Below are 109,305 nucleotides of genomic sequence, written 5' to 3' on the forward strand. Positions count from 1 at the left end.
TTTCTTACTTGATGTTCAAAGTACCCAGCCATCTGGAAGCACCGCTCCAGTTTAGCGCTTGCAGTTGAAAGGAGACTATGTACATCTAAGGATGATCTTCAGTATCTCAGACTGAGCAAACAAGATGTGGAGGATGATTAGAATTAGTCTCCTCTGTGCAACTGCACCATCCACCATCAAATTTTAAAAAGCTGGAAGTTCTGTAAAGCTGGCAGCCTGCATGACAGGCAGTGTTTATTTCCTGGGTCCAAGACATAAAGCATGTTAATTAAATATGCTACTGTCTGTTCTGGTTGTTTAAATAGCTGTTTGTAAATTGTATGTCAGAGGCACCTTGAGACTCAAGAGGTTGATACCACTTTATTTTTCTTGTCGTTTCTGGTATTAAAAGAAAATTTCTATTCTGGTTTTTAATTTTATTGCGTAAACGATGCTTTCCCCCATATTACTGTTCTAATTTCCTTTATTATACAGCTACATAAAAAGAGTCCTGAACCAGGTTAGCTTCCAGTATGAAATTAAGGCTTGCTGTTTATTTTCAAAGCAATTAATGTGAGGCCAACTGGGACTGACTGAATCTTATCATCTCCATTCAGCTTGTTCCCAATGCATCACTTATTTTTCAAGGTTTACTGTTCATGCTCCTTATGGATCATTTTCAACAATATTTTTCAGCATCACTGTTCTCAGCACCTATCAGGCATGTCTTGCAATACACAGGACAATGTAAAAAAATTCTTTACCCACACACAAGCACGCACATACCAAGGTCTTGATAAAATCTGGGTCAGCAACAGCCAGCATTCCTTGAAATAAAATTCTAACAAAAGTCTTGATGGTACACTCAAACCTGGTTAATCCAAAACACTTTGCAAACTATTTTTATTCAAATTAAAAAGACTCAGGTAAACAAAGTGATGGTACATACATTTTATAAACCTGGTTAGTAGCTTAACGTTCAGGAGTACAAGATCTAATGAAAAGCCAAGCATGGATTAACCAGGTCCGAAAACATACGCTGAAAAAAAAGGTCACCAACATCAACATTTTGGATTTTTACACAAACAGTAAATTTTATCATGGAAGGGAAGGACTGAGGAAGAGAACAAATGATGATTAGTCTCCAACTGGTTTATGAAAATACCGGTCCTAGATTAATCTATTTTCTACTCTCACAGGAGCCAACCATTTCACATACATACTTTTATTTTAATATGAAAGTTTTGTTTATGCCAGTACAACAAACGGCAGTGGAAAACAAATGAGGGGGGGTTCAAACACCCACAAAGAAAGAGAAAGACAGACAGACATGTCTTTTTTTCTTTTTTTTTTTTTTAAACCAGAGTCAGAAAACAGTTTCTTTTGCTGGTTTTGAATTCCAGACTGTAGCCATTATATCCTAAATTTTACCGCAATCGACTGAAATGCCTCCAATATACAGAGACATGATTTTGAAATAAATAAAAAAAGCTTAAAATAATTGATTAGGGCCAGCCCAGTGGCTTAGCGGTAGTGCTCTGCACTGCCTTGCGGGAGGACCCAGGTTTTGTTTGCACTTCCAATCTCTTGCTCCTGGGCCGGAAAGAGCAGTGAACATAGGGCTTCAGCTGCTCGGGCAGGAGAGAGCCAGTGCTGCAAGTCTGCTCATCACTGACCTTCAGATAAATTAAACATCTGAGTTATACAGGCTCCAAAGGGAGTCCCGTCCAGTCCCCCAGAGAAAATAAATAAAATAATAACTTAACTAAAATCCATCCCAGGTTCTTTGGTGTAATTTTTGTTAATGCTGAGAAGTAGGAGAATCTGGTGGTGTATTAGAACAATCCATGACAGTTCCAAATACTCAAAAACTAGGATTTGCTGCCTGATTAGCTTCAATGTCCCATCTTTGTGGCTAAAAATAGCAAAGCCTGTGGTAATTTAATTTAAACACATTTTAAGATGATACTGTATATATGGGGGTAGTCTGAGACTATTCAGTTTCTACTTTATTAAATAAATGTGGTGATTTACAAAGGCCAGTAAAGAACTTCTGTACCACAGGTGTGCTACTTGTAGAGTTAAAAATTGTTATTTTCCTGTATGTTGCTTAGCTCCATTTTCTTCACATCCATTGCACACCTGACCTAAACTGTCCTTAAATGCCTATTTGTAATTACATGGTTTTCTGTGCAATGACTCGAGGATTGCAATAGGAGAGGGAGAGGAATTAGCCAGGAAAATTAAATAACAGTTTATACTTGCACATGTCACTTCCCTCAACAGTATCAATTACGTCATCAAAACAGAAGCCAAGTTATCCAGTATTTGAAGAAAAATATTTAACCTTCTGCCGAATATACTCAAATAAAAATGTTCTGCACTATTAGACTTCAAAAAGACATTTCCACATAATGAACACCTCTAGCAGTAAGAAGAAGTGTATCAGTAAATCAGTTCTTTTGGACTGAGTTGCAGTGACCACATTCCTACCACCAATTTTTTCAAATTAATATAGCTTTCCAAATTACTTAATGCAATCCAAAAGTATTAATTATTTTTCTAAAATTAAATACATGAAAGGATTTACCTTTACACAAATAACTTCACAGTCCAAAACGGTGGTTAGTTACGAGGACAGGCAAGTCTTTAGCAGAAGGCAATCACAACCTTGAAATTTGGCAAGAAGAGTCTATACCGACCTTAATTAGCTAAAAAAAACCCCAAAAACAAACAAAAAACCCCCCACCCAAATCCTCTGAAGGCTGCAATGAAAGTACTCTATTTCTCCAATGTACTAGGTATGCTGAACTCACACATACCATACAGCAGTATTTTAAAGTTAAGTGTAAAATTTCTCTCAAATTTTGCATTGCAAAACTTTCATGATGGTGAATCAATACACTTAAAGAAAGCATACAAAAATGTCTTACAATGCCCAATCATTAACAGAATATGTGTGAATTTAAAAACATCCTGTTACTTCACTAACAGAACAACTCGATTTTTCTTGTCCTCTAACTTACCTTCCAAGACCGGAGCTGGTTTGAAGTTCTGCATGCCTCTCCCACATTCAGACAGCTTGTTTAAGGAGGAAGCTTCCCCTTCCCACTGCTCAGTGTTAGGGACATCACAGAACCCCCAAAGCAGGTCATGGTAGGCAAAACATCTCACCTTCTAAGGGCATGCCAGCACGCGTATTCTGTTACTAACTTAGGATCACAATGGCCTTGGCTACACAATTAAGTAACTGCACAGGATTGGACAACATTAGCGGTCAAGACACTCTTGTCCCATCCACACTAGCACTTCCATGATTGCTATGGCCCACTCAGCTGTCTCAGTAGTGACTTGAAATGTCATTTTTCCCTAGCATCAATGCACATCTTACCTTTAGCTTATTTTAAGAGACCTTCCCTGTTCACGTCCAAGTGAGATTTCTGCCGGAAGTGGCTAGCACACACAAGCACATGTACACACATTCTTCTAAGATGTAAACTATGACTAATTTCACATTCCACTGTATCAATCTGTAAATACTTTGTTTTCTTTTTTCTTCTTTTATATAAAAACAATGGCATCAGATTCTCAGCAATAAAGTATAAGAAAGATGAATCCTTGACTACACTTAACCAATTATGAAATCGCCTTTCAAACAAAGGAAACATATGCAAAAATCTGTGTATTTGATAAAGTCAACTTAATATAACAAAAAGTGAAATATGCTTATTAAAAGTGTCCTTATATAAAAATGGTCTTGCAATGTACAGTAAAATGCAATACAAATTATTATTGGTTATCTCTTCCCACCCAGTAACTAAAACAGCTATTGTTCCACAAAACTCCTTATATGCCAGTATCAAAGAAAGAAGCAATTATGTGACTAAACATTTTCTATGTTGTATGCCTGACGAATATTAAGGGTGTCTCGTAGCATCAAGTCTCGCAGACGCCATAATGCATCGGCCATTGTGGTATGAGCCCCTTTACTTTTCAACCAGTGTGATGGGAGTCGGCTCTCTTGTTCTTTTGATAAGTGAACATCTCGTCTTCGTGCTGGAAGGTCAAGAAATGGTCCAATTATCTACTGGCTTTGATATTCATCACAATTTTTCTAGAAAAAGGTGAATATAATTCTACAGTATAACTCTTAACCCTAGTACATAAGCCCATACAATTGGTGCTTAGATTTATACATCGATGGAATTAGCCTGCTGATAACAAACACATTCGCAGTCTGTTGACTTGCTTTTAACAATTACTTGCGTGTACTTTTTACTAAGTAAGCAAGAGATGTATTTAGCATTTTCCATAAAAGCAAAAAATATTAACGGTTATGAAGAAGTGTTCTGTCTGGAAACGTCCCATTCTGTATCAAAAGCCTTACCTGCAAGGGTCTGGTCCCACTTGCTAATACTGTTTGATTCAGCACTAAGCCCCTCAATATATTTCAGATAGGCTTCAGAATGAAGAAGCCTCTGTGTCTTTGGTGGAGGGGAGACGAACATGGGAGTTGTGGGCTGCTGCATAACTGGCTGACTTGCTGGGCTCTGGCCGGGATACGGAGGGGGTGCCTGCTGTCCCGGTGGGCCAAGGATTCCTATCTGCAATGACAAAGCGGTGGAGATATCACATTTGGGGGAACTGCAGGGAAGCTGCTTCACATCTGTGCATCAGGTCATCCTCATACAATGGAGCTTCAAAACAGGTTATGAGCAAAGGTATAAGGAAATTTCCCTGGAAGACTCCCACTTCAGCCAGGGCTATCATTTTGGGGTCACCAAGATGCAAATAGAGGAAATGCAAACAAGCCATATTCATACTTAACAGACAACATTGTTAATATTTCTAATCTATGTAACATACTCTGATTACTGTCATAGAATCATAGAATGATTTGAGTTGGAAGGGACCTCAAAGATCATCTAGCTCTAACCCCCGTGCTGTGGCAGGGACACCTCCCACTAGACCAGGTTGCTCAAGGCTCCATCTAATCTGGTCTTGAACACTCCACAGGTAGAGTATCCAGGAGCATCCACAGCTTCCTTAGGCAACCTGTGCCAGTGTCTCACCACCCTCAAGGTGAAGAACTTCTCTTTTATATCTAGTCTAAACCTGCCCTCTCCCAGCTTCCAACCATTACCCCTAGTCCTATCACTGCAGGCCCTTGTAAAAAAGTCCCTCCCCAGCCTTCTTGTAGCCCCCTTCAGGTACTGGAAGGCTGCTATAAGGTCTCCCCAGAGCCTCCTCTTTCCAGGCTGCTCAAGCCGAACTCTCTCAGTCTGTCTTCGTAGGAAAGGTGTTTCAACCCTCTGACCATCTTGGTAGCCCTTCTCTGGACTTGCTCGAACAGCTCCATGTCTTTGTGTTGAGGGCTCCAGCACTGGACACAGTATTCCAGGTGGGGTCACCTGGAATATCACCATTTCTCCTCTCTCCTATTAACCTTAATTATTCGTTTTGCTTCCTTTTTATTTCATGGTTTCTCTAATTTGATCAGAAACCATGTGATCTGTGAAGTACAGGGTTTACCTCTAGAACATCTAATCCAAATTGACCCTGATCCTTGGGTGACTGGGACACTTTCACAGAATAAATGCTAATCGCTATCAGGCAAAAATTGCAGGCAGACAAAAAATAAAAATTAAAAAAAAATCATCACAGTCCCACCATTGTGATTAAGTAGCAGTACTGAGAACTCTTAGCACAGATATCCTGTGGTCTGGAGTAACTCAATGTCATGACATATACACTTCTGATTTTCTTTACACTCTCTAGCCAAAATCACATTTCTCTTTATGATGCAAAAATTTAGTCAATATAACTGGAATTGTGCTGAACATTTAATCTGTATTAATCACTGAAAAGAAACATCTGATCATCACTGTTATCCAAACTCACAAATTCTGAGCTGCTGATGTATATTTTCTTCGTCAGTTTGTGAAATACGGGAGCAAACACAACAGTTTGTACCCACTCATCAACAGCTGAGAAAGTGGACAGCATCCTCTCTGCATCACCAAAGCATGCAAAATCTAAATTATCAGCAGTTTAACAGTGTTTTGAAATGACTCAGTTTAGTAGAAGGAAAACAAAAAAACCCACTGTCTTCCTTATACAGCAGAAGTTATCCCACTGGACAGAACCTAATTAGTCTAATAACAATTCAACCAACAAATACAGACATACACTCTGAGTGTAAGATGTCAACTGGTTTTAAATACATCGGTGTATATTTGGTTTATGTTGTCCGTGGGAAAGACTACGTGAATTCCCTACACGTCTTAACTGAGATGTTGTTCAAATGCTAATTCAGAGCCTTAGAGCCTCATAAGTAATGGAGAAATGACTCACCTGCTGTGCAAAAGGACTTGCTCCGGGTGCTGGAGTGCCTACCATAGGGGTCACATTTTGGCCTATAACACCTATATTCCAAAATATAAAATAATTAGTCTTATTTCAGACCAGTGAAAAATACCTCTTTGGTCTTCTATAGTAAGAATTTATACTTTGATACCATTGCTCACAGTTATTTTAAGCAGATACACAACATTCAAATATCCTCTCTCCCCCAGTAAAAAGAACACTTCAGAAGTTTCCGAATGGAAAAAAAAAAAAGCCAACATGACAACTACCAAACATTGATATGTCACCTGTTGAATTATTTTAATTAAAGAAATGCAAAGTGAGTAATTTTTGGTTTTCAGGTTTTTTTCATGTTGCTTATTGATTGTCTGACTAAATATTTTCGTTTATAATATACGCCTTTGGCTTGACAGGATCTTCCTGGAATCATTTAAGAAAGGAAATGCTGATTTGCTTTAGCAACTTTCAACATTTCCTTTGTGTTCATTCACAGCAAGAGCAAATCCAAGCCATTGCACAAATTCTGCTGGATCTCACTAATATAAAATGTAACTTGTGGGTTAAGCTTAAATAGTCTTAATATATGAAACTGATGAACATTTGAAATAAATGTCAAAAAAAAACCCCTCCAGTTTTTCTTAAACATATCGAGGCTTTTCCCTATTGCACAGAGAGCAGCAGAAAACACCCATGTGAGTCTTAGAAAAATTTACAAATCTAAATGAGAGTCATGCAGTTCCTGATATTTGGTCTGAAAAAATGGAAGTTATGCATGCTGCTGCTTTTCCTTCTGTTTATGCCACTTCTCATATTCATTCATTGGAAAAGCTGCAAACTAACTATGCTCTTCCTGAGGGTTAAATTTCCATGCAGATTTCTGTATCAGTGACCAAAAGATGTGCCACTGCATTTTGCACACTGAAGCATACTTTGAATGCATTTTCCATTTGATCACAACCCCCATTTTAAATGCATCTGTCCTAACAGAATCACAGAATGTGAGGGATTAGAAGGGACCTCAAAAGATCTTCTAGTCCAATCCCCCTACCAAAGCAGGACCATCTTGAGTAGATCACACAGGAACACGTCCAGGTGGGTTTTGAATGTCTCCAGAGGAGGAGACTCCACAACCTCTCTGGGCAGCCTGTTCCAGGGCTCTGTCACCCTCACAGTGAAAAAGTTTTTCCTTATGTTAATGTGAATCCTCCTATGGTCCAGCTTGCACCCGTTGCCCCTTGTCCTGTCATTGGCCATCACCGAGAAGAGCCCGGCTCCATCTTCCTGACAGCAAGTCAGAAGTTAGGAAGAGCATTGATAATACAAGTTGTGGAATATGGCACGGATTTTTTTTTGGTACAAAGTGAAGAGGTCTGGAGGAGGGTACCCTCACCTTTCCAGCATCAGAGCATGGCTTCACTCCCAGCCCACCCAGCCCAATTTAGCACCACTTCACGTGTGGTTCTCCATTCCCAGGCATTATTTTTTGCCTAATCCATATCCTCTCAGTTCTAAACACCATACACACAGCCCACTTCTCCAGTGGGAAAAACTCTTCAAAGAAATGTATCGTCCTGGATTCACCTCCCAAACATTTGTATTGGCTGATGTGTGCTAAATGTGACTGCCTTGGTGAGTCAGGGACAGACTCACAGACACAGCTGTTTTCCCACTCCCTCTGCGTGACATTACGGTGAATCCTACACAGCAGTGAAGCTGCAGGCTGCACACCTAATACTGATGAATTAAAAAAAAACCCCAAAACCACAAGCTAACAAAAAAACCCACCCCAAAACAATTTAAATACAGATAAAAGTCTTAACAGAGCTTCTGATAAACACAGTTGCAAGTGGGATAGAGGGAGGCAAATGAGACCACTTTTGTCCACAGCTTCTTTAACTGCTGAACATATGGGATGCACATGTTTTAAATGGGCACATGAATTATCAGAGGTAAAAACTGAAAGAATCAGCAGAACACAGGGTCAGAGGGCAGATAAACGTGTTTCCCCATAATGGGGATATGTTCATGGCATTAACACTGGAAAAATGTTTATGTTTCATTCAGCCTCACTTGTCATCAAAAGTGCGGCAAAAAAGTAGCAAACTCAAAAAAATGCTCTCAAAACTAAATTCAAAATTTAGCCACAATAGCACACTAAATTCACCTCACTGTTTCCAGTTACTGTTCTACCAACAAGGTTTAATCTGAACTCTGTTTTATAATGACACATGTCAGTGCCCCAGTGGCCAAGGGGTCTTACAGGACCAGGTTCATTTAAGTGCAGTCTGCCTACTAACAAACATTAATATACTGAAAAAGAGTTTGGTAACAAATGAGAGCAATAGATTTCATTTATAAGCCCATTTAAAATAAAAAAAGTAGGAGTGGAAGGTTGCTTTTCAAATGACACAAAGATATGAACAGGCTGATTTCAGCTTTTCAGACCTCTGATACACTCAAGCACAATTGCCAAGTTTTTTGGCTGGAGCAGAACTACTGCTGGAGCAGCATCACGTTTCTCCAGTAACCTTTCCCTGACGGTTTACTGGACATGCTGTTCTGCTAACGTTTTGCGGATACCTCATGCATTCAGCAGTGCATTGTGTGTGCTGCAGCTCCACAAACCTGCAATGTTCAGAAACAAAAGCTATGACCAAAACAAGCTGCAGATAATTTCTGTAACAACTGGTTAAACAGCAAGTACATGAAAATGAAATAAGGAGCGAATGAGGATGATGTTCTTACCGGGTGGTGGGATGCCTGGGATGCCTGGCATACCTGGCGGAAGTTGGTGGGGTGGGGGCACCCCTGGGTGAAGTGGCTGCATGCTGCCCATGCTAACAATGCCATCAACTGGGCCCTGCAAAGGTGGCAGCACCGGTGGATAGCCACTTATCATGCCTTGAAGGACACAACAAATTTCAAACATGCATCAATAACATGCAATATGACCTACACAGTAAGACATGCACTATCCACACCAAAAAAAAAAGAAAAAAAGCATCTTTAGTACAGCAAGACGATACTACAATTAGTATCTTGCAAAAATGAATAAAAATTAAAAATAAAATAGTTATAAAAATGAAACACTATACTTTTGATGAATTAGTATTTAGTGTATTTGTATGTTTCTCACAAGGCAATAAATGCCAAATATTCAGATATGTTAACACAAAGAATAAATTCAGCCGCAATTAAATGTTACTAACGCAAGCAATTTTAATACAGCTTAAAGCTCTGCCATCTGTGTACAGATTATGAACATAACACTAACTACACAAGGTGCCCACACAGCCCTGCTATGTGGGCTAGCTCAGAGACCAAACCCAACTGGAACAAAAATAAAATCCTATGCATTTTTCTGCAGCACATATGCAAAATTAACACACAAAAGCCCTACACATTTGCATACTTAAAACTAACAGCAGTGACAGAGGTAATTTTTATTAAACCATCTCCAGTGTATACTAAGGAAGTAACTCAAATTTTAAACCTGATGTCACTGGATGTGCTGGGCTGCCGTGACTTACACTCACAGCACTAGACTGAAGTAAAAGGATGTAGAAGGAGCACGTGCAGTCCCTCACAGAATTTCACTGACAATGTTTTCAAGGTGTTTTTTATGACGAAGACAGTATTGTGCTGCTGCTCTTAACTTTAGTTTTCTGCATTTGAGGGAAGATAATTTAGAGCTTATTCTGGTTTTGGCTCAGGTTTGCTTCTATCCATGAGTTGAACCTACACAATGTAACTGCACTATGTTTATTATGTCCTGGAATGTAAGTTGCTTGTCACTTGCTTGTTTTCTAGGCTTTTTAATTCAAATAGATGCATTGTCAGCTAACCAAGGAAAGGGGTTGGAAAGACAATGAGAAAATGACAGAGGACAGAAGCAGGTCTAGAGAGATGAGCTAAGTTTAGAAACGCAAAATTGCTGCCACTTCTATAGTCTGTTCCAAGAAGCCACCTACTGAGTCTTTGCCCACACTCCTAGTAACTCATAAAAGAAACTTTCAGAACAGGGATTTCTGGAATAAGACTGGCCTGAACCTCACACCAATTCTGACTGAAAACAAAACTGTCATGAGTTCAGGATCGAAACAGATTGAGCAGCTCCAAAATGCAAGCTAAATTTGCCACCTCCTCAGAAAGAGTTACAAAGGTCAGAAACCTGAAATTCCAAAAGCTTTACATGGAGCAAACGAGAAGAAAATAAAAGAACTGATCTCCCTCAAACCTTCATTTTCAACAGAACACCTAGATTGACATTTATTGAATAGGTCTTAGGTACTTATTTCAAATATCTGGATGCTCATCTGTGCATCTTTAACATAGTGAAACCCATATTTCTAATGGAAAAAGTAAAAGAAGAAAACCAAAAGCATCCCTAGAACAAAGGGTTTTCACTGTAGCTACTGCCTGGTACTTCCCATGCACTCCGAGCTCCAATCACACCTTCAATGTATTTACACACACTTCTGAAGCTTTAAAACCAAAAACCTCCAATGAAACGAACCCACATTTATCAGTCATGAAAGCTCATTTGTACATTTCCAAATAAAATACTTGCTCAACAACCGGCTCTATTATTAAAGTTCTTGTCAAATCTCCATGAGAAATCAGTTCTTGTAGCTCATCACAAGGTTATAAGAGCAGCCACTTTCATACCCATGTAGGAGTTACTACTTCGATCTTAAGCTGGTAAACATGGGCAAACTATTTCCAGCTCCCACAGCTGTAATTTATGAGCTCTCAAATTACTTGTTTTCCCATTTTTATAATAACAATGTAAGATTAAATAAACTTTCATAATGCCTATATTTACAAGAAACTAGAGTGTTGTATGCTAAGAGAAATGCACCTCAGAAGGCATCCAGATTTCTTGGACCCTTGAGCCATAGAGAAGTTCTACGAACTTCTGCGATGGAGAAGTCCTCTGAACCACAGAAAAGCAATCAAATGATGGAGGAGGTTGTGAAAGAGGTCTCAACAGAACAAGATACTTCTAAGACAGACTTGTGAAAACCAAAAGATGAAAGACTATGTGTTTCAAATGGGCCATAAAAATAGAAAGAATTTAAAAAGATCCACTTGATCATCTACTTTAAGGAAGTATTGCACAATGCCAAAGTGAAGAAACTTGAATATCCAACCACTTGAATAAGATGAGGGTCTTAAATACAGGTTTGCTTTTGAGGAGGCTGCTGCAGGAAGTAAGGTAGCATGTGTAGTTTGCAGAATGCACATTTTGGGAAAAGTTTTAAGAAAGTGTTAATAGTAAGTATTACTGCCCATCAACATCTACCTCAAAAATACTGGAAAAGTGACTCAATGCCAAAACCCCAAGAACCAAACCAAGAAAACACAACCACAAGAGGATGACATTTCTACATATTCTAGATTGAAGTAGGTTACTCACAAAGAGATCAGCACCGGCTAACTCTTTTTTTTTTTTCCTTCTTTTTCTTAATATATGCACACACACACAAACACACACCAACTGCAAACAGTTCACAGGAAAATTATCAAGAACAAAGTGGGGAAAAAAAAAAAAAAAACACGCAACTCAGCGTAAACAAATGCTTTGTAATCTGGAGACCATGAACCAAATAAGGAATGTGCCTTCAGTTTAAATATCCATGCAACCTATTTACTGAAAAGGGATTTAGAGACTGTGATGAAAAATGCTTCAGGCTGTCAGCTTTAAATATGGCCACAGCCTGTGAGACAGGAAAGAAAAATAAAAATGACAAAAGAATAAATGGAGTAATTGGAATGCCTTAAGGGAAAGTTAAAAAAAAACCCCAAATGCACAAAATCCCTCCAAATACTCATTTTTACCTACTCAGCACTATTTTGACTTTGACTTAAGTAATCTAATTATTTCAATTAGAAATGGGGGAAGGAAAACAACCTAATTCATTTTCTCACCAGTGTATGGCTGATTCCCATACAAGAATCCACTGTCTTCAGATCTGATCCTGAAAGTACTTACTTCAAGCACACTTCCTATGAACTCAAGTCATGTTACAACTGGTAATGAGCACAATACCCAGCAACAGGGACCTCATGGAAGAGTTCTCCAAGCTTAGTTCTATTCTGAAAAATCACCTGATAAAACTTGCCATGTTAGCATTTCGTATTTGTTTCTGCAATGGCTCTAGATCCTAGTCTGCTCTGCTTACCAATGTCTAATTGCAACTGGATTTAAAATCTTGTTTGGATTCTGTTTGCCTCTCACCTTCCTGACAATTCAAAAAAAAAAAAAAAAAAAAAAAAAGCCTCCTACTTTGCCACTTCCACTGATGCTGCATGCACTGGAAGAGTATTTAGCTCACTCCCCTCCTGCGATAGCAGGGCTAAATGCAAACTCTGCAAAGCAGAGTGAATAAACATGACTGCACACAAACAGAACAGGACTATCACACAAGGAAGACCCTTTTTTCCCTGTATTTTCAACAGGCTACTCACTAATGGAGCAAGTAATGTGGGACTACGAGGCTACCGCTGCCGTTATGTATATTCATTACGAAGAAAGACTGAAGAGGTTGAGCTTTTTCTTCTGTAAGAACAAAGTGACCCAAGAGAGTGTTCAGAGTTATGAAGGGGGTTGATATAGTGGATGAGGAAAAAATGGTCATAGCTCCTACGTTTTACCTGCAACGGGTGTCAACTGCTGATTGAGCATTCCCATTGGTGTTGGTGGCGGCACCACCCCCATAAGAGCCCCGACAGGAGTGCCTGCCCGGGGGGAGGAATTCTGCTGCTGTGCTGCTCGCTCTCTCTCCTGCTGCTCAGCAACTTTAGCTGCCCGCTCTGTAAAAGTATTTTAGATTTTCAGTTCTGTTTTGTAACCCAGAATTTCAAAATATTATCTGTTCATTAAAAAGGACTAGTCAAACACTGGCATAGTTTAGTCAAATATAAAGTAGAACAGACGAATCTTTTTATACAGCATATGATTTGATTTCATGTGGCTGCAGCTAAGACTTTTAGAGAACCTTTAATGAAAAATATTCCACAAAGTTTTATTTCTTTCTAAAAAAAGAAAAATAAATAATAAAATAAAAATTTAAAAAGTCAAAGAACAAATTTGATAATAACACCAGTGTTACCAACATGAAGCAGCAGTCCAGCACTAGGCTTAGTCCGCACTAGGAAAACATGGCAAAACATTCCCCCTTTTGACATCACCAGCTCAGCTAAACCAGTTGCAGCTGAGCCCAGCAGCTCTCACATAGATCTGTTACCAGCTGCTGCGGGAATTTTAAGCACCATATCTACCAGACATGTCCTAAAGTAAGACACAAACAGCAGGTAGCAGTGCCAGCTGGTGGCCCATTTATTCTTGGACTTCCCATATATTTTACTACTGATGCAGCTGAAAAGTGGTGGCAAAGTTGGGAAGCATTTGCAAAGTTGTCCTAGTGTAGATAGGTCCTTAGTGTTTGGAACATAACAAGCAGCAGTTTGATGAATGAAAAATATTTTTCTCTGCCTCTTTCTGTCATTTTCCCCATTTGGTCCCCTTTCAGCTATTTTTTTTTTTTTTTTTTTTTGCTGAAGATGTCTAACTCACATTGTGCTGCTCACTGGAGGTCATGTGTGTCCTTTGTACGAAGAATCTGGTCATTATCTCAATCAAGTTTCTCACTGTGACTGCAAGAACAAAAGATCTACTGCAGGGGAATCTGACCAGAGGACAACTTTATATTAAGGGAAGGGCAAAGGGTCATGGGAAGAAGAAAGAAAAAAAACCAAAACCCAAGCAAACAAAAAAAGAGATACACTGAATGCCCACTCAAGGTGCTTTGGGGGCATGCAAGTTGCTGATTTGTTTACTCTGAACACTGTATCTGACTGACGCAATGAGGAACAACAAAGAATAAATGAATGCAGCATACATCTCCAGCAAATGTTAATAACAGTGAATGCAGGGCCAGAAGTTCTCTTGCAGTTGGTGAAAGATGAAAAATGCCACTAAAACAGCAATCAAGGTCCTCTGTCAAACAAAGGCTAAGAAGAAGTTCATTAAGGAGATTAAGTTTCACATCCTGCCAATATTACTTGTTTTCTGTAGTATATGACTTCAAATGTCCACCACGCACATGTCTCCTGTAGAATCTGTTTGTGCACCTTCTAGCACTACTTCCATACACTGAAAGACCAGTTTCATTTCCAAAGACATTTCCTTCCTTCTTGTCACTTCTGTCATTTCAGGAAGAGATGACGACGCCAGAAACTCCTAGATTTACTACAGGCAACTTATATGTGATTGAGCACAAAATACAGAAGACATTTAAAGGTAGATCCTGAAGTAGAAATATGAGATAATCCTCTTCAAAGCAGAACATGCATTTGGGGGAAAGATGAAGCAGCCATTCTGACCCTCACCTGCTTTTGGACGGCTAAAAAAAAAATGGTCAGAAAAAGCAAAAGTTCTGGAGACACTCTGATGAATGAGAAATTAAGCATTCAGCTTTATCAGACTTCAGAGTGCTGAGCTATGGAAAAGGATCAGGTGTAAGACAGTACTTGAGTTTTACCTAGTCTCTGTCCATGCTGTGACTGCCATAGAACTAACAGATGCAACAGCACTGCCAAAGGGAACTGTAGCAGGTGTCTACAAGTTCAGCCTTGAGCATTCACCTTAATAGTCAATACTAAACCCAAGTAATTTAGGCCAAGACTTGAGATCATTCAAACAACATTTCCAACACATCTCAAGAGACAGGAAAGAGACCTGCTTTGAACAGAACTTTTCCTTAAAACAGGCCTTTATCTCAGTCCCATGCATTATTTTATTTTACTTTGAGGAGTTTTCACAGTGCAGTTAGCCATGCAGGCACTTCCAAAGCTGCCTGTTGTTTGCTCAACTATTGCTAAAAAACCCAACTATTACCCTGCATATATACCAAATGAAATTTTCCGTGGGCCAAAAAGGATCTAAAATGTAAACTACTTTCCACCAGAATATGGAAAGGCATTTTTTCACTGAGGTGTCAAACCATGCCTGTTCTCTGCTCCCTGGTGCACATCCACACTAGAGGGCACATGAATTTTGACTTGTCACAAAGGAAGGAGAGGAGTTTTTCTCCTTTCACACATGGTAAGCAGACACAGTTTGGATGCTTTGTAACCCCATCCCAACCCCTCACAAACAAATAAAAGTAAGTCTAGTTCTGGGCAGACACCAAGCCAGAGAAACTGCAGCCCAAAATCCAAAAGCACTGGAAAATTTTAATTGAGAAAGAATATTAAAATGGAAGCAATCATTAACACAGTGGACATACACTGGTGCTGCCATTTACATTACAGCTATGTCTCCCTGCAGAAGTGCAAGATGTCAAGCTGCTCTAAACTAGGAAGCAATGACATGCCAGCCATCCTACTGCTTAAGAATTAGGCTGTAAGGAGGGATCTGTCAATAAAAAGATACCACGTGCACCTAGAAGAGCGTAAAAGGAAACCACAACAGAAAAAAAGTAAGGCCATAGTACTTTCACAAAGAAAGAGCATTACCATTTCCCTTCACAGCATTTGCAAAGAAAACTTGCACATAGCTGAGTGGTGCTATATTACTCTCCAGAACTGCAAAGAGGTACTACTGCAAATTCAGAAAGGACTGAGGCGGCTGAGAAAATGCTAGCATGCAAACTTCTAGTTCAAAGATCAAAGCTGCCTTTTAAGTTATGAGTATGCAGAAAACCTACCAAATCTTATTTTTAAGAAAACAAAGTTATAACTCAATTGGGCAATAACTTTTCACGGTGTTGAACTTTCCTACCTAAAGTAGCATTTTCTTCTAATAAAATTGCAACAGTTGCTTAAAAAAAATGTGGTTTATATTGGAAGTGTTGACACATTATTAACTAGACTAATAACTATGGATGTTAAGCCAATGTATTTTTGTTTGGGCAAGGGCCTGCTGTTAAGGATCAATTGTATTTTTTTTCTAATCAAATAAAGTTGAAACACAATGACCAATATCAGAAGGCAGGAAGAGAGAGAGAACGAGAAAGGTAGGGAACGAGAAAGGGGCAGGGCGGGGGGGAGTGAGAGCACACAATCGAGAAAGAAAGCGAGGTCTAAAGTATCTCATGCCTATGAAATACTCCTCGGCTTACTTCAGGATATGAAATCTCTCAACAAAATCACTTACAACAGTTGATTAATATTGAGACTGAAAACCAGGTCATATTTACAGTATCGTAACAGATTCTATACCCTTGGTTTTCATCTACCAAAGCTTTTTAGGACTCTAAGCACTGTTAATCAAAAAACTTTTTCCCACTCCGCTGTAAGCTTTCTTACCTGCCGCTACAGCTCTGAAGAGCTTCTTGTCCAAAATTCCCCCCAGTCCTCCTTTAAGGAAACTTTCACAAACCATTTTTCCAACTGACTTCCAGCCCAGAGGCTTCATGCCCCTTTACTTCTAATTTGGCCCCATTTTCTTGGTCTTTGTTCATTTGGTTACTTGTGGCAAGGACATTTATGTTATCAGTTGTGCACTACATAACTTAAAACACGCTCTTTGCTCCTCTTCAGTCATCTCTCAGTATGAACTTCTCTTTAAGGTGCATCCAGAACACAAACATAAATACCTTCTTTCATTAAACCTGTCATCTGAGTAACAGTAATGAATGTGTTGAGAAAGAAAAAAAAAGCAGAAGAGAGTTTAGCATCTTAGTTTTTATTTACCTTCATATTCTGCTTTCTTTGTTGCTTCCAAGTTTCTCCATTCAGTTCCTACAAGCCTGCTGAGCTCTCCAAAGGAGTAGTCTGGGTGCTGAGCTTTAATCACAGCTCTCATCTCACTGCTAAATAAGATGTACCCACTCATGTTGATCTTCCTTTTTGATCCCTCCTTCTTGGTGCTGCCCTTAACAGACTTGGGAGTGGACTGTGAGAAAAAGCAGTTATGACCACAAGTATACAAAAGAGAAGCTTCTTGACATACAAAATTCAAAGCTGCAAGAAACAGTGTGTAAAATATTCCTTCATTTCTCTTGAACATATTTGCACAAGGACCATCTAACCCTTGAAGAGAGACTGCACCTACTGATGAATGGCAATAGCATAATCACACACTTATGAAAAGTGCACTGGCAAGGAAAAATAAAAAAGAAAATCACTATGTTCTGATGCTTTTCAACTCTTCCACACATAATGCTGCCTTTATAACTGAGGCTTCAAAAAATTCTCAGTCAGATAACACAGAATGCTTACTATTAGCTAAAATTATTCCAAGCTGAACGAGAGGACTAAGAAAGGCTGAGTTGCAAATAAGTGACTATTCGGAAGGCCAGAAGAGAATAAAAAGTAATTGTGTTATGTCACAGATTTCATCCATTATGCTGTTCAGAAGTACTGACAACACAAGTTGAATAAAACATTTTATTTGCCATTGCACATTTTAGGGGAATGCTTCTCTACTTCCTCCTCGGTCTTTGCAACCCCTACCCTCCCTGGCTCCATGGTCCACTCTTCTCATCCGTAAATGCTCTCTATTTTGCCTGCCAGCCTTTCCTTTCTCTATAGTGTTCACCTCATTACATAAGTAGCCATTTCTCCCTGAAAAACCCAAAGCCCTGGTTTGCTGATCACTGTTTACCTGCACAACAGGTTCACATCACATTCTTATGTTGATGGGTAACAAAAATTCTGCTCCCTTGCTTTTCGTACCACAGATGCTCCTCTTGAGAACTCCCTGATGTTTCCAGCCATCAAAAATTTAACCTATTCCGACAACCACTGAGATACCACAGCTGGAACCCCCTTTTTGAAGGCTCCCTCCACCTGTATTTGTCACAGGAGACCATAATTCACCCAGACTGTGATCAGTAAGGCCCACAAATGTATCATCATACCAAAACCCTCAGAAAGCCCTTCTCATATCCTGAACATTACAAGTTTTCACATCTTGAAAAGTGTAATTGTTTCCAAATACCTGGTGGGGAAAAAAGGAAAGGAAAAATAGATGCAACTGTTTCCTTCCTTTCCTGAAATTCTGGCCACATTAACAACTCCTTCTACTTGCCACTTTGACCCTGCAGTTCAACACTTCTCCTGGCTAAAAACAAAGCTTCAGTGATACCAAGATACTTAAAAAGTCTTGCTCATCAATTTAAGCCAGGCACTGGATAAACTGAGGCATACTTGTATGTTATTCCAAACTCCACTGTATTAATTTTCAAATGGCAATCCACCCTCAGCGTTTTCATTACAAACCTAAAGACAACACTAGTCTTTTTGGGAAGAAGTCTTCTAAGTTCATCTCTAAGACAGAGGAAGTGAAGAAAACTCCGCGTAGGTTCTGGGGTGATACACAGGGCGTGTACAACCCATCCTGGCTTCTCAGGCAAGCCCACACTGGCAGATGGAGAGTTCTCAATTCAGAAACAGGAAACGCTAATGATATATTTGGCCTTTTATACATTTGCACTTAGATAGGTACATGTTTATCAACTGTTTTTCCCTTTATAGTGCTTGCAACAGTTTTGATAACAGCAACCTAATGTAAAAGCCTACCCAACAGTTTGGAAGGGCAAACAGGACTTTGAGAAACTGTAAGAATTCTGAATTAGGTTCTTGTTTTCTCCATTCTTTTACATCCTCGATACAATCATTTTTAAATTAACAGAATCTTTTCCATTTGAGTTGGATAACACATCTAAAACCGAATATCCGGTTAAGAGAAGAAATAAACCAGCACCTCCTTTTATGCCTTTTCTCAGCCATATTGCTAAAGCAAAAAGTGAAATTGCACGTCTTTTTCTTTTTTTAGATTTGACTTGACTCACAGCAAACTGCAAGAGAGCATCATCCACCTATTTGTCAAGCCCCACAATACCATGTATTCACTTGTCTTGACTCCTTTTATCCTTAGATGTAGTAAGAGATTCTTTGTTATCAGGAGAAAAAAAAAGTTTAAAAGTTCTGGGGTTTAATAGTTGTTAAAATTACATTTCACAGAACAGGAAAAAAACACATGCCTTTTACCTAGGAGCTCTGTTTAAAAAGACACTTTTCGCTTGGGACATAAATAGAAGATTATCTGAAGATGGAAGTTTATTTCTGTACTGTGTGTTAGTTATATCTCCACCAGAGTTAAATTGTGCTCTGATCGCCAGTTCAGACACAACATGTCTTTCCAAATCAGCAGTGTGAGGAATCTGCCAGGGCACTTGTGTATCATCATTCACTTCTTAGCACGCATTGCTATTGAACCTTTTCAGTCTTCCTTATTTGGGTTTTTTTGCTGTGGTGGTTTTGGTTTTTTTTTATTTCAAGTTCTAGACTTCAGAGTCCACATCTGCCTAAAGGTATATACGCATAAGTTGGATAAATCCATTAAGCCTAACTTCTCATCAGTTATTCTGAAAGCTCTGCAAGACCGTTCCATTACAAACAAGTGAAAAAAAAAAAAAGTAACCTGGTTTTTTAAAGAGAGAGATCAGAAGGCAGTGAATAGTGCAGAAGGCAGTTTGAGGACATCTTTAATGTCCAATGATCCCTGTTTCCACTGCTTTTGGCAGCTGCCATGCTTAACAAAGGTAATATTTTGAGTTATAAAACGTTACCTTCCCCTTCCTAAAGTGTTAGAGTAGTTGGTTAATGCTGGTAACACGCCTTCTATTTGTAATACTCCACAAGAATTTTCACGCTACTTATGAAATTCAGCATGTAAAAACAAGGGCAGCGAGACAACCTTGCACAGGAAAATACATTTGGTGGTCTCTCCACATGACAAAAATCACAATCAAGCCAAGCTAAAGCTCTTGATTTCATCAACTCTTTTTCATGACATCCAAAGACAGTTATTTCTATCCAGGGGTCACATCCTTTCTTCAACTACCTATGAGGTTATCACTTCACAGTCAATGTGATGTAGCAGAAAACCATACTGCTGGTTACAAAAGTGTCTGAAACTCCCTCCTGTTCCCAGCAAGTCATTCCTCTCTAATGCTGGCATCAGCTTGGATGTGGCAATGCAATGAGACAGATAAAGGGTTTAATTCAGTTGCAAACAAACTTTTTTGGTTAGGTTAATTTCCAGTTAAAGCAGTTCCTCACCCTGCTTCAACACTCAAGTTACATAAATACTTCTTGCATAAGAAACACAGCAAGAGAGGGAAGGGGATCAAAAGTCCTCCATTTAAGCAGCAGCAATGACTCATGCCGCATTCAAGAGGCATATAACCACACACAATTCCTCTTTTACTTCCTATCCATTTATCAGCAAATTAATACTAAAGCTTCTAGGATATCCAGTTGTTCTAACTTTTTTTACAAGTTCTTATCTCCCAGTAAGAATGGTAACTCGATTTAAAAAAGTGATTAATTTTTTTTTCCTTTGAGGATGATGCACAGCATTTTCTGAAAATGTAGCAAAACTGTGACACCCCAAACGTAAGCTTTTTTTAAAATTTAAGGAAAAACTTAAAAATGGGCATTAGGTAAATTGGGAATTACAATTAAACCCTCACATCCTAACTTTAAATTCAATATAAGGACCTGATATTTCTGAACAAGTGTCACAGAAAACATACTAATTAGAAATAATGTTAACTTATCATACAAAAATGTACCCTAGATATTCCTTAACTGAATTATTTCCTTTAGAAATATTGTAATGTACTTAAATGTTATCACCTGGATATCATACTGGATATGCCAAAACTGTTCCACGTAATTTATTCTATAGACTTGTAAACTGAAGTGTAAGCCTCTTCCGTGTATATGATTATGTTACTGTTTCTTTGTTTATTTGGGTTGGTGAAAGAATGCAGAATATAAAAGTTTAAAGATTTCTCAAGGAAGACCCTTACCTGTGGTGGAGTATAAGGCATTATATCCAATTCACTAGCTAACGGGGTCTGAAGCTGAGGCATAGAAGGTGTTTCAGTCATATCACCTTCTTCTTCTCCCATTTCTTCCATGTCTTCATCACCTCCTTCCAATTCAGCAAATTTTGCTTCTAGCTGCTGAATCTTCTTTTCCAGTAGTGGAGATGGTTCTTTCTGAGGAACTATGGGTTTTCTGAAAGGTGGAGGAGGAAGACAAAAAGCAGATGAGAATACACTCATACTTTACAGGAGATAGCATATATTTTTTAATGAAAAAAACAACTTTTCCTCCTTTATCACCGAACAACATGGAAATAATGGTGACTCAGGATGTGTATGTGCCTCCTTTCAGAACACTGAGCACAAATTATTCAGTGTCTATGGCCAGTGTTTCATTTCAGTCACCTGTTTGAAGGATTTTTAAATTATTTGTTTATAAGTTAGAAGGGGATTTTAGTGCAGCATTTCTGCAACAGAAGGCAATAGAAGGCAGTTAACACATCTCCCTTAGATGTTACATTTTATCTAAGTTAGATTTTATTATTTTTATTAATATCAATGTGCACCACCTGGAAAGCTATTTCTAACAAGTAATGAGGACTTAAGTATTTTAACAACATCCAAGAGAATTTACCAATCTGATAATAAAATGACTTTTCCTAAAGTCAGGAAAAGAAAAAGAAAATATCCACTGGTATTAAGACCATGAAAAGACTGAAGTTAGCTGGACTTCTTCGCAAAAGCGTGGTTAGAATTCATCTTCTCCTACAAGTACTTTATATATACACTGGGTCTGCCTGGGATGGAGTTAATTTTCTGCATAGTAGCCCATATGGCACTGTGTTTTGGATTTGTGACCACAACAGTGTTGATAACACATTGATGTAGCTACTGCTGAAGACTGCTGGCACATTGTCAAGGCCTTTTCTTTTTCCCACTCTGCCCTCCGCAGCAAGCAGGCTGGGCAATAAATTGGGAGGGGAGACAACCAGGACAGCTAAGCCAAACTGACCAAAGGGATTTCTATACCGTATGACATAGTGCTCAGCAATAAAAGCTGGGAGAAAGGAGGAGGACAGGGGGACATTGAGGGTTATGGCACTTTTCTTTCCAAGTAACCATTACGCATGTTCAGGCCCTGCTTTCCAGGAAACAGCTAAACACCTGCCTGCTGATGGAAAGTAGTGAATTAATTCCTTGGTTTGCTTTGTTTGCACATGCAGCTTTGCTTCTCTTATTAAACTGCCTTTATCTTGACCAAGGAGTTTTTCTTCCTTTTGCCCTTCCGATCCTCTCCCCTATCCTGCTGCAGGGGTGTGAGCAAGTGGCTGGGTGGGGGCTTAGCTGCCAACCAGTCAGTCCACTGCAACACAAAAGAATGCTCAGGTGACCCCTGCCCCATTCCCACCACATTTTTACCTAAAATAGTATATTTCGTCATCTACAACTTTTGCAGAGAGTGAAAACCTCTTCAGCCCTTTAAATTTCTTCATTTGTTTGTCACTTTCATTGTAGCGGCTCTCACAAAGAAAAACATCGTTTTCAGAGATTTCTGTTGGTCTGCAGGAGAGGAAGTCTTTGAACGACAGAACCACACATTTTCCTGCAGAAATAATAGAGCTGGGTAAGAAGGCAGCCACACTTGCAGACATTTTACAAAAAATACAGAAACTCAAGTTTTTGCCAGTCTCAAAAGTTGGGAAGATTTTCAGTATTTGGCGCAACTACAGAAATTACACCAATCGATATCCCTGTTAAATAATGCCACTCAGGAGAAACCCACACAAACTTAATTCAGCTTTTAGATTTTTTTTAAAGAACAAGAAAACCTGCAAAATAACAAAACCCCATGATCACTAGTCAATTAACTATATTTAGCACAGCCCCATAACTACAAAACAAAGTACATAGTGATCATCTTATGCAACAAACCAAATTTCAACCTCCTTCTGGACCAACTTTCTGTGTAACACATACTGGAATAACTACATTAATAAGCAAGAATAATAGAGTTTTCTGTTCTCTGTCTGCAGACAACGTTTGATATCATACATGTAACTCCCTTATTGTAAGAAAGCTTCCTTATTGTGAAAATTCTCACTACAGGTCCCAAAGACAGGAATGCATATTAGAAATGAACTAAATAATCTCTCCTCCCCTACTCAATATGAAAAAAACATACTTGGAATCAAGCCTACACATAACTATAAAATCACTTCAGATTGTATAGGAAAAGAAAGTGAGTGTCCACTGGATTTAAAGTTGTTAATAATTACCCAAAATGCAAGTCATCGGACAGGTCTCCTCCAAGTTACTCAAAAAAACTTCCTTCTTGTAGAACATTTTAGTTGGTTCGTGTTCAGTTTCTTCAGGATGTATAAAGATTGGACCAAAGAAATACGCAGCTCCATCTCGCACCCACATCTTTTCAATTCTGGAAAGCAAACCAAACCACTAACATAAATGAAAGGCTGCCCCTCCTAAATGAGACAGCTGGATGCACTAGGTTGTTCACAAAGACTGTCAGCAAAAAAGAAGTACAGGAGAACAGCCTATTCCATCTGTACAACTGTACCACCTTTTTACTAGGCAGCTGAACTTTCACCTCAATCTATTAAGAGCCTGTAAAACTTAGCTTCATTCAGATGATTTTTTTCCCATCCTCTTTTATACTTTTTGCAACAAGCCCGTCTTTTGTCCAAGTTATTTTTATAGACACAAACTGCAAATACAGAAGTTGCACCTACCTTCCTACTCGAGGTCGCACTAACCCATGTGATTTTATGAAGACACAGTCCCCAACCTTAAGCCACATATCATTGTAGCAGAGCTGTTCAAAGTAATGGCAACCAGGTTCTCCATTGGACATTTCTACAGGAACATCTTCTTTGTCCTGTGGAACAACATGCATTTAGAAACTTGTGGAAGAAGGAAAATCAAACACATAAATAAAAAGATGCCAGGTGCAAGTAAAAGACTTGGCTCTATCTTTACATTACCAATAACAGGTAGCACTAAACAGAGCTGTACGTGTGAAAGTGATGGGCTTTGAAATTGAAAAATGAAATAGCAAAGCCAAATACACCCTCCATGAATGTCGCAAGCTTTCCTATTTCACAAAGCTGTAATTTTGCCAGAACAGTAGTTTACAGTCCTTTTCTGTTCTACTGCTTCAAAGTTAACTGGCCAAGACAAGCCTTGTCAGCATATTTTGATGGTTTGTTTTAAAGCACAGTAACGTGCTTAAGAGGCAAAAACTGAGTATATGGCCAGGTTAACATACATACAAATTTAATAATTCAACTGTCATATACAATAATATGAACAGTCCATGTATTGCTTGCAAATTCATACCATTTGCCCTATTTAATTTCTTACTTTTTAGTCAAAACTCACACTGTGCCTCATTTGATCTTTTAGTCTAGGATTTCGAAAGCCAATGAAAACACAGGCTATCTCCTCAAGGTGGAAGGAAAAGACCCTACAATTTCTCATTCTCTTGGTAGAAATAATTCCTTTTTTTGTCATGATGTGGATAAATACAGTAATATATAGTAACTGTCTGATTAAAGCTGACAATAAGTGCTGGGTATTCAGTTCTGAGGTTCTGTTAGAGAACTCAGTGTAAAGTGGATTTATTTTATGACTCTAAGTTTATTTTTTATGGCTCAATTTATTTTACATAAATTTAATTCAATGTAATTGAATTTAATACATTTATTTATATTTATTTCTTTTATGACTCTAAATACAATAAAATAAACCATTTTACCCAGCATGCTGGACAGAAATCTCCTCAAGCATTTCAACAATAAATCACTCAGTTATCAACCATAAATAGGTCATAAACAGAATATTATGTATGCTTCTGCTGCCTAGCTATCAACTACTGTACTGAAATACTACATAACAAAGCATTTCAGCATTGCCATGAACTAAAATTAGACTTTTAGTTCTACTGATTCTTTAGGCCTAAAGCTTACAGTAAAAGTGTAATTTTCTTTTTTGAAGTGGTAAAAAAACCCCAACAACCCCTTCGCAAGATCACAAGACAGCATTTGTAGAATCTAGCAAATATGTATACAGTTTAGTCTATTTGTATTTTGTTTGTATTTATTTACAAATGTGTATAATGTCATTTATAACAGAAACATTCTATTTATTTATATTTCATAGTGTCTGGATGTTGTGAACTGAAGTCATGAGGGCTTATATTTTGTCATCCTTTATCTATCAAACATAATTGATGTTCCACTTGCTATCTTACCTTTTCAAGATGAAGGATACTTTCTCCCACCTTACTGTCCTCCAATGTTTCAGCATGTTTCTCCTCATCTACTTTGTCTGTATTAGCAAACACAGAAGCAACGCGGACTACAGGCAGGGGCACATCTCGTGGGACAAATCTGACAGAGCTTACAGGCATAGTCCACAGTTTAATCTTTTTAAAAGATTTTGTCTTCGCAGAATAACGTGACTCGCAGACATAGACATCATCGTCTCTGAAGTTTTCAGGACACAATTTAAAATATTCCTGCAGATTGAAGAAAAAAAAATGAAATATTTCAGCAACACACACACCCCCCCCACAGACACACAGTGAACTCTCTCTCATGCTTCCTAGTTTTTTTACACATTTCTATCAGAAACACTTTCAGACTAACAAAGCCTTTCTGCTAAGTTCTTTTCTTCCAGTTTGACATCCAAGTTATATTAATAATTAAAACCAAACAACAATCCCACCCTTAGAGAAGAAGCTAAATTCAGTACTGGTTGTCACGCAAGAAAAGTTAGGTTTTATTTGCTTACCAAAATGTTACATTAACAAGTACAAGATCTGCAGCCTAAAACCATCTTTAGAAGTTTTCTGAGCTTTGACTTGGGAAGAGGACATGATCAGCGAGTTTGGGGGGCAAGGGGAAGTAAGCTCCATGCTCATTGACATATGACCGTGAGACCCATTCATGTACTCAGAAGCTTTGTTCCATACAAACACACTGCTTTCAAAAAATTGGCTGAGTATGTTACAAACAAGCCAAAAATCCTCAGCGCAAGGATGATGTGGAATCAAACTTGACACAGAGACGACAGATTTCATCCTCTTACCAAGCCATTCATGCCTCCCTCTACCAAACCTAAATCTACATGTTTTTATGGGAATCTTTAAGAAGTTACCTGCAATTTCTCTACTACATGCTCTGAAAAATCAGTTAGCTAATTATTTAATAAGCATACAATTCTACAAACGAACCAGCACCAGGAGATACCATCACTTGGGTGAACTACATATCTCATTGTATTGGTTTTGGCTGGGGTAGAGTTAATTTTCTTCATAGCAGCTGGTGTTGAGCTATGTTTTCAATTTGTGCTGAAAATAGTGTTGATAATTCAGGGATGTTTTAGTTACTGCTGAGCAGTGCTTACACAGAGTCAAGGCCTTTTCTGCTTCTCATGCCACCCCATCAGCGAGGAGGCCGGGGGTGCACAGGAAGTTGGGAGGGGACACAGCCGGGACAGCTGACCCCGACTGGCCAAAATGATATTCCAGACCATATGATGTCATACTCAGCATATAAAGCTGGGGGAAGCAGAAGGAAGCGGGGGATGTTTGGAGTTATGGCGTTTGTCTTCCCAAGTAACCATTATGCACGATGGAGCCCTGCTTTCCTGGAGATGGCTGAACACCTGCCTGCCCATGGGAACTGGTGAATGAACTCCTTGTTTTGCTTTGCTTGCATACACAGCTTTTGCTTTAGCTATTAAACTGTCCTCAACCCATGACTTTTACTCTTCTGATGCTCTCCCAGATCCCACTGGCAGGGGAGTAAGCCAGTGGCTTTGTGGTGCTTAGTTGCCAGCTGGGGTTAAACCACATCACTCATGAAGCAAATGAAGAATACAAACAGTGCAAAAGAGCAAGTCCTATTTTATTTAAGTATTAGTAGAATGTGTCAATGTCCCTATGTTAGAATACCTACAGCTCTTCAAGAAAACAGCAGAGAACATATTATTTGCTTAACAAATCAGTCCGAATAGTCTCTCACCTTGACAAACATGACCACACATTTGCCTAAAATTTTGCTAACAGGAACTTTATTGTAATAGTCACTTTTAAAAACCTCTTTCTCCAAGAATTTGCGTGTTGCAAGATGAAATGTTTCATTTGGTCGATAAAACCAACAGCCATACAGCCACTTCTCTCCTTTAAAAAAAAAATAAATAAAAAGAGAAGAGAGAAAGAAAGAGAAAAAAAAATTTTAAACAGCATTATCTTCTAGAGTACGAGCAAGAAAACACAACTATAGATTGATTGATTAATCAAATAGCCATGTAGACATTTATACTGACAGCAAACTGTTTTAAAACAGGACAAGATTCCTTAACTGTTTCAGGAAGGAAAACTAGGCTGCTTAAAAAACCTGACAATTGTTTTTTCCCCAGTAAAACCTGACTCAGCAAAATAAAGAAGGAATCAGTTCTTATTTCTAAATTTTGACTTTTAGGCTTTGAAATGGCTTCAAAGTCTACACAGTAATCACCTAATTATTTGAAGAACCTTGGATAACTGGCTTTAAGTTTCTTAAGAACTCTCTTCCGTGTTACGCTGTGACAAATTCAAATTGTTAACAATTGATTCATAAAGAAGCTACAAATACGTTTTTCCAAAACAAAGAAAATCTGTAATCTGTAGACTGAACCAAAATAAAAAGTGCTATTCACTTTCTCCATCACAGACAAATGAACATAAGAAATATCCAGCTGGCCAATGGTCCATCTGCCCAAACACACTGCATCCTACCGAGTGAGCAGGACAGGCTATTAGGAGAACACATTTGATCTTGGCCACTCTCCGTAACTCATTCCACTCATCATACAGTCAGTGCATTAGGGGTGTCAAAGAACTAGTCTCTTTATCTGGCTATTATTTCCTGTTTATTCCCTTTATTATTTGGTTTAGACCTGTTGTATATGGACTTGTCTCGCCCATTTTTGAACCTGCTGACACAATCTGCCTCCACAAGCTCCTGGGGAAGCCAGAAGGCTCACTACCCACTGCATGAAAAAGTCAAACACTTCCATGTGTTTTTATCTGATTTATTAGTGTCAATGAGTGCCCTCTAACTCTAGTACTGCTGGATTTGTTGAATAGTATTTCTGCACTTACCTTATCTACCCAGTTCACGATTCTGCAAACCTTAATTATATCCTGCCTTACATTTCTGCTCTCCAAATTTAAGAGTCACGGTCTTTTTAATCTGTCCTTGTAACACACATTCTATCCGTTTAAAAAACAGCGCAAACAAAATGGTTAACTCCACTATACTCCACTACAGTTCTCAGCAACTGTAGTTTCCAGGATTGCTGAGAGTGCGCCATGCTTATCTGATACTCTTGACATATTTCTAGTCTTCCTTACACTTCAGAGAAGTACCTGCTGCAAACAGAAGGCATCACTGAAGAGAAAAAACAAAATAGTACTTGTTATGGCTTGATTTGGCCTAGGAAATGGAAGATTCAGCTCAATTCTGAAATTTAACAAAGACAAGTTCTGAAACTGAGTTGTTCTGTGGAACATTTGCAGTTAAACGTGCCCAACTGGTTCAGATTTCTCAGCACAGAAAAACCCCATGTGTTCTGTGCCTAAATTACAAGAAGCCCATCTGACTTAGAAAAACCTATTCTCTGGGATGCTTACAATTTGAGGGTAGGCAGAGATGAAAAACAAAAAAGCATGTGCTGATCCAAGAACTTTATATTTGCAATATTCTTTGGAACAAGGCAACTCAGAAACAAGAAAAATACTCAGCAGTCCACAGATACTTCTGCAAATAAAATAAACAACATCTACACAGAAGCAGCTCAAATTGGAAGTTTTAAATAGTAAGAAGTTTAACCATACTGTTTTCCTATAGCAAACACATCCTTACCAGCTGAATCTTCCCACAGCCTCTCAATACAGACTATGTGAGGTTGCAAGCTGGCTTCAGCAGGCTCCACATACACATAATCTCCTACATGGTACATGCTGTTCTTGAAGCTGCAATCCTGGCTGTAGGTCCGATGCAAGCTTGACAGCCCAGCTGATCCAGAAGAATCTTCACTCTTTTCAGCTTCTTATTTCAAGAATGGAAAAATAGAGATTAGCAATGGCACATTTCCACATTAGCCAAGATTACTGATATGAATGCCCTCACCCTTTGCTGAGTGCAGAAGTGAGACATGCAGAAATGCCACATGATACCTGATGTGTCCCTCTATCACTGACTTCCAGCGTGAAAGAAGGGTTTAAGTGTGTTTTGTGCTGCTAGTCTTTCTGCTACTGGTGCTGCTGAAGGCTGGGTTTCCCTTCTTAGCTGAATTTTATTGAGCCCTCCCAGTGAGTGAAGAGGAACTCAGTGACAGCACTGAGCTTAGAAGCCTTCAGAAAGGCACATTTTGCTTTCTTTAGGGTTTTTAGCTCTCTAAGGAAGACAGAAAAAGGGCATCATAGCTGTTGTCCCCTTATAATACTGAGCCTGGTTGGAACAAGCAGACTTTACTGCTGCTGACATCAGTGCTATGTGGGAAGATGAACCATATTAGAAAGACAATTCAAGGACAAAGACCTAATGGCTCTGCTCCCATCTGTGGAAAGGAGCGATTAGAGAGCTTTATTCATCCCCCTAGACATGCTCCATAATGATTATATAGACAGTTACAGACAGGAACTGCGAAACACAAAGGACCTTCACAGTAGGTTTTCGCCCTGCAAAATAGTGCAAGCCCATTCCTCTTCACACTTATGGTAGCCAAGTAGAAAGGCAAAAAGGTTTACTCAAATACCATTTTTTTTAGCAGCGTTAAAAGCATGATCATAAACACCACCAACAGCACATCAAGAAACCAGTATTTGTCAAAAAGGAAACGACTAAAAGGTCAATTTGAACAGCCACTGCTAAGTTTATTATCAACAGAAAGCTAATGTAAAAAAATACTCTTTTCTTTTGTAATATCCTTGAAACGATACTACTAATACCCCAATGTGTTCTGATTAAAGAGTTTACATAAGGTTAGTATCTACCTACATCCCCTTCTTAAAAGCTGTCCAGCCTGGCTGATAAGGATCAAAATAAAATAAACCTCTCATAACTTTAAAATACAAAACTCTTGGTGGACAACCAGACTATTAAGGTCCTTTCAGTAGGCAAAGCTGCAGCAACAGCAGGGAATACATCATATGCATAGGTACATTTTTCAATTAATACATTTACAATTAATGAAAAGAAAGTAGCTACCTCTCTTCTCCTCCTCTCTTTTGAGCTTATCCTCCTCTATTTCTTTGGGCAACTTTTCCTTCTTTTCCTTTTCTACATCATTATGAAGATGCTTGGTAGTATAGCTGAGAGCGGGTGACAGAAGAATCTCTCCATTCTTACAAAGTTCATCTCGAATTTTAATAAAGAACTGCTGAAGTTCAACTGCATCCTCGTAGATCTCTGAATCAGTTCTGTACAAAAATACGTGCAACAGGACAGAAACAGTTTGTGCAGAGTCAAACAGGATCCTAAACACATACTCATCAATAGCCACACTTAGGGATAAAGCTAAAGCTTCACTCTACCAATAGATTTCTGCTCTTACTCATAATAAGCAGCAGACGACACCGGCAAGTCATGCTCCATCTGCTACTCTGCTGTCAGTTTATATTATAGTTTATGCAAAACAGTATTTTTGTCTACACCAGTCCTGAAAGATCAGAAAAATCAAAGGTAACTAGTTGCAACTAAAACTACTTGCACTGGACCCCTCTTAACTTCTGAAAACTTAAGTAGTAGCAGTATCATTAACAAAACTGACTTATTTTTATTACCCATAGTCCTGATGGTAGACCTTCTCTCCTTCAGAGTCAAGACCTCACCTGCACATCCCAAGTACCCTACCTAATTCAAGTACAACACTGCAAGAAGTTACAAGTATTCATAGTTTTTGCAGAATATTACCTTAACTCATACAAATGTGATTGCTCCAAAAGAGTAATGTGCTAGTCAAGCAGTTAGTGAACAGCTCCTCCTCTTTGTTTTTTCAATTTGAAAGTTAAAAAAACCTGGTTTTCATGAGGCATGCCTTTGGAAGATTAATGTCAAAATTATCTCATGCCAGAAACCTAACTTTATCCTTCTTTTTAAATCAAAGTATACATTCCAGTAAAGACCTGACAGAGCTTTTGAGATTTAGTTTTCTAAACACCCACATCAAGAAAAGCAAACACTTTAAAAAAACCTTCAGTCTTTGTCTAATATTAACATGCAAAACTCACGTGATAAGACAAAGGATACCTGAAAAATATGGCTTCACTCACCTGTTCATTCTCCTTGCCCTCTCCAGTACCTCGAACATATTCTCCTGGAATAAGTCCAATCTTCTATAGCGATTATTTTCAACGTTTTTTCGGATAATATCAAAAGTCAGAGGAGGTTTATTTGGGAAGTTGGGATCAACAGCAGGAATCTCAGCTAAGGAATCACTGTAGCATCTACCCTCATCATCCTGGTGGCTCATAACAGATACAAAAAGGTTATGGATAAGTTCCTGAATCAGCAAAGTGACATTGGGCACATGAGAATCCTCATCTCCTTCTATTTCTCTCCGAGTTTCAAGCAAAACTTTGTGCAGGACCAGGGCATCTTTATAAATCAAAGACTCTGGCTCATTATATGTGCAAGCGTTATTGAACATCATTACAAAGTCCTCTACCATGGAATCTATATCCTGGTATTTATTTGCCATCATATGACTTCTGATCTTCTCCATGTCAACGGGCTTTTTAATGGTTACATAATAGTCAGGAAGTTCAGACCGAGATGGCAGCCTCAAGAAGATGGCGCTCAGTCGCCTGCCTCGTTTATCCGTGTAATTCTTAACTGCTTCATACACCTCATTCAATTTCTGCTGCATTGGAGTCATGTATTTCGATTTTTTAGGAGAAATGCCACTTTTTCTACCTAAGCAGAGAAAAAGAAAAAAAAAAATCATTACAAAACCAGAGCTTGCACACTTCTTTGTCCATCTCCTTTCCACTGGAGAATTACTTAGTGAAGAACCACTTTATGGTATGAGCAGAAGACTAACAACATGGAGCCCTTTCCTAGTTGCAGCTTGCTTTATTTTTCAAATTAATATTTTTTTTAAAAATGTTATTTTTAGCAAACACAGAATCATATGTTACTATATGGTCCACCTGGCGAAGGTCTCCTCAGACTCAGTCATGGAAAACATCATTTCCTACCTCATGTTATCAATAACTCCTCTAAATTCAGTTTGGTCTTACTATAGTGCTCTACATGAATTTCTCTCTACAGCCATTAAAAATCCAGTCAGCACAGGGTTTTTGCTATCACTAATATTAAGGATTCTAAATATTATCAGATGCCTTTATGACACGTTTATGCCAAATTAGAGAGGATTATTACAGATAAAATGTAAAATAAGGCCTCCCATGGGATTATCAATCAGATTAGCTTTCTGATTAATTCAGTATCTGTTACTGTACTGCAGTCTCTGCCTGTGAATTCTCTACTACCTGTACCTTACCTAAGAGCTACGCATTTCTATGTTTAAAAGGGCTGTGTGCAGTTAGTTTCCTTAAGCCTTTCTGTGCAATTTTGACCTTCTCAGTTTGCTATGTTCTGAACACATATTAAAGGAACGTAAGGTTTGAGCAGCAGCAAATCTAGTTTGTAAGGGCAACAGCTCTAGGAACAGACATAGTTGGAAATTTTGCTTCTGTGTTTTTCATGGCTTTCAGTAATTTTCCAAATAAAGCTCACATTTTTTTAATCATTCTGTGGAAATTCCAGACATTTGACCAGTGAAATTAAAAGCTTTACTCAGTTTTACTCAGAAGCACCTTACCTGTAAGCAAGCCCAGTAGCACACATTAAGTGCGCTAACGAAGTGTTACTGAGCACATAATGCAGCATCTTACATTCCGATAACACCACATGACTAAACGTGTCTTCCAACCATGCTAAAATTTTTTTTCTTCATTCTAAATTACTTTTCTTCAAAAACACTACATGCAACAACCAAATTCTATTATGTGCACATATAAACACACCATTGCTGTCGTCACAATTTTGAAAGTATAATTCTAGTTTGCATGTTGGTATAAATTTGCAGATCATGTCTTCTATTCTAAAAGGAAGATCTGTTAACTTGTATTGTTGGGTTTTCATACATGTTGAAATTAGACATAGGAATGTACGAGGTTGCCTTACTTAGCTTTAGTTTAGGGGATGCAACATCATCATCTTCAGCCAAGGGTCCCAGTTCTTTCCTTTTTTCTTTAAGGATCTTTTCCAGCATATGGGCATCGTTGTATACCTATTAATTAGTAAAGTAATCATAAAACAAAAAAAACAAAGTTTACTGTGTCTAGACTAGTTTAGAACTAGCCCCCAAGAAACATTTAAATGTTAGTTGGAAAAAGCTGAATGCAAACCCAAGTACTTAAGAGCTTATTTCTCAAATGTTCACCTTTAATAGACATACCAGTAAGCAGAATTGATGAACACTATCTAAATCAGGGAGATATAAATCTTGAATAAATTACCCAATTAAGCTGCATTTCTATACCAAAGACTACAAAATGGTAAGGTGCAGTTGTCTTATCAACTTCCTTATTAAACCATTCTGCTGGGCAATGAAAGATCTCTCGAAGTATTGTGATTCCAGCAAGGTACAAGGGACTAGAACAGTCCTCCTGGGTCTTCAAATCCAACCGCAGTAAATGCAACCTCATCATAAAGTCCTGTACAGTAGCTGATCAAGTTCCTCATTAGAAGCAGATGGAGGTTTCTTACCACCACCCTGTTGCACAACACCATGCTTGCAGCCTGAGAAACATCACAGTATAGAAACACCGTACAATGTATTTGTGAAGAAAAGCATATTCGTTTCAGACTGCTGTTCCTAGGCTAAACAAGTCAGGTCTTCTAGTCTGATCTTCCACACTCTCCACTTTCACGAAAACAAAGCTGGTTTCTTTCCAGCTAAGACAACCCTTCTCAAAGGTTCTCAGCTCCAAATCACATACTGATGACCGTTCACTGTGCAAATACTTTCACGCGATTAACTGAGGATGAACAATGAGAATTTAGTAACCAGCTTATTTTTTTAAAACATACTGGGAAACATTCAGCTGATATTCTTCACAGTGAAGGAACAAGTTCAGCTAACAGGAAATAAGTTTAACCTTCACATAGCAGCATGTTGTGTTTCATGTTCAAACAACTATACCAGAAGAAAGAATTTAAAATATCATCAGGAAGAAAAAGTCATATTTCTATTTTAGTTCAATAAATAATTATCATAAATAACATGAGTAATAGCCAAAGGTAAACCATCCTAACATAACTTATGTGTCTGCAAAGAAGCAGAGATAAGTGTGACTGCAGAATCAAAACAGTACCTGGGAGCCTTCCTCATTATAATGCCTTGCATTTCGGAACATGAGCTTCATGTCTTCAATCATGGCTTCTTCCCCTGTGTACTTATCATTGCGGATGTTGTGTTCTATCATTTTCAAGTCCATTGGCTCCAAGATAATTTTATAATAGTCTGGATAGTCCTTTTTGGATGGCTTAACCATAAACAGATCACAGAGCCGTCTGCCAGTGCCTGGTTCTCGAGCTTCCAGAACCGCATTGTATAAGATCTTCATTCGTTGCTTGCGTATATTCTTTTTACTGTCAGGTTAAGGAGAAGAACAAAAAAAGGAAAAGAATAAATGTCAGGGGCTCTTTTCCCCACTTCCAACACTAACACCAAAATGACGTTATCCTCTGCCATGAAAAAACACCTGCAACCGCCTAAACACACACAAGAAGTTCCACATTAGGACAGTGTACTAAAAACATAGGTCTATTTGCAAATAATGACAGCACCATAGGCTAAACAAGTCAGGTCTTCTAGTCTGATCTTCCAAACTCTCCACTTTCACGAAAACAAAGCTGGTTTCTTTCCAGCTAAGACAACCCTTCTCAAAGGTTCTCAGCTCCAAATCACATAGCAGTCTGCTAAATAAGCAGGAAACCAACTTTAAGATACGACTTTCCTCTCATTCACCTTAAGTTTAAGTGTTCCACAGAATAAAACAATAACTAGTTTTCAAAAGTGTGAAGGTCAAAAGGGGCTCTAAGCAGTTTCTAGCTGCAGAGAAAACAGATCAGTCAGGACTAGGCATCTCAATCCAGGACCTCAAGATCTAGTGCTAACAGGGAAAAACCCCTCAGGCAGTATCTTCTTCACTACCTCCCCTTAATACAGAATATCAAAGACCTGAGCTATTTATCTCAGAGTAATCTTCTTCACTACCTCCCCTTAATACAGAATATCAAAGACCTGAGCTATTTATCTCAGAGTAATCTTCTTCACTACCTCCCCTTAATACAGAATATCAAAGACCTGAGCTATTTATCTCAGAGCAATTCTGTATCTTCTTCAGTACTAGATACAAGGATACAAGGACATCAAGAATGTAATAAAGAAGGTCTGAATTGCTTAAATATCTGTCAACCACAGTCAAATGAAATTACAAGTCAATAAAGCTCACCAAAACTGCACATCCAGGTAGAAAACGGCCACGTACACGCTACCACCATGAACTTTATGTCATCCTATGTGTAGCTATTATGGTTCTCTCAAGAAATCTGACAGCACAACCAAGACACAGCTTATCAGGAAAACAGCTATGCACGGCTCCCTGTACATATACTACAAGATCTATAGGCAAATCAGATAACAGAGAGGAAATCTTATATTAATAATTTATAATGTCAGCTCAGATACCACAGCACTCTTAGAAATGGACTCTCTACAAAGCACTTCTAAACCGGCTTCCAAATTGCAATCTCTACAACACTTATTCAAGTAGTTACAACTTTGGCTATAGTATCTGTAAGGACAACAACAACAAAACTACCTTCATTTGCACAACTTGCTAGAAAGCAAACTGCATCACAAATTTTCCATCATCTAGATCTCTTCCTCCTACATTTAAAATATACCTAATCCAGCATAACCTCATGCCTCAGATATTTTGCTGACCTCACCAAGGAGCAAGAGATAACTAATGAAAATTAATGTCACAACATGTCAGAAAATTCAAAATGTATCTTCTATAGGTTAATTATCTTTTTTCTGTATTATCTTCACTGCTGGAAAATGTTAGTTAGTGGTTCACACTGGCAGATCAGCAATGCAGAGCAGAGACATGCTTCCGAGGTCTACATTTTAACATGTTTCCAAGTTTTAACATTTTGTTCGATTAAAGTAGGTAAAGCAAAACCAAAGCAGAAATAGTAAAAGGCCTGCCAATACTCAAGATTCAGGTCATGCATCCGATACATAAAAACGGGACATTTAAACGATTTTCTTCTGTGACACTATTATTTTCCCAACTGGATGAATTTTGCCTGGGTTCTTAGTTTCCTTCTTCAGCAACGTTTTGGATTTCCTCTCAGGCTTCGCTTCTGCTATCAGCAGCATTTCCAATCTTCTTTTACTTCCTATCATTCAGCAAGTGAAACTGATAACAAGTATTGAACTGACATCATCAAAAACATTTTCAGGTTCTCTTCAGCCATGAAGAAAATGAAATCACTTTGATTTCCCTTACCTATGAACACAACTTTTTCTCTTTTACTGTTCTTAGATGACAAGGCCTGACAGATTTTTTTTCTTTTAAGCATTTCAGTATTATCTTGCACAAGGTGACCAAAAGCTACATCGGGTTAAAAGGACACATGACAGTTTGACTTGCTCAATTAGGTTAATACTCTTTGAATCTGAAGATCACAAAACTAGTAATTTTTGCAATTTATTTCTTCCTGTTCTTTATTTGGTGCTCTGTCTTACCACCCCACTACATTTCTCCTTCCTACCATCCCTAGACTGCACCACCTCCTAAATCCACGTTAACAGTTTCTCTCTGCAGATTTTTTATGAGTGTACATTGTTGCACTTCCTTGATTGCTCTTAAGTGGATCTTTGCTGACGCTCTATTTCATTCCCTTCCCCCCTCCCAACTGCTGTTACTGTGACAAAAAAAAAGAACCAAAAATACAGGAAGCTGAAGGTTGTAATCAACACCAAAGAAAGATTATGAATTACAGTTTTACACTGGCAGTTCCTGCTATTGCAACAATATTATCAGAAGTTAGAACTTACTTTAAATTATAACACAAGGCAGACTAGTGAAACTATCCCTTGTTGGGGTGAAATGCATCACTCATTTTAATTACACCACAGCTATCACTCTTAAAGAATACTTTCCATAAACCACCATTATTGCTTACTAAAAGAGTATATTTTGAATAACTGTGAATTTTGTTTACGTTAAAATATCCAGAATAATCAACCTATTATACTCAGTTTATCTATCTGTCAAATACCTTCTTCAGCTCAGCTGCCAACAGGTGAGTAATAGAAGACTGCAAATTCAAAAGGGGGAGAGAAGCAGTCCTCTAGCATCAACAATGAAAACTCCTCAACCAGAGTTCAGGTCACGGAAAATAAAAATGTTTATGCCAGGAGACTTTACCAAATAAAAATATTTGTAGATTAATACTATAAACTTTCAAAAAATTTGTTCAACTATAGTGTTAGCTTTAATTATATTCTGAAATTGCCACCCAAACTACTAGCTGGAGAAGTAGTAGAAAAGAAGCAATAATTGCTAACAACCTGTGAAGACAGTCCACACATCAGACTAAAAAAAAACCAAACCACAAATAAAAATCCTGAAATCCACTGGCAAAATTACCTAACTCAGTGCAACTACAGTGCCCGTGCCACTTCCTGAAGTTATGTTGACAACTGCCCACTAATAGGCCAAAAAAGGAAAATAAAAATCAGCAAACAGTTTCAAATTAATTACAACCAACACTTAATAAGGTTAAGTTGCAGAACTACAAATCCTTACACAAAAAGCCATGACTGAATATTCTCTTTAACAAATAAAAGATGTAGCAAAGTCATGGTCTGCAGGAACTACAGAAGTACATACCTTTTTCTTTTTGAGCTTCCGGTATCAGATGTAGCAGAAGAAATCATACTGTCCCCATCCTCAATGTCATCTCTCCTAGCAAGCTCCTTCTTCTTTGCCTGAAAAAAGAACAAATCCCTGAAGCCAAACTCACTGCTGGACATTTCCAAAACAGTATTAAACATCAGAACAGATCAGATGCACAAAGAAAGGTGTAACTAAGGATTTTGAGACTAAATCACCATCAAAATATTTCCAGTGATGTATTTAATATAAGATGGCCAACATAAAACAGCAGTATAATTCTTTTTAACTGTCAGAAAAAGTATTTGAGGAACCAATTTGAAAACAATGCCATTTCAGACTGGAGCATGTAGCTGGAACACTTCATGAAATTTGAAGCACTTTAGCATCTTCCAATTACCTGAAAACCCTAAAAAAACCCCACATCATCAATTTTCTTGCAACTTAATTGGGTTAAGAGTCATAGTAAGGAATAACAGTGACCAAAAAAAAATCACAGAAGGCAGCAGGTGTGCTGAAGAAAAATCACCCTATGATGCTCTTCATTCCCATACTTCCCCCTAAGCAAGAAAATGATACTCCAAATACAGGTCTAGTTAAAAAATATTTTTGAAAAATATTTATTAGGGAAATAAATTAATGTATGAAGTTATATCCTTTTCACTGTTCTACTACACATACCTGCATAACCTGCTGCATTTTCAGTACTCTTTTATAGATAGCAGAATTGGGAACATTGTAGCGCTTGGCATTTTCAAACATCAAGTTCAGATCTGCCTCCAGCTGATCTAAAGTTTCATATTCATGGTTCTTCAGTTTGGTTCTGCAAAAAAGAAATACCAATCAGATATTTCACAAGTTACACATTGCAAAACAGTTCTTTAATATCTTCGTTTTCATGGTAAATCAATATCCAAAGAGCTCTAATTACAGGAACGTGTTTTCTTTTTCTGATGCTGCAGTAACATCTTCCAGTTGTAACTATATTAGGGAAACATCTGCTCTTAAAGAATGATTTCAATAATTCTGAAAGCTGCTCTCCTGAAAGTTGTGCAGAGTGAAGTCCTATTTTCATACTCGGACAAGATGCGGTACAGATAAGGCAGAAGCACAACATGCTGAGACTACTCCAGTACACCTCAGCTGTGACCTGTAGGGCCTGGGTATGATGTCAATGTGATGGGTTAGCTCTGCACAGCCATGAACACTGCCTTCCCTACACATCAATTCCACTCATCTTCAGTGAGAGCCAAAAGTGCCCAACACCTCTCATGTTAACCCCCTCCAATTTTTGCCTTCTCTTAAAACCACCCGGTTGCTGATTGCTGCTACCCACAAAGTGCACTTCATGTGAAAACAGTTAGAAAAGCACTAAAGACAAAGAAACAGTCATCATTTTTCATATGCTAAACAGATGAATCAGTGCACTAAGTTTGCCAATAACTTAATGTGCTTTTTCGTATTTCCTTGCACAAGCGGTGAAAGTTCTAGCCAACTTTTTTAAACCTTCCAACACCTCATTAAACACAACAGAAAACAGTAATCTGCAACAACACACAAAACAAACACTATCACAACTGCAAAAGGCACTCATCCTCCTTCCTTTCTCACCTGCTTGCCTGTCACATCCACCAGTTATGTACCACCTTTAAACCTAGTCTGGTTTCTACAGCACCTAGCTGAACACGAACCTGCCTGATAGAGCATAAGCACTACCACAAAATAAATTTAATATAGTATCTTTTAGTCCCAAGCCTTACCTGTCAATGTGACCTTACAGCTGAACCAGCAAACAAAGAGTAACGTGTTCAACTTGTGTTAAACAGGACTCTTCACTAGTCAGCCAAGGGTGAGGAAGTCACGGCTGGATTAAATGTGGCACAGAGCTGAAACTGCTATAAAAACTACTGAGATGTGCACATGTGTCTATAAAGCTGTCATAAGCAAAATACATTTTCCCAGAAACATCCAACTAACTGCATGTTGCCAGGATGGCAGCTGCATGTGCTTCACTGAAATAGAGTGTGTTTCTTTTTAATTTCTTTCAGATCTGAAGAACTCTTGCACCCTCAAAGACTATGAGAAAAGCAAAAAACCAATTTTTGACAGATATTCTAAATGTAAGATCTGGAGAAAATTACTTGTTCATGTATCTTTTTTAAGACATCACTATCTTGCAAACCTTTATGCATTTTTTTAAAATTATTTTTAATGTTTCCAACTGAAGCAACAGATAAACAAGAAGTTTTCCTGTCAGCTTCGCTCACTTTGCAATTCCAAAAAAAGGAGAGTTACCAATATAATTTTCATGAGATTATTAATTGTATGTTTTACTAAAAACAAATACACACATACCAAAGCAAAAGAGTTTGGGTACCAATTAAATTGTCATGAAGAAATGGCAAAGTCAGCCTCCATTTCTACCTTGTAAAACCCCAGCAACAATTATTTGCATATGTTAAGGAATATGTGAATGGTATTAAAAGTCAATAAAAAACAAAATAAAAAGCCCATTAAATTCAGGATTATTTTGCCCTAAACCACTAGCATATGATGCATAGGCTTATAAATACTGAACATGTAAATGCTGAGTCTACTTCATGCTCTTGCCACTGTCTGGTAGCAAACACTAAAGGCCACCTTACATCTCCTCCAGCTAATCCAAACACTCTCTGGTACAGAAAGCAAACTGCACAATCTATAGAGTAAAATGTATGTAATCAATTCATGTAGTCCAACAAAAATATTGACAAGCAATTACAGGACTTCAGCACACAAACACTTGCTGTTGTTACAAAAGCTAGCACATCATTAAGAGAATACTCAAGGAAACACGGAATAGAAAAAACTCGCATCAAAACCCCAGCTAATTAGTTCACATTTATCAAAAACATCAAAAGTGAGTTTTATTTTTTCAAAACAGAATTATTTAAGAACATGACAATTTGTCAAGGCACATACGGCAATTAAGTGTGTAAACAAGCAGTAATATCCTTATTTGGTGATGTTATTACAGATGTTTATAGATTCAAAACTTTCAAAGGATTAATGGAAAACAAAAATAATGTCTAAAGGCAATTCTGCATCTTAGAAAAAGCTACTCAAGTCAGCTAAAGTACTTTAGAACTTTAGAACTAACAACATTAAAAAAAAAAAAAAAAGGAAGCAAGTTCTGTATAGAAGTCAATTAAAGAGCAGCACTGGAGAGAAATGCTGACCAACAGACTATTTTCTCCCCCTGGATCTAGATGGTGTTAGCCATTTCCAAGTGACAACTCATACTGACAAATTTGCAGAATTAGGCTCTAACTAGGGATCTAATAAAGTGAAGACTACCACAACTACCTTAGACTTGAATACTAATACTTAAGACAAATGCCTAAAATGTCTCAATGCTTTTTACTGATAAAGACAACTTCTAGAGGACAAGGAATCATGGTTCAGAAATCGTAACAACCAAGCAGGGATATAGTCCTCTCAAGCTCTACCCTGTAGTTCAACCTCTTGCAAGTAATCAAGTCTGCATGCAATATTCCTGCTTTTCAACTCCTGGCTCAAATTTTGCTTAAATATTAGTAGCATGTAGTTTATAAACATTCTTGTGCAACTCTGGCATGTTTCCCTTCTTCCAGAGATCTAAAACAAGTTTTGAGAGACTGGACAGCAGTAAGAATAAAAACTGTAGAAGTTCCTAGTCTTCCAATTAATTTACTAAATTAGAATTACAGAATTGCAAGTTCACATACATATATACACACACCCCCCACACACTAAAGGACTACATCTTAATTGAAGGACCACTTCTTCAATTCAAATTGTTTCTCCCTACTATCACTTGGTGGTACTCCTCTTTATTTGGAGTTGTTCTGTATCCAACTTAAAGCTGCCCTGAAAGAATCACTGAAGGTCTAAGATTACACTGACTAAAAAAACTCAACATCGACCATCCTCCTGAGACATTAAAGCCAACAGACAACTCTATACCCTTATCATCTGTAGGTGACCTATGTAGAATCTATGAAGTAACACTGTCAGCATGATACTATAAATCAGATTTACTGATTAGTAACATATCCTGATTCTGATCAATCAAATTCTGTATGTTTAGGCACCAGTTTTATCAAGCTGAGGAACACGGGAATTTGCCATATCCTTTGAAGCAGAACAAATTCAAAGCAAGCTGCAGGTAGAACAAGCAAGGCAATAGTGTTTCATAGGGAATATATCCTGCCTGCAACAATTTTCTTTTTACAGAAAGAGAATTCTAAATTGGTCCTGTAGAATTTCATGATATGGCCACTTGATAGTAACAAATCTGGGATTTGCTTTCCCTCTCCTCCCAGAGACAGACAGGTAGCTCATGCAGAGCCTGGAACACCACTATCACATGCTTCATCTAAAAATATACCACTTGCTCCACATAGTCTTGGTATACCACACTAGCTTCATCTGTGTGTACTTAGGCAGTGACCTATGCACATTACAATGCAGCAGTCTAACCCTGAGGCACCAAAAAGCAGAAAAAACATATGAAGTTGCCATTAGTCTTAAATATAACATTCTACGTGCACTGATTCTCTGCTCTCTCAAGACCCTGTAGAAACACAATCTTTAAGCTGATGGAGAAGGTGAGGACCCTGACAGTAGCTCACAAGTGAAAAAAAAGCAGATTAATTATATCTTACTCCTTTAAATCTTAACCTACAGCAAGAAGAGGAAGAGGAAACACTGTCTTAAAAAGGAAGGATGACCTATCATTCAAATTATTTTACCAGGAAATAAAATCTTGCTTCTATCAGCATTTGTTTATCCACAACCAAATAATCAAGGTGCAGGCCATCTGATTTTAAGGAAACAACCTACACTCACAGTTGTATTCATGAAAGGCCTGACAACAAAAAAAATCAAGACTTAGCCTGTATGGTTTGGAAAGATAAGACAGCTTCCAACCACATACATGAAGAATGAAAAATGCATAGGCACAAAAGTAACCCTGTTCTAGTCTGCAAATAACCTCCTACCTTACCACCCTCTACAATGCACTTGCTGTCAGCAAATGATAAGATGATTAATTAAGGTTATTCACAGAAGTACTTTGAACAGATTTAGTTACTCAAATTCAGCAGAACTCGAGTATCATGCCTTTTCTGGATTCAGAGTATGAAATGCAGCTTCACAACAAATTTTTAAAAAGTCATTTGCCCAATCTTGGAAGGAAAGAATAACACCGGTCTATTTCGCAAAGCACGGCTAAAACTAACCAAATCCATGGCTCTATAGAAAGTCACTGCCAACATAATATAAACTAAACTTACACACTAGAAACCAAGAGAAATTTCTGTGAAATTATTGACAGTGATACAATTGTACCCGAAAGCATGAGTAAGAATATCCATTTAAACATAATGACTTTTGCAAAACGACGAAAAAAAATAGTTTAAAAGGCAGGCTACAGTTTCATAAGGCCACTAAGCCTAAAACAACACTGCTTTGACATTTAATTTGGTCAAAATCAGAATAGTGATTAAAAAAACATACAATAAGCTGGCACCCAACTTCCTAACAACTCTACTGGAAACTCATCAGCCCTTCCAGATGGAATAGCTGAAAGAACTGAAGACAAGAGACATATTCTCTCCATATAATCATATAATCTAATATATTATACACACACTATGCCTAAAAAATTCTTAGGAAAAAAACCCTCAAACACACAGCTAAAAACAGTTATCATGTAACTTCTTTTCTTTTATTCAGAAATTATGGAGTGTTAGTCCTGCCTCTTTAGGAAAAAAAATCCAGTTAACAAAGAATGCATGCGATCACGAAAGGTATTTGACAAATGTCCTATTGAGGAATGACAGTCGTCATCTTATAAAGTACGTCGGGCACCTTGTTTATTTGAACCTGTGATTTCATAAGGGCCTTATGTACAACATGAACTGAAAGTACTTGCTAAGGTAGAAAAAGTGGTTAGACAGAAGATTTTAAAAATGTGCAATATTCAACAAATATTAAGTTATATTAAGTGAAAAAAGGAATGAAAGAACAGCTAAATCTCAGATGAAGTGAAAATTTACAAAGTATTCTAAATATCACAGAGACATCATCTTCTCTGTGGAGAATGTTTTCCCAACTGGCTTATTCAAAAATTAAGCAAACTGAAACACGGTGACATTAGTTTTCCAAAGTCAATGTAATAATAAAATCTTAATGTAAATTTTACTTTTTAAAAATTTTTTTAATTAAGGAACTTAATTTGTAATGGGCTTAAGCTCTGTTATTTAGAAAAAGAAAAAAAAATAAAATTCTCTGAACCAATCAGGCTTTAATCCAGACAGCAGTCTCTATTACTTCAGGACAAGTTTCACTCCTTTATTTGCCAAATTACTAGAAGTGGCTAAATTATATGGCAAAATACGTTTAACCAGATGATCGTGTACATTGTAAGTTCAACTCTAATTAATAATTAATCCAAAGGCAACAAGAGCCACCACAAATCTCACAGTTTCAGGAGAACCTCAACACATCCCAGTGCAGTGAAATGTAACACTTAGATTCCCTTGTCGCAGACCATTATCCAAAACGATGCACATTTGTAAGTAAAATGCATTTCAAATCCTCAAATAGCAGACATCACAGAAAACCAACCACGTTTTACACTAGATCCATGCATTTTTTTAAACCTCAACTATAACCCTAGCTTCCTGGAGCGCAAGACACTGGGGCATGCCAATGAAGATACTGATTTCAGTGCCCGTGCACTCACTCCACTCTCACAGTTGTTTTAGGAGAGAACTGCTGCCAGGGAGTGCTTCCCTCCTCTGGTGTAGAAAAGGCTGACCCACTTGCCTTAGGGATCATACTGACTAAGACTGCAAAAATTAATAAGGAACACAGTTCTTGTAAGCATGCCAGGATGTAGCACTTATGTACTGGGTAAACGAACACAGTCTCCTGCATTATTTCCCGACTATTCCTCCAGTCGTTTATAATTACAGAATGACTTTTCACTAGCAATGTTAAGTTTGTAAAATAACCTCCACACCATGCACTTTTACCACACCTGAAAGTCACAGCCTTCACAGAGTCACACCTTCCTTTTTAAATAGGATATTTTTGTTCTACAGCTCTGAGTTTTCTCCTGTTTGAGGCAGGGGAGTCTCATCAGTGTGTGTATGAATACGTGGTGGGAGGGAATGAAGAGGGAGCCAGACTCATCTCAGCTGTGCCTACTGACAGGGCAGGAGGTAATGGAAACAAATTGAAACACAAGAAAAAAAACCCCAAAGCTTCTTTTTTTTAATTTTATTTTTACTGTGAGGGTGGTCAAATGCTGGCACTAGTTGCCCAAGGAGGTTGTGGAGTCTCTGTCTATGGAGACATTCAAAACCTGACTGGATATAGCCCTGGGCAACTGGCTCTGGGTGACACTGCTATAGCCAGGGGTTGGACTGGATGGTCTCCCTTCTGACCTCAGCTATTCTGTGATTCTGTAAAGAGCAAGTCAGGAGGAAACCAGCAGAAAAGCCATCAGCAGGATTACCTCCAATATCCAGGAACAGCTCGGGATCAGCACTCAACTCATAATGTTTGTAAAGTGATTGAGAGGCTGGGACAGGTATAATGCACATCTCATTAAAACAAAATGTACCCATACTCTCCCTCCAGAAATCATATATTATTTTGTAAGGCTTTTCCTGCATTTAACACAGACAAACTCCTGAAATACGACTAGCTGTAAAATTTGCAACGGCCACACGTTTCACAGTTCACTCCGGCAGGATAGACTAGGTAGCCAGATGCCAAAATGAAACAGATATGAGACAGGAATGCCAAGTTTTACTCCAACACCTTCAACTTCTCACTAGGACAATTAACTTTTCTGTCCCCATCTGTGAACAGAAGATATGCTCTTTGCACGTACATCGCAAAAAAAATCAAAACCCACAAAACACAAAAAACCCACCACCACAAAAAAAAACCCTAACAAACCAAACCACAAAAAAACTCCACCCCCAATGAGTGGCAGTTTTGAATACCTAAAGACATACTTGCGATATCAGTAAAACCATGCTGGCTTCAGTTTTCCCTAAAGCACATCAAGTAAGTAAACATATGCATGACTTCAAGTCTTTTTAGGTATAGTAAGAAGTGAAGATTATGTGGTAATTCGAAGAAGAGTTGAACTTCAGAATTTGCTAAAAGAAGCTGGACTATTACAAATACTGTACTTTACCTTGTGAGCTACAAACACTATTTCTAAAAACACTGTCTGTCTCTATTTTCTAAGCTCTCAGTCAGTAAGATTAGTCATTTTTTTCTACAGTTCTTCGTATGTTTGTGTGTAATTTCTGTACTGTTCACATAGCCAGATGCAACCTGCCTACACTGTAAGTAAAGCAGAAATGCAGCTGCCTCCCTATGGCAAATTATTTGTCCTGTAACTGAAATCAAGTGTATTTTTAATGGAAGGTCTCTCCCAATTAAATCCGTTTATGCATAATTTGAGCCGATCCTCTGGTACATTCAGACAAAGAGCTTCCTGTCAACTGCCAATGATTTTTCTCAATTTCACCTATTTTTTTTTCCCCATGGAGTACATTTTGTGCTTTGTTCAACACAAGACACTTTCTTTGCCAAGCCAACAGCTGTACTAAGACATAAGAAAAAATGCTTTAAAGCCACTGATGGCCAGATAACCAGTGTGGCAGCTCCATACTTGCTCCCCAGCACATGCAGAACACCCTCCGACAGGTTAATAAATAAAAAAATAAAAACAGCTTTGTTACTTTCTGATTTAACAAAGACACTGCTTATTCAACAATTATACCAAGTCTAGTAGATCATACTGTGGTATGACTAAAATTTATAGATGTATGCATCAGAGTGGATTACAAACACATGAACAGCGTTAGGGTCCAGTCATTCACTAAATCTGGAGGACCAGCTCTCCTGCAGTGTAGCTCGGGCAGGGACTGAAGCCCCAGGAGGCCAGGGCCACCCAAGGCTGGTCAGTGCCATTAAGGTCTATTAATGAACTCAGGACCCTGGCACATATCTGTCATATTAGCTTATCCTGGACCACTAAAGAAAGATATTGCTTACTCCTTTTCACTCAGGTTTTTAGTCTGACAACTGCACTCTAGCAGTTGACGAACCTTTCATGGCTCACAGATTTATAAATGGTGTACTGCTTACTTCAGTCCAGACATCACAATCCATACTACCTCATGAATGAAAATAATTATTCTCCACAGTTATACTGTGACCTAGACAAAAGGAATGTAATTGCAACTATCTTTCTACAACTTGCATTGCTGAAGACTATTAATTTAAAAAATATGGCAGTAAGAGGTAACCAAGCCATCAAGGTCAAGGAAAGAGAATAATGGGGTGTTCTGCAGAAGCTTTCACCTCTGCTGCCCATCTAGCCTTCAGAATTATTGATATGCCAACCTTTCAGGCACATTACAAACGAAACTCCATGGAAAATAAACCCAACGGCAGTCATCTACGAAAGATGACCAAAAGGCTGATGCAGACCGAGTTGAAACAAGAAGCAATCAAATGTAGAGGAAAGATGGTATACACTGCATCAGGTATCGACAACTTGACCACAAGATAGGATTCTGGAAATAAAAGAAACCCTTGAATAGTTTCCCACCAGATGCAGTTTCATTCTGTTTTCTTACCTGATCTGCTGCAATGAAATAGGTGCTTTAATTTGCTGATAATAATCAGGATACTTTTTCTTGGAAGGCAAGTGGAAAAAGGGTTCAGATATGAGCTGGCCCTGATTATTTCTGCAACTTCTAACTGTGTCATAAAGCTGATATAAAGGATTAGAAGTGTCCATGAAGGAAGTAATGCTCTCGGCTTCGGATTCTCCCTCTTCATAACGAGCAGCAGCTGCATAGAGAGAAAGGAAAAATGGGAAACTAAGCAGGACAAATCAGAGTAGGGTTTTTTGGTTGACTTTTCAAATGGATAAAGATCTAAACCAGAAGAAAAGGCAGTCCCTCAATCGAGGGTGTTCAGCCACTTTGAGTCAGATTCATACCTCAGAACAGAACACCACATATATACCTTATAAGCCTCAAACTGACAAAAATAGCACTTTATGTAGGTATTGCAATCTCTCTTATCAGATGAGATTTCAGTTCCAACACTAGCAATACACCCTTGCCACCTACAAGCGCTGAAAAGTGTTTATATATGAGACTACGTAACAGGACTATTCAACTACACACTACCTATACAACAGCCACATCCTTATTTACCCATCAAATCATTAGTAACAGTATTTGTGCCAAATACATTTGTATATTGAACAACTGCCATTCTGCTATCTGACAAAAGCTCACTACAAGAATACAAACTGACAAACCATGTCTGGAATTTTCAAAAGTGCCTAGCCAGTTAAGCAAAATGGCCTCATTAAAAATGAATTTTTGCATATATATATATATATAAAAGGCAACTCCAAAATTTCTATAACCCTTTAAACCATATTAATCATAGCTCAATTCAAAAACTGTGAAGCTTAGCAGAAAAAAATGGCACTGAGGCTTGAAGGTACACTTCTAATATATGCACCAAAATGAAGGAGAAATAAATATTTTAGAATTATATAATTAGCATAAACATTTCACAACAAAGTATTTTCAAATTTTCAGGAAACTTTTCTAGTTACTTGTACGAAGCATATATTGTTCTTCAGGATTAGGATGAATGAAAGAAATGCTATGAAGAACCAGCATTCACTGCAGATAAAATTAGGAGAAACATTACATGAGCAACAGAATTGCAACAGGAACGAAAAAACACTGGTAGCAGAAATATAGGATGGGAAGCAATAAATGGCCAACCCTTCCACACTCCTCAGTAACACAAACGGTGTTATTTGTACCTTGCAGACAGGCATAACATAAAATCTATGTGGTTTTGCACATACTAGAGTTAAATTATTCACCCTTTTTCTCCTCTTATGAGTTGAAGTTTGAAGGAAAGCTTGGCAGATGACACACTGGGTAATTCAGTTACACAAAAGACAGTTCTCTTAACACTTACGCCAAGTTTCCAGCTGGCATTTTCATTATTGCTCAGTGGAGGCTGGCAATGTTTCAAGCTTTCTATCCAAGTTCAGTAAAGACATATTGAAACGATGACAAAGCCAGGGGACGCTCTAACTGCATAACAACATAGTACTATCATTCTTCCTCTACAGTCTAACATTGCAGATCTGTGTGAGTGTGTGACATATGAGACCTACCAGACAATTTAGATGCAAGCTAAAACACAAGCAGACCTCAGTAGAAATGCAAACACATCATGAAGATGTTCATTACTGTTTCAGGGAACACACTCAACATTATCTTAATATGCATCTGTACGCCTATCAGCACCACTTAATGGCCTACCATCTACTATGCAGTAGCTGGAGCTGGACAGAGTAACTCAGGTAGAAACAAAAGATTGGAGATAGCACTGCGTTTTCTTTAACCCACCTAACACATCAACCTGAACAGGGAGATAAATGCTCATAGCTAAGAGAATGCTGTCAGGTAAAGGAAGTTTCCAAAATAGATTATGCAGCAAAATACTGTCTTTGGTTTTGTTTACTCAAACAGTTCCATTCTGAGTGCTAAACAGAATAGAAAAAGCAGAGCTTGTTTTTATGAAAGAGAAAAAATAACAAACTTGTCAAGTATATTGCTGTTCTCTGACACATGGCAGTCAGCAACAAAGCAGTTCAATATCCTAAATAAGAAATGTACTTCCTTTGTATTAAAAGTAAACACAAGGCATTTCCTAAAATAAAAATTAAACAGGCATCTAAAGGAAAGTGTTTACATAATATTGTAATACAGCTATAAACATTTTCATTACGCGTATATTCTTTAAAAGCAATGTATCAAATATTATAAATTCTTACATATTCAGAAAACGATAGTGTTCTCCTAATGTGAAACCTGTTATCTTAAGAACCAAAGAATGTATTATTTGGATCAGAAAACAGAAAAATCCGTATTTTGCAACGGAGCAAAGAATCTCATGCAAGACTAAATTCTTCACTATGCAGTAGCACCAGGTCCCATATTCCTACCAAGTGCACACTGGCAGTGGAGTGTAACAGTCAGTTACCCCTCTTTCATGCAGCTGTTACCACAACTCCGTTAGCAGATACAGGAAAAGACAAACCCACAGTAAACCATAACCACAAAATATGCACCATTCAACAGCCCCAAACAAAATGTATTTCCTGCTGTTCATTCCATACCACAGTGACTGCTTCCTAATGAAGGGATAGCTTCATAATGAAGTAATCTTAAATTGACTTCACTGTGAAAGGAGGAAGCCATCTAATTTACAACCAGAACTGAGCTTTATTATCAGATATAAATGCCTATATCATAGACATGTACTCCTACTCAATGACGAGGCAGAAAAAGAGAAGAGTATTTCAATGTGTATGAAAGAAAACTAGTCTTTACTCAGTAAGTGATTTGCTGTAAACACTGTCTCCTCTGTGGTCCCAAAGCACCTAGACAACAGTGAATGCTCAAAGTCTAACTGAAGATAGATGCTAGCAAAACCAAAAGCAGCATCCAGTCTTAAAACATTTATAAATGAAATAATAATAAACAAAATAGCTTTGTTTACAAAACAAAATACTTATAAATAAGTAATACATAATAACCATCTATGCCTGCCTTTACAGAATTATAATGAGGAGCAAGGGAGCTGCAGAAGCTGCTAATGTCCTAGTACATTTGAGCTGGAAATCTTCTACAAGCTCCATCACACGACACCCTCTGAAACTGAGGATAAACTTGAAATTCAAAACAGATACTGTTCATTGCTTAGGCAACTGCTACAATGTAAGAAGCTCATAAAGATTCAGTTCTCTGTATCAAGGAGAACGTTCTCTTAATGTTCAGTCATGCAGCCTAGTTCTCATTTATTTTAACGAGTGTTACAGGAAGGAAAAAAGATGAGATACTAGAGCAACTAATAAAAAGACCACTTGGTTTAAATAAAAATCTTTTTCATCCTGAGACTGAAAGCACAGGGATGTCCAAGCAGTATGTTGGAGGGACCAAAATCTTATGGGCGACAGAGGCCTGCCAAAAATATTGACATTGCCTGTTGGATGAATGCAATAGAGATAGGAGAGCTTCAACAGCAGCACGGCAAAAGTCTCAGGTGCATACTTCTCAGGTGCCATGAAAATTACAATGTCCATAGTAAAGGTGGCACCCGAAAGCGGTTATATCACTTCAAGAATTTAAATCACATGAAGACATATAAAGGTATGCGATTTTACAGAATTACAATTTGCAAAAATAGCAGCTACAATCACGCTGAACCAAGCTAAATACTCCTCACATCTCCCAGAAAGCAGCAGCTCTGGAGCAATACCTGAACCCTGGGCTATCCAGGAATAAAAATGCTTTTGCTTGTACCAAGATTTAAAATGATCCAAGAAATTCTACAGCATATCCATCCACTGGAAAACATTGCTGAGTACAATTCAATTACCAAGTGTGACATAAATGCCCCAAAAATATATTTTGAAGAGATGCATCACCTCACATCAATGCAGAAAAAATGTAAACAAAAAACCCCAACAACAACAGTATATGTACAAAACCATTTTGGAAACCTGCTCTGAGATGAATGCAAGGAAGTTACTGAGAATACAACTATCAACACAGGTTAACTTAAAAGACAACCTATAACAATTTAAGACCAATACTGAAATATCTGATATAATGCATATATGCTTATAGCATAATGCTAAAGCATGCTTATATGAAACTACAGATGCTGTATGAAGGCATGTCTTTTTATGTCGTTTTGCTTTAACATAAACCTTCATGTAAGATTTCATGACTGCTAGGCTAGACCAGATATTTCTACATTAAGCTCTAACATTTATCTATCCTTATATCCCATTTAGAGTATCTTCACCTTAAGAAAATTACATCCGACAGGTACTTAAAAGACCCAATGGCACAAGAGAGCAAGAAAGAACAAGCCAGTGTGAGCGAGATTTCTCTCAAACAATTGCAGTATTGTAAATCTCTTTTACTGCAAGGAGCACTCAATGTCTTCTCCAGTGTTTCCTCTTCTGTTTCATATTAGAAGGAATAAAAACTAGCAACAGTTTCCTAAAGCTTTAATAAGTACACTTTGAAACACACACAGTAAATTCAAAACAAGCAAGCGAGTCTGGCCTACCCGATCTCACCAGCTGTACATTTATAAATTTGTACTCAGAGGAAAGATGGATAGGATTTAACAGAATTACACGCTGAGTTTGGAAACACTGCAAAATATTTTTGAAATAAAGCTATCTGAATGTATCAGGAGCTCTACGGTTTTGCTTATTCCAAACATTTTAATTAAAGAAAATAAATAGAGAAACTGCATTTCAGTTCCTACCAGCCAAAGCTGCATCCTCATCACTTTCTGATCCATATTGCAACGCCATGGTTATTGCTGATAAACGATCCCCCTGGGCTGATCTTTTGTTACTATAAAAGAGAAAAAGTAAAAAAAAAGTGCAAAAACTAAAAATAAAAAGAAAAGCGTTATCAGGTTAACCATTAACATCACCCAGAGCGTGTAAGTAAACAAGTGAAGCTCACAACAGCTGCCTACATTATCAGGAATACAGACAGGACTATGCAAGAAAAGGCTGGAGACCTTAACAAGAGAAACTGTTAATGACCGATGAGTCTGCCTCTGTTTTAAGAGGTGGTCCATCAATATGACAAACTGGACACTATCAGTAAGCTAGAGCTCAAGCTAGCTGTCTTCTGTCCTGTTTTGAATACTCGAGTATTTGAATTACTGGGGGAGAAGGGGGATGACAACAAGTCCCTCCCAATTAATAATTTTGTTATTTGATCATTTTACAGGGATTTGTCTACGTGAAGGAATTCAGCACACTGTAAGCCGTATATGCCATCTTCTCCCATTCCCCCATCCCCACTTTACGCATTTTTAGCACACATAGTGCCTGTATGTGAAGCAGTTTCCTCTGCCTTCTAGTAGAGTAAATCAGCATCCATGCTGGTTATTGTCTTACAAAGACTTCTTCAGCATCCCTCTTTTCCTCCCTTCTGTCCCAAACCTGGGGCAGAGCATTTCATACCTACACTGTAGGCTATGCCTGACAATCTCTGCTTTATTTACTAGGTCAGCTCTTTAGACACCTCCAGCAATGGGCTCAGCCTTGCCCTGTGGAAGCAAAGTGGAGACTAGGAAAAAACAGATGGGTTGCTTAAAATGACACCAACTCTGTACAAATGCTCAATGCCTTAAAGACCCTTGCAGTGTCAAACCGTGGTTTCAGAGTATACATGCGGGAAATTAGCCATAAGTAGTACTGTTTCAAGACAGTAACCAAGAGACTATAAACACGACACCTCTGCTAGGTACCAAAATTCTCAATTGATGACTCAAAGGACAAACCAGAAAGCCTCCAGTAATCCAGTCTACTCAGCAAGTTTGCCATAAACGCATCCTAAATGCAATACTTCCTTTTTACGGGCTTCACTGGTTTCCAACACCTATCTCTTAATTATTTAGTCCTACTTATTATTTCTTTTTAGTCTCCAAATATGATTTTTCTAGGTTTACAACACATTTCCATTTTTTTTTCCATCTGCTTTATTTTGTAATGAAGCTTAACATACTGCTCTTCAGAACATTTCTAAGGAAATAATTGCATACAGGGTATTTCATGACAGGTGTTTTGAAATATTAAAACACAAAATGAAACATGGAAGAATAATTATGGCAAAGTAACTTATTAAATCATACTTAATATTGACTGAAATACATTTGAAACTCAAGAGTATTTGAGTCAATATTTAAGATCACTCTCAACTAATGAAAAAAAAACACAACAACATAAAACCCCAACACCACAAAATTTTAGTATTTCCGTATGATGATGACCTTGCTTTTCCTCCAAGTCCACAATTTACTTACCGATAATATTTGTTAGAAGAATTTCTCTCATCACCAACACTGCCTTTACCCTGTGAGGAAGGACCTGTCAGCTTGGAAGCAGTCAAATTTGATGGAGTCCTTAAGGTAGAAGAGGCAAGCCAAGGAAAGAGGAAAAAAAGAGGCCCACCTTAGACTCAAGGAAAGACACAGCAAGGATAAAGCTTTTTACAGAATTACTTTGATAGATCAGCCAAAAGGTTCAGAGACAGATATAAAACATTTTAAATCTAACAGTAAAGTAATACAATACATTTAGTGCTCCAGCACTAATATCGATTTTGTTTATAAAGTCAGAGGGAGGTAACATTTAGATTGAGGATTAATACAGCTCAGCCTACAATAGCAGTGAAAGCAGCCACCAAAATGTTCCTTAGCATCCAGATAAAGCTCATCATACAGATCCAATCATGTTTTACCAATATTTAACAAAATCACTATCAAGTTGCTTGACAGTGCATATTGTCAAGAAACTTTGCCACTTTATTTAAGGGAGGACAGTTAAATGCACCAACAAAAAGCAATTTAGTATGACAAAGGATACAACCAACTCTGCAATAGAAAAGCATGATTTTTGACACAGAAGCAACATGTCTGTAGAACTTAGGTTAGTAGTGTTATGATGAATTTGAGCCTGATCCACCAAAGACAAAGAAAAATAAAGGTAAATTGAGAAGAAAAATATAGTAAATTAACTTATGGGGGTATTTTACCAAAATCAGCAATAGGTAAAGGAGACCCTGCTTTGAGACAATCAAGCAGTTAGGAATTTAAATAAAAATGATTCTGTGATGCAGATTCAGCAGAAAGAAAGAAAAAAACAATATGGTTTGATAAAAAAAGCAACCAGTGAAATGCAGAAGAGCAAGTGAAAGGTTTGATTTCCATGGTACTTTTCTCTCACCCAAAATTTGTTTGCATTCCGCCCAATATTATTGTAGCCTGTTTCAGGATTTTTTTGGTTTTGGTTTTTTTACCAAGTTGGAGAAACAAGAAGGGAGCTGTCCATTATTCTGACATTCAGATTACTTCAGGATTTGCAGGTCTATTGAGAACACAGTATACAACAGAACATCTAGAATAAGATATCTGAGAAGTGGAAATGGGCTGGCAGTGCAAGAGAGGAATTCAACTAACAAAAAATCAGTGTGATTTATCTGTCGTCCCTTCTTATGTGAACAGCTCTATTTTGAAGAAAAAGTTAAGCCTCGAAATTAAACATGACACACACATGTGACATCCTGAGCTTCATCAATGCCCAACACAGTAAGAAAGATAAAATAAAATCACAATTTAAATAGAAAACCTCTATGCTTATACGTAATTCTAGCTACTGCAAAGTAAACACATATGTATGTTCAGTGTCTGTAGAATCAAGGTCTTCTGGCACTACACATACTTTTAAGAATGAAAACTATCAGAATGTGTCAGGGATTACTCCCTAACACTATTTCTGCTTTTATATTTTTATATGCTCCAACAATGATTCGCCCCAAGATGGGAAGGAAGCATGCTAATGCTGAACAAATAAACCAGAAAAAACACTATATAGGCTGAATGTCTCAAAGCACGAAATAGTAAAAATCAACAAGGTAACTTCCATTTCTTTCACACGTAATAATCCTAGGCAACATTTTTAATACTGACACCATCTACACATTTTTCAGACAACAAATAAATTTAAACTGTCTTTCAGCAAAGTAAGGGAGTCCTAGTGTTTTCAGTTGTACCATACAAACGTTTCCAGGCAATGACAGCAGTTATGTTGCAGCATCAAATACCATATCAAATACATAAAGAAAGTCCACCCTGTAAAGAGTTTGCTAACTCCTTGGATGACTTGCAAGACATTGCTTTATTTTTTTCAGATAAATGACAGGGCTCATACTGGCAAATAATATCTAAACCTACTTTCAAGTGTCACTCACAAGTAAAAAGTTTATATGAGAAGAAATCTAACTGCATTTCAGATAAGAAACATCTAAAATGACTGCATCACTTCTCTGTACACCATGGATTTCCAGAGGAGGAAAATGTGTTTCCTAAATTAAATCATTCCATGAAAAAAACAGAGCTATCAACAGTTATACCCGCCTGTTCAAGATCAAATCTATGCTTCACTGATTAATAAGTCCGGATCTTCAGCATCCCGTGCCTCTTTTTATAGCTAGAAATGCATTTTCAAACAAGAGTTTATGTAACGCAGACTTCCCTCTCAATATCTTTTGCCTAAGGTCTTACTCCTATGTTTCTGCCCCTATCTAACTAACTGTGAGCTCTTGTGTTTCAGCTACTAACAAGGTTCAAGAATATCCAGCATTTTTCGTAAAGCACGACAAAGCAGTTTGTTCCTTACTATTCCTTTTCTGTTACTAACTTATAAATACGTGGTGGAAGCTTGCCATAGTTTAAGTTATAAAAGATCCACTGACACCGTTTTTCATAACTAAGTACATCACAGAAATATTTTACCACAGAAGTATTTCAACAAAAAATTTCCTTCCAAAAACTATTTTACAATTTATAACTTTCAAAACAACAATAAACTAAGTGCTCAATTATTTCCCCCTACATTCTCCACAGCAAAATTAAGGGAACATCTATAGAGATTTTTATATGAGATTATAAGAAAAACTCTATTTGCAGTACCTGATTCGGAGACTTGACTTGGCCAACTCACTGTGTTCAATTTCAGCCTTTTTCATATTAAATATTTTTTTAATCGCATTTGCATCCTGTCAAAAGAATTTTTTTGTTTAATGTTGAAAGTGAAGAATACTATAATATATATCCATCTACCTAAAATCTAAAACAAAAAGGAAGGGGTTTTACATTTAGATATAAAACAAATTTTGCATGATAAATGAAGCTCAGAACAAAGTCTGCCTGAAATAGGCCACCCACAGTGGCGTGTAAAAACTGAACAGAATAGCTAAGTAGCCTCAAGCTCATTTTTTGTCATATCTTAAAAAAAAAAAAGAAAAATCTACAATTTGCAAACACACACAAATACCACTTCAAACTAAACAGGCAAATGAGCTTCTGTGCCTTCGCAATCAAAAAGTTATTACCATTTCCAACGTTTACAATGCTTGCTGTCTCTCATTCTACGCCCGTGGACTCAATACTTAGAGGAACAATTCACAAAACAGAGATTACAAGTTTTGAGTGAGGTTACAAATGTAATGTCACTAGGAACTGAAACTACAATCCAAACAGAAGTACAATAGGAAAAGTCCAAGAACCACTTACATAATACTGTTACACATATACAAGATCTCTCACTACAAAGCCCCCAAAAACTGAGCACACAAAGATAATTTACCACTGAAATCCTTCTACTTCCAGAGTACATGGAAACAGCAATGCTGATTATTTGTACACAAAACGCTGGTGAACTAAGTATGAAAAGGACAGAGGTGCAATTTGGTCACAACAATATGGCTAAAAGGAAGAGGATCTTCAGAAACTATGCAAAAAAGGCATGACTCCACTTTCGAAGTTTATGACGAAAATCATAAACAGTTCCTGCCAGCTGGAAAGAGTTAACAGCCGAGTACTACCGCTATCACTTGAACCTGTAGTTTCAGTCATTTCAACTTCAATCACAAGTACAGGGATCCTCCATTCCTCCAAAGAAGTCATGTAATTCATATCCCAAGGTGAAATTTAATTGGAAAAAAAAAATCATATACCTCAAGAAAAAAAAATACACATATACACCCCAATCATACTAAATCCAATACAAAAAACAGAAAAGTTACTAATAGCAGCTATTTTTTAAAAAATGCAAACAGAGCCTTTAGGGCCTTATGCTAAAGATTCATTTAAGGACCAATTAACACAGAAAGTAGTAAAGAAAATCTGAACTCAAACCAAGCTATGAACAACTGAAACTAACCTTGAATACTTGTGATCCAGGCTCGTTGTAGGTCTTGGCATTCTTTGCCAGAAGATCTATATCCTTGGCCATGGCATGAATGCTTTTGTAAGTTCCATTCTACGCAACAAAAACCAGAACTGGTTAAAGTGGCAACCTTCAGACAGCGTGAGAACTAAGTCAATAGTGAAATGCAAAGGGAATTCATGCAAAAGAAATTCATACGGAATAAACGGAACATTTATAGAAAAAAGAACATGTTTATAAAGAGGACAGATAAGTACCTGGAAAAAGTAATCAAAAAAGAAACTAACAAACATAAGTGCTAGTCCTTATAGAGCTTACAAATGCTAAGTAAAAGACTGAAAAATACTTAATACATTAGATTATCTTAACTTTGAAGGGTTCTGACAAAATTTTATTTTACTTTTATTCTCTAGTTCAGTTAGTCTATGTGCTCACTATTATACAAAATGCTAGAATTCCAGAATAGCATTTCAAATTATTGGAGAAGACAAAAAATGCATCAGTACAAAACATCTATTAATAGCACTAGAACAAAAGTAGGTGATGATAATGCACCTACTAAGCGTCAATACTTCAACGTTTTACATCAGAGCACTTGCCAAGGAACTACTTTAAACTATTAAATATCAAGGAACCTAAGATATTCAGGCTCAACGCCAGCACACTACAATTTACGATGTTTGATCTCCAACACAGCTACTTCTGCAGCACTAACCCAGGACAGAACATTAAATCCGCACAGTGTTCAGATTTTTAAACAGCAGGGGAAAAAAATCATTGCCTTTACTATTGCCATGAACTTTGGCTTCTAACAATTTTAGAATGCATACTGTTAAACAAGTGTATACTCTGACACATTAGTATGCTCATACTGTACCTGTATCCTTTGAGCAATAGTTTTAAGATCTATGGGCTCCTTTATTATTGCATAATAATCTGGATATTGCTGGAAAACAAAAATAATTTATATATTACTATAAACAGTCAAAAAGCTATTGTTCTAATAGCTTACAGAATGAGCTATTAGATGAACTGCAGATAAGAACAGTGTAAGCTTCCTAAACATAGCACTAGCCTTCAATTTGGGTGAGCCAGATCATAAGGCAGACACAAGGAATTATAATTCATCAACAAACTGACGTAAAGGAACAGTTCTGTCTGAAAGCCAAATACATGGTGATGGTCTTCAGAGTATTTATTTTGCTGGTTAAACTTGTTACACCATACCCTGAAACCAAACAGTGAAATCAAATGTATTTAAAAAGATTAAAAACTCTGCACCAAAAAAAACCCCTGATTAGTTAAACTGGCAAAACAGGCCAAGCCCCAATCTGCAAGAAAGGGCTGGGAATGAGTGGGTAGGAGCAAGGAAGAGAGGAAAGCTCTAAAAGCAGCTGGAATTTGCCACTGATGAGACAAAGAACTGCAACCTGAGTGTGCCCATCAGTGTATAAAATCAGCTATATAAATGTCCAGGTTTCCAACTCTGAAGACAACCCATTTTATTAAAATACCCACCACTTTAGAAGGAAGTTTCTGAAACAGTTCACTTATGAGGCGTCCTGATGGGTTTGTGGCAACAGCTACAGCTTCAAGAAGCTGTTCAAGAATTTCCTTCAGGTAACCTGGAGATGACTAATAAAAGAAATGAAATCACAAGAAGTTTTAATAGCAGCCATAGCGGAGCGCTTTAAGTTGCACTGAAATATATGAATTTACTTTTCAAAGACAGAAAAATTCAGCTCCAAAACATGAATGCAACTTTTGAAAGCAACATGGTTTATGCATTTAGATAAAGCACATGAGAAAACTTTAATTTCCCATTTACACTGCAGACTGTCAGACATATACTGCATATTGTTAGAATAGCCTTGGTTGTCAGCATTAACGAAAAGATGCATCCCAACATCACAAAAAGCAGACAAGCCCAAACTTCCTATCATCACATCTAGCTTACAAAACACTCCAGGAACAGCTGCACTGACTGAATGGGACACACGCTGGAAATCCGTCATTAGAAATGAAGCATGCTTGCATCAAACCTCAATGTTGGCATGATATTAAGCACGCATCGTATCAGTTTCAGCTAAACCAGAACCACATTTTATCCATATCAGAAAACCTCATAACTGTTTTTTGCTAGGCAAAAGTGAATCATACAAACAATGCTGCGAAATTATTAACTAATAAAGTTGTATAAGAAATACCTTTTGGGGCACAATTTAACTGTGGAAAGGCTTAATGCTTTTTCACATACAGAGGCCAATCAGCAGACACACACAGCCATGGCTTCCTCCAACTGCAGCTGTCATGCCCACACTTACTAATTCAGAATTTGCGCCTTGATTGTCATGTCCTTCCTCATCTTCGTCTTCCTCCTCAGCATCACCTTTTTGAACAAATTCATTTTTTGTGCGCAAATACAACTCCCATAATTTGCAGGCAGCTTTATATTCAGGAGAATCAGGCTGCAAACACAAATCAAACATTCTACTCAAAATTCAGATCATTCTTACTTGAAGGAAATTTATAAATTACTAGTTGAAAGGTATTAAATGCATGAAATAAATAACAGAAGACCTGGGAAATTCCTGCTTCAGTCGTTCTTTGACAGAGATGTTAAGAATCACAATAAGCACTAGAAAATATAACCTCTATCACTGCAAAGCATCTAAGCCTTTCAGAGAACTTAGCAATAAAATTACTTGGGTTGAAGCTTGGACAAGCCTATTAGATGAATCTGGAAAAATCATTAGGTTTTGTTGAAGCATAACACCACCAATATTTAAAACAGACTAAATATCAGTATGCCAGAAATGTGATTTAAGCCAATACTGCTGCCATTGTGAGGCACCTGAAAATTAATTTCTACAGAAGAAGAATGCAAATAAATGTGCCATTGTCTTTGAAAGCACTGCAGTGATTTACATCCAGCATTAACTGTTAAATTCAAAAAAACTTGACAACATGCCACCACCTGGGTACACATCTAGGTACATTTTCTGGATGAGCTAGAAGCATTAGCCAGCAAATTAAGTTTTGTCAATACAGAGTTGGCAGTGGCAGACAAGGCATGTGCCTATTAATGCTACTACTTAAAAACATTACCCAGAAAAAAGACTGCTTGTCCACCCTGTATTTTCATACTCTCATGTATTTTTCTTTCCTTTTCCTCTGTCACTTAACCTTCATTTCAGCTATTCCTGCAGGTATGTCACCTTATTGCTGTTGATTACTCTATTGTTACTTCACTCTCTCAACCTCTGACAGCTTGTAATACAAATGAGAAATGAACATGAGAACTACTGTTAAGTTTACCTTATTAGGGTTAAATATTCTCAAAACATTAGACCAGATGTTAATTATGAAGAACAGATTTAAAGGGTATTCTGCTCCACTAGTCTGCTTCCTTCTATATTAATGCAAGATGCTCAAAAGCGTAAGATTTGAACTGAAATACTAAAAAATCGTAAGGTTTGTCAATAAACCACCTGCTACAATAAAGACCTTGACAATGAATCAGACGTCCTGTTTTATATGCATCATTGGAATGGCATGGGTAAGGTAGAAGATGAAAAAAGAAGAGGTTAAGTTTGTGTGCTGTACCTCCAGCTCACAACTCCGTGTTTCTCTGGAAATGTCAACATTGCTTCATCCTAGAATAATGTCTACCTGTTTCTAGTCTACCTGCAAGACTTTTACAATACAGGTACAATTCTGTAGGCAAAGGCAGTGCACATTCTATAAAACTCTGATTCTTTCCTGCCATCAAGTCCTTCGCCCTCATGTAGAAACCATGAAAAAGCCAACATTAATGGGCGAGTGCCTTGCAAAGCTTCAGGAGTTCACAATGAATTTGGAAATCTTTGTACTTTTTCTGCAGTAACCAGAATGTGCAAATGCATTAATCCATAAATCTGAATGTTTTTCAAATAGCTACAGACACACAAACATAAACAAAATAAACACTGCTTTTCTGAACGTCACCTGGTTACACTGGTTGGGTTATTCAGAAAGCAGTCTTTTGGATCACCTCCAAAGTCAAAGATACATGAAAGGCAATATTAGCAGTTTTAGATTCACTGTGTCATCTCAGTCACTACATACAATTTCACTGTTTTATGTATTTAACATAGCCTTCTATAAAACAAGATTAATCCAACTTTTTCCAACTTTTTCCCACTTCCTTACAGCAACTGCAATAAAAACCATTAATATCTAAATTAAAACACATACCCAGTTTGGGGAAATGGATGTGGGGGTTGCACCCTTGATGAAATACATCGTCACATACACTCACAATCTACTATCACTGACCGTGATAATCAATGTGCCTTTTTCTCATGCTATTAAGTGGCCAATTTTTCCTTTTGGGAAAAAAAATAACTTTCCATTTCAAAAGGTTACACAGTGTGTTGTAAAATGGGAAGGCTTTGATAGAAGAATATTTTTCTCAGTTTACATCTCTATTTTTGCTTTCCATCTCTTTTTTAAAAACTACATGAAGATCCTCCCCACATTATTTTATAGGTTTCCACAGAAAAACTGCTGTAGTAGGACACCTCAAAGACACAGCCAACCTTACGGAAATATATGCAAATAATTGCAATGCATGCTGCTCTCTTACCACTAATAAAGGCTAAATGGAAAAGTTTTCTGGCCAAACCAAGGAAGAATGTGAACATACCTCTACCACTTTTACAATGAATTTGAGCCTTTATACGTATTTTCCTCACCTTATAGTAAGCTTTCGCATTGTTAAAGAGAAGCTGAAAATCAGCAGTCAGCACATTCACATCATCATATTCCTCCATCTTTAGCTTTTGTTGGATTTTCATTAAATCAATTGGCTGAGAAACCACTTCATAATAATCTGGCTGATTTCTGTTGCAATGACAAAAACAGGCATTATATTCCAAGCAGTAAAACCAAAACCACAGCACTGAATTTGTATGTGACTACAACTAAATAAAACAAAGTTCCAAAATATTTATTACAGCTAAAAGATCTGAACATTGGTCTATTAGTAGGCTTACTTTATTACATGTTCTGTTATCATCCTCAATGTTCAGAGTTTAAGATAAAATTCAGTCTCTGACTTCATCTACTGCATTTTCAAGGGTCACTTCTATTAATCTTCCCAAGATATGCCCTTAGTATTCCATTCCACCACTTACGTGGAATATTTTATAGTCAAAGGCATAGATCTTTTAGGCAGGGGTCACAAGAAACATTTTATATTAATTTAGTGTATCCTTTTTTGTCTGAAAAAGGGCACCAATGTTAGCATGTCCCATGGAATAATTACAGCAAATTACGTCAGATCAAAACCTGAAACTATGACAAATTTAGCTTAAATTTTTCACAGCTATTAATGCTGAAGTATTCCTCAATAGCCCCTTATTCCCTGATTAAGTCTTGGCTTCAAGGCTTAATCAGAATCATGGTCTTACCTTCGCTTCGGTGCTCTGATGAAAAGCTCGCAAAGGAGCCTGCCCTGTTCATCTTTGTAATCTCTGATGGTGTTGTAAAGTTCATGGCATACTGCAATCTAAAACGCAAGAACAATAAAGTAGTGAAAAAGGAGAGAATTGTAAGGAGGTAATAAATCAAAGCCTGCTTACAGTGGGAAAGACAAGCTGCCAATCCACAGCGTGCTCTAAAGCAGACATGTGGAGAAATTGGCGCATCTCATACATTAGTACAATACCTGACAAGCATGCCAGGTACTGCAGAATTTTAACTTACTTTTTTGAACATAGGCAGCTTTCTTTCAATGCTAATTGTAAGTAAAACAGCGAAAATATAAATTATTTCAGTACAATTCTCATAGTTACACACATTTAAAAAAACAACAGGGGTTCTTCTGCCCTGCAATTAATTAGACTGCTAACTCAAAGCTGTAACAGAGACATTGTACACTTCAGCAATCTCTGCCTGTACCATTCCCCACTTATCTCTCTCTGCATTTGCTATTCAGACACGGCTCTCAACTTCTGCATGTTATGATTTCAGCTGCTTCTCCAACATCCTTCTGTCTGCTAAAACCATCAGCAAAAAAAGAAAAACAGCAAAAGGAAAATGGGAAAGAAAAGGATGAAACTGAGGAGACAAGGACAAGCCAAAGCTGAACGAGATCCCAAACAAAGCTTAGCGAAGGTAGCCACAGATTCAAGGCCAGTGTATATGTGCTACGTATGATCCTCCATTTTACAATGCAGCATTTCACAGACAGGGATACAGTATTCCCAAGAAAAAATTGTGCATAATAAGAAGGTACTAACAGGATCGACAGTTGGGAGATTGGAAAGTCTCCTCCTCTTTCTGCTTGGGCCTGGTATGTTCATGGAGTGGTGGCCGTCATCAAAGTCTCCTCCACTGACACTGCTGGAAGGCGAGGTAGCTCTTCGCCTCTTGGAACCCATAGAATCCAACTTCTTCTATAATGAAGAGAGATGTTCTTAAACTCATGGCAATGCATCAAAACTCTCCAGTAAGAGCTAACTATAAAGCTAGCAATGCTTACTTTGAGTCACATACGTTTGTTATATACTACAGTTCAGTTAAGCCATATATCTAAACACCAGCTTTTTGAAAATTGTCAAGAGTAAAAGGAAATCAAAATGGTCCTACAGTTTTATAGTCACCAATGACAGCAATGTCAGAGAGCCTAGACCTCACAGTGATGAAGATTAATTTAGTAGCTCTTACTAGGATATGTTCTCAAATCACCCACATTTTGACACCTCATCCCATGCATGATAACTCAGAGAGAACTGCTGGTTTAAAGGAAAAAGCTTGACAGAGTTGTGTGCTTAGTTCTGGTGCAAAAGCACGTCATTCCATGTCAATTAGAAAAACAAACCAGCAACCAAACAAATTAAAAAAAAACAGGAAGAAACCAAATTATAAATGAAAATTCAAATGGCTACTGAATACCTTGTCTCAGATTCAAGCCAAAAGAAGGTCTCGACCATTGTGTGACCTGCCACACCTACTTTTACGTGTAGGATGAATGGCTTAATCATCACAAAACAGAAAAAGCCACCTCCTTTTTTGGCCATAGTTTTCCATTTACCAACAAACAGTGACAAATTAATCACCATCCAACAACTATGGTGATTTACAGAACAAGTTGTTGGCTTGTTCCCAACTTCCAGTGACAGTAAAATGTCTCTATTTGCAGCTGTCTCAAAAGCTGAAGACAGAATAGATCCGTCTATCCCAGCCTACACCCATTTTCCAAGTAAATGAATGAATTTCTTCTAGGAAGCACACAGTTGATTTACAAGGTATGGCAGCGTAACATAACCGCATTAGAGTGCTTACGTTAGAGACAGAATTAATTTCAAGCACAGAAATTAGATGAATAAGAACACGGCAGGAATAATTAACAGTTAGGATAAAGAAAAACAAAAACCTAAGGCAGATGATGGAGAGAATGGTGCACATACAATCGATAATTTACCAGATTTACCAGAGTACAACCAGCACCTCGAAAAGCCAGTCTCCTCATAGTGTCTGATCGCCAAGTACAGATACTGGGAAAAGGTAACACTCTAAGAGTAGCAAACCAGCAATGGTGTTAGTACGGTCAAAACTGGAAGACAAGAAAAAGGAACCAGAGAGAGAAGAAAATTAAGAGTAGATAGATATTTAAAGAATAAAATTGAAGAATAAGTTGAATAATTACAGTGACTGAGGAAAAAAGCAAGAAACAGAAGGTAACTTTTTTTAGCCTAGCAGAAACTCTACAAAGTAATTTTGTACACAAAATGCTAGACATTTCTGTCATTTTTACATTAAAAACACATTTCTCTAATGTTCCTGAATACATACTACGGATTTCACAGCCACTTGCTAAAGAATGATTCACCAAGCAGAGCAGAGAGTAAACATAAGTGATATGTGACCTGAGAGTGAAAACCAGAAAGCAGTAAAACTTACATAATGCGAAGTAGTACAGTGTGAAGTACAACAAGAAGAAAAAAAAACTTAAGGTCAAAAAACATTTAATAGACTCTCTAGTGATGATGCACCTCCCTCAGTCCTCAGAGCTGATTTCTACTGTCATAAGTAAGCAACATTAAGTATTCAGCCATACAGGTTCACTAAAGATATACCGGTTTCAATTTCTAAGCAGTCTCAAAGTCTGATTTTTTTTCAGAAATTCCATGTGAAATGTACAGAACCATTTTATGGCAAAATGATTGCTTCTATTTAGTTCTTCAATCAAACCCCAGAGAGACTGTTTTTCCTGTTTGGTATTCTGGACATTTTCATAACATGCATATATAGAGAAATTCTGTTCTTTATTAGCAGGCAATTCATCCCAGGAACAGACAACCAGCCTGTCGCTTTTGGCACTGCCTCCAACTTTTATCTGACAGCTACAGTACTGAATGGCTAACACCAAGCACGTGCTGATGTGGAGGCTGCTAGAAAACACAAGTTCTTGGTTGTGAAAGAAAGGCAGGAGGGACTACTGGAATCAGTAATTCTGGTTCACCCAGAAGCACACTCAGTCCAATTCCATCCTGAAATAAAGATTCAAAGACCCTCCAATCAGCACCTGCCTGCAAACTGCATATAGGCTTCTCCACGTCCGTTATCTGAGGCGCGTATGCTGCGGCTCTCAGCCATATGCAGATGCTGGCGTACGCTTGTATGATCAAGACACCTGGCCACTCTGTACACAGCCTCCAAAAACATTTTCTCCTCTAATAACCAAAGAAGGTGCAAAACACCTATCAGTCTGAACAATGTCATGAATACTCAGTGAGAGAACTGCTGACATAAAACTCCTACGGAATCTCAGGCTCCAAAATGCAAACTCCTCTCTAGATCTCCATGCTCATAAACACAGACAAGCCTACTGCGCACAGAAATGTATTCTGGTTTACTTAAGAACATGACCCTTAGACTTTTTTCTGCAATGTAACTGCTAGCTCACAAGTCTCTCAATAGTCACACCAAGAATCTCACTGCTACAAACAACCCACCTCCTGTGCAACAGGAGCTTGAGCATCTTCTTAACAATTGCTCACACTGCCCATAAAAATGCCACATAACCATAGACATCTCTGTAAGAAATACCTTGGCCATTTAGTAATGTAATATACATGTATATACACAACAGGTGGAAGACTGCCTCACCTGAAAGCTGTACTAGGCCGACCACCACAAGTACTACCCAGTCTAATCTCATTAAACAAACAGCTTTTATACGCATTTGAGCAAACGAGCTTAAAACAAGCCAATGAGGTTCTAGCAAACATTTCATTTTCTGCCTCCAAGTAGGAAAAAGCTAAAAGCCGATAGATACCACAGAAAGTATTTTATCGCTATCAGGATCTCCCACGTTCCAACAGAAATACTCACTAAATCATGGTAAATTTAGCAAACGGAACAAGGGAGGGAAACACAGCCAGAATCTCCCCCGATTACCAATCACATTGAAACCAGCTACAACACAGGAAAAGGGGGATGGCAGCAACCAGACACTATAAAAGGACAAAGCTGTTGAAAAAGCGAGAGGCACAGCATATCGATCGTTTTATCAACACTGGGACAAGAAACAAAGAGGCAAAACGTACAATTTCCCCAAACCGTCCCACAGGTGGGCCCCTGCCCGCAGCCGGCTCGCACCCTGCCCGGTTTATGAGGTGTTATTGTTGGCAGGAGAAGAAGGAGGCAAAGAAAAACATCTTTTCGGGCACCGGGCCAGCCTGTACCCGCACGGCCTGACAGGACCACGTCCCCTCTCCGACCCGCGCTGCCACCCACACCGGCCAGGACACGCTCCCGTCCCACGGGCCTCGCTCCGGAGACCCCAGGAACGGCCGCACCGCTGCCGCCGGCCCTCAGCCACCTGCCCGCCGCACGGCCGCTGTCACCGCTGCGAGCTCGGCCCGCTGACGGGACGGGGCGCTGGGGGCGGCACATTGGGGAGAACACTGCAGGGAGGGCTGAGGGAGACAGCGGAGTCGGGACGGCGCTGAGGGACAGCGACACCGAGGGGGCCGCGGCAGAGCGGCCGCGCCCAGGGCCAGGATCGCCGCAGGAGGCGGGGACGGGGGAGGTGACAGGGGAAGGCGGAGGGGCTCGGCGCCGCCGGGCCAGCCGCAGGGCCCGCCGTGGCTGAGCCGCTGCGCGGCCGGGCGGCGCTGCCTCCCCGCGGCGGCCACACAAAGGGAGGCAGCGGCCTCCTGGCTTCGGCCCGCCGGAGCGACCCCGGCGCCGCGCCGCTTACCCAGCCGGCTCCGCTCCGCCTCCGACAGCCGCGGCCGCACTCGCCCTCCGCTGCCCGCCCCGCCACCGCTGCTGCTGCCGCTGCCGCCGCCCTCGGTGCCGCGCCGTACCGTACCGCCGAGCCCGCCGCTGCCGCAAAGCCCAACCGGCCGCCAAACGCGCCGAGCCCGCGCGACACCTCTGGCGAGGAAGGGCCGTTTCGCTTTACGGCAGCGCCCGACGGCAGGAGGAGGAAGGAGCGCGGCCTTCCACGTGCGGCGTGGCCCAGCGGTGCCATGAAGCGGCCCAGTGAGCGGCGGGAGCGGGGGCAACGGTGGCCGCGGGTGGGGGCGGGCCTCGGGCAACATCGCCGGCGAGCGCTGTGAGGCGAGGAAATGGCGGGGGCGGGCGGCGGACCGGGACCGGGGGAACGGCGGCGGGCTTGGCGGGGCGGAGCGGCTGCCCGTGACCGGGCGGATGGCGGCGGACCGGGACGTGGGGAATCGGACACCGGGGCTCGAGGGAACGGTGGTGGTGGGCGGCGATAGGAGCTCGGCCGTTTCCCCGGGCGCCCGTGAGCGGCGGGGCTGTCGCCGGGGGCGGGTGGGCCGCGAGAAGCCGGCGCTGACGGGCGGTGCGTTGCAGAGCTGCGGAAAGCCAGCAAGAGGCTGACCTGCCACAAGCGCTACAAGATCCAGAAGAAGGTGAGTCCCGGTGGGCTGGCGGCCCGGGGCGGTGCGGAGCCCCAGGCCTGCCCCTGCCCCACGGAGCGGGGGGAAGATGGGGGGGGGTGGAGGTGTCTGTTCCTAATTAAAGCTCCATGCTAACGACTTCAAGACTATAAGCAGTGTTTCTTACATATTATTACGAAAACATGTTGCGTGTATACATGTACACAACAGGGGTGTTATATTGAATGTTAAGCAGTCTGGACTGTAGTGAGGAATTTGCTTTCCAGTTACCATTGGCCAAAGGATGATGTAGAAAGCAGTGTAGGTTTTTTGCATCATTAGATTTTGCATTATTTTGGGCTGGTAGGTTCAAGTGTAGCTTTATGATGAGACATTATGCAATCGAAACACTTTAAAATAGAAATATATCAATTTTTACTCTGCATCTGTAAATAGGAGGGATACATCCTTTTTTTTTTTTTGCCTTAGACTGAGAAAATAATCTTGTTTCTGTCTTCAGATCAGAGAACACCACCGAAAAGTCAGGAAGGAGGCCAAAAAACGTGGACACAAAAAGCCCAAGAAAGATCCCGGTGTTCCCAGTGCTGCACCTTTTAAGGAAGAGCTTCTACGGGAAGCAGAGCAAAGAAAGCAGAGGGTAAAATACAGTTTGTGGTAAAGAGGACAAGAACTGAGACCGTTCCTATCTTCAAGGAAGCTTTGTGTGCACATGTGCATGCCCAGAGGTGCAGTCATGGTAGACTGTAAACACAGTAGACATGTACTTATTTCCAGCATTATAAAGTTTGTAACAACTTGCTCTTCTATTTTTAACTTTCTTTTCATCACTGAGTGTATAAACATGCTGGAAGTGTAATTTCTAATGTAATCCAAATTGCCTGTGATGCTAAAAAACATAGATGTCCCTTCAGAATGCTAGCAGTTGAGTCTTGGCATTATGTGATTATATACAGAAAGTAAGGATCCACTGTCTGCAGCGTGGAGTAATGTGACATGAGAGCAGCACCCTTGTCAATTGTAATGTGGTTGCTGCATGACTTTTATTTTGTGTCTAGCTAATGGATGTATTGCCCCTGGTTTTGAGGCAATTGAAGGCAACAGTATTCTTTTCAGGGTAGGATGAAAAGAAAGATCCCAGTGTCCCTTGGACAGCCATGACTTCTAACTAAGCTGTCTCAGGAACTTTGGTCAAGATAAGTAGATGGGGAGAAAGAACAGTCTTCCTTACCGCCTTCAAATGTGTTTTATCTTGGTTTTGGTTTGCAATCAGCTTGAAGAACTAAAACAAAAGCAGAAGCTCAACAGACAAAAAGAACATGAAAAGAAGAGGAAGCTTGAAGCTAAAAAGAATGCAGCCAAAATCAAGGAAAAAGCAGAGGGAAAGGTAGGTGTCTGGTATGATTTTGATTCTTTGAAGCTTATAGAAGTAGTAAAAGTCATCGTGAAACTACATCTTCTTAAGCAATATGTTGCATGTTACATTTTCATGCTGTATAGGCACACAAGTGTAATACGCTAATTCTCAGTTAAATCATTCCCTTTCATTTTTATTTGCATTCAGGAATCTTCCGGCAAATCTAAAGCAAAGACTAACAAACTGCTGGATAAAAATTCAAAGAAATCATTCTGCCGGGAGTTCAAGAAGGTGAGATGCTTCAACTATTTTCATACAATTTGTTGAGAATCAGCAATGAGACCACTTGTTATTTTTCTTTGTTTGCATTACTATGCAGCTGCTAGAGAGCGTAAAGGTTGCTTGTGATAAACTTCAACACTGCAGTAAGGGGTTTTACGACAGAAACTGCAAGGGTTTCTGTCTTGGCTGGTGTGACATTTGGAGGCATTAGACTTCTTGAGCCAATGTCAGTACGTACTGAGTGATCAAGTGATCAAAGAGCTCTTGTAGTAATGAGGTACCAGTGTCCATGGATTTCTTGCCTTTGGAGAAAAAAAGATGAAAATTGCTTCAGCTTTATGCTTTATAGTTGAGAAGAAAGGAGCTCAGACAAGAACAGTCATATGAAACCTCACCAATCATTCTGTGAAATTCAACAGTAGCTGTTGTAAGCCACAGCTATTCCAAAGTTGTCATCTGTCAAATGGTCTGTCATGTCTAATTGGAGAGTCTTCTCTCTCTTTTTTTTTTTCCTAACCTAGGTGATTGAGGCCTCAGATGTGATTCTAGAGGTTTTAGATGCAAGAGATCCAATGGGCTGCCGGTGTCCTCAACTGGAGCAAGCTGTAACGTGCTCTGGAGGAGGCAAAAAGCTACTGTTGGTTCTGAACAAAATTGGTAAGAAGCACAGGTTTTCTTGAAGTGTTACTTGATCACTCTGTGGTTCTGTGGTAGATGAGCTATGAAGAAGACTTTAAAGGAATCTGAGATTCCGTTGAAGACATAAGATCCAACTCTGAGCTCGCCGTCCTACTGAAGAGGTCACATTTCCTCCACTTTTTAGTCTAGTTTGCTAAGAAAACGCCACAGACAGGTAAATGCACATTAATCCCTTTCTTTTGCAATAACTTCTGAAGGCTTTGGCCAATCTCAGCCAAATTTGACAGAAGTTAAAGATCTTACCATTTTTAACGTTTTTGTGAATGTAGGTAAGTAGGCAGAGGTCACGATGCTGGTCCCCACCAAGGCAATGGTGAGTTAAGGATCAGCAGATCAATGCAGTAGTTGGATTTGAAATTGGGCTTTGGGAAGTATTTTCTCTCTTCCGTTGCTATATGAAAAAATCCACACAACAGCAGGTGAAAACGGCTAAAAAGGCTGGAAATTATGGAGTTACCTGCAGCAAAGAAAAGAAAAGAAAATACCAAGAGTGACAGCAAGAGCAAAGGGAACTGTATATAATAGAGTAGCCTTTGCAGGGATGATTGGATAATCCTTCACAGAACATCACTCTGTACCATACAAAGGCTCCGGGCAAGACTGATACAGTGTAATTGTGATACATTCTGCTTGAGGCAGAAAATAAAGCCTAAAACTTGCCACACTGGGTGCCCTTGGGGAAACATACCCAGTACTTTACCAGAGTTTTCAGCCAAACATTGTATGTCATAAAGAAACTACTAAACAGACAAAATACAGCTTGATTCCACATTAGATTTCCTCCACACAGGGACACTTAAGAAAGGACTGTGCTCTTTTTCCCTAGATTTAGTGCCAAAGGAGAACTTAGAGAAATGGTTGAATCATTTGAAGAAAGAGTTTCCAACGGTTGCTTTTAAATCCGCAACGCTGATGAAGGACAGGACTATGGTAAGAGCACTGCAGGCTGTCTCATGGCTAAGTCATAGAATGGTTGGGTTGGAAGGGACCTTACAAGATCATCTAGTTCCAACTCCCCTACAATGTGTTTGCAGTCATACATGTTGAGAAACAGAGACTTGTTCTTTAAAATTCCTTTTTCCCTTGTTTGATTATACTGCTGTGACTGATGGAGGTGCCTTTGCACTTTGACTAAGCTTTGTGATACAGTGGGGGAATTCTTGCTGTTGAAATATGTATTGTTAACGTATTGTTATTTGCCCAGGATGCTGGAGTAGAGTAAAAGCAAGTCTCTCTTTCTTTTTTTTTTTTTTTTTTTTTTTCCCTTACTGTAAGAAGGACAGTGAGGGGAGGAAGATGAGGAATTTTTCATTTTCTATGTAGGATGGCTGCATCAGTTGCATCTCAGTTGGTTTGTAGGTAAAGTGGTGCAGGGTATACTGCCACATTCATCCTGACTGTGGCCATCAATAAAGGTAGCATCTGACACTATTTCATGAAAAGTATAAAGGGATTAGCTCCCTGTGTCCTAGTCTCAACTTTGAAGATGCTCGTTTGAGTCATACATGTATTAATACATATGCTTCACACACCTTAACCCTGATAACAGCATAGTGAAATAGACCCTCCTGTGAAATGGTGCAGAAACTGAAATGCAGAAAGCAGGTTTTGAAATCCTTCCAAAACTTGAAGTCTTTTGAGTGAATTTGCATATTTAAGGATTCTGCCACCTGAATGTACATGGTTATTTCATGATCACACAGGAAATCTGCAATACAGCCTGAACTGAAATCACAAGCCCTTTAAGTCAGTTCTCATTCTTTTTCCTCTTAGTAGTTGATGGCTACCTTTATTGCTGTCAATTACTTATTAAACTAATTTCTTCTGTTTAGAACACAGTAATATCACCTAATAGAGGATAGGAGTTGGAACATTACAGTAGGTAAATACATGTAAGCATAATATTGATCTTCCTAAATAGCTCCTGACCATGGGGTTTTTTTGCCTTTGAATCTTTTAGCAGGAACAGTTCACAAAAAGACGTGCACGTGTTGATTTATCAAGAACCACTGAATGTTTTGGAAGCAAATGCCTTTTGAAACTTCTTCAAGAGCACGGCAAGACTCAAAACAAAGCCATTCAGGTTGGGGTAGTAGGTAAGTGTTTGGAGAGACAGGAGTTTCCTTCTCCTCCTGTAAAGCTTTGTTATCCTGTATTACAAATCAGGTAAAACAACTAACACGTGACTTGCTAATGGGCTTTCTAGTCATTGTTCTTACTTTCATCTAAGACTCACCATTGTAGTACTTCAGTTGACTGCAGTCTTATGTTGCACTTACATGCATGTAGTGTGTATGAGCTGTGGAAGGCATGTTGTCTGAGGCCATAGGTGATTCACCAGTTGAGGGAAACAAGAGAAGGAGGTTACATACCATGCAGCTTGCACTGCCTTCCTCCTACCTGATAAGATTTGTGGTGTTACATTCGGTGTTTTTATTATCAGTGTGAGAAATGAGGATATCGACTTTGTCTTACTTCTGTAGTGAAGACTTCAGATCCAACTCTGATCTCACACTGAAGATGTACTTTACCAATGACACCTGGAAGAAGCAGTTTTGATCAGTGTTACATAGGCTGAGCTTTCTTATTTACGTTAAAATGATTTATGTGGTTTTCTTCAGGTTTCCCTAATGTGGGAAAGAGCAGCATAATCAACAGTCTTAAAGGAGTTCGTGCTTGCAATGTTGGCGTAGCAAGAGGTGTTACCAAGTAAGCTGACTGATAAAATCTGTTCATTTCCCTGTTTGCTGTTGTGTTCCAATTACCTTGAGTTTGTTTGTGTAGAATTTCCATCCATTAGAGGCAAAGTATGCTCCTGTGTGCAGTTCTAAATGCACAGTTCAGTTTGCCAGGGTGAAGGATACTGACCTGTGTGATACACACTGGCAGGAGAGAACAGTGTATAAACTTGCTCTTTTTGTACACTTAGATTTCTGTCCTATGCAAAGCATATGATGAGAAAGCACTCAAACTGACTCTGTGTGAAGTGCATTCAGTCCAACACTGTGGCTTGCACTCCTCAACATTACCAGTGCTTTGCTAGTTGATTATCTGCTCACAGTGCATTTCTCTCTGAATAGGTCCATGCAAATTGTGCACGTTGATAAACAGACAAAGATGTTAGACAGTCCAAGTATAGTTGCAGATCCTTCCAACAGTGCTCTGGCTCTGGCCTTGAGAAGTATCATAGACACTAAAGAATCAGGCTCAGCAGGTGTGCTTGAAGGAGTAGATGCCATTCTGAATCACTGCAGTAAACAGCAGGTGAGCCCCATCTTTTTTCACACCTCTCACTGCATTTGACTTCTCTGTAGGTTTCTTAGGCCAATAGCAAAAGTTCATTTCACTTCAACTCGTTCTGGTAGCTTTTACACTGCTTTCCCCTAACCACAGCGTGACAAACTTTGGCTAGTGTATCCAACGCTAGTGTGATCTTTCATCCTTATAAAGGGAAGGCAGAAACAGCATGCAGTGATCCTGTCAGCCAGTCTGTTTTCCCAATGACTTTTCTGATTTTTAAAAACCAATGGTTTTGAGATGTCATCACAGTACCACAGAGTGAAAAATGAAGATATTCTGACTGCTTCCTATTACTGCAGTGAAGACTTCAGATCCAACTCTGATTTCACTCTACTGTCAAGATTAACCTAAGCCTAATTCCCATTCAGTTCTGTGATAACTGTTTTCACAAACCACAGTGTGCTGTCTCTATACACCTACTAGTATGTGTGAATGGCAGATGAATTGTTGATGAAGTAGACATTTTGCTTTGTAATGTTTACTCCCACATGCAAGAGAAAAACAGCTCTTCACATACTTGTTTGTCCTCATTGTAATCCAATTTGATTTGCTCTTTTTTTCCTAAAATTGAGAGGAAAGTAGGTGTCTTTTTCTGAATGCACCGTTTTCTTTTGCACTAGGTAATGATGCACTATAGTATCCCAGATTTCAGGAACACTGAAGAGTTTTTAACTTTACTTGCTCAGAAAAGGGGTATGCTGAAAAAGGGAGGTGTTCCTGACATAGAGAATATAGCTAAAGTACTACTTTGTGACTGGACAGGGTATGTATGCTATGAATTTTACTTTATGCTGCCCACCTTTTTCGCATTGTTAATCCATCACAGCAGAAGCTCAGAGTCCTGTGAAGTACTTAGAAAGAAGAGGCTGATTTTTTTGTTGTTGTTGCTGCTTTCTTGCTTTGATAGACAGAGCTGGATTGGTCAACAGATTTAGAGAATGCCATCCATGGATAATCTTCTGAAGTAAGGAAGGATATATGGAAAGAGTCAAAGCATGTTGAATGTTAGTTTGTAACTAGTTTGCTGAATTTGCTGTAATGCTGTTAGGGGAATTTGCCTTCCTTTCAAATACTGAGTCTATGTAGTCCTCTCCTACAGACAGGAAGGGATATGGAAAATTCTCTGTGGAAATTTATAGTGGTTCCTATATTCTGAGGGTGGGAATAAATGTAACTCAGAATCAGTAATTGAGTGTGACTATTTCCCTTGCTCAAGTGATTCAGCTGCTTTTACAGCGTATGATTTTAAAAGCAGATGATTTGCAGTGACAAAGTGTGCCATGTCTTTTGCCTTTCAGGGGTGGGCTATCCACTTAATACCATCATTGACAACTTCAGAGTCAAATTTAAATAGCTATTTTACTGCTGTTAAACAGATAATAATAAATGAGTAATTAGGTTGAGGAGTTTGAGAGGTTTATGCTCTGGGTTTTATTTTTAAATACAGTGATTTAACAATGTTATCTTTGGTTGTTTTTTAATGCTGATATTTATTTTCCCAGAGCTAAAATAAGCTACCATTCACAACCTCCAGGATCTCAGAGACTGCCACCATATCTTACAGAAGACAAAATAGCTGAAATGCAGGAGTGCTTTAATTTAAAGAACCTAGAAGAAGAGAACACCACCACTGTTCAAGGTAGGACTGTTAACTGTAATGCATTGCTACCATTAAGAGTGGTAGTAGTAGTTTTAATGGGAGATTTTGGTGGAGTCACCATCCCTGCAGGTGTTTAAGAGGTGGGTAGATGTTGTACTTAGGGACATGGTTTAGTGATGTTGATAGAGCTAGGGCAAAGGTTGGGCTCAATGATCTTGAAGGTCTCTTCCAACTGAAACTGTTCTATGATTCTATAATACCCTCCTGGGATTTATATGATAGCTTTGCCAATATGCAGTGAATATGAACGTTTTAAGAAATGGATTCTGATGCAACAGAACAGTGCATTTGTGTACTGTCTTAACACAAATTACCCCTGCTAGTTCTTAGTTTCTAGTTATCTGACCTAACCCTCCTAAATAGGAAATAGGGGAAAAGAATGTTGAAGAGCACATAAGCACTGGCTAATTAGGCCAACAAAATACATTTTACTCAGTATGATCTATACTTAATTACAAGTCTTTCAGCTCCTAGTGGTCTTCTGTAGATGCCTCAGGGAAAGCTATTCTCAGAGAGCTGTCCTTTATTCTACCTGTTTATGTGGGAGTGCCGTCTTGTGGAAGGGAGGGGGCAGGTCTTTTTCTAGCCCTGACCTAAAATGGCTGTCCTGTCGGGGATGGGCAGGGGTGGGTGTTAAATATGGTGCTGTCTAACAGTGACTTAGCAGACACTTCCTGTGTTTTTCCCAGCTTTGAAATACCCCAGTCCAGCAAGCAGCATAATTTTCCAGTCAGCTGGTATGACAAATGGGACAATAGAGGAAAATAAAGTGATAGAGGAAGCATCAGAGTGGGAAAACTTGGAAACAAGCCAGGAGGGGGAGGAAGAAAAGGAGTATTTCACAGAAAGTGATGATGATCAAGACTATGTGGAAGAAGAGGAAAAAGATGCCGAAGAGGTAAATCAGGGTTTCATTAGGCTGCTTCTACCTGTTAGATCCTGACACCAAGAACCCAGTCAGTATCCTGCTGTAAACTGAGAATGAGTGGGCTCTCTGGAGCCACCACAAGTAATCAAAAAGCCTTTCTCCTGGAGATAAAGGTTGGGTTTTTTGCTTAATTAAGGAAACAACATTGTCCTATGTCACTTCTAAGGCAGTATGTTCCTGACAGCTATGCAAGGGGACATCCATACTATCATCAGTCTCTGTTAGTTTTTATTTGCATGGGGGACTTCATTAGTGATGTCTGAATAAACACATATGTCTGACTTCTCTGACTTTATAGGAAAGCAGAGTTCAGGTCACCAGGAAAGCAAAGCTTGGAGAACAAAAAAGTCCTACAAATTCAGAGAAGCAGATGGCAGGTCTGTATTAAAAACCCTGGCATGAAGGATAGTCTGTAGTACTCTACCACTTGCACTGGTTTCACTAACACGTGATTTTCTTTTCTCAGAAAGCAAACATTCCAATTCATTATCATTCAGCTTGGATAAGACAGCAGATGAAGACGATGCCTATGATTTTAATACGGACTATGTGTAATGAATTATGTGTGAAGACACTGTTTGGAGGCTATTATTAGTCGCTTTCAGAAGTCATGAAGACTTGTGTTGCAGCAGAAGTTCAAGGAATACTGCATACCAGAGCTGCTGCAAAGATTCAAAATTGCTGTGTCAAATAATGTATATAATAGTGTATCTCCTTGATCATTCCAGATTTTATACAAGTCTAGGAAACTGACCGTATTCAGCTTTAAAGTCCTAAACTTTACCTTCCTGTATTAAAGCCTATTTAAAACAATTCCTAATAGACTGAGTTTGTTCACTTTGCCTTATAAAAAGATGTTTTGAAAGGATAAACCCTTTGCCTTTTTCTTTGAAAAACAATGGTAAATGTTTCATTCTACTCATGTTCAAGTAATTAAGTTTCAAGGTAAGTTTTCATCCTCCCTTCATAAAATTTAATTTTTTTCCTAGAGGATTACAGAAACTGTACCCCAGAGTGTGACTTTTCAGTATCCTTTTACAAAACTTGTAGAACTTTAATATGTAAATGGTGGCTAGAAAATGTTACTTCTTTCAGCTAGACATAAGGTATTTTATCTAAGCACTGCTTTATATGTTCAGAACCTTCACTAGCAAAGATAACTGAGATTAGTCACCCATCTTCACTGGGAAACAAGCCTCTTGTTCTTACAGTGCTCTTGTACAAAAGACATTTCCTAATGACAGGTATTATACATGGCAACAACTAGTAACTAAAGCAAAATGTCGCCCTGTGCAATATGGTACTGTGCTCAGCCTTCAGCAGAACTGGGGTAGCAAGAGAATTGCCAAGAGGCCCTGCAGCTGCTCAATGAATTAAGCATTTAGAATAAATGCCTGACAACAGCCATCTGCCTCCTATGCGTCTGTTTTCTCCATATTAACATAAACGTCTGATTACATTTTCCCTAAATGTATGTTGAGGCAGCTAAAAAAGTATCAACATGCAGGCACAGACACATGCTGTTTATTTAAGCCTGCTAAAACATAGCCTGGTCATCATCATTAAGTTGGTGGCAGCTGATCTAGTACAATCTTTCAAAGTTTAGTAACTGAACTTACTTCATTACTCCTAACCAGTTCAAGGACACGAATGGTTCTTGTTCATCAAAACCCAAGAAAAGAAACTAAAGGTAACAAACCACAGATCAGCATCTATGACAGAAACTGACTGCAATGAGTAAAGCAGTTGGAAATCCTTGTAAATTATAAAGTAGTACTAAAACCATATTCACACACATAAACAAGCCCTTGAGCTGTCTGCTGCCCTGGATCTCAGACCATGCAACACTGAGCCCGTCACTGCGTTAACACAAGGCCTTTTGTCTACACATACTGAGGACTGTTCACAAGCAGTATTACTGAATAAAAATCACAATTTGAGTTCAAACCTGTATTACATGGAATAGTTTGTACAATAGCTGCTGGGATAGATGGGCTGATAACCACTACTCAATGCTACAGCTATCAAAAAACCCAACGTACCTATAGAAAAGGCAATGGGCAGCCAGCTGCAAAAGGGCACAGGATCTCGCTTGAGGAGTTTAAAGGGCCAGACTGAGAAAGGCACAGTGGGAAAAACTTCTATAGCAGAGCCACATTCACTTGAGAGAACTATGAGGACCTTAGCAATAACAAAATTAATCTGCAATTCATAGAGCCTGATACCCAAAATAACCATTTTTCATAATTGTAGGATGAGATTGCTTTTGCAAAGATGAGATCAACTGATTATAGTTTAAATCACTTGCTACTGTATTTAAGTACAAAGGAAATGCACTTCATAGATCAAGACCAGAATCAGATTGCCATTTGTCTGAGGTTAAATGTTCAACATGTTAAAATTAGCTTTTATTTTTCAACAAAGTTTTCTCCACCACCTTACAAAAAATGTTTTAGTGTTCACTGGCAATTAAATCCACTTTGCATAGTGAAATAATATTTGAAAAATTGATCTTGCAAAACCACAAGATTCCATTTTGCACTTACACAGAAATAGCTGGGAGGAGATTTCATGCAAGAAAGGGTTGGTGAGGAAACTATTTCACAGGATAAGAAAACAAACAAACGGAACAAAACCCAAGCAGCTCTTAATTACAGTACATTGCTGTGCAAGATTTGCATGGTGCAAGCACCATCTGAAGTTGTCTTGTTCTTAGAAACTGTTTCTTTCCATAGCTGATAAAGTGATCCTCCTCTAGAAGACTTGTAGTAAAGAGCAGAACGTACAACAGAAGTGAACTATCAAAAATGCGAGTTTGTGGAGATCCTCCCTTGCTTTCTGTAGTGCTGCTGGAGTAGCATCTTCTGTCGCATAAGTGAACTGAGTCTCCCTTGGACCTATGCATTTCAGAACTGCACCTGAACAAGCGCATCACCTTGTGCTCCAGAAGGCAAGGGCTGCTCTGTAATACAAGTTGGCGAAAAAAAAAAAGTTTTGCTTGGCTCCAGAAGTTTCCTGAGAAAACGCCGTCAGTTATGAAAATTGACCCTACTTTGCTTCATAGGCTTCTGAATGTCTGCGGATCAGGCTGAACTTGCCTGTAGGGTCAGGGACATACCACTTCTCCCAGACTTCAGCATATGAAGCAGTTCTTCCCCATGGTTTGAAATGTCCATTCCAATGGAGCAGTTTGGCAGCTTTCACAAACTGAGGAGAGTACCTTTTTCCAGCACTGGACCCTTTTATTGAAAAAGAAACATTAGGCCCTGAAATAAAGGCAGCAGAAATAACATGTAATATTTTAACTTCAAAACAAAGTACTTCAACCTAGGAAATCTTGTCATTTATGGAGAAAGGAGGTGATATGGGAGGCAGAAGTCAGGGCAAAGTGAAAAACACAGTCAGGTGCTACTGAATTCTACTTTGAACAGTCTCAGTATCTGTTTTAATGTACTGCCTTAACTTCCAAGTTCTTTAAAACCCAGATGTATTCATCAGCCTATATATTGTTCACTGGAAACAAAACCCAAGCTCTCCCAGAACTGGGGTTTCACCAGTAGCAGAACTGATACAAATGTCTGTTCCTCTCAACAGTCTTGGAAGAAACAGCTATGATCACTTCAGATACAATGTATATGTGGAAATAGGAAAATGAGAAGTAATTTGAGAGTAAGTCAGTTCAAGAACTACCCCCTTAGCAGTTCAAAAAAGAACATGAAGGATCAGGCCCACAAGCCCCAAGATAGTATTGCAAAGCACTGTTTCTTAAAGAACAAGGTATGACATAGGGGAAGAAAAGATCCATTTGCTGCATCATCAATAGGTGTCCAGCTACAAACCTGGAAAAACACACTGGGGGAGCAGCGTCACAAATGTTTTGTACATACCGAGATGCCGGACATTCCACATGGGATCAATACTGGAATGTTGCTTGTAAAATACAATTAGCAGCGGAGGTGTCGTGATGCTGCCAGCCAGATTCCTACTGTAAAGTTCCTCTCTAGAAAAGAAGATGAAAAGAAGTTGGGAAAGGATGCTTGTGTGGCCCTAAATCAGTTAATTTTTTTCAGTTGCAACTGCATGACAGGAATCCACAGGTACATACACAGCCCTTCATTTAACAGTTAAATGCCATCGCCATAACCCAATCCCTGACTTGCTGTCGCCCCCGGCTTGGGGGTACTTACACTACATTAAGTGCCATCCACTTCTCCAGCTGCTTAGTGATGTTCTGTAATTTCCATTCTGTCAAATTGGCAACAAAAACTCCTGGATTGAAAGAGCAGGTGCTGGCTTTCATGGCAAGCTTTCGGATGGTTTCTTTTTTGTAATCTAGAAACCCAATGTAATTATACTGGGGAAAAAAAGAGAGTAGAAATTAACTGAAAATACGGTCAAATTACTATTTAAAGAAAAGTTTTGCACAACTCCCAACAGACAAGCTAAAACTTCAAGTTCCTAAAGCAAATACCCCCTCCGTTAAAACAAGAGAAATAAAGCTTAAGAGGTCCAACATTTTAAAAATATGATTATATAAACTACATATTTTAAGGAATGCTGAATGGTCTTAATAATACCATATTATTAATACGGTACCACTCCCAGAAAAAGTACTTTTTATATGCTCACAAATGGAAAATTTTTCCTCTGATGTTGTAAGACCTTCTGCTGTTCTACACTGGGAATTACAAAAATTCAAAGTCCTTTTACTGTGCCTAAACAGAAACAGGCATCATTTGTAACACAAACATCAGAGTAAATTGATTTGGGTAGGGACACTCACACCTTCGGGCTTACTGCATCTGGAAGTCAACCTGCAAGAACATTAAAACCCAAGTGCCTGTTTCCAAAGCCTGAGATCTACAGTATTATTATCACTGAATCAGAATAAAACTAACCTGATTGCCTGCTCCACGGACAGCAACTTTATTAGTAGTTGAGTCACAATCATCTGAAAATGCAGCCGCATGTCCAGGTTTCAATGGAGTGTTGTAAAGTTCAAGAATATCATCTGAAAAATGGAAGTAGGCACAGAAAAATTAAAAGCAATCCAAATTAAGCTCTGAGTGACTTTTTGTTGAGTCCATTCCTACAGCAGATAAAACCACTCAGTTTAATCCAACTCATTGATATTTACGAAGTTTTTACATCTTTTCTTGAAGTAGAAGTGTTTGGTTACTGTAAGAGATGGTACACTGACCTCAGCATAAGGCCAGTGGCAAAAGGCTAAGAGAAGGTCCCATACCTTGCACTATTATATCATCATCCACATAGATGGCCTTCTCTGCATGAGGTACCAAATTGGGCAAATAGAATCTTGCAAAGGTTAACTGTGAAAACAAGAACGCAAGAGAAGTGAAGAATTAAACGAAAAATTGTCCAAATAAAAGTGAAATTGATTGATACTCCTGGCACTTATCTATGGCACCAATGTCCAAGACAACCTCTATCAAGGAAGTAAAACAGGCAGCAATAAGCTAGAAGTTATTTAAAATAAACAGGTTCCATCAGCTCCTGGTTTCCTATGAATTCGTGCATTGATAAGCTCCTAAACTGGTCTGTATTAGACTTTCTTATTTCTCCACATCTACCTGTAGTATCTCCGAGGTGTTGGCATGCTTGACACGCAAGCTGCTGTGTTTCAATGTAGCTAGCAGCAAAAAATGATACTAGGCATGCATAGGTAGATATTCAAATCCATCTCTCACTATCTGGAAATTTATTCTTAACGGAAATTTAGGAATTTGATTATAAAAGATTGCTTCTATACTAACAGATTTGGTTTTAATCTCTAGTTGTGTTCGAAAGCCAATTATCAAAATACATTGTTACTAACTAATAATTGCAAAAAGTAATCAATGTCATTCTCACTGGTTTTAAGGTGTCTGCCTTTTGAGGATCCACTTGTACTTTCCCTTCTAAGACGTGAGGGTCAAAATCCAAAATTCGGTATCTCAAATTTTTCAGAGCAGTGTTACTTAGCCACAGCCTGCAAACAGGAGAAAGGCACAGATCTTGTTAAATGAGACAAAATCAAATTAAAAGCAGGAGAGACTGCAGGGGACAGATCTTGATCTCGCCACTTGCTTCCGTATCCAACAAACATACGTATAGAATGCAATGTACGGCTGATGTCGGTGGTGTCTGGTACGGCTGCAGGGGCATGCCCACTATCAGCATACTGCACAGCTGTGACACAGGAAAGGTCTGAGGTTGCTTCTTACTTTATTAGAAATATATGGTCCTGCTATCACAAGTCCTTCACCAAAAATATCAGTGTGAATGGATGTGGGTAAAAATAAAAGTATCAAAGAACAATCTAGAAAAATGGAGTAACTTTATTGCCAGTATTTGAATTGCTTAGATGAAATGCAGGATGTAACTTTTACAACCCCTCCGCCAATGAACTCCAATCCCACTGCTTGGATATAGCCCCACTGGAAAAGATGGCTCTTTTCCATGCCCAAAACATTACCAGAAGGAATGACTGCAGCACTCCCCATAGCAGCCTAGTCAAAAAGCTGCAATAAGCAGCAGCAAAGACTGCAATTTGGAGCAGTGCAGTTCCAGGGAAAGTCAGCTCTTCCCCTTCTCAGAGATACACAAGTTTTACAGTATTGTGGAAATCTCATGAAAAGATCATTACCTCAGGTGATCCACAGTATCATTCAAAGTAACAATATGGAAAACCACGTTGGATCTGGTGTGACGGTAAATACTGTTCATGGCTGCAATTGCACCCCCAAGCCTCTCATCTGATGCTGCAATGACCACAGAAATCTCCTTATCATTCCTTTCATCTGCCAGCCTCTGGGGAACTGCAGGTATGAAATCTATAGGCTGAAGTCCTAATGGACTCGAATCTGTGAAGTACAAATGGCATCACATACTTGTTTTACACAAATGAAACACAGCCATTATTACCACACTAAAATACCCAGCGCCTTCAATTATTTCTACTATGCAACCACTTGGATGTCTCAGCTGAGGTATGGATTACAGCATGCCAGCATCAAACACTCAAAATATAGCACTTGCTCTTGAGAATCCAAGATGTTAATGAATAGGAAAACACCACACTTACAAATAAACTACATACACTAACCATACATATTCACACACAGCACAACCAGGTACTAAAATAAGGCTTAAACTACTGTAGGCCACAATTACCTTTGGTCGCCTCTGCCATGTCTATAATCTCACTGACTTCCCCCTCCCATTTACCCTAACCACCTTCTAGTCTTCTCCATATCACCCTTCTCTCTTTTTCTTCTACTTTCTTTTCCTCTTAGGTAGGAGACAATGACGAAAACAGAAATTCTAAATTAAAGTCACTGTTGTGAATATTTTTCCTGCCAAAGATCGAGACATTAAGTACAGCCCATGTTTATTCCAGGGATCACAGATCACACTACATTATTAAGCTGAAACCAAGAATTTTTACTCACAGTGTACAGACAGGAAAATAGGAGATCAGCATTGGAATTTATTACTAGATGACACCACCTGTAAAAGCTGGCAAATTGCCCACTACTCGCACTTTTTATAACATCACTGGTACCTTTCAGAAAATCTGAATGATTACATAATTTTAAGTAATTTGGGGAACATAGCAAACAGGGACTTGGCAGTTTGTGGGCAGTAGACTGCAGTTCACAAAACTGGGCTTCTGCTTGCTTGCCATTTCCTGATGACAAAGCTCAACAGCTTTGACTTCAACTGATTCCTGGTTAAGGCCTGCCAGGCTCCGATTCAACTGCCATAGTGAAGCACCAGTACAACCACTAGTCAGAAGCAACAGCTCCCAGGAGTGGCAAACTGGGACTCGGCAGTTAATGGGGACAGCAGTTATTGGGTACACAAAGAGGTTCTGTGGGACAAAATGCAGTTCTTAAAAGAGGACTCCTGAAAAAGAAAAGCCTTTGCTAAAGAAACTGAATTGTATCTTAATGACTTTTAAAGCCAGAAGGATCCCTTACTGCTATCTCCCCTGGCTTCCTGGCTGAGAAGTCACAGGACAGCAAAAATAGACAAGCCCACCAAGCTGAAGTTTCTTGGGTATGAGAACAGGAAAAGATCTACTCATTATCATACACATTAGTTCAGCAACATGGTGGTTTCTGCCTGGCCACAGCATGTGCTTTCCCACCAATCTAAAAAAAAAAAAAAAGAAATTATTTTGAATTAAAATAAACTCCAAGATACCTGACAATTCCCGTTTCAAGAAGTCACTGAGGCCTAGGAAGTTATGATGAAGAACGAGCAAAAATATGACAACAGCCACTATAAGGATGGAAACGTTCACTGAAAATGTAGAAGAAAAAAGTTCATCAATATAACCAGAGAAAGACTGGGAAACTCAGAAAAGTACAAAAGACATTTTAAAAAAAAATAAGCTTACTCATATACACATACCTTTCCTTAATGTCATTTTGCTCTTGTTCTTTTATTTATTAGCACAAGGTTCCTGCAAACCTGTAAGAGAAAAAGTACAGCAGTCACTTCCTACTTCCAGGGCATGCCTACGCAAGGCATAGCACATTATCACCTGGAGTGTCAAAACAGTTTCTGAATGCAGTGAGTGTTCCTTCTCTTTAAAAGATAAAACTGTATGTCACACTTTAATAACTGAGTATGGTATATCAGTAAGTACATAGCTACAATGACACGACTAAAGAACAACTCAGAGATAAAATCGGAGACATACAGATCTTTCCACATACTTCACTGACAGAAAAAAACCCAAACTCCTTCTGCCCGTCAAAAATGATCTGAAAAGAATCTGGAAAATTACGTGCAGTTTCTTCACTGTTGAACCAATTTATTTAACTATCTAAACTGGAAGCATCCCAGCAATAAGGTAAAAGATTATACATTTCTTTCCATACTTAACCAACTGCAATATTTTGGCAGGACACAGTGTTTGTAAGATTTTAACAAACAGATTCATACACTTTCAAAACCACGAAATTCCCTACACAAAACACAACAGAATAGCATTTAAAGTGTCATCACACAAAAAAGACGACAAAACTGTGAAAGAAGGTATTACCATATTATAGAAGCGGGTAAAAACACAATACAATGATGCAATTTTGGTATGCAATTCAAACTTATTCATTATTTAACAGTAAAGCGATTGTGAAATCAGAATAAGAAATACACATCCTGGAGCATGAAGTAGCTCTCCGTAACACACAGAAAGCACTCGCACCATAACAACGTGCAAAATTCAAGAAACAGTCACAGGTCTATATTAAAACACTCGCAAAAGCTCCAAATTAAGATACTGCAAACTGTGCTGAGACTATTCTGTGTGTTGGACATAATCATCTTCTTTCCGCTGTCGCATTTCTCCCATGGGGAAGATACGTTTATGGAGCACAACAAATAAAAGCCGTGTGCCCTCTGTACAGCACTGCTGGCGCGGGTCAGGACGCCTCGCCTTAGCTTACAGGCGTGCACCACCACCTCTCTCCCGCTGCAACGCTCCCCAGTCCCTGTGGCCGCGATGCTGAGGGTGCCCGCACCACATACACTTCTGCCCGTCAGCAGCACTACAGCAGCCTGCGCTAAAAGCATTTGCAGACGGACTTTTCCACAAATTACCGTCGGCGCAAACACAAACCCACGCTAAAACACTCAAACATCCCTCACCGCTACACTGCCGCAATTTCAGTTGCCTCGGTGACGCGGAGCGCACACGCCAAGGTGGGCACACGACTGTCCCCCCCACCGTTTCGCCCCGTCCTCCGGGAGCCGAGCCGGCCAGCAGCACACACCGCACTCCCTCGCCCGCCGCCTCGCCGGGGCTCCTGCGCAGCTCGGCCGGCGGGAGGCACAGCGTATGCGGGCGCCCAGGAGCTCCGCTCCGAGGCCGGCAGAGCCGGGCCCAGCTCTCCTCCACCGAACCCCCTCGCTCCCCGCTCCCCTCACCGTTCGCCCGCGCCGCCGCTGACTGCCACCTCGGCAGCGCGCTGCCCCCACGGCCGCCGCCCCCACACCAACAGCCCACGGGCAGCAGGCGTCCGCTGCGATGCCTGACGGCCGCAAAGAAGCAAAGGCCGCGCCGCGCCGACCTGCTGCGCTATCGGGGCTGCGGCAGCTGCCGCCAACTTGGTGAGGAGAGGTAAGTCTTGGGCGGGAAAGGCCGGCCGCAGGCTGCCAAGTCAGCGCCGATTCCGGACAGGCAATCTCGCTGTTGCCCCGTACCTGCCAGCCGAAGGACCCTCAGTCAGGGGACCTGAGCATCGAAGCCGCCGTTGCCAGGGAGACAGCGTGTCGCGCCGCGTCGCGCCGTTCGTTGGCGATGGCGACGCAGGGCACCGGGGGCGCGAGGGTGACCGAGGCGCAGGCCAAGGCCCGAAGCGGCGGCGGCGACAGCGACGCGGAGCCGGTGCCTGAGGCAGGAGGCTACCGCTTTGGGCTGACGGCGGACGGGGCGGAGCGAAAGGGACGTGTTTCCGGCCAGCTCAGCGGCCGCCTTCCGGTCCTGCTTCTCTGCCGGGGGCGTCGTGAACAGCCGGTAGCGGCGCGGGGCCCTGACGAGGAAGACGGAGGCGACTACGACGACGAGGAGTGTGAGGCGCCGCTCGCCGCCGCCATGCTGAACATCTTCCGCTCCATCCCCACGCAGATGGTAGGACAGCCGCCACGGGAGGCCCGGCCGCGCCCCGGTCCCCTTGTCGCTGCCGACGACGTGGCTGCTTGCGGGTTTCAGCGTTCCCCTTCCTCCGTGCAGTGTCGACACCTGCGCGTGAGGAGCTGCTGTTGGCGCTGAGGGGTGGTACTCCGTGGAATTGCGATTTCTTGGTCTGAAAATTCGAGCTTTAATGTGCTGTAAAGTGAAGGTAACGTAGAGCTGCGCCAGGGAAGCCCCTCTGCGTGTCTCTCGGTGCTGTGTGCAGCTAGAAGGCAAAGCGTTTTCCTCGAGAGCCGCGTTTTCTGAAGTGGTACAGACACAGCCGACATACGTACTGCGTCCTCTCAAGCACATACTCTTTTGCGCTGCTCTAAGCTGTTATGTGGTGGTATTAAGCCCACTGCAATGATGTTCTGAACTTGCATTAGTTATCTCGAACAGACAGTGCTTGCTTTTATTTTTAGATGATGTACTGAAGACTGCAGGGGAGGTGTTAAGTGAATTAAGAACTTAATTCTTTTACACTTAAAATGCAGACACTGTAAGAAAAGTAACTCCAGTCTAGTTTGAAAGTTGAATAAAAAAGCTAGGAACCAGTGGTCAGGCTGACTGTAGGCTCTAACCTGACAGAGTTTAACTGGTATGTTTGTGTTTTGAGTAACTGACAAAAAATGTCTCTCTCCACAGGACTACAAGGGCCAAAAATTAGCAGAACAGATTTTTCAAGGAATCATTCTTGTCTCTGCAGTAAGTATACTAGAACTATGGGTGATAACTTAAAGGACTTCTGTTTTCTGATCTTACAAACCAGTTTTTTTTCTGATTGTTTGGCTTACCTGGGTCACTAAAAGCTTTAGCCACAATCAAAGGTGCTGTCATGGACTAAGACTTCTTTTAATCTTTTACATTCATTATTGGCCTACAGCTTTGGAAAAAAGGTTAGAAAGATGTATGAACTGCACTTTTGAAAAACTTGTATTTTTCTACTTAACTTCTCCCCCACCCCATCCCCCAACTTAATCATGGCATGGGAAATGGTTTTGTTTATTTGAAGTTTAATTTTTTTTTTCTGCAGATAATTGGCTTCATCTATGGATACATCACTGAACAGTTTGGATGGACTGTCTACATAGTTATGGCTGGATTTGCTTTATCATGTTTGGTAAGAATTTTTTTCCCCCAAACCAGAAAATACATGCACTATTTAACTTTCAATAATCATTAAATTAAGGGGCTGTCAGCACAGACAAATGTTTGCTATATGATTCAGACTGTTAATACATATTTGTACTTTCTTTGATCTGTGGGAAGTGCTTTACAAGCCAGTAAGTGCCTTTACTCAAATGCTCGTAAGATTTTAGAGAACACTGCAATCTAATACTGCTTTTGAATCAGTTGTTCATTTCAATTAAATGTTATTTTTAAGTCAAGCTGATAGCATTGATAACAGAAAGGACAGTGAGGCTTTCTGTGGTGGAGTAGCTTGTTATGAAAATTTTGCAGCTGGCCCACACCGACCGAGGAGAGAGGCTAGGATGCAAAGTAGAATTACAAGAATAATTCCTTATTCACACACGAGGTGTCCCGTTCCAACTGGGGCACACCAAGTGCGGTTTTACACGTGGTTCGTAGACCTTTCAAGCCTTTAAATACAACATGATTTGACCTATCGCTACTTAAGACACCCATACTACTGTTTTGAAAAGCCACTATAATTCTATGGCATCATCTTCCATCTGCTTTGTTCTGAATCTAACATCCCCACAGTTATGTATAATGCCAGATAAGGGGGAGGGTTTCATAGAGGTGTCAGAGGGGCTGGGATGCTGCGTTACCTCTGTAGTGCAGGGGTATCACCTTTTTTCTTCAGGGTGGGTGCTTGTCTTCCTCCTTGCAATGAGCTGAGGTCCTTTAGTCACACTTAAGCATGACTGTGCAGTATACAGTGTAAACTATAAATATCTCATTATGGTATGAAATTGTGTGAACTTTGTTAAGACTAATTGGTACAATAGTTAGGGAATTAGGCTTTCCTAACAGGCTGTACAAAACATTTGTCTAGCATCTCGATTTACATGCTCTGACTTCATTCCTCTTCTCTAAGCTAACGCTCCCACCGTGGCCCATGTACCGCCGCAATCCTCTGAAGTGGCTACCTGTCCAAGAGTCGGGAACAGAAGAAAAGAAGCCAGCAGACAGAAAGCCAAAGAGACATGCTAAAAGCTGAAAATGTGGTTCTTCATGCTGTTTCTTTGTTAAATTTTGTCAAATAGTTTTTGGCTGAGTGTTTGGGTTTTTTCTTACTACTTTGTATGCTACTGTGACTACACCAAGATCTGCAGAGAACATGAAGACTCTCTAAATTTTGGCTAGAGTTTCAGTGAAGTCACTGGGAAGGCAGGGGTGGGGGGATTAACTTTAGACGGCTACTGGAGGTCACATCTCACTCAAGTATTTTAGTAAAAAGGAACACAGCAAATCAAATCAAGTACAGTTAAGATGTTGCCATAAGCCTAAAAGATAATACACAGCTGGACTTGTATTAAAATATTTAACTGTGTGTAAAACAACCTGCCAGTAGTGTCACGTTGTAACAAGCAGTGTAAAACTATACACACCCCACAGTTCTGAAAAATGCTGATAGGAGATTGCAGAGTGGCATTTTTTGTTTAAAATAAACTTGGCTGAATAGAGAAAGTAACATGTTGACACGGTGTATTACAATAGCTCTTGAAACCTTGCAACTTGAGCATCTAGTAGGTGGGAAGCAGCAGGATCCATACCTATTGCACTTTTTTACTACTGACTGTCATGTTAGTCTCCCTCACAGGTGCTGGAGGTTACAATATTTAAGCTAGAGGCAGGGAAAGAGACAGGTGGTGCATTTAAAATTTTATTTTACAAATTCAATTCCCTTTGACTTCTTTATCCTTTAAAAAGAACACATGCTTTTCTGTAGTGATGCCACATGACAATGCCTGGGCATGTGTGTAGCAACACAAATCTAGATGCAAAGAACGGGAAAAGCTAAGATGCCTGTTTCTCTAAGTGACCCTGTCTTGGGCATTTTCATTCCTAAAATGAATTAGTATTTATAAGGCAAAGGGATTTCTCCAGCTGGGACCATGGTAACCATGGCTGTGTCCTTTCAAACATTCTCAGACTTACTTTATCCAATTACCAAATACTTTCCACCACTTTGGGCATTGCCTTAGCAATAAAACACAAAAGCAAAGGCTTTGTTTAAACCAGTATGGCCACCCCCTTTAGCACTTTAACTTGACAATGTACAGAACCTGGAGGGCTTTTGGTGCTACAAAAATTAGTAATTATTTCTCCCTGCTAAATTTTCACAACTGTTTGATGTAGTAGGTTATAGCCTATCGCACCATAGCCTTGGCATAGATTTCGTAACTGTATTTAGTATGTGACCATACCGAAAATCTTTTGTTACGACAAATTCAAACAAAAACATCTTTTTTTTTTTATGTTCCTTTGTATACAAAACTTGGTATCCGTCCCTCTTTGCATCTATAAAAAGCAACTTTTAAAAATTTCATTAAGAGATTAAAAACTACACGAAACAGTTTCTCTTCTAAGAAGGTGATAGCCTGGTTCACAATTTAACATGAAAAAATATTACTACAAACTATAATGTTTTTTGCAAGTTCACCTCCTTATTCTGGCAAAGGAGGTCAATGGATTGGACCAGCTTACAAAGCATGTTTGTCTATCAAACAAGCTATAAACCAGTCCTTTTCTCTAACAAAAAGCTTCTGGTCAGAACTTCACATTTTCTTCAAGAAATTTCAAATGGCGTGCCTTCGCACTGTAACTTGCATACTTGTCTCCCATGTGCTCCCGCAACTGCAGCTATTTAGAACACACACACACAAAAAACACACAACACAAAATTTACTGATGTTAAGAAAAACTACCAAAATATTAACAAAAGAAAAAAAAAAAACCAAACCCCAAAGCATTCAAGTGAAAGCAGCATGTGAAGTTTGACAACATAGATGGGTGGGAAGAAAAATGCAAGTCTCTGTTGTTGAAGTCTTTGTTGGGAGAGAGTTCCATATCCCACCCAACAATTTAAAATATGAATCAGATCTTCACAGCTTATACTTACCCATGCAGTAACCAAACTCATTTGTAACCAAATTTTGAATCAAATAAGCTGAAGGTTTTGCTTACTCACCTCTATTAGGAACAGACATTAAACTTTCACAGTTCGGACATAAAGAGCATGAGGCAAGTAAAGTGAAGGCAAAAAATTATGGGTCAAAAGAAGTTATTATTATTATTGGAGACAGACCACAGAGTAAAATTACTCACATCCCTTGCATCTTCCACAAACTTGGGGACCATGGTAGAACTCTAAAGCTGCTGTGCTTTCTGAAGAATTTGTGGCTGAACATAGTCTACATTTAGAATCAAACTTTGACATTGAAAATGCCAATATACTTAGGCCCTTGCCTGCCAATGACTACATAAACACTTTTTGGAATTGAGGTTTGCAGTACTGTATCAATATCTAAAAAGGGGTGGGGGCTGGCCAGTAATGACCTTGCTTGTTTATCTAGGTTTATAAACAAATTATACGCTTTCATTATGAAAGATATTCACCTCTCTTTTCACTTCATCATCATCTTCCATGATGCTGTACACCTTCTCAAGAAGTTTCACTCCCAATCCTTGCACCACATCGGATCTCAGGATTTCAACCATTCTCCTAATCTTGTCAGGAACTGGTAACACATCTACTATAAAATAAAATTTAAAAAAAAAAAAAATCATCAATGCAGTAGTAATTACTTTCAGTGTAGTCAATTTTCATACTCTATGCAGAAGAAGAATATGGGACAACTGTATTACCACAGAATTCCAGCTGACCATTCGCACGAAATAACTTGTCTACCTGAACTGGGTAGCTAGACCGCTCAACAAGCATGGTGAATCAGAGGCACTCCGATGCTAACTCTTAAAGACAACAGACAGTACAAAGTCAATGCAGACACAGTTTGCACCACTAGGTCCTGGTAACTTTGTTTCAGGTGGTTCCTGTACACTATATTACAAATACTATTTGAATGAAAAGTACTATCCTCTAATACTACACCACCACCCAAATATTTTAATAATTCAATCACTTGTACTTACAGCAAATGTAAAAAGTTTAATCACTGTAAAACACTAATGGCATCATTTCTGCCACCTGGCTGTTTGTCTCCACAGCCTTTGAATCTTTTGCTCCTCAGCTGAAGCTGCTAACAAGAGACAGTCACTTTATAAGGGGAGGCACCTCCATTAGGAACTGAACTGAGAAAAGTAGCTTGTGCTTTTAATCACTGAAATCACCAACACTCCTTTCATAGGATGGATCACTGATGAAAATAAAATATCTGATCTAATTAAAATAAATTTCAGCTTAGAAATCTAGTAGCCCTGTCATCTCAAATGGTATTAAGTAAATAGCTGGATGATCTCACTATACAATACTTCAGAGTGAGAAAAACAGACAGAAAAACAGAGTACCACTGAAATTTGTACCTTCAACTTTCTGTCATACCTGTTTAAACACAAACTCTTTCAATGGATTTTACTTTAGCTATGCAGAATCGACTTACCAGAGTAAAATCCTGTGTTCTCCCATTGCTTTGCCTATCACCAGGCTAGTTACAAGTAGAATCCTTATCATTTAAAACAATAAGCACAAGATGGTCTGAAACTTCAGAAACCTACCTTCACCTTTTTATCTTGTTCTTGTTGCATAGTAAGTGCAGTCATCGCAAATACAATTTTTCTTGCTTTTTGGAATACATATATTAAGGTCTAGACCAGACCTTCAATATGAAAAGTTATTAAATTCTTGCACCTGTATCTGGGGGAAAAATAAGCTTGCCCAAATTCAGCAATGAGGATGAACTTCTCATCCAAATCTCCACTGTGTTTCATGCTTTGTGTACAATTTCAGCTTTACCCACAATTCAGAAAGATTTACAGCTATCAAATCATTTGAATGCCTTAAAAATCTTATTTCAAAATACTCAACTGCAACTGTTCATTTTGGAAGCTTCTGACTATAAGTCATATGGGGGAAAAAAGGTCATATTGCAGAGCAGCCTTCTCTCTTCATTAATAATTACACAGATCAAATCACATGTTCTTTTCATTGGCAAGTAAACCACAACTAGAGCTGTTTTGCACACAAAATCATTTAGAAAGATGTTTACTTCTGCAAGCATTGTTGAGAGCCGAGAAGAAACAAGAGTGGATTGTCCTCTGTTGATCACTAGCAGGTTTTCTTTGGGTATTAGCAGTTGAAACCATTCATGTAAAGCAGTAACAGAGCAACAGACCTGAAGAAATCTCTTCAAATTTTAATTCCTCTGATTCATCAGGTGATTTTCCATGCAAAATCAAAGTGTCTCGATATTTTCTGTGAAGTTTAAACTCTGGGGCTGGAGTCGAGGTTAGACAGTATTCAGAGTTCTCCTTAGAGTCTATTTTCAGTGTCCACGTCATCAGCTGCACCAAGTCATTCATTTCGTTCATATTGCTTTTTCTAGTAGAGGAAAAATAAGATGAAATTCAGTCATCATTCATGATGCAACTTCCACCTTGCATTCAGAGGACTTTTCAATAAGTTTAGTGAGGTCCTGCTAAGTATTCCATGTTAAATTACTTGTACTGGTACAGTTTTATCAATAGCAACATTAGCAATATTTCATCTAACAAAGGTTCGGAGCAACAATTCACAATCTTATCGGCTACTGCCACCTGTGCAGCTGCACCTGTGGTAATGCAACAAATAATATTTTTTTAATTTAAAATTTTAATTTTAACAAAATCAGAAATAAATTCAGTCTCATTCACAGTGGAAAAGAAGCATAATGGCACCTTTGAACTCATGCTTTTAATGCATCCTTTGACGCTCGAAGACTGGTTTCCTGGGAAGCTACGGTTGACAAAAACCAGAGGAACACAATCACAAGTCCCAGATAGTTCAGCATGGAAATCTTATAGTGACAGAGACAACAATTAAAGGGAGTTTGTTTTCTTTATGCATCACAAACTTCTTCAATCACTCACTATGTAGAGACACAGCGTGAAAGCAATTCCTGCCATTTTTTTCCCACTCCAAGTCAAGGTCCAATATATGAGTGAAAACTCTTGCCCACTATTAAACAAAATACTTACCTCTCCTTGGAATCACCATCAGACTTATCTGTAGAGCTTGCAGAAGAGCTTAACTCATCATCGGACAGGCAATGGGTTTCTCTCTTTCTCTAAGTGAAGAGGGAATGGCAAAAATTCTAATAGCTGAAAGTAATTTATCAATACAGCATGAATTACTCCTCTTACATGGAAGAAACACTTTCAACAAGCATATTTTTAGACTCAGCTTGGTAATATTTAAAAGGTGTAACCTTTGCTTCTAAGTACGAGCTAATACACAGGACATCATCAACATACTTTATGAAGTGCTTACGTGACTAGCGTTACATCTCAGCCATGCAGTTTTAACCACTATAAATGCTTCACCAAGTGCCTCTATTAAAAACAATTAAATCACGTATCTGCGTCAGTTCTTTGCGAACTACATTATAAAGTCATTACCCTAAGCCCATCTATTGGTCTCTAATACACATTTAAAAATAATATTTAAATACATTTTTATCAGTTCAGTAGGTTCCCAGCATTCCCTAAAACATACAGAGTTTAACCGCTTGTGTCTCTACAGTCTTGTGTTCCGTGCACAGTGTAACATGCAAAAACATCACCAGCACATGCACATACAACTAGTGAGTAAAAACCTAATGTAATATCGGTTTGTGAATGCAGATGAAGTCTTTGCATTTAGATACCAGTTATAAGCATATACACGTAGGTAAAACAGGCAAAACACTTTCCATGCAAGTGCTGGGCTGAGGAAAAGAGAGCCTACACTTTGAATTTCAGACTAAAATTTCTTCACTATCACTATTCTGCATTTATCAATATTAATACTGTTCTGCTGGTGTTGCAGAAGATTGTCAAATGTATGTTTAAGACCTTAAAAAAAGGCTTTCTAATTAGACAAGGAAGAGAACATTAACAGAAACTATTTACTTTCCACCTAGCAACTATTCCTTATTGTCAGCACATAACATGACTACAGATTGCAAAAAAAAAAGTTCAAACACCACCACCAAAGCAAATCAGACGTACCAGGCTAAAGGTAGTGTCTTGTTAATAAAAATTTAAAGCAGACAATTGATCTGTAACTAAAGCATAGTTTGGGATAAACTTTGTCCCTTCCAAAATAAAACAAATACTACAATTTAGAGAGCCCAAAACAATCAGTAAGAGGTCCCTAATTTTCATCATTGATGGGTGAAAACGCACAGCGAGCCTGGAACGTTAAATTGATCTAGCCAAACAAAAAAGTAGATTAGGGATCCAAACTCTACCTCAGGACTTATAAAGTAGTATTTACAGAGAACCGTGCACTCTTAATTGACAAAGTTTCTTCCACACACCGATTTTTATTTCTTTTTAATTACCACTTTCTTCCCAAATTGTGCCTGCATTTATGTATTTCAAAAGCAGATGACCTTAGTTTACCTGAGAAACACTGGGATCTGATGAGGACTGAGCAACTTTAACATGATTTTCCATATGTGATTTTGCTTCAACTACTGCACTATTTGATGTTCGTCTTGCTGAAATCACTGAAAAGATGACATTTTAACGATATTTACAACTTATCTGCATGTATTTTGAATTAGTTTCATGCTCATGCAAGAAAAAGTCTACCTGGCAGAAGACAGGCAGGTAGGTATTCGCTAAGAGAAAACACTGAAGCTTCTACCTGAAAGGTGTATATTCTGCACTTCATGTACACTTCAATGACAAGCTGTCACCACTAAACACAACTCAACATAACTGACTAAGAAGCAGAAAAATACAGACACATTAACAGAAATTTTTATTTAACACAGAACTGGACCCTTAGCGCACCTTTCTGAAGATGGCAGTGAAGAACAGACGACAAGTTATAATTTCTTCACAGAGAAGTTATTAGCCTAGTTATACATAAAGTGTTAACATTCAAACATAAAAATTACCAGAGGGAAACATCTGCTCCTGAGACTGTTTCAGCCTCCTTCGTTCTCTTGCTGACAAGGGCCGCTCCTTCAAAAGAGTTAATTTGGTATTGATTAGCAATTGTCATAATGGCTTTTGTTATCTAATCACTATAAAGCAAAAAACCCTTTTCAACTGACATGGAAGAGAGAGCTGTTAGAGCAGACCTTCTGATCATCTAACAAATTATTTATTACAAAACAGTCTTGGTCAACGAGACTAATATGCACTCTAGAAAAAGAGCTTCTGACCTCCATGGTGCAGCAAGGCAGCTTCTCATCCTGCACTGACCAGGTGCTTGACAAGACTCCCATTAGGTAGGAAGCTACTCTACATTTCTTTACTCACTGTGCATATACTCAGAGAACAAACTGCTCAGAAAGAATGAGAGACAAAAATAAGCTGACACAGTGTTCAACACTAACCTTTGAAATGACAACTTGATTGGTTTTGGTGCTATTTACAGATTCAGAAGCTTCAGCACCATGCTGCTCTCCACACCTCTGTGTTGTCTTTCCATTCACACCAGAAGGAAAAGGTAAAGGCTGAGCAGCAACTGTTATGAACTTGAAAGAGAAGTGAGCAAGAATTTATACCCTTTTTATTAGAAGTTAAAGTACTCTGCAATCTAGAAGACATTCTTGCATGGTAAGGCTGGATGCCAGAGGTTTTGGATCCTTACTGTAACCTCTTCACATCTCACAATCTCTCTCCACATCTCTGCTTGCATTCACTTCCCTTCTCTCCATTCCTACATCTTGTCCTCCTCCTCCCAGCCTATTTTTCAGCCGACGCTTTGCAACAACTGTCGCCACCCTCAAACAGCAAAACTGACGAGAAAAACAGGATATTAACCACCAATCACCCTCTTCTCTATCCTTCTATAGCCAGGGCCTTTCCGGAAAGAAATCTCTCTGCTCAGTGCGGAAGCACTGACAATAGCCCTATCTTATGTGTACACCAACATTTGCTTCCTAGAGTTTGCACTCATAAGCTCAGGGCAGCCATTACACATATCTGTTCTAAAGTACTAGTAATCTACTACCTACTACAAGTAGCCTTATCCACAATAGTCAGGAAAGGTACTGTTATGTATTTTGTAGCCACAAACAGTGAGAAGTGCTGATGGGAATTGTTAGCAAAAGACTAGCACAGCAAAGGGAAAGCCCATAGCTCACTGTGTTTCCTTGCATCCATCTGGCACACCCACCTCACACCTGTAAGGGCTGAGATTTTCACAGATTTACACAGAAAAAGACATCTTGAGTGTTTCTAAAGGACATCTTGAGTGTTTTACATTTTGTTACCAATGAAGATATACAGATACACAGATATACATGAAACAAGAACAGCATCAAAAAACGCACCCTTTTAAAAAAAATTGGTCCCATTTTTAAAGAGTAAAAGAATCTTAAAGGAAAGAGGAGAATTATTTCTTTAATATCTGCACCTTCTCTGAACAGACTTCAGCTAGCTCTCTTTTCTTCTGCCGTCGCTGCCGTGAGAGAGAGGGTTCACTGACAGAACTACAGGGCTGCAAGTGGGAGGTAATTTTTTCCCGAATATCTCCCAAAGCTCCATGACAGATGTCATCCTAGTAAGTAAAAGTATTTTTTTAAAAAAATGTAGACATGCCGTTTCCAGATTTACATATACATACTTTTTTAAAAACAAACAAACAAAAAACACGGGTCACTTTACTATTTGGACTGCATCCACCTTAACATATCACAGTTACAACCACAATAAACTCTGACTTGATAGACAGTTAGAAAAAACACCTGCTGTACCAGCATTTTTAAGCTACTAAACCTTCAAAGGACACTTACTTGAATTACAACAGGAACAAAAGGTGCTAGCAGCTTTTCAGTAGAATCCAAGCTCTACAACAGATAATGATTTCTCATTACAAAAGTGTGTATGAAAACCTCATTGTAGACCAAAATGCAATGAAAAGACAATCACCACCTATTAGCCCCCCACCCAAATCAGGACCAACTCAAAATCAGCCTGGCCTATTTAGAACACAGAACAAAGAAGTCACAAAACTACTCTTATCACCTCTCTTCTCAGCTGGAAAATAGTCATTCCCTTTAAAAACAGAACTTCCATCATCTAGATGCAAGCCTAAAACTACTTCACTGTGTTGCCTTTGCAAATCTGAAGCCAAGGCTCCTAACTACTTAAGCATTTCAGTAATTGCATCAGCAGTATCCTGCTTTGACAGCAAAACACGTGCAGCAGGTGTCTAAATTTTAAGAGCTAGCCACTAGTTAAATCTATTTCAAAGTCTATTTCAAGTAAGCATAAAAGCATTACCAGGTCAGTTTGCATTCGGTCTTTCGATACAGGCTGCAGGAGTTTCAAGGTGTCACCATCTTCTTCTACAGCATCAACAGAAGACTGCTTAGACTCAACATTTTCAGCTTTAAAAGCTTGCTTTACTCTTTGCTGTAGTCCATCTTCCTTAATTGGTGGACTACTGAATGTTAGTTCAGAATTCCCCAGAACATTTAAATACTTTGCTTTATTATTCTGTGGAATATGCTCACTGCCACGCTTCTCGCTTCCGTACTTCATCCTTTCAGATGGTAAGATATCAATATTCACTGCATTAACTGTAGCTAAGGAGTCTCCAAGGTTGTTCAAATCATTATTGCTTGGTTTTCTTTCCAGCTCAACAGCTGGTTTCTCTGAGGGACAAAATTTGGCTGCTTTATATTTGATGATGCAATCTTCTTCATTCTAGAATTAAAAGGAAAACAACAAAAAATAATTACCTTTTGGGTATTAAACCCATATGAAAGAATACTCTAAGCACCTAAGGAAAATCATTAACATACCAGACTGCATAAACGGCAATGAAATAATGATCAATTACAAATTAAGAGCCTCAAAAAAGCCACAACCCACATTTTTAAGAGATACATACTGTATTTGCAAATGACCTATTTCAGGCATTGGTTTACGCACATCCAGTACACCTACCTTTCACCAGGACCATGAAAGAAAAGTTGTACTCCATTGGCTCTTCCGTAAAGGAGGAGCCAACAACTACCAACAGTCTTTAAGATGTACTACACCATATACATTCAGTGTTTCAGCACTGAAAGCTTAAATCAAGAACAGCAGACTCATTACAGAAAATAAAAAACATGCACAAGATTAACCATTCCACAGATTTGTTCTAACCACCGGAAAGAATTCCAACAATAAACTATTTTTGGTTGTAACTACAATTATTTTTTTCCAGCCAACAACATATATTTCAAAATTATTACCACTTGTCATCAAATATTTGAAAAAATATTTGACCTCAAACATTCCATAAGTAATTCACAGTGACCTACAAATGAAAAAACAGATGTTGTTTAGTTAACATCTTACAGTTAAGACATTGAAACTAGTTTTACTGACCCACAGCTGTTTATTCACTTCTACTCTTGCCTAAAAACAATTCCTTCCTTAATATGAATTTTACACATTGCTAGGAATCAGATCTGTGTTCTCAGGAATGCTCAAGGCACTTCTTATACAGCTGAGTTTTTTCTCTCGAAAAAGCAAGTGGGTTTTGTTTTGTTTGTTCGCTTCTTTTAAAGAAAATATATATAACTCACAACTTTGTACTTCCTGGCTGGCTCAAAAGAGTGGTTTTGGTGTGTAATATTCCTTCTATGAGATTCAGTCTTTACAGAGACCACAGAATAGGGATCTTTAGGTTTAGAATTCACAGTTTTCTTATGACTTCTGGCTGCTTTCCTGTAAAGAAAATACAAGTTGCTCATTCAATCACCATCAACAAGACCTTAAGATATTTGTTTAGATTATATTAATTCAAAAAATCCACTCACTAAACAGCTTACATACAAGAGAGTATAAAATACCAGGCTTTTTCAAGGGACTGAGCACAACATACTCATTTTCATCTCCACAAAAGGAGCTTAAAAACAAAATTCAGACTCTGACAGCAACATATACTTGTACTGCACAGCACCAAAACCAGTCCTATTTGGAAACAGTAAAATAATTGACTAAACCTGACACAGAAAAATAATTATATCAGTGACTATCAAAAAGAAACTTGGTATTACAAATCTCAGCTGATAAATGGCCTCAAAGAACCATTCAGAAAGATGTCTATTTCCTATCACTTCCTTGAAAACACTGGTGTTAGTTGGTTTTTTTAAAACTGTCTGAATAAGCTGTGCAATCCTAACCACTGCATAGTTTTATTCCGCATTTGCAGAAAAAAATAGTTTCCATTCTAATTCTCTCCCATTTTTCAAAGAATCTAAAGAAACTCTCATTTTCATATGCTTTGTAACTGCCCATAACAGAAGTAATCTTATCCTGCTACAAAAAATAGGAGAAGTTGTAAAACAAAGACCACAGTAACATGAATATTTTGCACAGTATCACTGAGATGAAAGTATCTTACGCCTTGGTGGCTTCCAAAAACAAAAAAATGTGGTGCTTGATATATGGGTGTCGTAGTATGCTTTTCACACTAGGTCTCTCCTCTGGTTTTTTACTGAGCATAGTTCGTATTATTTCTACCAACTGTGGGCTGTAATCCTTTGGCATGGGTGGCAACTGTAAAAGGAAAGGGAAGTCTGATATTAATTAACATATTTGTCAGTAGGGGCTACTGCTAAGTCATTTATGCGTGACAGCTATACTTCACTATGTACTTTGCATAAAGAACAGTCCCATTGCTCATATGCTGAAAGTTACGGAAGTGCTTCACATTAAAGAGATTATGGAAATTTTAAGTGTTTTGTCTAAGAACAGTTTGTCATTTTTTACTAATATCAGCAGTTAAATTTCTATGAATAAGCTTAAAAATTTAGATAAAATAAATCCATATCAACTTCATTATACGCCAAAGCAAGACAGATACTTAAATAAGCTAGTTGTACCTCACAGGAAAACGGCATCACTTGAATAAGGATTTAATTTTTTTGTACAACTTTTAAACCAGAAGCAAATTAAGAAAGGAAGTCGTATCAGAACTTTGAAAATTAATCAATATATTTGTTACACAAAGGGTTTACAAGAAACTCTGCCAACATCTACAAATGAATAATTCCCTGGGTCTGATATTACACTGTACGCCACCATGAAATACCAGTCTTACAACATATATGATGATGCATGTAACATGCAAAATATTTTAAAATCCATGCACTATTTCTGACTGGAAAAGACAATCTCAAGTTCTAGACAGAAATTCCAAGCAGAGATAAAACAATTTAGAAGTTTTTACCTTTCCTTCAATAATCCGATAAACCAAAGAGTTCATGTCTTTAGCATTAAAGGCATGTTTCAGTGTAGCCATTTCATAAACGCAGCAGCCTAATGCCCAAACATCAGACTGAAAAAAGGGAACAAAAAAAAAAGTTTTGGGAACTTTTTATTAATTGTAGAAGTTTTATCTCCAGACTTAGTCACCTGCTTTCAGAGGCCTTTAATGACAGTAAACTAATTAAGAACAAACTCCATTGCAAACATTTGGCTTCAGTCTCACTTTTATCTTTCATTTTGATCAATTGAATTATTTTCTTCCAAATATCACCAGATTTTTCAGAAAAGAAGTGTAGAAAGTTGCTGTTTGCAGGGGGTTTTGTTTGTTTTCTTTTTAAGTACAATGTCAGTTCTAACTGGCAAGTGAAAATCTTTTGATTTCTCATTGGAAGAATAGCTTTCCCCTCAGCTCTTGCTAATTGTAGACATTCATGGTGTGTGTGGTTTGCAGCAAGAGCCGAACAGGTATACAAGGGCATATTTGCTTTATTTTGTTAAATTTAAATTCACAGCAACACTGCTTATTTCTCTACTTAAATTTTTTTTAATACTGCTGTTACATCTAATACAAACTTCTGTGTATACAGCTTCCTGTCTGTTATATAATTAATTTAGAAAATGCAGCTATCTAACATAGACTGATATTTTTGTTTAAGTTGGCATGCTGTGATAGGTACTAGCAGCCTGCTGAACACCTTGGCTGTAATAACTTACCACGTGCTATGAATTCCCTTTTACTACAGCAAACACAGTTCCAGAATTAAGGTTCCTGCAAAACTCCCCTATTGTTTCGCTTGGTCATTAGGGATATTAAAACGAATTGGAAGCAATAAGAAATTCTAAACAACAGGTAAGATTGTAATATTCTCAGCCAAACAAAGTAAGTTGCCTAACAAAATAGAAATGACATTTGTGTTAACATACTTTACCTTGTAGTTGTAGGGTTTGTTAGAAAAGAGTTCAGGGCTCATGTAGTACGGTGTGCCTATGAGAGTGCTGGCCATGTCATACTGGTTTTCCAACACTCTGGCTATTCCCAGGTCACCCACTTTGATTATATTTGTTCGTGTCAGAAAAACATTTTGAGTTTTAAGATCCCTGTGCAGAATGTGCTTTTCATGTAAATACTGGGGGGGAAAAAACATATAAATAGAGTTAAATAACTCCTAATTGGTTCTTCTACACTGAAAAGTGAAGTCAATTACACAAGTCAAAGAGGGAAAATACAAATGGAGAAAAGTCACATACATCAATATCAAAGCCAGGAGTGCCCCTGCTAAAGACAGTATTACTGAATTAACATTAAGCATGACTGATAGATGCACAAACCCAAAACTTGGCACTGCTTTAGCAAAATCTCCCTGTGTGGCTCTGAAAAGCCAGCAGAAAAGAGGAAATAAAAATGTAAAGTTAAGACTCAGACTTTAACTCACTTTCTGCTGTCTCTATTTCTTGACAATCATTTCTTAGTCTTAAATATAGAATTTCAGTGCAAAATACATGAGCTTTGTGTAAACAGGGAACACAATTAGTCTTATAATAAACAAGAACATGTAGTACTGTAGACTTGTGCATGTCTGATCACAACAGGCAACTTTAAGAATCTTCTGTCCAGTTTCTTAGTGTTAAATCTGATCTTTATTACTGTAACAATTGTCTGTAAAGCCCGATAACCTCCAATTACTAAATTTCAACAAACTGAGATAAGATTTGACAGAAATGATGAATCAGGAGTCTAAACTTACCGCTAAAAAACACTAGCAAAGTGACAGAACACAAAATGCTTCTGAAATAATCTGCCTTTTTTTTAAACTACATTTTGTGACTTAATCTAGACTTTCAAACCAGAGAAGCATTTCAGACTAGAATTGCAAACACCCTGGAGGTTACCACTGTCTACTGAGATACAGAGGTGTAGACATAAAATATGATAGCAATTTCTTATCTAAAATAGTTAATTTGACTGCACTGGCCTGTGAACATTTTTAATGTACTAATAACCATTGTATTTAGATGCTAAGCCAGCCAAAATGGAACTCAAAGTCTGCAGAATTTTTAAATGCAGAAAGAGCCAAATTAAATTTATATATGAAGGTGACAAAGTTATACTTTATTTTACCTGCAGTGCCATGGCAATCTGGACAAACCACTCCACCACCTGATTCTCAGGCAAAAGTTTGCTCTTCTGCTCTTTAAGTTTGTGATACAGATCTCCTCCCTCGCAGAAGCCCATAACGATATATAATAGGCCATCTTCCCCCTGCCAGGACTCTCTGTAGGTGACTATGTTCGGGTGTTTCAACTGGGATAACAACTGTGCCTCTTGTTCTGCTGCCTTCCTCTCTCGGTTGGAAGCATTTTTAAGGTTTAACTTTTTGATGACATACTGTAAAAGAAATTGCAAGGTATACCATGAGAGACGAAAGTAACTATGCAGAAACCTTAGGGAATTCCCCAAATCTAAAGGAAATACAGTATTTGAAATATACACACATTATTCTATATGGAGACTGCAACTTGTCCCGTTATACATAATTTCTACCTTTATGCTGTAAAAATGGAATAGGTGTGGCTATTCTATTCATCTACCTGAATAAAACTATGCACAGGCAAATTTGTGGTGTTTTGCTTTCTTTTGACTAATGTTCACATTTATGTTTTTTCCCCCCAGTCTCATTTTAAATGTGTGTCTATCATCCATCTCATAGGCTTGAAGTACTTGTTTGCAGATCACAGTTACTCTCAAAATGGGCCATTTCAACAGTAACTCTAAAAATACAGTAATATTAAGGAAAGTATGCAGTCATGTGCAAAAAAAAGACAATAGATGTCGAGGATAAAGGTCATCTGGCTAGACCCATTTTGCTCTTCTCTGCTAGAAAACCAAAACCAACTCCTTTAGCTTTATTTTATGGAAAAATGGACTTTTCCTTTCACTCCTTCAGAAATGAAACATATGTTCTATGTAAAAGAGAGAAACTCAAGAAATAACATCTTAGATCTTTGGTGAACATAGATCATACATTTGAAAACCTAAAAAGTTGTTAAAAATCTCAGTCTCAAGGCTTAGATTACAAATTCCCCATTGTCATATTCACAAGAAATACCTAACAGAGCTGAATTTCTGAACACTTAATTGCTTTGTATAAGAAATCTACAAAACAGTGAAGCACAGGAGAATAGGAAAAAAGCCTCTATCAGGAAAAGAAATGTAGCAAGTAGAGAGGCAGTTAGAGGCACATTGAAAAATACTTTCTCAAAAACCTGAAAGCAGACATAATTTACTTCTTTAAAACCTGCCTTAAAACCATCTCTTGCAATTACGAGTTTCTGCATATGCAGGCTTAAACTTATTCAAGAAGAAATGAACTATTACATGGAAGTAGAGACTCTTGGTCATACTGAAAGAGCCAAAAGGTCTTGTGCTCATTCCTAAATTTCTTTTATTCTGTATTAAGATCGCTTAGAATTTTTTAAAACTACATATAAAAGCTGTTACTTACTTCCCTAAGATGCACTACATCAAATGTATTTCTAAGGAATTTCAGGTTTTAGTAAAAATATAGTTGAAGCTGAAGATGAGACAATAAAATCCATAGCACATGTTCATCATACACAGCACCAATATTTAGGTCTGACCTGGACCCCTTCCTGATGTAAGTTTCGTAATAATTGCTTTTGTGGCATCAGCTTTTCACAGAACAATCACACCATGGTATGCACCTGACCCCACTCTTACCGGAGAGTTTTTAAATCGAAACATCTAAAAAGATTTTTTTACTTAGCAATTTCAGTGTCCTTGGCAATTGCTTAGCGTGTCCACTTCCCAGGCTGGCCCCATTAATTTTGTCCAGCACATTTAATCAGCGTTGAAGAAGACTGGCCCCTATGCACCAAGGGAACCAATTATGCAGAAATAGACAGTACCTGGTGATGTTGTGTCTCAGAAGCCTGCTGGATATCCTCAATTCTTATAACCTGTGATGATGCACAACTCCCAAAAGGAATATAACAAAACTAGTTGTGTACAGCATCCTCCAAGTTTAAAATAAAATGGAAGTGCTATAACCTGGTCTAGTGGAAGGTGTCCCTGCCCACGGCAGGGGGGCTGGAACTAAACAATCTTTAAGGTCCCTTCCAACCCAAACCATTCTGGGATTCTACAACTACTGTCCTACGTGACAAGCCAACTACATCTGTGTCTTTGGGCATGGAAATCAAAAGCTTTTAGCTTTTTATCAGTATCTGTCCTTAGACAATATACCTCCACAACGCACAAAGCATGCATACAGCCTAACTTGAAACCTGGCATGGGTTATATTTTGGTTTAATGAGCATGTTATCCTGGCAAGATTCCCATGAAGTCTATTGCAATGCTCTTCTGTCTTATTTGATACAAATTGTGTACAAGTTGGAGTTTTATTTTTTTTCGCTTAAACATTTCTTTTAAACATTCAGAGCCACCTGACCTTCTCCACAAAAAAACAGCATTCAGTTAACAGCAAATACGCTTAAATAAAATATAATTTATTTCCCAGAATATGTATCACTATGCCAGAGTCACAACAAAAAATCCTGATCATCCTGCTACAGAAGAAAGTTTATAAAAGTTTTTTTTATTTTTTATTAAAATCAGCAGTTAAATTTCTATGAATAAGCTTAAAAATTTAGATAAAATAAATCCATATTAACTTCATTATATGCCAAAGCAAGACAGACACTTAAATAAGCTAGTTGTACCTCACAGGAAAATGGCATCACTTGAATAAGGATTTTAATTTTTTGCACAATGTTTAAACCACAAGCAAATTAAGAAAGGAAGTCGTATCAGAACTTTGAAAATTAATCAATATATTTGTTACACAAAGGGTTTACAAGAAACTCTACCAACATCTACAAATGAATAACTCCCTGGATCTGATATTACACTGTACGCCACCATGAAATACCAGTCTTACAACATATATGATGAAGTACAGAACATGTAGCACTATGCCAAAACCACAACAAAAAATCCCGATCACCCTTCTACAGAAGAGAGTTTACAGAAGTTGGCAAAAGATGAGACACAGTTAAATGCATCAAATATTTAAGATAAAGTAACACCGATAAGGAAGCAAGGCTCTTGCCAATGTTAATGATCAGCAGCATGACAAAGAGGTGAAATCCAAAGACCCGTATATGTTTGAAAGTCACCTCAATCCACTGTTTACTTTTAGGACAACAAGCAGCTCTCTGCAGACATTGGACTATGCACCGTGGTGACTGGCCTGGAGGGAACAAGTGCTGCCACTGCTGCTACCCAACCCACAGGTCGTACGAATCTGCCTTTGGATTCCAGCCTCTTCCCTGCCTTCATCCAGAAAGGATGCACCCCTGATCACTGCTGGGCACAAACAATTCTTCCATTATCTCTAGTCAAGTCTTGGGCATAAGGCTCATACCCAAGGCTTCTGCAGTACTGCTCTGTGGATGTTCTCCATCCCCATTTCTTTATCTTCTTGCATTTTCTATCAAACACATCTGCTTTGGTCAGGCAAGACAGATTATTTCAAATTTGCAATAAAAAGGCAAAGAAAAAAATACTTGTGCTTCAACTCTGACATAACCAAAATTTGCCAGGTTCTGCTGCAGTCAATACAGCAAACACAAAGCCCATCTTCCTCCAGCAGAGATGATGCCAGCAAAAGCCAACACCGGAAGCTGTTTTTTCCATCCTTGCTATCGTTTTTATCTCCACCTCACATGCGTGTTTTGAAAGAGACTACAAAAAGCAGTAACAAGCCAAGAACAACCTATTCTGCTTCACACTAAGAACAGTCTGTATTTTCTTGTCACCCAAAGGACTACCAAAGCTAGGTTTTCCTCCCCAAAACAAGGCACTATACATTTAAAAAGCAACCAAAACAATATGTAGTTTTATTTAAAAAGAAAAAAAAAAAAAAAAAAAAAAGAAAGAAGATAATTTTGGGGGCTTGGGGTTTTGTTTGGGGTTTTTTATCTTGATTTTTTTTTTTTTTAAATTAAAAGGGGCAAAAAAAAAGTCTTCTCCACACATTTAATAAAAGCCTTCATAGGCAAGGGAGGAAAACAGGAACACCTCAACAGGCAAGCTCAGCTCATGTGGCTCAGTCACACCTCAACACCAGGTCATGGTCACAGCTGCACCCCGACACCAGGCCACAGCCCTGGTCGTGCCCGGGACTGTCGTCAGGGCCCGCTACCACGGCCGAGCCACAGGTCGCACCCCCCGACCAGGCCACGACCCAGCGGCACCCCCAGACCAGGCCACGGCCATTCCCCTCACACCAAGCCACGGCCGCAGCGTGTCCCCCCGCCACCAGCCCCTCGCTACCTGCTTGCTGTCCTGCTGGTGCCGCACCAGGCTCACCTCCCCGTAGCTGCCCTTCCCCACGGCTCGGAGGAAGCAGTAGGCTGCCAGGGACATCCTCCCGCCGCCCGGGCCCGGTCAGTGCCTGGCGGCCGGAGCCCCCGGAGCCCGCCCGCCCCGCAGCGCGGCCGCCGTTGCCATAACGATCCCAACGGCTCCCCGCTGCCATAGAGAGTACGCCGTGGCAGCGTGCAGAGCGGACGGCCGCACGTCTCTATGGTCCGAGCGCTTCGCGGCGCTGCGGCAGCCATTTTGGATGCGGGTGAGGCGGCCATGTTAAGAGTGGGCAGGGAGCCTAAGGCAGGTGGCAACTAGTCGTGGCTTTCTCTCTTGTTAAGGCCCGAAAAACAAAGCTGTCCCCTAAAAACCGGTGTCTGACGAGGGTCCTTGGTGTGCTGGTCCATGTGACCCGTGTGCTGAGCCCCGGGGAAGGGTGGGGACAGGGATGCGGTGACAAGCCTGTGGACAGCTGTGCCACAATGCCCCGCAGCATCACAACAGGCCCCACCAC

The 109,305-nt window shown here is 39.0% G+C and overlaps 5 protein-coding genes and 2 non-coding genes across 23 annotated transcripts; 4 read left to right on the forward strand and 3 right to left on the reverse strand.

The window, feature by feature from the left end:
- Window positions 1-1,115: 1,115 nt before the first annotated feature.
- On the reverse strand, window positions 1,116-65,693 carry PBRM1 (polybromo 1). 11 transcript variants are annotated; one of them, XM_086470569.1, is made up of 31 exons: window positions 65,655-65,693; window positions 64,462-64,617; window positions 63,631-63,728; window positions 62,914-63,061; window positions 60,502-60,645; window positions 59,696-59,812; window positions 59,055-59,123; window positions 58,172-58,270; window positions 56,920-57,005; window positions 54,253-54,351; window positions 52,696-52,787; window positions 47,940-48,156; window positions 38,926-39,067; window positions 38,242-38,339; window positions 34,645-34,921; window positions 33,452-33,557; window positions 31,534-32,176; window positions 30,470-30,681; window positions 29,123-29,308; window positions 27,239-27,396; window positions 25,462-25,728; window positions 23,942-24,087; window positions 23,471-23,628; window positions 22,614-22,797; window positions 21,177-21,387; window positions 17,047-17,248; window positions 13,003-13,161; window positions 9,091-9,246; window positions 6,334-6,404; window positions 4,367-4,583; window positions 1,116-4,035 (listed from the first exon to the last, which is right to left on the reverse strand). In XM_086470569.1, the coding sequence occupies exons 1-31, from the start codon at window positions 65,691-65,693 to the stop codon at window positions 3,863-3,865; spliced, it is 5,130 nt and encodes a 1,709-aa protein (XP_086326695.1). In that variant the 3' UTR covers window positions 1,116-3,862. The 11 variants fall into 11 exon arrangements, with proteins under 11 accessions (XP_086326695.1, XP_086326694.1, XP_086326700.1 ...); XM_086470568.1 differs by having other exon boundaries at window positions 65,646-65,693; XM_086470574.1 differs by lacking the exon at window positions 13,003-13,161 and having other exon boundaries at window positions 29,123-29,305.
- Window positions 65,694-68,675: 2,982 nt separating this feature from the next.
- On the forward strand, window positions 68,676-78,139 carry GNL3 (G protein nucleolar 3). Of its 3 annotated transcripts, none has more exons than XM_086469694.1 (15): window positions 68,676-68,716; window positions 69,053-69,111; window positions 69,599-69,736; window positions 70,370-70,483; window positions 70,661-70,744; window positions 71,257-71,392; window positions 72,261-72,364; window positions 73,395-73,530; window positions 74,056-74,143; window positions 74,515-74,698; window positions 75,355-75,497; window positions 76,237-76,373; window positions 77,084-77,292; window positions 77,621-77,703; window positions 77,793-78,139. In XM_086469694.1, exons 1-15 carry the CDS (start codon window positions 68,704-68,706, stop codon window positions 77,875-77,877), a joined length of 1,713 nt encoding a protein of 570 aa, XP_086325820.1. In that variant the 5' UTR covers window positions 68,676-68,703; the 3' UTR covers window positions 77,878-78,139. The 3 variants fall into 3 exon arrangements, with proteins under 3 accessions (XP_086325820.1, XP_086325819.1, XP_086325821.1); XM_086469693.1 differs by having other exon boundaries at window positions 77,621-77,699; window positions 77,789-78,139; XM_086469695.1 differs by having other exon boundaries at window positions 73,398-73,530; window positions 77,621-77,699; window positions 77,789-78,139.
- Window positions 71,452-71,527, forward strand: LOC147414877 (small nucleolar RNA SNORD19). The gene has a single exon (XR_015183806.1). It is a non-coding gene; the product is annotated as a small nucleolar RNA SNORD19 (small nucleolar RNA).
- Window positions 73,881-73,954, forward strand: LOC147414878 (small nucleolar RNA SNORD19). The gene has a single exon (XR_015183807.1). It is a non-coding gene; the product is annotated as a small nucleolar RNA SNORD19 (small nucleolar RNA).
- Window positions 78,140-79,610: 1,471 nt separating the features above from the next.
- On the reverse strand, window positions 79,611-87,555 carry GLT8D1 (glycosyltransferase 8 domain containing 1). Its single transcript, XM_086470018.1, has 10 exons — window positions 87,538-87,555; window positions 85,741-85,800; window positions 85,531-85,629; window positions 83,969-84,185; window positions 83,194-83,311; window positions 82,568-82,652; window positions 82,221-82,333; window positions 81,510-81,676; window positions 81,210-81,322; window positions 79,611-80,561 (listed from the first exon to the last, which is right to left on the reverse strand). Exons 2-10 carry the CDS (start codon window positions 85,754-85,756, stop codon window positions 80,371-80,373), a joined length of 1,119 nt encoding a protein of 372 aa, XP_086326144.1. The 5' UTR covers window positions 85,757-85,800; window positions 87,538-87,555; the 3' UTR covers window positions 79,611-80,370.
- A 268-nt stretch (window positions 87,556-87,823) lies between these two features.
- On the forward strand, window positions 87,824-90,242 carry SPCS1 (signal peptidase complex subunit 1). 3 transcript variants are annotated; one of them, XM_086470214.1, is made up of 5 exons: window positions 87,927-87,964; window positions 88,067-88,175; window positions 88,655-88,714; window positions 89,043-89,129; window positions 90,072-90,242. In XM_086470214.1, exons 2-5 carry the CDS (start codon window positions 88,158-88,160, stop codon window positions 90,192-90,194), a joined length of 288 nt encoding a protein of 95 aa, XP_086326340.1. In that variant the 5' UTR covers window positions 87,927-87,964; window positions 88,067-88,157; the 3' UTR covers window positions 90,195-90,242. The 3 variants fall into 3 exon arrangements, with proteins under 3 accessions (XP_009944748.1, XP_086326340.1, XP_086326339.1); XM_009946446.2 differs by lacking the exon at window positions 88,067-88,175 and having other exon boundaries at window positions 87,824-87,964; XM_086470213.1 differs by lacking the exon at window positions 87,927-87,964 and having other exon boundaries at window positions 87,985-88,175.
- A 605-nt stretch (window positions 90,243-90,847) lies between these two features.
- Window positions 90,848-108,851, reverse strand: NEK4 (NIMA related kinase 4). 3 transcript variants are annotated; one of them, XM_086469801.1, is made up of 16 exons: window positions 108,759-108,851; window positions 104,523-104,789; window positions 103,333-103,530; window positions 102,366-102,473; window positions 101,538-101,692; window positions 100,720-100,858; window positions 99,419-99,844; window positions 98,929-98,982; window positions 98,550-98,693; window positions 97,525-97,665; window positions 97,081-97,147; window positions 96,578-96,684; window positions 95,171-95,259; window positions 94,330-94,535; window positions 92,597-92,730; window positions 90,848-91,840 (listed from the first exon to the last, which is right to left on the reverse strand). In XM_086469801.1, exons 1-16 carry the CDS (start codon window positions 108,849-108,851, stop codon window positions 91,748-91,750), a joined length of 2,421 nt encoding a protein of 806 aa, XP_086325927.1. In that variant the 3' UTR covers window positions 90,848-91,747. The 3 variants fall into 3 exon arrangements, with proteins under 3 accessions (XP_086325927.1, XP_086325926.1, XP_086325928.1); XM_086469800.1 differs by having other exon boundaries at window positions 96,578-96,689; window positions 97,077-97,147; window positions 100,717-100,858; XM_086469802.1 differs by lacking the exon at window positions 99,419-99,844 and having other exon boundaries at window positions 95,171-95,253; window positions 97,525-97,664; window positions 98,543-98,693; window positions 100,717-100,858.
- Between the last annotated feature and the right edge of the window lie 454 nt (window positions 108,852-109,305).

This window comes from Leptosomus discolor, chromosome 9, assembly GCF_034619465.1.
Source record: "Leptosomus discolor isolate bLepDis1 chromosome 9, bLepDis1.hap2, whole genome shotgun sequence".
Classification (NCBI taxonomy): domain Eukaryota; kingdom Metazoa; phylum Chordata; class Aves; order Leptosomiformes; family Leptosomidae; genus Leptosomus; species Leptosomus discolor.

What these genes read in the sequence shown, in the direction of transcription:
- SPCS1 (XM_009946446.2), top strand. Translation starts at nt 87,929, where the DNA reads ATGCTGAACATCTTCCGCTCCATCCCCACGCAGATG. An exon ending in GAATCATTCTTGTCTCTGCA is followed by an intron (nt 88,715 to 89,042) that starts GTAAGTATACTA and finishes TTTTTTCTGCAG; the next exon opens with ATAATTGGCTTCATCTATGG. An exon ending in GATTTGCTTTATCATGTTTG is followed by an intron (nt 89,130 to 90,071) that starts GTAAGAATTTTT and finishes CTCTTCTCTAAG; the next exon opens with CTAACGCTCCCACCGTGGCC.
- NEK4 (XM_086469800.1), bottom strand. Translation starts at nt 108,851, where the DNA reads ATGTCCCTGGCAGCCTACTGCTTCCTCCGAGCCGTGGGGAAGGGCAGC. An exon ending in ACAAACCCTACAACTACAAG is followed by an intron (nt 102,474 to 103,332) that starts GTAAAGTATGTT and finishes CCCTTTTTTCAG; the next exon opens with TCTGATGTTTGGGCATTAGG. An exon ending in ATCAAGTTGTCATTTCAAAG is followed by an intron (nt 97,148 to 97,524) that starts GTTAGTGTTGAA and finishes ACTCTTTTGAAG; the next exon opens with GAGCGGCCCTTGTCAGCAAG.
- GLT8D1 (XM_086470018.1), bottom strand. An exon ending in CTTGAAACGGGAATTGTCAG is followed by an intron (nt 84,186 to 85,530) that starts GTATCTTGGAGT and finishes TGTACTTCACAG; the next exon opens with ATTCGAGTCCATTAGGACTT. An exon ending in GTGGAATGTCCGGCATCTCG is followed by an intron (nt 80,562 to 81,209) that starts GTATGTACAAAA and finishes TTTCAATAAAAG; the next exon opens with GGTCCAGTGCTGGAAAAAGG.
- PBRM1 (XM_086470568.1), bottom strand. Translation starts at nt 65,693, where the DNA reads ATGAGGAGACTGGCTTTTCGAGGTGCTGGTTGTACTCTGGTAAATCTG. An exon ending in ATCTCCCAACTGTCGATCCT is followed by an intron (nt 63,729 to 64,461) that starts GTTAGTACCTTC and finishes CTTGCGTTTTAG; the next exon opens with ATTGCAGTATGCCATGAACT. An exon ending in ATGCGAAAGCTTACTATAAG is followed by an intron (nt 60,646 to 62,913) that starts GTGAGGAAAATA and finishes TTGTGTTTGCAG; the next exon opens with CCTGATTCTCCTGAATATAA.
- GNL3 (XM_086469694.1), top strand. An exon ending in AGGAAAAAGATGCCGAAGAG is followed by an intron (nt 77,293 to 77,620) that starts GTAAATCAGGGT and finishes CTGACTTTATAG; the next exon opens with GAAAGCAGAGTTCAGGTCAC. An exon ending in GAGAAGCAGATGGCAGGTCT is followed by an intron (nt 77,704 to 77,792) that starts GTATTAAAAACC and finishes TTTCTCAGAAAG; the next exon opens with CAAACATTCCAATTCATTAT.